This window comes from Phoca vitulina, unplaced genomic scaffold (assembly GCF_004348235.1).
Source record: "Phoca vitulina isolate PV1807 unplaced genomic scaffold, GSC_HSeal_1.0 scaffold32, whole genome shotgun sequence".
Classification (NCBI taxonomy): Eukaryota; Metazoa; Chordata; class Mammalia; order Carnivora; family Phocidae; genus Phoca; species Phoca vitulina.
The window spans coordinates 14,180,787-14,324,965 of record NW_022589735.1 but is presented as its reverse complement, the minus strand read 5'-3'; the positions used below and the strand labels follow the sequence as shown (position 1 = coordinate 14,324,965).

Here is a 144,179-nt window from a genome sequence, read left to right as displayed (position 1 = left end):
GTCCCCGCAGGGCTGCTACATTCTATAGGTGATCCTCTTCCATTTTAAGGTTGATTTCTAAGAATCTTGCCAACAAAAGCCCTTTTTGTCTTGCACCAATTTCAGAGATGTTAGAATACTATGAAGAGCCATAGGGTAGGTACCCTCCTTCTGTAGGTTAGTTTCTACAGTGTCTTTTTATGGCATCTAAGAGAATCATTTTTTATTGTATAATGTACTCCATGACAGTTTTGAAATGTAACCATTCAACGCTTGTATTTTAGGAGGGTGGCTGGTAACAATAAAGAAACACACATACACACATACACCCACACACACACATCACACAGACAGGGTCGATCAAGATTGAATTTCCCCCCTTAGGATGAAAGGGAGAGATTTGTGTGGAAACAGGCAGGTCCCTGCCCCTAACGACTCCGCAGTTTGAAGACTGAGCTTTATCTTTGCTTCAAAAGGGCCGCAGTTCATTACAGCATCCATGTCAGAGACCAGTAAAAAAAAAGCACCAGGGAGAGTGATTTTGGGCTCCTCAGACACAAACGAATTTGTTTTCCACTAAGGATGAACACAGAGCTTTGTATCCACTCAATTAAGCACATTAACGACGACCCTTTCTCGCGCCCCGTTTAAGAATAAAAGAAAGAGCAAGCGATTATATACACAACCTACGTATAATACGTATATATAATTATTAGCCACCACACAGTAAGGTTAATCGTTGCCTCTCTGAACACTTAATCTGCAAGCAGTTGATAAATCCCACCCTGAATAGAAGTGGCTCGTATTTAGGTCACGCAAAGTCATTGCCGTTTTTTAATTTAAACTGTGCACTAGATTAAAACACAAGAGTATTTCAGGAGGACAATTCTGAAGGAGCCGCAATAGGCAGTCATTTGGCGTAAAAAGTTTCCACAGCACACCCCAGGGACATGTTAATCAAAGCTTTTTAATGGATTCAGTCTGATCTGTGACAGGCTTTGTTCCAGAGATGGCATTTGCTGGCTAGAGCTCCAAGTTATCAATAAGACACAGTAATTGCAGGGAGTGATTGAGCCGCATTTCTGGGGCCTCATGCCATCCCGCCCTTGTTTATTATCGGTGGAGGCAAAAGCGTCTTGCAGTACAAGTCAAAAGACGACTTGTTTCTTCCTGTCATCTCCCAACATACAACGGAGGGAAATTAAGCAACAAAAACCCTGACATGACTCCATTTAAAACAACAAACAACAGCCACGCGCCCCTCCTTCTCACGTTCCTGCTCCTTGTGAAGTCTTTGTCTTAGACTTTGAAGCCGGGGCTGGGCAGCACACCGTTTCACCTGATCAAATAAATCTATTTTAACCAGAGGCAGGCATGCGAAGCTCCTCTGGGGGCTTGGGCCGGTTCTGCTGGAGCTTGCTCCCGAAGTTCTTTATCATCACTCTGAAATCAAAGCAGCCACAGGCTAAGCTAATGACAGAGGCTCACACTGGTCACCTGCAGGGACAGCGAGCTTTTCAGCCACTGAAGAAGGTTAGCGCTCCCCATCTGATGGAGAAGGTCTTGGTGCCAGTTCAAAACCGGGCGTGTAATAGGGACCTAACAGTTGTTTTCTTTAATAAGTCACAATCCTCACTCTGGAAGATCAAAATCATTCCCCTAGTAAGAGATGTCAAGGTGCGGGGGCGGGGGGGGGGGGGGTGTGGAGAGTGTTCCAGAAGGAGCCAGCCTCAATTCAAGAGCTTCTGCACACCCACATGGCTGTCTTCAGCTCCCACGTCCCTGAGCTAGTATGTCACCACTAAAGAGTCCCACACCTGGAAAGCCAATGTCAACACCTTAGAAATCAAGGGGGAAAAAAACCGACCAGACACCTGCAGCTCCCCTAGCCGGTCTCACACTGTTTGCTTGTGTGTTAATGTATACGCAGCTGGTACGGCAGCTCCCCAGGCAAGAGCTCGGGGAGATTTAGCAGCCTCATTCAGCTCAGCTCGGAATCTACCTAGACACAAATGGCATGCCTTTCCGTGGCTTTGGCCAGGAAATAAAACTGCCGAGAAATACCAACAGGTGATATAACATTTCTAACATTAGGACTCTTCAAGCATTACCACGCTTACTTGTCCATCACATGTCTCCCCGAATTGAGTCCAGACTCCTTGGTGGGCTCCGCAGGACTCAGGACAAACTCTGTTCTCAGTCTCACTCCTTCTCCTCGGCAAACACTGTTCTACTTTTGTTGGTCGCATAACACGTGCTGTGATTTCACGCCTTTGTCTTTGTTTGGAACACTCTGTCAGCCTGAACTAGCCTCACTCCCCACTTGTGGAATTCCTGCTTTACCCTCAAGCACCGCTCAAATGCCATCTCCCCAGGGTGGTCAGAATGAGCTGAGACAAGGGTCAGAGCCACAGAAGGTTGGGGCATGAGGGTCATGGTACCAGGGACTTCTGCTGTCACGAAGCTTTAGGGAGACAACTCAGCTCTGAGCCAACAGGTCATTCGTTCTCAGAACTCCAAGCGATGGCCGATGCTTTCAAGCAAGAGTGAACCTCTAACAGTGACTAAAGAAGACTGAGAAAGGAAACTCACCTGGATTCTACCGCTGTGATGGCCAAGAAGGAGCACCTGCAGGAAGTCATCCAAGAAACCGGATGCCTCGTCGTAGGCTGACAGCCAGGAGGCAACCCTGCAAAAACCAAGTCCTTGAAGATTGCTGTCGAACAGGCGCTGTGGCACACACGGCTAGCCCTCCCGGCCCCCATTTCCCTTTCTTTGCTTACGTGCCCCTTGATTAAACTCGAGAACAGTGGTACTCATACTTTGGACCATTAGAATCATCTGGAGGGCTTGCCAAACGGACTGATGAGCACCTCCTCACCACACACAGCTCTTCTATCCAGTAGACCTGGGGTGCAGTGAGATTATTTGCATTTCTAACAAGTCCCAGGTGAAGCCAATGCTGATGGTCTTGCCAGAGCACAGGCTGAGAAGCACTGTCTTAAGAAGGCACCTGACCCCCACTTCTCTCCATTCTGGGGGTTATGGATGGAAGGGCCATAGGAGAAGAGGCGAGAAGACCACAAGAGGTGATTGCTATGGTCCTAATGAGAGACGACGAGAGTTCAAATTAGGGAAGTGCCTGGAGGAATGGAGAAAGAAAAGAGAAAGTGAGCATTTACTGATTAACTAGATTTGAAAATGAGAGATTAAAAAAAAATCAAGTATGCCCCTACATCTCAGGCTTCAGAAACTAAAAGACACATGTCCATGAGAAGGTCTGTTTTATAAGTAGAAGGGATTTGTGTTTGATATCTGGTGACAGGAAGGAGACAGTGAAGCTGACAAGTTGGTACCAGAGGCAAAGGGATAAATGACAGAACAAGGTCTGCGAGGACTTGTGAGTCTGTGAGGTGGTAAGGGCTGGCTCACTGGATCAGAAGGGAACAGACCTGGGGGAAAGGGGGTAAAGGAACCGAGACCATGAAGATCATTTGTGGGCAGGAAGTTAGGAACCTGGGGGGATCATACTTGTCATTTTCTTTGTGAAACAGATAAAGTTTCAGGATTTGAGAGAAACTAGTAAGGGAAACAGAAAAGTCAAGTGACTAGAGTTAACGACTATTGCTGAGTAACACTGATAGATGGGCAGGACATCCCTCCCATCTGGGAGGTTCATGTAAGCTATACAACAATCCTACAAGCTTCCAACTGAACGGGAGCGCAAGGTCTCACAGCTATTAAATGAGAGAGCCAAGTTCGTAATCCAGGTCTATTGATTTTCACAACAGGTAAATAGTTTCCTTTCAAAGACAGAGCCTGTCATTACTGAAGGAAAGAGAACATGCTTTTCAGATAGGAAGGGAAAGGATTGGGACTTTGTTCTGCCCTCTCTTCCCACAGGTGTTCAGAGCCTTCTATGGTGTAAATGTTTGTGTCGCCTGCCAATTCAGAAACTGAAATTCTAACTCACAAAGGTGGGGACTTTGGAAGGTGAATCGGTCATGAGGGTAGAACCCTGGTGAATGGGATTAATATTCTTATAAAAGAGACCCCACAGAGCACCCCCCTCCTCCTCTATGTCAGGGATACAGTGAGAAGTCTGTCACCAGGAGGAGGGCCCTCACTCAACCATAATGGTGCTGTGATTTCAGACCTCCAGCCTCCAGAACTGTAAAGAGTATATTTCTGGTGTTTATAAGCTGCCCAGTCTGTGTTATTTTCTTATGGTAGCCCAGATGGAAAGACAGAGCCCCAGTGAAGAAGCTTTTCCAAGGATGTTTCTTGTAGCCCTCTCTGTGTGTACAACCTCTTACTTCAGTAAATGCATTAGCGATGGCCTCAGAGTCTAAATAATTAACAACCCACCACCAGGGTGCTTCCAGTTCTGCCAACAGGTATCCTAAAAGTCTCTAAACAAAATGGATTTTAGCTACTATTTAAAGTTAAAGCAACAGAGCCCGGGTATGAAACCCTGTCATTTCACAGAGGAAGAAGTTCGATCTCCCAAAAGGTAGAAATCATTTATCTCGCTGGTCCATTTCAGATTCATAGGGATTGCATTTCAAAGCTACTTCACTTAAGGGAGCTGCTGTCTCAAATTAAGGCCCTTCCCCACCCCCCGCCCATGCACACATTCTCGGGAGCAGGGATCTGACTGCCACAGTGGAAACAGCATATTAGAACATAATGCAGAATAGGGTTACGAAGGCCTAAAAAAGCTCCCTGCACAGGTAACCTGAGAATGTAACATATTTAGAAACACTCCCCCGTTCTCAGAACCAACTGGAATGATCTGGTTTTGTGCATTGGTGCAAGAGCACTGATCTGAAAACAGCTGTTTTAGATTCCCCCAAAGTGAAAACAAGCACCCCCCCCACCCACGCACATGTGCACGCGGATGGGGACATACGCACACAGACCTCCACACACATTCTTTGAAAACTCATCTGAGGGTGGCTAGCGAAGGTCAAGCAAATTAAAAGCAATGTCAGTCGGTTGGACAGTATTTTTCCTTGAGGTCTTCAATCACAGTGGCCACTTCTGGAACATTCGGGCCACTTCAGTGACTGCTGCTGGAAGCACGCCTCCTCCACATGCCCTCTGATTACGCAGAGAATCGTGAGCCCAGCCTTGCAGGTGCTCAGCCTACCTCCCAAATAGGCCCTTGTCTCCAATCCCCGCTCAGGGTCGATTTCATTTTGCAAGTGGGTCTTAGAGCAATCTCGCATGAGGAAATGAGAGCCAGCTCTTCTTAAATCTTACGAGTAGCTCCCATGAATGCAACTGCCACCATTAGTCGGGTAGATTCTTCCTTCTCATTGGATTCCTGAACTTGAAGTCTACAGGGATATCCTTACATTTAACCGTTGGAAGAAGATTTCCAGCAGGACCGAATACTGCAGGAGAAAATGGTGCAATCAAATGTCGTGCTCATATTTTAGATTCAGGTTCTCAAACCTCCAAGGGGGGCACCATACAGCCAGCAAGCCTGTTCTTCTTTCTTCCATAGACTCTTGCCCACTTCTCAAGATGGCCTCACAACTCGCACACCTCCTCTGCCCTCACTCCCAGTACACAGCTTTACCTCAGACTTCATGCAGAAAACAGCAATTAAATACAAACCCTTCCTCTTACCACCCGAAGCCCACATTCCCACCCCACTGTTGTTTCTCCAAGAGCATTAAAGACGCCCTCTCACTAACAACCAGCCTCTTTACTCTGGACACCGACTCCATCACTCTGCAAGGATTTCACTTCCTGGGTCATTCTCTGCCTCTCTCCTGCACCCTCCAACTCCCAACTTCTAATGGGAAGTTTCCATTCTAGGTGCTCTCTTGTTGAGATTAAAAACAAAAAACACAGCAAAAGATCTCCTCTGCCCCTGTCTGCCCAGCCACTCCCCTTCAAGGCAAATCCTCTGCAGAGGGGTCTCCACCTGCTGTCTCCACTTCCTCACCCCCACTAGATCCTCAACACACCCCTCTGTCGTCCTAACCCCACGCCCGCTGAAACTGTCCTTGTCAGGTGGTCACTGATGTCCATGTCACCAAACCCAAAGGACACTTTTCTAGACCTTTCTCCTCCAAATACAGATGTTTACTCCCTTCCTCATGCCTTCTTTTGCCTTATATTCTCTCAAGGTTTCCCTCCTCCCATACCAGATGCTCTTCTCAGCCCATTTTGCTAGCTGCTTCTCCTCTGGGTAAGCCCAGGGATTAGCCCTGGGTCTTGCCTCTCTCCCCACCACCCACAAGGCTACGTTCTTACATGTGTTTCAAAACCACCTTCATGCTGATGACTCGCAAATTTCTATCTTCAGCCTAGACCTCCCCTCTGCGCTCCAGACTTGTGATTCCACCATCTAATTGATGTCTCCACTTGTATTTCCAACGGACAATTTCAACTGACTCTGTCAACCACAGAACACTCGGTTGTTCCCCTCAAGACTGTATCCTCGAACTCCTACCCAGTCTTCCTGTTTTAGGAGTATCAGAACTAGCATGTATTCAATGCATATTACGTGCCAGTAAGCAAGTCAGCTACTAATCACCTCCTGTAAAGCTCACAGCATTCCTATGGAATAGATAATTTTTATTATCGCTATTTTATAGAGGAGAAGACCAAGGCACAGAGAGGTTAACTTTGCCAGGGTCAAAGCGCTAATAACAATCTCAGATCGGAAGAGGACCCAGACATTCTAGCATAATGGCCAGTATGCTACAGTGTCCTCTTGCCAAAGACCTAAGAGTTGTATTGATTACTCTTTTTTCCCACAACCCCTACATCTAAATCCTCAGCAGGTCTGGTTAATTCCAGCTCTAAGATCTGTCATTTTGAACCTGTCTACTTCTCCCCATAGCCGTGACCGCCATTTTGGTCTTATGTAGCCCATGGTTACACAGCCTTCTAACTAACTTAACCCTCTGCCACTTCTTCCACCTCTGAGCCACTCACCACAGATGGGCAAACATCACTTAAAATGGGAAAGATATCATATCACTTTCCAGGTTAAAACTGTCAAAGGCATCCCACTGCAGTTAGATGGAAACCCAATGTCTTCACCATGCCCTGCAGGGCCCTGCATTTCTCTCCAGCTTCATCACAAACCACTCTTCCCCAACTCATGGCTCCTCACCTGTGCAGGCCTCCTTTCCCTGACACAAAGTCTCTCAGCCCTCCCTACCCCATCACTCAGGGACTTGGCCCTTTTCCCTTGTCTGGAGTGCCCCACCCCAACTGACTGCTTCCTGCCCACCCTATTCCCTCATCTTAGGATCATCCCTCATAAACACTCTCTCTAAAGTAAGGCCCCAAGGGATGTGTTAGCTTACACAACTTATAACTATTTATTCTCCATTTTTTTGGTTTTTGGTTTTGTTTTTTGGCTTTTTTTCTAAATCTGTCCTCCCCTAAGAAGCTCCATAAAGCCTAAACCAGGTCTTTCTCATTCTTTATGATAACACCAGTGTCCAGGATAGGGCTCAGCATAGTTGAGCCCCTCAATCAATCTTAATTAATTAATGTACTCATTCTAGTTTCCTTAAGTATCTTAAATGGGACAGGAATCCCAACATTTAAGGTATAAGTATTTCTAAAAGGGAAACTGATTTTTGTGAATCACAAAAAATTTAGAAGTACTCATTCCTGAAAGAGCTATAAGTAAAGGGGGAAAAAAACAGAATTTCCCTGGACAGAAATGTAAATTGTTGAAGGAAGCTTCGCTCGGCAGAAAAAAGGGAACTTGTAGTCACTGCATCTATCAGCTAATGGGGCACACAGGGTTCTCTCAACTTGCAAAGTGAATAAGAAATTGAGTTTAATAAAAATATTCAAACCGCTGGTCAAAAGAACCAAGATTATAAACTCTAATACAGGAACAATATGGATGGTTAAGTAGTAGAGGATGAAAAAAGACAAATGCACCACCTAAACTGTTAGACTTTCTCAAAAAAGCATGAAATTAACCTGGTCCCCAATGTTTCTGAGATTCTCACTGAAAACAAGAACATGTGTTGCCGCCTATCAAGACTTCTAGCTAATCCTTCTCAACAGGCACCAAGGGCAGCATGGTTGAAATGGTAGGTTCAACAATGGCTGTGTTCAGTGGAATTCTGGGGCCAATAAATTCAGCAAAGATGGCACAAAGATATAACTGGACACTCTGTTAGGGAACACCACCCACCTCCACCACAGCCCTGGGCTACCTTACCCATGTGCTGCCTTCCAACTTCTTGCTCATGGGCTTTATACTGCAGACCCAAAACACTCCACTCATTCATTCATTCACTCATTCATTGATTCAGCAACTCTACCTCCAGAGTCTCCTCTATGCCAAGCACTGTTCCAGGAGCTGAGGTTGGGGCAGGGAAGAAAATAGACAAGGCTCTGCCTTCACGGAGCTTTCGATGTTCAGGGAATGAAAAATGTAAGCATGATAACGACCCAAGAAACCAAGAGGTACACGAAGGAAATGAAACAGGGGAACAAAAGAAAAGAGGGAGTAGGGCCCCTTGGGGGTGGAAATGGGTAGTGCCCAAGCTGGGGAGACAGCTGAGGTCTCTCTGAAAAGACAGTGTTTGGGGCGCCTGGGTGGCTCAGCTGGTTAAGTGTCTGCCTTCAGCTCAGGTCATGATCTCAGGGTCCTGGGATCGAGCCCCACATCGGGCTCCCTGCTCAGTAGGGAGTCTGCTTCTCCCTCTCCCTTTACCCCTCCCCCACGTGTGCTTGCTCTTTCTCCTTCTCTCAGTCTCTCTTAAATAAATAAATAAATAAATAAATAGGCAGTGTTTGACTTGAAGAAGAACAATATTAGACTATGCCCCGTAGCACCCACAGAGATGCAAACGTGAGTGGGACTCCTGAATCTTCTTCAAGGCCTGCGTGTGCATTTCCTTGTTAAATCCACTTTTAGACAACTTAACCAGAACCACGCCCCTCCTCAATATCTGACTACCTTCAGTATCTTACCACATTTGTCTTCTCCCTACCATCCCCCCAGGAGATGTCTGACCACCTGGCCTGCCTTCAGCAAGAATCCTGTTAGGAGAGTTTAGCCAGAATCCTTCTCCCCTGTGAGGTTTCTTCTTAGTGATTTTCCATCCACTGAGCCCACCAGCTCCTTGGCTGTGGATTCTCACTTGCCCATGCCAACTGTAAAATCCCATTGCAGAGGACCCTCTACCTAATGCGATGGTTCTGGACCACCTACCTTACCACCCATACCAAGTGTCACTGAGTGTTTTTTTCTTTAACAGCACGAATGGTCAATAGCCCAAGCTCAGTGTGACTCAGCCCAGTGAGTGGTGTGTGAAGACATCAGGCCAGACCATGGGGTTCTGGGAGGCCACAACAAGGAAGGGTTGGCCTGGATCCTCTCTCTACCTTCCTCCACTGTGGGTACACACGTGGGCAGGCAGACATTGGTTGTACTCTCTTGACCTTTGCCTTCTGCTGAGTTAAGCCACTGCTCCCACTTCTTACTTTGCAGAGAGCAGAGGGTGGATGTAGAATGAGGCTCATTTTGAGTAGCTGTGACCCTCCAATGAAGGTCAAAACTCCATTAAGGAGACCACCCCCTATAATTCTCTCTCTGGGTTCCTGTAACTGTTCCTTCTACGTTACCCTTCATGCATGGGGTAGTAACAGCCCTGCACTCTTAATATTCCTTGGGGTACTGTGCCATCCTTTATTGCTTTTTCAAAACCCTATCCAGGGCTGCCTAGAAATTCCCATCAAACACCCAACCAGAGAGTGATGTTCTTGCCAGGACCTTGACTGATAGATTTTCATCTAAAAACACTATGCCAAGCCACTCTCTCATTTGAGCAGTTACCTTTTGCTTTCTCCTTAGTCTTGATAAGCCACTTGCTAGAAGCTGGTTCTTGTGAGTGGCACCTAACTCCACATAACATCGCCTTTGGAATTTTCAGAGGCTTTTGGGTCGATGAAATGTCATTCAGCTCCTCTGGTTGCCTTTCTTGGCACAAAGCTTCCCTGAGATCAGAGCACTCTTTAGGGTGATGCAAGTCATACCAATAAAATGATTCAGGACAGAATCTTGAAGCTGAAAGGCAGTGTGGCATAGAAAACACACTGGGTGTGTAGTTCAAGTTTAAATGTGTGATCCTTGGCTGGTCCATTTCTTCATCTTGAAGAGTGTGATGATAACAATGTGCAGTGATAAACTAATTCATCAACAATTACAGTAAGAATACTGGATGGACTTATCAGGCCACAGTGAGCGACTCGGCTCCATTCTGGGGAACAACCACTCAATAACAGCATTAATCAATCCAGCGTTCATTCTTTACTTCACTGATTCTGAGACAGAGAATACATCTAAAATCCATGAAAATTCTTATTTTGATGGCTCCTTAAAATTACAGTGCCCCTACAAACATTAAAATACAGAGGTTATAGTAGCCAGCTCAGGTTGCCATCATGAAATATCAGAGACATTTATTTCTCACAGTTCTGGAGGCTAGGAAAGTCTAAGATCAAGGTACCAGCCAATTTGGTTCTTAGTGAATGTTCTCTCCTGGCTTGCAAATGGCTGCCTTCTCATGGTGCCCTCAATGGTAGAGGGAGAGAGCTCTGGGGTCCCTTCCCCTTTATAGAAGGATCCCACTCTATCAGATTAGGGCACCACAGCAATGACCTCATTTAACCTTGAACATCTCCTCCCAGGCCCTGTCTCCAAATATAGTCACATGGGTTGGAGCTTCAACATATAAATTTGGGAAGGGACACAAACGTTCAGTCCGTAACAATTATCAGCACCAACTTCATGTTAATCATTCCCTAAATATTATCTATTTCTCTCAGGAACAGGAACAGGGAGCTGATTTAGAATTCTATTGGATTCTAAGTGTTTTTACTCTATAATACATAAAGATACATGCTAAAAATAATTTAAAATACTAAGTTGGTTCAGTATAACTTATATCAGTAAATTGCTTACTTAGAATAAACGTGCAAAACTAAACCAAAAAGCCAGTCGCCAATTTATGCAACTGCATGGTGTCTAAAAACCCAAATTCAAAGGGTTATCGTGGCTTTGGTAAAATTTTAAGCAACAATTTTGATGAGAAAGAGAAATATTTTTACCTTGTTTTCTTCCAGACACATTCAGACTTTAATATGGAATTAAAAATATTTAACTATTACAAAGGAGGCAAGAACCTTGAGAATTCTATTCATACAATAGAATACTTCACAACTATTTTTATGTTAACCACATCTACATGTTTCAACATAAATAAGTCTCAAAAACAAATATGGAGGGAAAAATAAAAAGATTTCAGACAAATAGATCTGTTCTCCCTTTTCCCTCCTTATTTTCTACTTGTGGAGAGTATGAACTAAGACAAATGTTCCAACTTAACCTCTGTGGAACTTGAATGGCATCTTCACAGAGCTTGTTACATTATTTTTTGAACTTTTATGAATTTTGGAAATATTCAAAACTAAACACAGAACATGTTAAAAATAACAAAAGTAATTCAAACCAAGATAATTGTGCACATTACAACAACAGCAAAATAAAGAACTAAAAAAGAATTACATTTGGGGAAAACCCAAAATGTTTCCTTACTACATCATTTCCAAAGGATTATAAATCAGAACGCCAGTTCCTCCCCTAATAAGTTTGGAAAGAGAAGGGTGAGCAGGTTTCTTTCTTAAAGTCTTCAATATGTTCACGTGCTTTTGTAACTTCAAGGATGGTGAGAAATTGAGGATAAATACTGGGCAAGATAAGAGTATGACATTTCACAGTTCACACACATTCTAGGAGTAAATGACTGCCCAGGATGAATCAGACGATGGAGTAGCAATTGTACCTGCAAAACTCAAATATTTCTGTTAGTTTTTCCAACTCTTTGTAGGAAGACTCTCTAGCATAGCACTTTTCAATCTTTTTGGTCTCAAAAAATTAAGGACCCCAGAGAGTTTTTGCTCACGTGGGTTATGTCTGTCAACATTTACCCTATTGGAAAGGAAATAACTATTGTTATTTTTATATAACAATTATATGTCCATTACATGTCAACCAATATTTTAAATGAAAATAATTATATTTGCAAAAATAGTGAGAAGAGTGGCATTGTCCTATACTTTGGCAAATCTCCTTCATGCCTGGTTTGATGGAAGACAGGTGTGTCCTCATGTCTGTTTCTGCTTCAGTGTGAGTTTTTGGTTGAAGTATATGAAGAAAATCTGGCTTTACACAGATATGAAATTAGAAAAGGGAGGAATACTTTAATGGCCTTTTCAGATGATTGTAAGTATTCTTTAATACTACACCAAAACTCATCAAATGGTAGTTTGGACAGAATAGTTGCAATAAGCAATCTAAAACTGTATCAGTCCACTTTTTACACTTTGTTTCCTTAAAATCCATTGGTCTACCTTGTACTTTGAATGATCTTTAACCCATTTGGGTTAAATTTGGAAATTTTTTGTTCCCTCACTTATGCAGATCTTCCAAAGGTTGACGTATTTCATTACGCAATATCAAGGGATCACATTTGTTAGTATCACCAGTGATCTCATCCAAAGCCCCTGTAAGTGTCTGGACGCTCTCAAGCTCACCTTGGCAAAGACACATTTTACGAAGTTCCGATTTTTCTTAAAAGCTCACATTTTCATTGGCAACAAACACTGTCAGTTGTTTTTCCAGAAGTCACAAGAGCACTTGTTTTTTTAGAAAACATCTGCCAAAAGCCCAACTCTGAATGACCACAGTTTGTCTGACAGTTATTCTCTCAAATGAAAATGGTGCTCCAGGAGACAAACAGACAGGTCAGCCCACGATTCAAACAATCAAGACAACCACTGTACTTCTGTTTGCAAATGTGCTTTGTGTATATTTTTTTGACACAAAGAACATGAAAAGTTGTGTACTCAGAGTCAAAATTTCATAAAAATGAATAATTTTACTGCTTCAGCAATGATATTCTCAAGAGAAGTTGGGAGAAAAAGAAAGAGAAACTGGAGTTTTTCGTTTTGTTTTATTTTGTTGATTACAATAGGTGGCAATGAAGAGTATGTACGACATGGTGCTGCTGTCATACTTTTATCCACCATTGCTTTCCCAGCATCTGGGCAAAAAACACAGTGCAAAAGGCAAATAGAGTACTTGTATTATTATAAATATTAGTATTATTGGGGCGCCTGGGTGGCTCAGTCGTTAAGCGTCTGCCTTCGGCTCAGGTCATGATCTCAGGACCCTGGGATCGAGCCCCGCATCGGGCTCCCTGCTCTGCCAGGAGCCTGCTTCTCCCTCTCCCACTCCCCCTGCTTGTGTTCCCTCTCTCTCTGTGTCTCTCTCTGTCAAATAAATAAATAAAATCTTCAAAAAAAAAAAATTAGTATTATCATTAAAATGATTTTAAAACATTATTATTTCAACACAGGGAAGGAGGCAAGTAAAATATTAGCACCATTATAAAAAGAGTTTAGGCCATGCCTGGGTGGCTCAATCAGTTAAGCTTCTGCCTTAGGCTCAGGTCATGATCCCAGGGTCTTGGGATCGAGTCCCACGTTGGGCTCTCCCTGCTCAGTGGGGAGTCTGCGTCTCCCTCTGCCTCTGCCTCTCCCTCTGCTTGTGCTCTCTCTCTCTCTCTGACAAATAAATAAATAAAATCTTTAAAAAAAAAAAAAAAAGAGTTTTGACCTTAACAACATCCTAAAAGTGTGTTGGGGACTCCCCGGTATCTGAAGACCTCACTCTGAGAACCACTGATGTAGAACACTACAAAGATAAATAACTTTTAGGTTGTCTTAAATTGTTTGAAAAATTAAAATTAAACAAAGGTCCATGCATTTGGTGACTGCTACTCTTCAAAAAAACTAATTCACTTGTTTCTGCCTTTCTGAATTGAAAGGAAAAAAAAGACAGCTTGGTCTATGACAACAAAGCCTCATTTAGACTTTTATATTTTGCCCTGCTCCTTTCATATCAGAGGTGAAGACGGTAACATTCAATATGTATAACATTCATCCCAGAGAACTGCCAGTCATAAAAACAGTATCATGCAACTTTTACAATAGAAAGGTCTCCATTTCAGTAGTTCAATATCAACAGTGGTCGAATACCAACTATGTCTCAGATATTCTAATGTGCACTTCTGTTTGCAGTTTGTAACTGCCTTTTACAACAGCTCATCAGATATTGGCACATTTTAGAGCCAAAAAGGTTGAGGCACACGCACAAGAAATCACAAAAAAAAAAATGGGGGCGGTTCACAGTTTTGGAAGCACCAGGTAAGTCTTCAAGTTGAAAGAGCCTTATTTTTGCCACTGCCCTCAAAACTGGGGTGAAGGCCGTAACCAACCCAGGGTCTTAGAAGAGCCCCAGGAAACAGCCTCTCTCCTGTGCCCAACCTACCTTCCTGAGTTGAGCACCACTGCCCAGCAGGTAGAACACCCAATGAAACCAGCATCTCAGGGTGATAGTCAACTACTGAACCAACAGATTCAACAATTACTCTTGTGTGTCCAGAAACACTAGCTTACCCAAGAGGACGAATTCCATATTAACACCATAATCATTAGCTAGGCCAAAAAAAATAAAAATAATAAATTTAAAAAAATAAATAAAACCAACTTTGAATATTCACTGGGGAATACCACCAACATTTAAAAGTCACTGAAGTGGAGAAAGTTCCATGACGCCATCCGAAGGGAAGGTGGGCACAAACCTAGCACACCAATATCCTTAAACCCTCCTGGGCTTCACATTCATCATGGGCCTCATCGAAGGTCTTTGCCATCATGAAAATGGGTCTCCTAAAACTCAAATTCTATCTTCCCAAGACGAAAGATCAGAGGGTTTCCTGGCATGGTCGACACTGGGAAATTCTTTTCTTCCATTGGCAGGTTTTGCATCAAACACATGCAGCAAGAAAAGGCACATCTCCGTGCGGGGTTTAGAATTGATGAAGGTGGACAAGTCTGCTTGTGTGCAGATGCTGCAGATGTCTCCCCTGTCATGGGGAATGACCCCCCTGCCCAGGTAGGTGGGGCCCCATCAGGAAGGAGGATGATCTGTGGAAAGCGTTTTTCTGAAGGAGGGAGAGCTAATTCACCCTGTCACCTCTCTTCTGTTGAGAAAGCCTGGCAATTTGAGAACCGACATCTAGATCCATTTGCTATGTGAAAAGGAAGACTTTTGCAATAAAACAGGCATTCTGTCATCTTTTAACAAGACGTCCGTTTTATTTTTAGAAATACACAAAAGATAAGTGAAGACAGGAGAACTTCTAACGGATCCTCTTCTGTTTGGTAAGGCCAGAAAATGAGGCTTAAAATTATATCAGACACATCAGTCCCCTGTCGTTAAAGATCTACGTGGTTGTTCTTAAGGTTTTTTTTGTTTTGTTTTGTTTTGTTTTGTTTTAATTTTTTATTGTTATGTTAATCCCCATACATTACATCATTAGTTTTAGATATAGTGTTCCATGATTCATTGTTTGTGCATAACACCCAGTGCTCCATGCAGAACGTGCCCTTCCCAATACCCATCACCAGGCTAACCCATCCTGTTCTTAAGGTTTTTAAAAAACAGCATTGAGCAGCCTTATTGCAAGTATTATTTCGTACGAGACTTAGGGATAGGGAGATTCAGATTTTTTTTTTAATCCTCTGCTATTTAAGGACGCATTTACAGTGATTGCTATACGCAACAGCTTGTTGTAATTCATTCATTCCATTTTAAAAGCCACAGGAATATATCAGAAATGACCAAATCGTGAATAAGTTATTTACTTTATTCTAAATGTAACTAGACCTAGGGAGACTTTGCTAATTACTGGTATGGCAATGAAGCAGAAATATGTTCATGTCTCATTCAAGCACTGGATTAGATACAACATTAGTTCCGTGAAGATGATCACTCTGGAGGTTTACTCATTTGCCTGATGCAGTAAATGTTGGCACATTAGGCCTCCTGGAATACCCTGAAGCTGGCCTAATAACACATCTGCTCTATTTATTTTTGAATGTAAATGGCACTCCGAAGTATGCTTTGAAAATTAATTTCAGCCAGAAAACAACAAACATTAATAAATACAGATTTTTGTTTCTGCTAGCAATTACTTCATGAAATTGTTAGATGTGGTGGAAAGCTCTAGTTTACAAATACAGTTTGCAGCAATTAAATCCCTGCCGAACCAAACTACTCCAAACTGGGTGGATTCCTCCTTGGATGTCATGAGGGCTATCAATACAGCCTTGCACGATTTTTATAACTTTGTGATATGCACATAAAGAGCAAAGGCACCCTGGAGGTCAAGGTCACGGTTGCCCTGGAAACAAAGGAAATTCGTTTCTAACAATTGGATCAAGACAAAAGAACAGTTGCACAATTATTTCATCAAATGCATTCTCTGTTGACAGGGCAATGAAATCGACCAACACTTTCCTACTCCTATGTTCTCAACATCTTTGGAACACAACGAAAAGGCAGAACTCGGCAAGTCCCCAGTCTAAAATGATCAAGCTGCTGAGCCAGTGCTCCAGCCCGCAGTCTAAATTGGAGATGATCTCCCGGTCCTAACGGTGGAAGTGGACAGACTGCAGCATCCGGCCACTTCATGAACCAAGACTATCTATCCGCATCGTGTGCTAAAATCACAACACTGGGAGCTCTAGGGGTCCCCTTAGCATGGCCTGCAAACAATCACTCTGGGGAATTTTGTTTCTGTCCAGTCCTTGAGGAGTGGGCAAATAATCCTGGTCTGTGCATCCAGAGCCCTCCATTTGTATCCAGCCATCGACCTTGGACCTCTCATACGGGGCTCTCTGGATGCAGCTTCCACGCTGGGAAATGGGGGGCTAATAGTCACCTTAGTTCTTGCAGAGGTGCTCGTTGTACCTCTTCTAAGCTCTCACTCTTTGAAGGGTGACTCTAAAATTGAAATAGCAGTCGATGCAGAAAATGCAGCAACAGGGCAAAGGGTTATCCCCAAGGGATCAAAAGATGGTTCTCCTTTAATGCAAAAACCAAGCCAAGTAACTTTAAGATAATGGAATTTGGAATTTTATTTTATTTTATTTTTTAAAGATTTTATTTATTTGACAGAGAGAGACACAGCGAGAGCAGGAACACAAGCAGGGGGAGTGGGAGAGGGAGAAGCAGGCTTCCCGCCGAGCAGGGAGCCCGATGTGGGACTCGATCCTGGGACTCCGGGATCATGACCTGAGCCGAAGGCAGACGCTTAACGACTGAGCCACCCAGGCGCCCGGAATTTGGAATTTTAAATAAAAGAATTTTAAATAAGAGAAAACCAGGGTTACTCTGTGTAGTTCTATAGCTATAATGTCTGGATTACAAGCAAGTTGAAGGACCAGGGTGAGTGTGGGGGATCTCTGGGCGACTCACTAGCAACCAGAGCAAGGAAGAGACACTCAGGGTGCATTTGGTAACCGGAAAGCGGCTACCATACATTTTTAAAGGCAAAGTGAAAAGCAAGTGCACACACGGAAATGATATGCGTGCGTTTACAAAGTTGGAAAAGGTTCAGGGGCCATCACCTGAAAACTACAGGTTAAACCCTCCGGCCATGCCCTGGTCAGAGTTAAAGCCCGTCCGTGTGGCTGGAACTCACAGCATGGACGCAAAAAGCAGCACTCAGGGATCCTTCGGGGGAAGAAGTGCAGGACCTGGAGACAAAGGAGACTCCACTTTTCTGTTCCACTTGAATGTGCTGCATTTATAGGCATCTTATTCACATTTCAGATAAACAAATAGAAAATGGTGTGGTGCATGTTCTGCTTGGATCCACCTTTCCCCGAGAAAAATGAAATATATTATGGGCTGGGGGGAGGGTGCCCTGTAAAAACCAGAGTTAAAGCGAGAAAGCCAGAAAAGCCACATGCCACCTTTCTCGAATTTCATTCGTATCAGACGCCTAAAGAGTTTAGAGGGGAAAAAAAAAAATCGGGTTCTCTCTTGTATTGTTTACATTTTTTCAGCAGTCCTGCCTTGGGTGTGGATCTGAGAGCTGGGTCAAGCCCAAGACCAGAATGCCCGATACGGTGTCAGTTCCCATTTCAGAAATTGGTTTGTTAATGACATCCTAATGTCGATCATCATATAGCAGGAACTATATTAATATTTTTTTCTCTGAGGCACTGTTACACAGATGTCAGCTCTAATCCCTATAGAAGGCTGCTACAAGTCAATCTTCATGGAAATATATTAGTGAAGCCTGTGGAGTTTCTAGAAATATAAGAGGTGTGAAAATTATAATTGGAAATAAGGAAACCTTTAAAAAAAAAAAAAAAAAAAACCTAAGCTTCGCTTGAGATACGTAAAAATTATCCAGTTTTGACGACAATAACTGGCCCACAAATCCTTCAAGACTATCTTATGCTACTGAAACGAATAATGCATACGTTAGAACTGTTCATATTACCTAAATACATCCGCTGTTTACAAGTCAAGCACAGCAAAGCTCTCTGTTTTGGCTAAGTAGTAATGCCCCGCGCTAATATTTCACAATTATGAATTAAATGAACAAAAAATCAGTTCGTAAAATGTTATTGATGTTTCTCTTTCAACATAAGCTTTATGCGGTGTTCAGAGAGCAGCAAGACAGATGTTTCCCAACCTGTGGGGCTGGGGCAAGCCTGCCTTTTAAAAGCTCAATTGTAAACCGATGAAAGGTGTGTAAACAGATGACAGGGGCAATTACAATGTGGAATTGATTAGGCTCTCAATTACTAAAAGCACACCGCCTGCATTATTCTTTTTATGCTGCTCTTTGATGACAAAAAAAAACCATGAATAGCTCATCAGGACTACAATATGTTTGTATTTTCAATTTCTCGCTATAAGGGAACATCTCCAACTGCAGTTGAGGCTATAGAAAGAGTGATCTGGCACGATCCTTACAGGAAAGGGATTGACAATGACCCCATGCCCCTCAGGTATCAGTCACTTCTGAATTTTTCTAAATGCCAATGAAGAGTAAGCGAGGCCCCGAAACAAAGGGGCTGCCTTGGCGTTAGAGGGGAGAAGTTGGGGAAGAGTCAGGAGGAAAGCATCCTGGGACGTACCCAAATTAAGCTGGGAACAGAAGCGTGAGCAAGAGCCAAGTCTGAACGTACATCAACGATTCTTCGTCATCGAGGACTGATTAACTGTGTCTGCCTCGATACATACATGTAACGCCTGAATCTTATGACATTTCTCCCTATTCATTCTCAGACTTTTCAGCTGGTTATGGAGATACTGAAGAATCTCCCCAAATAATAACAGTGGGGATTTTAGTAGGCAATATCCCATGTAGGGCTAAATTCGTTTGAGGCATCTCAGGACCCCCAGCCTGCCCTAGCATGGAACCAGAACTCTTGGGGTTCCCTCCAAAATAATCCAGCCTCCCCGGCGGACCCCAGTATTGTCAATTGCCCTGCTGTTCTCAGACTGCGTGTCTTGGCCTGGTTGGAATCCGGAGGCTCAACCTGGAAAGCCGCCCATCTTCGAGGTCACAAGGGAAGGGTGTCATTCCTAAGGCTGACCACTCACCTTAAAAATAGCTCTTCTCTGTGGAATGCTTTATGTGGGTGGCTTTCTGTTTTTTGGTTTCTTTTCTTTTTTTCCTCTCTCTTTTTTTTTTTTCTTGAAGGGGAACAAACAGAGAGCCTGGGACCAATACCAGAGCTATTAAAACAGAAGGATTAATTCTAGATTTGGCCTCGAGGGCTGGCAGATGTTTTTGAGAACAGAGTTGGGGGTATGTTTAAGGACACGGAGAACTCACGCTTGTCATGTGCAGATGTGGCGAAGCTGGAGTGAGTTCAGAGAAGTGACAGAGATGATTACAGGGACAAAGAATGGTTTCTGAGGGAAGGCTAAAGGGATTCTTTTTGCCTTTATCCCAAGAAATGAGAAAATAATGATTATTAACTTCAAAGTCTGTTTGCTCTTCATGTCTGCAACAAGCCCAATGAATGGAAATGGGCTTGAAATAAAAGCAGGAGAGAATTTGGTGAAGGAAAAGGAAGAATGTCTTGCCCTTCAGAGAGAAAGACATGGTAATCTGATCCCCAGAGAGGCTAAGGAGTCCACACTGGTGTGTAGTTTTTAACAAGGGGATACACTATAAATTAAAAAGAAATAAAATAAAATCTAAATTCTTCGACTGCTTTAAAAAAGTTCTTTTTCTTGATGGTCTAGACTTTGGGGAGCAAATACTGGAAAGGTGTAAACATTTCATTTCCCCACCGTGCTTGGGTTCTCCCAGACCTGACAGCCCGGTCTTATGAATGTTCCATAAAAGGAAATTCATGGCTAAATCTCCGTTCTCGGTCCATGATATTTTTCTTGATTTTTTTTTTCTTTGCCATTTTCACCACTTTGCAGAGCACATGTGGGGAAAAGGAAATGGAGGATTAGGGCTAGTCTGAGAGGCTTAACGTAAAGAGAAATAGGCGCAGATCTGAAAGAGAGCATATGTCATTGATCTTGTCCACAAGCTAATTGAGAACATTCCCAGGCTTCGCGGGGCAATACTATTTCTAGACTCCCAGGATTTAAGAAGCGCTCAATAGTTCGACAGAAGGCAGTGTGCCTGCTGGATACGGAGTCGAGTTAAGCAATAACTCAATCTGTCTTCTGAGCCCCCCCAAAGCACGAAGACCTCAGGACGTGTTTCCTCTCTTCAAAGGCCCCTCCACACCTACCATGAAGGAAATAACAGAAATAATAATGAAGAAAAAAGTGTGGGACTTTGTCCTAAACAACCGAGTGCAGGCAGACTCCTTCGTGGCCCTAATATTCCTTTAGCCACGGGTCCATCCCAGTGGGCCAGATGAGACTCCAGCTATACGTAAAAAGAGCAAAAGCCTCCATTGATGACCTTCAAGCTGGCTCAAGAACCAGATGAAAGCCGTCACCGTATGGAGTTTCCACTTCCCTGTGAGAAACCACAGGGGTACGTGTGTGGGGGCCATGAATGGAGGTGCTCAGATGTAAAATGTTATTCACATGCAAGAGATCACTGTTATTGTTTCCTGTAATTATTCTGCCTAATAACAAAAGGAAAATAACTGATTTTGACACCCAAGTTTTGCTGCAAATAGGCAGAATGTTGTCATGAATATGCAAAATATTATGATCATTGCCATACCTAACTAATTGCATTTGAAACATGCTGGCCATAAAATAATTAATTAGCAGTGCAGAAAGGCATCATGATAGTAGCTATAAATACTAAACATAACTAATTATTTCCGTCATAAAACGGCCCTGCCAAGTAATTTATAACAAAACCCGGCCCGGGCGGCAAAGCCTCGACTTCTCCTCGGACGCGGCATTCGAGGGCTGTGTCACCGAAGGCTTTGTATTTTGTGATATTGTCAGCCTGAGAGGAGACCAATTGGAACATAAACTAAAATGAAACTAATCTAGGATTTTCAATGTTCTTTGAGCTGTCAGGTGATTGTTGTGGAAAATTCAGGCAGATCCTTTTTGTTGGTGACATCAAAAGTGGTAGGTCACTCTGGACCGGCGGAGTACATTCTGAGCTCAAGCAAAAATTGATTTCCTTTTTTAAAAAGCAGCTGGTCTCCCCATGAATAGCCCTCTTTCGATTTTTCTTCTCCAGTGAAGCATTCAGCGAATGCAGCGGGCATAATAGGCTGAAGTAAACAGTGTCAGGTTCTGTTATATCAGGAGCTCTTTTAAACCAGGCAGACAAGCTATCATCAGGGCCCGAAACCCCGCAAATCACGGCAGAGTCGGAAAATGAGTTTGCTTCCTGACCAGTGTGTTGATGACATTTTGAAGAATGGAAGGAGGCGCTTTGCTAATCATTCCGGCTGCTGCATGCTCCATTATGATGCCATCTCGTTAATGAGCAAAAATAATGTGCCGGGATGAGGTGGGGAAACAATTAGAACCTCTGAGAGCTGGACTCCGGGCTCGGCTTTGGCGTGAGACAGGCGAGAGAATCTTGGGATGCGTCTCTTAGCATCACGCGTCAGAATCCTTTGGCCTCATTTTTTTGTTCCCCTGCCGGATTGAAAATAGGAAATTGGCCTACATCTTAACAAAGTACCTTGCCCTAGTTTGGCGTCCTTAGGGTGATGCCCTCATGACCAATTGGAAGACAGCAGGTCTGTTTGTGGCTTTTGTTTGTTTGTTTGTTTCTTTGTTGTTTCCCCCAGTGACTGTGAGCAGACAGGCTGTAAACAAGGATCTGGGTGATGGAAACGGTAAAACACGTTCATTGCTGCCCTAGCAGCTTCAGGCTTGCCAGGATTCAGTTGCCTACCAAAGGGCCATTGGACGCCAGCATTCATCTTGTTCTGAAAAATATTTCTCTCCTAAGCACCCGGTTCTCTCTGCCTGCATAACTGTATGGGTGAGGCTAGGGCCCATTTAACCCACCGTCCTCTGATGGGGGGACAGGAGGTGAGCTAAGGGCCTTCAGTGAGCCCCGAGAATTTGATGCAAGTGCCATTCACACTCAGCCTGGGAAGCCTTCCCCCGGAGAATCTCTCTCAAGTGCATTCCTCTGCCCACTGCTCTGGGGATGAGAGGCAGCCACTGGGAGCAGAGGGACTCCCGAGGCACCCCAATGGGTAAGTGCCCAAGGGTGAAGCAGGGAAAATAAATACCAGCTGCTGGTGCTGGGGACCCCTTCTTCCTCATCCCTGCCAGAATAAAAAAGCCTCCTCGCCAGGAGGGGGCTTCTGAGTAACCGCACCTCTAAATAGAATGTAATTACGGAGGAAATTAACTTCACAGCTAAAGATTGTGTTGTCATGATAATTTAGAAGAGTGGGAAGGATGTTTTCTGAGCAATCCCTGATCTTTTTTTTTTTCCTTCTCTCTTTTGGGTTATCACTTAATGGTATTCATTAAAACTGATAACAGAAATTGCTTCTCTTTACATTTCCTACTGGGTCTCGATTTAGTGGAGTTAGACTTTTCTTGAAACAATACATTAATGTCATGCCCAATTGACTTCTGTTGTAAAAGAAATAAATCTCCCATGTGCCTTTGTGGCTCACATCTGGAAATGCTTAAAAATATGCACTCTGTCAGCCCATTGTGTGAAGAGCAACGCAGGTTTGCTTGTTCCCCAATCTCTGCGCCCCATCCCCACTCTGTCCTCCACTGTCGAGTCCTTCTTTTGGCTCAAAGCCGTGTTTACCTTTGGAGAGAATACCTGCTTGGAAGGCACTAAGGGTTTACCTGCCGTCATCTGCCCACCTGTCACTGTTCTTTCACTCAGGCTGTCCCCGCGTCCCAGCAGAACAACACAGCGGCTTCCCACAGAGGCCAAGGCCATTCTTCCCCCAGAAATATTCAGACTAAAGTGCTGGCTCCAAGAGACCAAAAGACCAGGACCCGGATCCTGATACTCCCTAGAAATGTTCAGACTAAAGATGCAGGAGGCACTAATAAAATTAGAGCAAGCACTGATGTCACTTAAGATTGTGCTTCATCTTCAAGCAATTAATAGAGAAAACAGATCTTTCTTCACTCTTAGGATACGGAGCATAATTTGTAGGTTCGTGAAGGAGAGCCACCTGGACATGTGACATGGTTTGTACCATTTACTCAGGCTAGGAGGTTGTATTCAAAACAGAAGGGACATGAACTTGGAGGGAAGAAATGTTCATACATGCTACCATGGGTCTTGGCTACATCTTTACCAATGCAGCTCAACTACGACTGAATCACTGGGTTTCAGTCTTTGCTCTTCAAGGCTACAATCCAGCGGAGGATCCTGGCCAAAAGGAAGCTTCTAGATACACTGCAGGGAGTGTGTATGAGCCTCTACTATGCGCAAACCATTCCAAGCACTTGATACCCACATTACTTCACTTAACCTTCATAACTCTTATGAGTGTTGCTACTAGACGTTCTCTTATTATAATCATTACTTTATAGACGAGTAAGTTAAAGCTTAAAGAGGTCAAAGTCACCCAGCTAGTCCCAATCTTTTGGTCTCTTGGAGCCAACACATACTTCAAGATACCTTGACCACTTCAATCTGCCTTCCACAAGATCTGACCACCGAGTGGTCCGGCATTCATTTTGAAAAAGATACTATCATTACTTTTCTACTAAATAATTTCAACAGACAACAGGAGAACTATCTCTACTTCAGAGCTGTGAAAAACATGACACAAAAAGTTATTTTATCCTAAGAGCAAAGGAAAGTGGGGAAGGAAGGGACATTTACCGAGTCTCTGTTTATATACATGCACACAGACAACAAGCTTTCCAGGTGGGCATTTTTATCTGTATTTTGCATTTTATACATGGGGAAACTAATGTTCAGAGAGCATAATGACTTGTTAATTTCATACAGCTCAGAAATAGCGGAGCCTGACTCAGACCAAGATCTAGTTTGTCCCGAATCGTATACTAAAACCTGGATTAGGGTGAGAACTTCAAATCTATGGAGTTTTGGTTTTTTTTTTTTTTTTAAGATTTTATTTATTTGAGAGAGAGTGAGAGTGAAAGAGGGCATACACACAGAGGGAGAGGGAGAGAGAGAAGCAGACTCCCCACTGAGCAGGGAGCCCGATACGGGGCTTGATCCCAGGACCCTGGGATCATGACCTGAGCTGAAGGCAGACGCTTAACCGACTGAGCCACCCAGGTGCCCCCCAAATCTACGGAGTTTGATGATGTGAATGAATGAGCAGAACTGTGCCAAATAAAATGGTTCCATTTAGAGACATCGCTGCTTAAAGCTTCAAATCCAAAGACTTCCAAAGAAAAGAGAAGGAAGTCACCTTAAAAATCACTGTTCTCCATTCCTCATGGGCGAAAGCAGAGTAAACACGCTGGGTTTCCCCATGTGGTTGTTCGGGGTTTCGTGTAAACCATGACATATCTCTGCTGGATAATAAGGAATTTAAAGTGAAAATACACAAGCAAACCAGGAAGTACCGTGATAAGATCCGGCAGTCAACTATGGTTTAACACCTTTCACTGTGGGATTTCTCACTATTCAAGGTCAGTGTGCCCTCCAAAGTCTCCCTGCCTTTTCAGCAACTTAAGCAAATCTGCAAGGGTTAGATAGCTCCTCCTGGTAGCATTTTCTTTTTGCCTCTGTTACTAGAACACTTCCCTAGAACAAAGTCAGTGTCAGATGCAAAAGTGATACACTGTGCAGTTTTGCAGAAACAAAAGGTGTGCTGTGGAATACATATCAGGCAAACACCAAAGTAAGCCAAGGAGCATTGCATGAATACATGAGACGAATAAATAGTGAATAGCGTTTTGCATTTGTAAGTTGCTTTTTATTGAAGCAGTAAACAGTCACATGACCTTGAATATAGCCCTTAGGAACACAGGAGAGCCAGCTTTGACAGCAGTTCAAAAATACTGCAGTTCTAGAGAGACAGAAAAGTGCTAAAATTGATCAATACCCCCAGGTAGAGTTGATGCAAGTTTTACATAAGAGGAAATAACCATTTCAATCTGAATATCATAGGTAAAATTTTGTGCCAACTGTCCAAACTAGCTGTAGTACCCAAATGGGGAGAAGACTTAGTCATGAATTGTGTGCTTTGATCTTGCGATTAGTTGCAAGATGTAACATCAGGTATTATTCTCCACATAAAACCTATGAAAAAAACTCTCCAAAGCTAGAATGCCTAGGGGCAAGGAATAAGATTTTGACATGTACACTTGGGCGGCTCATAGATTTCACAAATGGGGGGGGGGGGAGGAATACAGTCTAAACATAGTCACCTCCAGTTTGGAAAGTGTGCAACATTTTAAATACATTATGCTGTTGTGGTCCCATGCCTACCTGTCATAGAGCCAACATGGCTGGAAGTTGAATTCTTGAACGAACGTGACATAAAAGTCTTCTAGCATTAGCAATTTCTGCCTTGTTCAAATAAATTTTATTAGCATAGATGCCCTCTAAAATGGCAGAAAAAAATGTTACTGTGGCTGAACATTCTGTCTTGGATTAGCAAAACCGAATGGTTGACATCTTACCACTTAAGGAATAAAATGTCACATTTACTTTCATATGCAATCTGCTTTTTTATTCATTTGTGCTACCCTAAGACCGCATGCAAGAAAATATATTCACAAAGGACTTACATTAGCTCTTATTCAGAGAGCTGAGTGGAGCCAATTTCTAGGGCAGAGCTGCTGCCTCTTAGGGAACGCTCAATCTTATTTTAATTTTTAAAGAGTGGTCCTACTGGGCAGTAGGCTATTGAATCACCGTTGTGTGTGTGTGAATTTCATGCCTTCAAAGATATACACTAGAGAGTCTTCGGGACTGAAGTTTGTTTGTTTGCAGAACAAGTACTGCCTAGACAGCAGTAAATGCATCCCCACTGGGTCCTCCAAGTACTCCTCATCTCCCCTGTGCATGACCTCTACAGGGAAGAAAGGGGGTTAACCCCTTGGGCATTGTCCTGATTCTCTAACTCAACAGCGCATCTGGAATGCAAAGCTACAAATTCCAATCCCTGGATGCCCACTCAAAAAAGCTTTTGAAATTCAACTTTGTTTCTCTGGATTGAGGCTTCCCTGCCTTTTATGATGGAGGTGATGGATAATGATGACCTACAGAAATTAATTAGCATAATTCACTTGAAGGCTTATTGCTAACATCATTATAATTCATTCCCATAGGAGTCATTTGATTATTGCCTTTCTTGCCAATAGGAATTAAAATAGCTGGTTACTAGTTGCAGATCATTAACCCATTCATCTTTGACATCACACAGGAATGCTGTATGGAGGACATCAGGATCCTGACATGCCCTTACGGTCCATCCTCTCTTCCCGCATGGAAATGCCTTCCATAGTATCCATGAGCTCAACACCAAAGATACACAGGTCACAGAGGGAGGCTCACCAGATGTCCGACAAATGCCCAGAGCTATGGAATATTCAGGCAATACTTCCCTTATTACCTCTCTAAGTACCTTAGGAGGGTTGCACAGAGTTGGGGAGGAAGACTGAGAAAGCTGCCAAATCCAAAATACTCTCGACACCACAGCAGGTAGGTTGCATGGAGCACAGCATACTTGCAGCAGGTAGTTTATAAACAAACAGCTTAGGGGCGCCTGGGTGGCTCATTCCGTGAACCGTCTGACTCTTGGTTTCAGCTCAGGTCATGATCTCAGGGTCCTGAGACTAAGCTCCGTGCTCAGTGGGGAGTCTGCTCAAGATTCTCTCTTTGCCTCTCCCTCTGTCCGTCCCCTGGTTCATGCTCACACTCTCTCTCTCTAAATAAATAAATAAAATCTTTTTTTTCTAAGATAAACAAACAGCTTAATTAATTAATTAATTAAACAGTCAATCAGTCTGATTTCCAAACACACCAGTTTCCAGGGGAAACAACTTCGGATCCACCCTTGAACTTGTTCTTTGTACAAAGTGTATTTCATATTCCATTGCGCATGTCATTGCAATTTTTCCAAAGAATGTCATAATCACAACTTACGAAGCTATGTTTTTATAGGCTTATTCGTACATGTGAGAAAGCTCTTTGTGTCTGTTGTGAATGAGCGTCAGAAGGATGTTTTCCTGGATTAAACCGGATTTACTAATTCCACACATGCATGAACTGTGAAGGAGAAAAGCTGAATTCAAGTAGTTGTTTAAGTTGGAAAAAATAACACATGATAAAAGCATAAACCATTAATAAGAGTCACTATTTAATGTTTATGTATTTGTCCTGACTCTAGTGGGCCCAGTTAGGTCACCGGTATTCACATGGCTTTCTTCAGCTCGGTGTTTCTCTAGAACCAGTCAGGGTAGAATTCATCTCATAAACTTTACCAAAGTCCTTTATTTTGCTCTTGTATAAGAGAGTTCTCTAAGTTTACGTACCTCTCTCCTGAAGTATACATATCATAACTGGACTTCCATGAAGATGTTTTTAACTGCGCATTTCATTGCATGGATCTTTCTCACACAAAAAAATCTAGTATAAACCACCTCTCGGATGACTCTCCAACTTGGTGCAACCATGAGGTGTCAAAAATAATAAATTCAAATGCGCTAATGATAGATGAATTAGGAAAAACGACACTCTATTCTGTTTCTGGAAAAACTAAACTGTTCTTCACTCCCGTAAATATCTGTATGTTTACTATCCCAGCATCTAATAGTTATAGATTCACAGAGGATGACTTTACAGGAAAAAAATCAAGGACTGTCCTAGCAAAAATTGCAAAAGATTGAGACTTATGTGTAGTTTTCTTCTAAATTTGCAGTTAGTGGGGCGCCTGGCTAGCTCAGTCAGTCGAGCATGCAACTCTTGACCTCAGGGTTCTGAGTTCAAGCCCTATGTTGTGTGTAGAGATGACTCAAAAATAAAATCCTTAATAAAAAAAAAAAAATTGTACCTAGTTTCTGACTAAAACAAAACAAAAAAGAGGTATTATTATTATTATTATTATTATTACTATGTGCTAGATCTAAAATACTTTAAAAGAAAGGCATGAGTGTGTTGCAAAACCACTAGCCTTGGCCCCTGGAAACCAGCATTTCAGTCCTGACTCTGCTGTTAAGTAGACCCATGGCTCTATGTTCCTCATCTAACTGAGAATTAGTGGCCCCCACATGAAAAACAGAAAGATGAATAAAACCCTGAGCTACATTCGGTGACTGGAGAAATCTACATATCGCAATGCTCTTTCACTTTTTAAAATAAAGTACAAGTGTGCTCTGAAACTCTTGGCAATAAAAGAACTGGTTTTGTGTGTCTGATTTGGTCATAGCCGAGTATGTACGATTTCACACTCTCACCTAGAAATCCATCAGCTCTACAATTACATCTGCATCCCAAAGCTGTTCACGGTGGGTTTCTACTCTGTTTGTCCGTTTGGTTCTTGTACGTTCATTACTTTTGTCAGTTCAGAGCAAAGCAGGAACAGCAGTGGAAACAACCAGCCCCCAGCCACATGCTGGGCCCGAGAGAGGCCTCGGAGATGCAGCCAGAGCCTGCATGGGGTCAAGAGGAAGCCGCTGGTTGGGAGGACACCAAGCGCTCCCTGAAGGTTCAGACAGGGAGAAAGACCGTTTCGTCAGATGTGAAAGGCTAGGGTCTGCAGAGACTGGCCCAGTCTTCCCTCTTGCCTTGTGGGGCAAGCCGTGGGGGGCTGTTTGGAGGGGACCTCTGGCTGCATGTCTGACCTGCCTCCACCAGCTGCCCAGGCTCTGCCCTTCCCACTCCTGCTATTGGTGAAGGGCCAGGGGCAGGTGCGAACCCCAAGTCCGCCACTTACATCATTTCATTGACTCATTTTTCTTATGTGTCGAGTGCGTATAACGTTAGTATTTGCTTCCCAGGAGTATGTATGAGGATTTTTGTTTAAAATTTTATTTATTTATTTGAGAGAGAAAGAAAGAAAGCACAAGCAGGAGGGGCAGGAGGAGAGGGAGAGAGAGAATCTCAAACAGACTCCGCACTGAGCGTGGAACCCGACGTGGGGCTCGATCTCACAACCCTGAGATCATGACCTGAGCCAAAATCAAGAGCCAGATGCCCAGCTAACTGTGTCACACAGGCACCCTTATGAGGAATTTTTAAAAATTATATACTTGAGGTACATTCATACAACGCAGCTATGTAGCACTCAAAAGAGATAGATAACTATGAATAAAATAAGGCAGAGATTAAGTAAGGATTTAGTAAATATAGACTAAATCAATTGTTATATTGGCTTAAGACATGGAAAGGCTTCATCCTGAGTATGTGATGAATTCCACATTACAGGATCGGACTAAGACTTTTTGACTGATAAAATCTCCATGAATATATTGAAGTGATAATATCTAGAAAACGGACTTTTTTACTAAGTATAAGCAAAGCTCTTTTAGGTAACTTAGCTTTAAAAAAAAAAAGAAAGAAAGAAAAGAAAAGAAAACAGGAAGAAAAGCGGTATGTTTCCTCCTCACCTGGCTTGTTTCACGAGGCAAATGGTTATATGCATCACAGATACACCTAAGATCTCCAATTTCACAGAAACCTAGTTTATTGTGCTGGGAGTTTCAAAGGGGAGAAGCAAAACTGCTCTGTGCCTGTGATTCACTTTGTATCTCATTTAGAGAAAAGTGAAAACAAATTAAAATCTCACACAAAATAGAAGATGAAATAACGAGGAAGCTAATGGAGTTAGACAGGAAGTGGTCTAACATTAGAGGTTAAGATGGTGGATCTTGAAGTCAGTCAATCCCACCTCAGTGAGCTTAACATTTTCTGGACTCCAATTTCTTGATCTGTGAAATGGGGTCATAAAGAGTATCTGCCTCAAAGAGCTATATGTGAATTAAATGAGACAATACATGGAGCGTACCTGAAGCTTCTTGGAATCCCTATAACCACAGCGGTTCTCAAACTGGATGCTTTATTAAAAAAAGCTGTCAGTTGCCAAAGGGTCCCCGAAGGCCTTCAAGACTCTAATTGAATTCATTACCCCATTGCTGCATAAAAGAAGGTCTCAGAACGTACTGGTTCAAAACAATAATCAGGTATTACCTCTCAGTTCCTGTGCATCATGAATTCCGGAGTGATTAAGCTGGGCGGCCCCAGCTTGAGATGTTTCGTGAGATTGCAGGGAAGATCAGCCAGGACTAGGGGCATCCCAAGCTCCTACTGATGCTAGAGGAACTGCCTCCAAGACAGTCCTCTGACAGCTGGCAAGTTGGCACTGGCTGGTGGCCGGGAGCCTCAGCTCCCTTGCAGCATACACACGGCTATGGGGTGTTTGAGTGTCGGCTCTCCTCTGAGCACCTGATCCTAAAGAAAGCAAGCAGACGTGACAATGTCTTTTATGACCTGGTCTCCTAAGTCGCACCCTGTCACTTCCACCAATTTTGTTGGTCATGTGGCGCAGCCCCAACTACCTTGTGGGCGGGGACTAGTCAAGAGCATGGATGCCCAGAGTGGGATCATCACAGGCTGACCATTGCACTAGTACTTTCTTGGAACTGAACCCAAATCCCTCTTTTTTGAGGCATTTGTAACCCCTTCTACTAAAAAGAAGGAATAAATCCCCTTAAATTTCCTCCCACTGAAACATACTCTTTCTCCAGTGACGCATTACGTGTGCAGTTGACTTGTGTTGAGGGGATGTATTGTATGGAAAGCACGTATCTTTAAAAGTACTAAAGTCTTGCTTAGGGTAGTGAGATGCTCACACTGCAGGAGGCCCTAGGGAAGTGAGTTCTCATCCTCCCATCTCCAGCTCTTGCTAGCAGGGTCACTGGTGGCATGGAAAGGCAGGTAGGATGGTTCATGCCATGTAAAAAACCGCTTTCCTTTCTCTGTCCATTCACACCTGCCACCCCATCTGTTTAAATCTGGAGGGGATACTAAAGGGTCAGAAAAAACACATGCGAGGACCCATGCTTAAAATGGAATTCATTCTTCAAGGCCAAGCCAGCAGCAGAACACAGACCTTTTGCCAATAGATTTTCATACCTCCTCTGCTAAAAAAATACAGGGAGAGGGCCACGAAACATCAATTTGGTCATAACCATTTGGGAACTTCCAGACATAAAAAGAGAAGCCAGTGGATTATTGGACAAACTTGTGACACTCTGATCAGACTCCCTGCAGGGACATTTCACACCAGGAAATGGGAGCTAGGGAATTCGTCATTCAGGGCAACTCAAGGAAGGAATTTAATATGACTTTTAAATACCCAGCTTACTGAGGTGTCATTTAGCTGTAATACACTTCATCCATTTTAAGTATACAGTTGGATGACACTTCTCAAACCCACACACACACACACACACACATCTCTATCACCACCATAATCAAGACTCAAGATATTTCTCTTACCCCCAAAACGTACCCTCAAACCCAGTGCAGTCAATGTCTCCCCCATTCCCACACCTAGACAACAAGTGCCCTGCTTCCTGTCACTCCACAAGAGTTTGCATTTTCTAGAATTACACATAAATGTCATCATTCAGTATTCACTCTTTTGAGCTTGGCTTCTTTCACTCAGGATAATGCACTCGGGTTTCATCCATGTTCCTGTGTGCATCGGTATCTCCTTCCTTGTTATCCCTGAGTAGTATCCCACTGTATGCGTGTACCACAATTTCTTTTACCCATTTACCAGTCGTTTCCAACTTGGAGCTATCGTGCATAAAGTTGCTGTGAACATTCATGTGTGGGGAACATACTTTTCCATTTCTCTTGATTAAATACCAATGAATGGAAATGACGGTTGATACGCTACGTACATGTTTCATGTTTAAAACACTGCCAGGGGCGCCTGGGTGGCTCAGTCGGTTAAGCGTCTGCCTTCGGCTCAGGTCATGATCTTAGGATCCCAGGATCAAGCCCTGCATTGGACTCCCTGCTCAACAGAGCCTGCTTCTCCTTCTCCTCCCTGCTTATGCTCTCTCTCTCGCTATCTCTGTCTCTCTCTCCTATAAATAAATAAAATCTTTTTAAAAAAATAAAAAATAAAACACTGCCAAAAGCATTTCCAAAGTGCTTCTGCAATCTTACCTTTCACTGGCAGAGGATGATGATTTCATATCCAAAGTAAATTTTTGAACATTTTTTGAGACCTACAGTATGGGTTCTGTCAGTATTCAGCCGAGAAAGTCACTGTGGGTAAGAACAATGCCACTCTCAGAAATTCTAGAAGTTATAAGATACATGAGCCTCATTTCTTGGGTTTTGAAGACGGCCCATCTATCCCAACATGATAGCACGGCTGCATCTGCTGTGGTCAGCACAATGACAGTAAAAACCGGGTCAGAGATGAATCTCATTGCACGGTCAAGGTCCCTCCACTCAAGAACTTCCAGGAAGGGAAATTGTATAAAGAATGGACTATCACTGGGGCGCCTGGGTGGCTCAGTCGGTTAAGCATGTGCCTTCAACTCAGGTCATGATTTTGGGGTCCTGGGATCAAGCCCCGAGTCAGGCTCCCTGCTCAGTGGGGAGCCTGCTTTTCCCTCTCCCTCTGTCTGCTGCTTCCCCTGCTTGTGCTCTCTCTCTCTGTCAAATAAATAAATAAAATCTTGAAAAAAAAAAAGTGAACGATGGAAATGCAAGCCTGGTCATGAAGAAGGAAAGGCTCCAGGGTGAGACATATGTGAACTTGTGCTGTAGTCTTGGCCAAGTCCCTGAACCCCTCTCAGCCTTGGCTTCCCCACACATCCAACAGCAAGAGCAAGATCTGCTCTAGAAACTGGTTGTGAAGATGAGCAAAAATGTACCTAAACCAACCAGCAAATTGTGAGGACATAGCAAGAGCTCACCAACTGTGGCGAGGATCGCTCACAGCGGTTTTCCAAACGTGAAATGATGCCGTTGTACCATATCTGCAAGGAAGGATATTTTTGTGAATAAATGAGAGTTTGGCTCTGCACATGTGAGCAACGACTATTAGTAGGGAAGTTTGCCAGAGATGCCCAAACCCTCCAGTGGCCTCCAGTTACATTTAGATTAAGATTCAAGTCTTGAACTTGGCCTCTCAGGTCTCTCTGATGCAGCCCCTGGCCACCTCTTTTGCTGACATCCATTTGCTTTCTGTGCTCCAGCCACAGTGGCCTCTTTCATTCCTAAAGCACCCCAAGCCACATGACCTCACAGCTTTTGCATTTTTTATATCCTCTTCCAGAGCCCAACTCCAGCCCCAGCTAGCTATATGGTACTCTCTGCTCAGATGCGTCCATCAAAGTTGACCTCTACCGACCCCTACCTAAAAAAGCACACTTACCCATCCCCTTGTGTTGCCTTACCCAACTTTATTTTTTCTTCACACCATTTCTCACCATTTAACCTTAAATTCTATGTCAATTAATTAACACAGGAATGTAGGTTTCTTTTTTTTAAGATTTTATTTATTTGAGGGGGGACCACGAGTTGGGGGGAGCGGCAGAGGGAGAGGGAGAAGCAGGCTCCCCACTGAGCAGGGAGCCCGATGCGGGGCTCGATCCCAGGACGCCGAGATCATGACCTGAGCCGAAGGCAGATGCTTAACCAACTGAGCCACCCAGGTGCCCCAGGAATGTATATTTCATGAAAGCAGCAAATTTATTTGCTCATGACTCCCCAGAACAATGCCTGGCATATAATAAGACTGATATACACTTGTGCTGATCTATTTTGGAATATTTTTGTGTAAATAGCATGGCAAGCTGTATGTAGGAATAAGTTCACCCCCAAGAGCATCAATCCCCAAGGGCTGCCTGATAATCATAAGGAATGTTAGAAATGCATTGGGATTTGGTGGAAATGGTGATGTTTAAGACATGGGATTGGCTGGGAGGGACTTGAGGACCCACGGCTCTTAAATAAACACGGGATGATTCAACCACCCTCATGGCGGCTAGACGAGAGGTCAACTCTGCCTCTTCCGACACTTCTCCATGGAGGAGACATAGCCTTGCTGGACAAGAGCCTGCAAACGCCCCCAGAAGAAGGTTCCCGTCCACTTCACCGTGACGTGTGCCTCCTTCATGCAAGGTGTTGATCTGGGGGTCTAAAGGCACAGAGAGAGAGAGAGAGAGAGAGAGGGAGAGAATGAACTCTTGAGGACTATACACTGAGCCTACTAGCTAATAAATGTCTGTATGATTGGTGGACCCTGCTCAGAAACACACTGTCACTGCAATGTACCACCTGGTAGCGAGTCAGCAGGATGGATATGTACAAGCCTTGCTGGCCTCCAGCCTTGAAGGCTGCAGCTATTCCTTAGGAGAAACTGACAGTCACTAGTGCTTACCCACATCAACCAAATCAAAGGAAGTCCAGCTCCGACAGTAACAGCACTCAATAGAGATAAAGGCGGGGGGAAATGAATGACTATTCTTTCTTCAATCTTCCAGGGTAAATTACAGTGAAGATTTGACACTATAGTCTTTAACTATGTTGTGTACGGCCTTTTTTTTTTTTCTTCTTTTTTTTAAGGGAAAGCACAGTGACCTCATTTTCCTTCTGTGTCTTCACTGTTGCTCTGTTCTTTCTTCTGAGAAATAAAACTTGGTCACATTTGTCTGGCAGTTCTCCTAATCAGTCCGCAGCTGGAATGAGGCCCCAGCTTTGCTTGTGTTGTGAACCTAGTGTCAGTTCTCTCCTTAACAGTCTCGTCATGCCTTGAGGGGGAAAAATGCATTTCAATGCTTTATGGCAGAAGGCAGTAACTTTCTGCTCTAACCCATCACAAAAACCACAGTAAGGGACTTCCGCAAGTTTTGCCAAATTTACCTGTCACTGATCCAGAGACAGTGGAGGGAATTTCCTGAAACAAATCTGTCAATGGTGGAGATTGTAGGGAACAGACTCTCTGATCCTGATTTTATTTTTCACAGACCCAGTGAGAAATTGGGCTTTACTCACAATACCCCCTGACTTTAATAGAATCGACATTTTTCGGAGGAGTCTTTTCCTTGCAGTAACACTTACTCATTGTCAAAGGGCTGTGTGAGCCCCAACAAGCCCCATCAGCAGCTTCACAGCTGGGGACACACATCGGTCACAAGTCGTACCCACTGCTCAGGGGCCTCTGTGAACCACAAATCAAGTGGAGGAGACTGGCTTCCTTGGCAACCACAGACCAGTTTCCAAATGTCTTAAGCATTTAAGGACTGTCACCGGCCTGGTAATATGATAGACACCTACAGAAAACTCTTGTTATCAACATCCTAGCTTTGTACGGAGTGGAATCACCACCCATGAACCCATTCCTGATGAACAAGGTCCATGACCTGCCTTTATATCCTATCAGGTTAACAAAACCATATCCCCAGATTTCCATGAAAACGAAGGTCATTTCTAGGAAAAAAATCTCCTAAGACAAAAGCCAGGGGTTCCCTCCAGAGTTTGTTGGTAGCAGATGATCCTCACTAAATGCATCTTTTCAGGTGACCACTATTCTGATCCCGATCCTACCCATCATTAAATAAGGAGGGCTGATGGCCACGATCCACATTTACCCAACAAGGATTATAATGACAGGGCAACAAAATATCTTACATACAAACAATCTGCACTGTGTGTTGAACTGCTTCTTAATTTTTTTAAAGATTTTATTATTTATTTGTAAGAGAGAGAGAGCACAAGCAGAGAGAGCAGAAGGAGAAGCAGACTCCCTGCTGAGCAAGGAGCCCGATGTGGGACTCGATCCCAGGACCCTGGGATCATGACCTGAGCTGATGGCAGATGCTTAACAACTGAGCCACCCAGGCGTCCCTGAAGTGCTTCTTAGAACCGGGTATAATATCTACACAACCTTCATTAACAGAATTACTACCAATACACTCAGCCAAAAAGGTGTGTTTTGTGGCCAAGCATCTAACTCATGCTTGAATATGAATAACATATAAAGAGAGACTAAAAACTTCTATGGGCTTCAGAAATTTTAAAAAATAATCTCCAAATAGAGATAGCTAGTCAATACCCAATGCCCACATCTCAACCACACAAATTATTTACATTTCTTTTAAAATAAATTATTTCTAAAACCTTTTAAATTAGCATCTAAAATCATTTTCGTCATTTTTCCCCCATGTGCTGCAACTTCTCATGACCAAGGATTAGAACATTTGTTTACCATTATCTCTGTACAACCTGGGGAAGGAGTTCTTGAAAACCATAAGTAAAGCTCTACATTTGAACTAGATGTAAAATACTGACACCGAATTCTATTTCTCTTGAAGAATTTTTTAAAGTCCCTCTATCTTGTTATTTTAAGATGCATACAACAATGATCTGTCTACAGACCTTTTAATTATCAGAGATAGCCCCAATTCAGAATGGGCACATTTTATTGGAGACCCTTTGCTGAACACCAGTCTCTTGAAGCCTTAACAAATGTCCAAGCAATTCTTTTTTACCCCCTTCTCACTAGTAACTATTCCACAAAACAATTTCTGATCAATAACTAGGCTCCGTGAACTAGGTTGGACACTCAGTGCAACATTTTTTAGCACTTATGATAGGTTTGGCACTACTATAAGCATCTTAAATGTACTGACTTATTTAATTCCCTTTAACAACTCTGTACATGGTACTCTTCCTTCACTATCTCCATTTACTGACTAGGGACTTGAGGCATAGAGAGGTTAAGGGACTTGCCGCCAAAGTCCCGTTACACGGATGACAAGGAGCCAAGGGTTGAATTTAAGTACTCTAGCACCCAAACCTGACTTTTTCAAACTGATTTTCTTCAACTGAGTTGCATATGAAGGTCTACCAATGAAATAAATATTCTAAGTATTTTATTTAAAAATGACTTTGGGATATCCATCAACAGTAGAATGAGTAAATAAATATATCCATGCCATAGAATACTACGCTGCAACAAAAAAGGAAAACTATTGGTACACACAGCAACATGGATAAGTCTCATAGACATAATGTTGAGTAAAAGAAGTCAGACCCAAAGAGGACATACTTTATGATTTTATAGATATCATACTTTTCAACCTCAGCACTATTGGCTTTTTGAGACAGATACTTTTTTTTGTTTTAAGGTTTATTTATTTGTCAGAGTGAGAGAGAGTGCACGCGCACGAGCAGGGAGAACGGCAGAGGGAGAAGCAGGCTCCCCACTGAGCAGGGAGCCCCACGTGGGACTCGATCTCAGGACCCCGGGATCATAACCCAAGCCGAAGGCAGACACTTAACCGATTGGGCCACCCAGACATCCCGAGCCTGGTACTTCTGTGATGTGGGGCGTTGCCCTGTGCATTGTGGGATGTTTAATAGCATGCCGTGTCTCCACCTCCCAGATGTCAGCAGCAGCTCCACCACATCCTCCCATCTCCCACCCCTTGCCCATTACGAGAACCAAAAATGTTTCCACATATTGCCAAATGCCCTCTGGGGGGACAAAATCACCTTCAGGTAAGAGGCATTCATTTCCAACTAGATCAAAACCAGGTGAAACTAGTCTGTGGCGTCAAAGGTTAGAAGAGTGTTTACCCTGAGAGAAACCCCACAGACTTGAGTGGGGGTGCGAGGAAGCCTGCTGGAAATATTCCAGATGCTGATCCAAGGGATGATGGTTAAATGGAAAATTCATCAAACTATACACCTGAGATATGTGAGTCTTATTGCATGTAAGTCATACAACACTTAAAACAACAACAACAACAAAAAAGTTGTTGGCTTGGGTATGGGAGGGAGAAAGGTACTTCAGGAACTGAGAGGAAGAAACCATTCTCGTGGGACAGGAAGACTCTATGAAGGCTGCCAGGAGGGCATGGTCCTGAGCAGTAAGGAAGTGAAGAGCAGAACTGACAGAAACAGGGAGGGCATTCCTGTCACAGGAACCAGCAAAAGCGAAAGGCAGAAAGGCAGGATCCTTTTTCACTAAGAACATTTTACCAGGTGCTGTGCTCCTGTGAGTGCGACCAAGGGAAATTCAACATGCATGCTGGCATAATACGCTTCCAGGTGGTAGTACTTAGGTCAGGGCTGGGCTCACAGGGGGATGTAAGAATCACCATTTGGTGATGGTGAAAATTAAACCTTTGAAATAAAATAGAATCAAAAAGCTATGGGGCCTTTTAGCTCATTAGCTAAGTCTTGGAGAACCCCCCCACTGTCATCCATTCTTGCTATCTGTCCAGCCTTGCTCTACCCAAGGTGGATGATGCTTCTGCTACACGTTTCACAGAGCTAGTCAAAACAGGAATAAAATTCTCCTGGGGAGTTCCCCACTGTTTTTTTCAGCTGCGATTTTCTTGCAGGCTACTAATTACTGTTAGCTGCATTATTCACCATCATCCTTAATTGAGCATGAACAATGGCTCAACACTGTAAAGAAAAGGTTAGAAGAGAGTCATTTTACCGAAACCAGAGAACTGGGAGCTAAGCTGAAGACAGAGAAGAATGAGAAATAGACATTCTACCAAGGACAAGGTAGCCACTATTAGAGCTCTCTGGAATGTGGATCTTCTCCACGCAAGTGAGAAAAAGCTCATTATGTGCCATGCAGTCCTGAGTGCAGAAGGGCTATGAGGCTCACCCCTGGCCAGACACCACCAATCCCAAAGGAGACAGTCCTTGACATTATGTGTATGGGAAGAGGTGGGGTTGGGGGGTGATCTAGAATGTGGAGGACAAAGCAGCACTACTTTATATCCTGCTGCGTGGTCTTTTATATTTTACAGAGAGATCTAAAGCCAGTGAAAAACTTGGAGGGCAAGATAATCACTTTTCAGACTTTGAGATCTTAAATGATCCCATGCTTCCTTCTCTTGAACAGCTATGTGTTCGTAAAGTGTTACAACTGAGGTTTCTTTGAATCATCGCCATGTCTCCCTTTCTTGAGTCCTCTGTATCAGGATAATTTTAGCTGCAATTAATAGAATGCCAAGGGAAGAGTGTTTAAGGCACTAAAAACACTGGTCATCTCCCTTATCAGGAAGTCTGCAGACAGGTGGTTCTGAGGTTGGCAAGTGTCCACACTGTCCCAAGAGGATGTCAACCACTCTCGTGTTTCTGCTAGGGCATCCTCAGAAGTTGGCAATGCTTTCTTCGTAGGTTCAAGTTGGCTGTCCCAGCTCCAAGAATCAAACCCCCAATAAGCAATATCCAAAGCTGGAAGGAGGACAAATAAAAAGCTTTTTCCTGCACCACCCACTATTTTATGAGTGTAGAAAATTTTTCCCAGAAGCCTTCTTACATCACTGACTAGAACTGCCCTAGTTCAGTCACTGGGCAAAGAAGAATGAGATTTGCATGACTGCCTTAAATTAATCATAATCCATTCAGGAGCTGGATGGGATTTGTTATAGCATCATAAAATCAGAGATCTTTCACCAAGGAAGAAGGGTAAATGGCTGATGGGTGAGCAATCTGTCTTGTCCAGATCCTGACTTTGTATTTATTTTCCTTGAATAGCTTCCTTTCCACCTACAGTGATATGTTCACTATATAAATCTTGGTACCAATTTTAGATTATTAATTCAACTAGTCACAAATTTCAGACCTCACAATAGAATATATGTTAAATCTCTGAAATATTCAAGGCTGTCTCAGGACCATTTGTACACTTAGTCATTCATTCAACAAATGCCATGTTCTAAACATCAAGCACTTCTTTGGCTGCTGAGGCTACAGCAATGAACAAAAAAGCCAAGGATTTCTTCTTTCCTGGAATGAACCTTAGATTGGGAGAAGATGGGCATTATGCATAATTAAAGTCAAATATATTGCATGTCCAATTGTGACACGTGCCATGGTCTTCTCCATGGAAAGGAGAGGAAAGAAAAGAAAGGAAAGAAAAGGGAGTGCAGTAGTGGGAAGTGCAATTTAAATTGGGTGATTGGAGAAGACGTTTTGAGTAAAGATGGGAATAGCCATGTGGGTATCTGGAAGAGGCATGGTCAAGGCAAACAGTGCAAAGGCCCTGAGGTGCTAGTGAGCCTGGCATGCTTGGATGACTGCAAATGAGGAACAGCCATGGAAGAAGAATGAGAGTAATGAAGGATGAAGTCAGAGAGGTAATGTGGTCAGTTCATGTGGGGCCTTAAAGGCCGATGTGATGATTTTGTCTTCTCCTTTGAGTGACATAGGAAATAACTGGAGGATTTGGGTACAGGAGCAACCTGATCTTCCTTTTAAAAGAATCACTCTGCTTGCCTAAAGGGGAATAAATTGAAGGTGGGTACAAGAGGAAACAGAGATAGGTGAGGAGGCCAGTGAGACTAATACAGCGAAGTTAGTAGTTTAGGCGAGGCTGTTGGGCAAGGTCGGGCTTGACTGGTGGATTAGGTGTGATGTGAGAAGAAGAGAAGATTTAAAGATGAATCAGGCTTTGGAGACTGAGCAAAGGAAAGGATGGAGTTCTTAGTCACTGAAATGGAAAGATAGCAAGCAACGGGCATGGGGGAAATCGGGCATTCAGTTTGGCATGTATTAAGCTTAAGATGCTCGTTAGATCTCCAAATGGAGAAGTTGAGTATGTAGTTGGATGTATGAGTCTACAGTTCAGGGGGGAAGCCAGTGTAATTCATATACACACACGGTATTTCAATTTACAAAGTTCAGTGAGTCAATGAGATCATTAGCACATGAAGCCATGGGGAGAGTAAGTGGTCCCAGGACTAAGTCTCGACACTCCAATCTTGAGATGCAACCAGAAAAGGGATTGAAAAAGGATCAGTCAGCGAGGTCTGCAGATTCTAGACAAGGGTGGTACCCTTGAACTATTTCAAGAGGAATGAGTGGTAACCGCAAAAAATGCTACAGAGACATCAAACTATGAGCTGGGACTCTAAAAAGTTTGGCTTAAACAAGAGAGAAAAGTGGGTCACCTGGCTGGATTAGTCAGTAGAGCATGTGACTCCTGATCTCGGGATCCGGGTTGTGAGTTTGAGCCCATACTGGGTGTAGAGATTACTTTAAAAAAAGAAAATCAGGGGTGCCTGGGTGGCTTAGGCGGTTAAGCATCTGCCTTGGGCTCAGGTCGTGATCCCAGGGTCCTGGGATCGAGCCCCACATCGGGTTCCCTGCTCAGTGGAGAGCCTGCTTCTCGCTCTCCCACTACTGCTCCCCCTGCTTGTGTTCTCTCGCTCTCAAATAAATAAAATCGTTAAAAATAAAAAAGAAAATCACAAAAACATGTAAAAAATAGATAAATAAATAAAACCTAGCAAGGAGAGAGAAATGTGAAGTGGTTGCCAGTTGTTGCAAAGGTCAAACACCCATAGATGTTGTTTAGATTTTATTGACTATGATGTGAACCACTCAGGATTTCCTCTAATTACCTTTTCTCTTGGTCATTCTAGTATTTTTACAGACATTTAAATTGCTTTCAACAATATTTTCATGCTTAACTCAAATAAAATCTGATTTAGAAAATCAAATCCATTGGGTATTTGAGGCCAAATCATTGACATTACAAATGGACTCTTGGTTTTACAAAATGATGTACCACAAATGAGAAGCACACTGATTTAATTTACAAAAATTTTACTTATCTGTTGCCTTTCAAAACCCATCTGCTGCATAAATTGAGGCACAGAGGCCTTCCTAACAGATGACTTCGAAGTTGTAATGGGAACCTCTGCGATAACAAATTCATCACGTCCAGAGCATGCCCTCGCAAGAGTTCATTTTGTTATTGGTTCTACTTTTCTAAGCTCAGTGATGCTCTCAAAAGTAAATGGGTGCCATTTTGCCTGAATCAAGACCTTTAAGTTTCCAAAAAAGAAAGAGAATGTCAAATGCCTGCTTTAAGTTAATCATCAGTACCTATCGATTTGTGCATTGTAATATTTATCATTCCTTTTTCCCTGAAACATTCAACTTACTTCAAGTAACTATATACATCACTTAAAATTAAACTAATATCATTATGTCATGATCAAAACATACATATGTGTGTGTGTGTATATATATATACACACACATGTATATATATATATATGAGGCATGTCATGCTCTGGGAATTATGAGAAATAAGCTTTTTTACGTTATCCTCTTTTTCAAGTCTGGTCTCTGTGATGTAGCTATTTTTCTTCCACAGCTGATATAACATTTATGTGGGGGGAGATTTCTAATTTTACTTTGCTGGTGTATAAATGTGTCATTTCATACAACTAGCTGTTTTTCTTTGTTGTAACTTCTTTCTTTCTGTTTTAGCCTGAGGCTCTCCTCTTTATTTGATCAGTAGAGTTTATATCATATTCTAGGCAGCACTTCTTCCCAAGAGAAAAACAGGGTTTCAAATTGCTACTCATGATTCCTAAGGCAAACTGAAAGGGCGCTGCCTGAATTAATGTTTTCTTTACTGTTTTCAGTGCTTATTGGTTTTATTTCCATTACCTGATGGCTACATTTATTTTCCACCTTTTAATATCGTTCTCTCCCTATGACTGCCAATTATTTCTTTTGTCTTGATTATTTATCGTGAGTAGTTGGATGGAAAAATAATCCATGTGATAACTTGGTGGCAAAATTTGAATTAAATTCCCAATAAATAACAAAGGTTCTTGGGGTGGGCCGACTTCAATTTTCTTTTGGTTGGCTTCTGAGATGGATACTCCATTTAAGGAAAGAGAGTTGGCATCTATGTTTTCTACCATTATTCACAGCTTACGTGGATTACATTTACCATTAAAATACAGGGCCTATTTTTAAGAATATTTCTGCATGGGGCTGCCTGACAAAACAATGTATTAGCTACACTTAAATATTCCCTGTGCACATTCATCCCCAAATTTAAAAGAAAGAAAATATGCACCACCACAGAACATAGTAGAAATATTCAATTACTTCTGATACGACATTAGTTTCTCTTACACCAAAAGCAAAAGAGGTACTCTACAATACACTCCCATGATGATAATCTCTCCAAGAGAAAGAATTTTAAAAATAAAATATTAAGTTCTTATCAAATGTGAATGGAAGCTGAAAGAGAAGCAATATGGACATCCTTAGAGTCAAGAGTAGAGCCAAGGACAGGGGTCAGGATCCAGGACCCTCTTCCCAAGAAACAAGCAAAGCTCCTGCAGCCCCAGTCCTGGGGAGACGGTGAATCCAGGTGGAATCATTTCCAAAATGGGGATAAAGTTCAAGGTCCATTTTCATGCCAGCCTTTGGTCAACTAAATTTTTAGTAGCAATAGTTTTTTTAAAAAATGTTTTCAAGTCATCTCATGATTTTACTTGTTTGTCACTAATCTACTATTGGAAAGAAAGATCCTCAAAGTTCCCCGTTATACTTGAGTAATTGTTACTAGAATATTAACTAAACCACTGCAGTTCAAACAAGGCCTATTTGTCATAGCCATAAATTGCCAACAAAGTATAAAGATATCTTGTGTTGAAATGCTAAGCTCCATACTATCTTCTCACGATAACCCATTTTCACAGCATGGATTTGAATGTAACTTGTCTCAGGACCAAATACCATAACCCATCCACAGGTTAGAAGGTCAGATGGATACCTATTTCAAGAGAATCCATTTAACCCTATGGCTCACGTCAATTTAAGGCTAAATTTGGATGATGGATGAATGGGTCTTAACCTTTTCTCCTTAATACACCGTAATTCATAACTACTCTGAGGATGTGAGTACATTTATTCTTCTTCCGTTACCTTAAAATGAAGTACATTGGTAGGGAAGTGCCATTGTGTTTCACCAATTATAAATTAAAATAATAAAATTAATGTCAAATGTCATTTCAGCATATGCTTTATTACTATGGTAACCCATGGGTAACTGACTTGGTAAAAGTGCAAATTACATATTCAGCTATTTAAAGACGTCAATGAAAGTCATTTAATCAAGCTTCTCATTGCTTGTGCTGTGTAATCAAGACGACCCGATTAAAGTCAAAGTCAGAAAGTCATAAGCTCCCCTCTGTTGTCTGGCATGTCTCCTTTCAAGTTCAGCCTGGCTCACGGCTATAGGTTATATTTTGTAAGCATATTAATAGAAATCTGTTTCTTTGAGGAGACGGTACAGAATTAATTTTACTCACAAAAATGCAAAACAGAGAAGGTTGATTTCTTCATTTAGACTTCAAATGCCAACATCGGAAGAACCAGAACAAATCTGCATCCCACGAAGAGAGACTAGGAGAGCCTTTTGACCGTATATCCCAGCCCTTGACACAAACCTGTATTCCAGACTACTCCGTGGTCAGTTGGAGTCAGGTTAGAATCGGACTCCTGGGCTTTATTCCCTTCCAGGCTGCGGACAGAGCACAGGGCGGCCTCCACCTTCCCCCACCCCCAGCCCGTCACCCAGTCTTCCATCACGATGCAGAGGCAACTTCCCAACGTCAACTTCAGGGGCTCCTGGGGGCCCGTCCAATGATACACCCTTTCATGACCCAATACCAGTCTATATACAACCAGGTACATGGGATGCTCTCCCCACTGAATTCCAGATGGATCCACACTTCTCCAGACTGTCTTCAACAGCCACTTAAACCAAACCAGACTATGCTTTCAGATGACATGAAGCAAGTGAAGTGAATTAACCTACCTGTCTTTTGAGAGTGAGCTGTGGTAACATAGGGGCACCGAGATAGAGAATTCTGTGTTTGGAAACACAGAAACACAAGCCCGAGAATTAGTTTGCCTGTGAGATTTACATGAGTAATGCTTATTAATGTGATCTTAATAAGAAACAAATTGACATAAAGCCTCGTTCTTATCCCCAAGCAGCTTCACCAGCAGATGGAGAGAGCTCTTCAGTCACTCCTGAAATACCTGGAAAAGCCACAGGCCGTGTTGCCCTGGCAACATTCTAGAAGAACAAATCTTGACCCAGATGAGAGGGGAAGACAGGTAATGTGGAATTTACAAAGCAGAATGAAGCCTCTCCAGGAAAAGACAGTGTAACTGTGTGCAACTGTTAGACCCCTCGTTCTTCACTCTGGGCATTACTTATAGCAATTCTCAATCCCAGGCTGGGTTGCTGTACTCTTTTCATGGGGCTGAGCTTCCTCCACCAGCCCTCCAGGGGCACAGAGATCCAAGCCAGTTCAGCAAGATTTCCAGTATGGGGGGAGCAGAGCTCCTAGCTCCCCAGGCTCCATGCATGAAGCGCAAGGGGGCCGGCATTAGTGATGATGAAACACGAGGAGGGGTGAGAGGCCTGGGGAAGCGGGGGGGGGGGGGGGGGGGGACATAAGAGCTGTAGTCGGGATGAATACACCTCCTTCCGCAGTGTGCAAATGGGCCCAGAGGGGGTGGCCAGGCATGGCCTGAAAATGCCACCTAGGAACTACAACACCTCAGAGACCACCAACACAATGATGATCAGGGTTTGTGGGCAAGAATCCAGACACCCCTCTTCCAAACGCCATAAGGTCATGTGCCCCCTCCAGATAGCTTCCAGGAGAAAAGTGAGAAAGGCACGGAACTCTGCCAGCCAGAATTGCACCGAGTCAAAATTACCTAACCCTAGATTATTCAGAGAAAATCTATCTTCAATTTTCTCTAACTGATCTCATCTCTCTCTTGAGACCTTAGACACGGCCTGCAAGAACAGAACCTCAATTTTAGTTGAGTCAGATAAAAGTAGTCTTCTTTGATGCTGACATTTACAAATTCTCTTTGGATAACTCCATTGTGAATCTGGGTTTATGTAATTTTGTGATCTTGCTCTGCATGTGTCTGTGTACATGCAAGTAGCTCTCTAACACACACACACACACACACACACAGACACACTCATAATAACATAAAGGAAGAGAAAGGGAGATCTGACTACAAGGATACCAAAATTTAAAATGATTCTTTATGGAAAATAGGTTTCTGGAAATGCTGTTCCTTTTTTCTTTCTGCTGATTCATATTTTCTAAATTTAGTATAATAAACCTACTTTTTAATACTATATAATTCATCTAAAAAGAATTATTTAAAAACATAAATTAGTGAGAATGCACTGTTTCTCAGGGGGTGTCTCTCTTTATATTCTACATAGTCATCCAATCTTTTGCCTGATGCATTCTGTAAAGCACCAAAGATAGAAGGTCAACTCCTCTGGTTTGCCTGGATCCCTGACCTGCAACTGACCACAACTGACCAAATGAAAATAAAGGTTCCAAACCAATACTGGTTTAGCTTATCCAAGTGTGACAATGACAGATATCTCCATTTATCATGCCGAAGATTATTGTCCCTCAAATTATCAAACTCTGTCTAGGTACAGTCTCCTACTGGGCACTACATGGCCATGCATCTTCTAGAAATTCTCTTTACTCCAAGAAATACCTGGGGAAAGATAATTGCATTCTGACCATTCTCAAAAGACTCCCCCAGACACAACTGGCCCAAATGCTAATCATCGTAAATATGCACACTCAGTACCATGTTAGAGCTCAAGGGTACAAGCGATCAAGATCATTTTGCACTGTTTCCACCATTGTGCACAGTCTAGGGCTTCACCAAGCTCTCACCCTTTTCCAGATGCAGCCTTAAAATCTGACCAACCAAGAGACTGAAAGTGCCATATTTCTGACATCCACAACTACACATTTATGACATAATCATGACTGCCATTGGCTGTGTCAAGATTTCACCCCAACAGAATGGGTGAGGCAGAACATGGAGAAAAAAATCACATTTTTTTATATGATGGTCTTACTTTCATTTTTTCCATCAATAGGCCACAGCCCGAAAGACTGCAGAAAATATATATTTAAGATGAAATTCGAGCCAAGCACTATCAATCCCTGAACATATAAACACTCTGAGAGATAACATGCAACACCTCATTCCACATAATTAAAGCTTATTGGAGCCTGCCTTGATTCTAGCAGTGGAGAATCCAATGCTCTTATCTGACAGGTTAATGAGGATGTGAAATGAATAGTATTCCTAATGAGGGTCTTTAGAAATTAATCATATCATATTATTATTAACAACTGCAAAAGCTAAACTTCCAGAGATTAGATTACATAGGATAATTTTAAAATGTGAGCAAGCCAATATTAAAGTGACAGAAGGCTATTTCCAAGTGGGAATAATAAGACATAAAGCATAGAATAAAATATAAGAACGGGTAATGCAATTAAGATGTTCCTTTGTCTCAATGTCTCTGTGTATTTGAAAATGTAATATTTCATTTAATAATAGTTTGTGTTGTTGTTTTTATCTTCTGCCTTACAGACTAAAAGAAAGAAGAAAAAAAAACAGAAGCAGGGAGAATGTTTTGATGGCATGAAAAATGAAGTACAAAATGGAATGATCCTATTTACTCAGTAAATAGGCTTCCCTCTAACACAAGGCATCACATACATTTCCCAGTTCTTCAACTGACTCCTTTTTCTTGGGTTCTCAAGACTGAGAATGCCAGCTGAAAACAAGGGTTGGTAGGTTTTCAAAGACAAAACACCTACACAGTCACCACCCCTGTCCGAGTGCGTGATCAAGGACCAGCCGCCAAGCACTTACCATCAAACCCCTACAGAGTTTTGAAATACCCTCTTCCTGGGGAGCCTGGGTGATGCAGCTGGTTAAGCATCCAACTCTTGATTTTGGCTCAGGTCATGATCTCAGGGTTGTGAGATCAAGCCGTGCATCAGGCTCCACACTCTGCGCTGAGTCTGCTTGAGATTCTCTTTCTCTCCCTTTGCCCCTCCCACTCATGCTTGCATGCTCTCTCCCCCCGCCCCTCTCTCTCTCTCTAAAATCAATAAATCTTTTAAAAAAAGGAAAAAATAAGTTCTTCCTTCCTAGTATGGAACAAGGAGGCAGATTTTACTTAATACGCATTATCATTCATTTGGGATCAGTGAATGAGCACCTAGTGTATAGCAGAACTCCTAGCGATGGGAACGATATGAACCAAGACAAAAAATGAGTTTCAAAGAAGTGGAAGAAGGCAAAGAGCAGTTAAAGACAGTATTTACATGGTGGCCACATTTCACCATCATCCTAAGATCACTGTGAAGCTATTTAAGGACTGGGAGTAGGGGTAATGTGTAACACAACCAAGTATGCATTTTGAAAACTATCCCTGCCTGCAACATGAATAGGATGAGCAGTCCGGGAAGGACCAATGTAGGTACAGAACATTTAAGAGGCTCTAGCAGCAGTTCAAGAACAAGGGCCTGGTACTCGGTATCTAGAACTAGAAGAGAAAAGACTGGAAAAAACGAATGAAATTCAAGAGATCTTGAAAAGGTAAACAAACAGGGCATGGTGATGAGTTGAAGATGATACAAGAATGAGATCTTTCATATCCACTCTGTAAAAGAATTTCCTGAATAGCCTTGTGAGGTTACAATTAATGTCTTTGATCCCAAAGGTCCATTGACAGATGAATGGATAAAGAAGATGTGGTATATACATACACTGTATACGATGGAATATTGCTCAGCCATCAAAAAAGGATGAGATCTTACCATTTACATCAATGTGGATGGAACTGGAGGGTATTCTGCTGAGCAAAATAAGTCAATCAGAGAAGGACAATTATCATATGGTTTCACTCCTATGTAGAATATAAGAAATAGTGCAGAGGATCATAGGGCAAGGGAGGGAAAACTGAATGGGAAGAAATCAGAAGGGAGAAAAACCATAAGAGACTCTTAGCTCCAGAAAACAAACTGAGGGTTGCCGGAGGGGAGGTGGATGGGGGAATGGGGTAATTGGGTGATGGGCATTAAGGAGGGCATGTGATATGATAAGCACTGGGTGTTATATGCAACTGATGAATTACTAAACTCTACATCTGGAACTAATGATGTACTCTCTGTTGGCTAATTGAATTTAAATTAAAAAAAAAAAGATTATTGTCTTTGTAAGTGTAAAAGCAAAGACTCACAAAGGCAGGAAGTCAGTAGAGGACAAAAGTCAGATTTCTGACCCAGGTCTGTCTGAGTTGGAAGCCCATCTATCTTTCCAGAGAACACGCTTCATGTGAAGCAGAACATGACCTTCACCACTGTCACCCACATATATGGGAACATTCTCTTGCTATGTCGGTCCTTCTTACTTCTCTGATCCTAGTTTCACTCACAGAACTAACCCTTATTACTATACTTTCTACTCCATCAGGAAACATAAACCCTGTGATATCCAGGTTCCCATACCACTACTTTAAAAAAAAAAAAAAAAAAACAAGATCCCTCCATTGGCTTTGTAAAGGATGACCAGGATTCTTTTTCCCATTGTCCTTTATACACGTACCTTATTCTTCTTCCTCCCGCATTAGCTAGACTAATTTTTTTGTAGTATACATCACTGGTTTGCTTTTTATACACAAGTGAAAATAAATGTCTCCCTCACTCCCTTGCTTTAGTCTTTTACGTTTTCTCCCCTCTTCTACTAATAACTGTCTCAGCAATCTCTTTCAGTTCTTTGGCATATTTCAAACCATATACAAAATCAGGACAGCCAGTTAATTATATAGCTTTTCCCACATACTCCACTTCTCTTCCTTATATTATTACCTGTTCCTAAGTTCCCAAGATTTACTGATCTCATTCCTTGATCAGTAATGTCACCTGTAATATTTGTGTGTCTCTTTTAAATGTATGACCCAGTCAAATTTCTTCAGGGATTGAAATGATTTTTTTTGAAGCAATGGAGCACATTTCCAAGTATAGAGTGAACTTTGGCATCTATTCTCAGCTCACCAAATACAGCCACATGACAGCCACAATACAGAAAGATGGATGACCATCCATCTTTCTGGGCCACGCTGACACATTAAACATGTTGGGTGAGTGAGGGTTGGCATCAAAGGGACTTCAGGGCTGGAATAAACCATGGTCCGGCCTCTGAGAGTCTGTCCACTTTGTCCATCAGCATGTCTTTCTGACCTAACCACATTTTTCAGGTTTTTAAAAATGCAAATTCAAAGCTTCTAGGACAATTTTTCCCATCCTCCCTTTGCATATCTGCTCCACAAGTTCTTAACTCACAAAACAAACCACCTGGTGTCATCATATCCCCCATATCTCCAGGAGACAATTGGTAGGCACCCACTGAAGGTGACAGGGATAAAACTCCTTCCTTGGAAGTCCTTTTGCATTTACGTTCTAGATTAGGGTTTCTCAAACTTCCGTGTGTATTTCAATCACCTGGGGATCTTGTTAAAACACAACCTGATTCAGGAAGTCTAAGGTGAAGGCCAAGAGCTAGCACTTCTAACAAGTTCTCGGGGGATGATGATATCGCTAGTCTAGGGACCACATTTTGAGTGGCAAAGTATCCCATGCACAGAGTGTGTTCTGACTCTCGCACAGCAAAGTAACAATAACATGTTTGAGAGCACATATGGCAACACTGCGTAGTAGTAACCACTTACCACCACCATTCAACCAGTGCATGACTTTGCCCAAGGTATTCAATCTCTCCTCCCCAATTTTTCTCATCTATAATCTCAAAATAAAAATATGACCTACTTAGGGCACCTGGGCGGCTCAGTCAGTTAAGCATCTGCCTTTGGCTCAGGTCATGACCTCAGGGTCTGGGATCGAGCCCCGTGCCGGGCTCCCTGCTTAGCAGGGAGTCTGCTTCTCCCTCTCCGTCTCCCTCTGTGTGTTCTCTCTTTCTCTCTCAAATAAGTAAATAAAATTTTTTTTTAAAATGACCTACCTGATAAATTAGGATTAAATGTACAAATACATAAAGAGGGCATATCTTAGTGCTGGGCACATAATAAATCCCCAGTAAATACCAGTTGCTACCATCATCATCACTGTCTCCATTTATTAAGGTCAGAATTTGTGTTTTCTATCTCACTGAATCCTCAGAACATGCCATATAATATGTCTTCATAGTGATGGTAGGGTGTAGAGAGGTTGATGTCAACTTTGTTGGGTGATTTTTGAATTTCTTTTAATGTGAACAGTATTTTTCTATAAAGTTCTTCAATAGGTAATATCCTGTCTATGAGAATCCACTCCCCCTATTTTGACCACCTAAAAAAGTGTGAAATATTGGGATGAGTGCATATTATTATATGTAAAAAATAGAAACAATGAATTTCTTTATATTGTTCAAAAAAATACATGTATAATTTAACTTCACCTCTGTTAACAGTACTGGGTGTTAAGTAAACAGAGTAAGGATGAACTAGAGTCAGAAACAGCCCCCAGAGGAAATCTATTTGTAATACTAAGTAATGAATAGCTGTGGAAACAAAGAGCCCAGATTCACAGAGAAGATGAGTGGGGTGGTCCCAGGACAGGAGAGAGGATCTTCATCCTGGTCAGAGTGTCCATCAGATGAAAGAAAGAGTCCAGTCCTCAGGTCATCATTTCATTCTTGACAGCCATAACCAACTGAACAGATTCAAGTCCCCCGCACCTTCACCGACCACTTCAGCCCCCATGGAACCAGCCACTCATCAGTTTATAAGCCTTGTTTCATTCATCTACTACTACACAACAAACCATCCCCAAACGCAGTGGCTTTAAGCAACAGTTCATTATTATGTCATACATTTCTTGAGTTGACTGGACTCCACCAAGCAATTTCCCACTTGGGTCCCCTCATGCAGATGCAGTCAGGTGGCAGATGGGGCTGGAGTCATCTAAAGTCTATAATGGCGCTGGCCACCTCATCTCTCACATGCCTGGTGCCTCAGGTGGCTGGAATAACTAGAGGGCGCTCAGATACCTCTCTCTTCCCACAGCTTCTCCATATGGCTAGGTTGGACTTCCTCATAAGGTGTGGGTGGTCCCAAGGTAGTCTGACTTCTTACGTGGCTGCTCGCTCCCCCTGAAGCAACCATTCCAAGAGACCCAGGCATAACCTACAAGCCTTCCTAATGTACTTCCAAAGTCAGGCAGTGGCACTCCCACCTCCTTCTATTAGCAAGCCCAGATTCAAAGGATGGGGGACTACCCGAGGGCTCAATTCTAGGAGGTTATGCTTCATCAGGGAGGGAGCCATCTTGGGAGAGGAGCCACCACAAGTCCAAAAGCTTCTGAGGTAAGTCCCAGCCACATGTGTAAGGAGGAAGGACCAGGACATACCACCTTTTGCCAACATGGACTCCTGCCAAGCTCAGATGGGCAAACAACCAACAACAAACACATTTTGTGAATGCTTCTGCAGGTATTCAGCCTTCAAAATCTTTGGGCAAAACTGTCTATTAAGAAGGAAGAAAGTTACAACTTTTTGTTAAGATTTGGAAACTTATAACCAAAATGAAAGACATTCTAAGGCCAGAGAGGGTATAAAACAATAATGACAGGTAAGAAGTTAAAATAAGCAATCACCTCAGGTGCTCCCCTCACCTGGTCTTAACTGAATAGTCTGGACACAGGAATGTTCATTCACTCCTAAATGTTTTTCCTTAAAGAAATGCTTAGATAGCCAAAATTGTGCAGAAGTATGTTATCTGTTCCCTGAATAATGAAATAAGACCAAAATACAAGCCTGATGATTACTGATGTTCTTCTTTAAAAAAAAAAAAAAAAAAAAACCTGTATTAAACTATTTGTAAAAGAAGTCTCATAGGAAAGGGAAAAAACAAGGCTGCTCCTGCTTTATCTTCAAGACTCTCCCCACCCACCCCCTGCACCACCACCCCCCGCCGCCATTTCCCAGAGAAACAAACCAAGAGCCACAGATTTTCAAGAGTACACCCAAGGGCTCCCAGTTACAACCTGGACTGGATTTGGGCTCTGAGTCACATTGCCAAGCCAGATGTTTTCTTTTTCAGCTATGATTTTGCATCCCTTATCTTTCCCTCCCATTCATAAGTAGGATAATTAAAATTGACTAAGCGTCCACTGGATATAAAGTGCTCTTTCCAAAAATCGCTTATCTTCTTTTTGCCATAAAACAAAAACTAGAAATACAGAGTCATCTCCACTGTTATTTATTTGTAAACCCTAAGCAGGTGTCAAAGGTAGTTAGGAAGGTCACAAATGTGCTTGGTATAGACTGCTCAGATGGTTCTTCTGTCTCTTGCACACAGGGCCCTAGTGTATCATTTCTGCATACAGTGACAAAATATTTCCGAGAATGGTTTAGAACTCATAAAGTGTGCATCTATTACTTCACATTACCTCTTTCTGTCCAGTAGCACTTATCCTTCAAGAAATTACCCTTTTTGGATTTAGTGGAACTGTACTGGCCTTCTGCTCAGGCATAGGCAGATGACCCAGGCAAATCAAAGAGAGAGCATTCTATCCCCTAGCCTTCGAGATGCTACCTTCAGAATCTAGCTGCAAGAGTGCGGTTTCTTTTCCAGAATCAACAGGGAGTATGGGGGGATGAAGCTCTCTCTCTTTAGGGCAGTGGAAGCTGGGAGCTTGCAGGGACTTCTCTGACACATGTACAAGAATTCTGCCAAAGAAAGAAGCCAACACAGAGGAAAGAGCAGAGCTGATGAACAGGGATGGCACGACGTAGAGTTCGGTGACATCATCTGAACCTTTAGATCTAGCCATGTCTAAGCCACTATACCCCTAGACTAATTTCATAAACCAATAAATACCCTTCCCACCCCCATTTATAGTGATTTTAGGATGTGTTTCTATCATTTGCAGCTATAAAGTCTGGATGAATAGACAATTGCTCTAGGTCAAATCAAATCAAGGCATTTGACTTATGATCACAGTACCATCAGCAAAGACCTAGAAGAATCCATCATTTGGGCAGTACCAATGGGATGAGTCTGCCAAAAGCTTACAGTCAGCTGAGCTGGTGGAGCACTGGGGCTACCATGTGAGTAAAGTGGCTCGGGCGTTGAGGACTCTCTTTGTTCTTCCTCTTCATTAACTTGATCAGTCAGAGTTGCAGGGTCCTGGGTCCCAGGACCCGCCCCGTATGGCTTCAACAAATATATTTTAATAAAGGGATTACTCACAGAAGGGCGAGCAGGATTAACAAGGGATAGGGTACCCAGAGACTAGTTAATAATTGGGAAGGCTTTACCACCCCTGCGTTACCAATGCCCAGAGAGCTAGAGTCCTGGAGGGGCCACCCGCAGGAGCTGTGACCATGGAGGGAGAGAGGGAGCAAGGCAGAACCAGCCCAATGCCTCTCTCCTTCTGCGCTCAGATCTGCCAGTGTGTCTCATTGGCCAAACTCAACTGAAAGCCAGCTAGCTCCAGAGGCCAACGCTGCAGACAGAAAACAGCCAGCTCCCTTGGGCAGAGAGCAGCACAGAGAAAGAACCTGAAGTAGGACAAAAGAGAATAACCAGGAAACAAAACCACCCTTATTTGGATGATCTTATATAACACATAAGAAATCATTAGGAAAAGAGGTGAAAGTACTTTGTGACCCTCTGTGCTTCCCCGTATGACCATGTTCACCTTCCAGAATTTCTTTCCCACCTTTGTTCACGCAACTCTGTAGCATCTCTTTTGGGATGATTTTAAAATTTAAAGTATCTCATTCTCTCTCTTACCATTAGCACACAAACCTTTTTGCTCTGGGTTTTCTCGCTTGTTCCCTAGATAGCCTTATAGGCTAAAAACACAGAAGAAGAAAAGGACCAGGGTCCCTCTGAAGGCAGGGTGAGAATGACAAAGGACTCAAAGTGTTTGATGTTCCTCACACTCTCTGAAGAACAAATGCACCCAAGTGTATGGTCTTTAACAAGATAAACGCACACGCTAGGATGTTGTGCTTTGTTTTCGTGACTTCTCAACATAAATCTTCAGGCAGACATTTCTCCTTAATGCATACAGTATACAGGAAATTGTTTTTTGGCTATAAAAATGTATTAACAGCTCCAAAGGAGCAATTACACCATGTATTGTAAATGCACATTAAGACTAATACACCACACTTATCGAATCCTCAGTGAAATTCAGGGCTGTGGTATCTCGAGTCCAAAGGTGACTCAGATTAGTTCAAGAAATAAGACCCCAGGGGGAGAGGGCTTTCCTCTGTTGAGTCAATTACAATGATACAGGTATAAAGCAAGAACCTGATCCCGTTTTGTTGCTTTTTAAAGCCTCGGCATCTAGAATGAGGCTGTATGCACAAAGGAGTGTTTATGCCAAATATATTCCCATGGTGAATTTCAGCAGCCCTCTGACACCGGGAGCCTCTCGCATTCAGAAATCACTGTGTCTCATGCAGACAGCCAGTCAATTACTGAGGCTCTATGCCCGGTTTTAGAGTAGACTTTATTTATTACCCTTGTTATGGCCGGGATATGGAGGACCCTAACCATAATGTGTGAAATCAGATTCTTCTACTGTTGCATTACAAATCTCATTGGATACAGTGAATTTGCTTTATTCAGGTCCATTCTGGATTAACGGGAAGGGAAATATGGATTTTTTTTTCATCCATATAAACAATGAGGACTTGTTAGAGACTTGTTTCTGATGTTTATGGATTTCTCTTTAGTGCATACAGCCTATGGAAAATTGTTTTTAAGCAATAAACAATAATTGTATTTGGGGACACAGAGGTGCTCATGCCATATTGCATTCAGCCTGCTGATAAATTTCTCTGCCTCTTTTTTTTTTTCTTATGCAGACATAAAACTACACAGACAAACAATAAATTTCCCTCCCTCCATGGCAACCTTTTCCTCTTCCACTTTATTTTCCACTGCATTTCTCGATTGATATTACCTTTTTAAATTGCTAAATATAAATATTCCACAATGAATGTCTGTAATTAGGATGTCTGCTCCCCTTCAAGGACTTGTTAGAAAGAGAAAGGGCTTTCATCTAAAGCAAACGCACAGAGCTAGAAGTTAATTAGAAATTAACCATATATCCTGGCTAAATCATTTATGCTAAGCCATGTGTTACTGTAAAAATAATATACATTTACACTGACTATTGTAAACATAAAATAATTAACAATAAAAAGGAAGATATTATCCCTTAATAGAATCCTTTTGCAAAGACCAGTTTAATTTTCTCTCATAATACTGAATGATAACCCAGGGTCTCTGCTTTTTATCTAAAGCACAAAGGTTCTTTTAGTGTCTTCCCCACACACACACCCCCGGTTCATTCCTCCCTTGTCCTCGCTCTCATTTTCTTCTTCCTCTGCACACAGACAGACCTGTTCCCTGATTTACCTATCTGTTTAACATGGCATTTCCTTCTCCTTCCATTTTTCTCCTGTTTTTGTCTTTTTCTCTCTTTTCCTCTTCCATTTTATTTTTCTTTTAATAGAAAAAAAAACTGGATCAACACCTAGATCTAATGAAACGTTTTTCTTCCCACCCAGCCTGGTCTCTGGGCCCTCTCTCTCCTTTTTCCCTCTCCCCTCTTGGTTTTTTACAAAATCTTGTTTGAGCTGCTCAAGAAAAAAAAGCCTTGAGATCTAGACAGGAAACACAGCATATTTCAATTCTCTCTCACTTCCCTTCCATTCTATTAGCAAGGACATAAAGGTCAAAAATGGGCCAACCCTGGAGCACTCTCTCAACCTACTTAGGGCCCCTGAACTCAACTCAAATACTGAAACACAGGTTTGGCTCCCGGGGTGAACACATATAAGGTAGTAGAATTCTACAACATCCCTTTCAGGAATAGGATATCTGTATTCATCTACTTCTGCATGCATAGTCAGTATTAAGTATAATCTAATGAAGTGTCTTTTGTGTCTAAAATGCAGTTACCTGAGGACTCTCCTTACAAAACCTTCATTGAATTTTTTTCCCATTCATGTCTGGCAGCCACAAATACTGTGTTGCTTTTGCATGGCTGGTGTAGGTGTTGTTAACATACTCTTCACATCCATTTAAATGCAAATCTCCATGCAAATAATCACTTGGAGGAGGGAAAAAAAAAAAAAGAATGTGTTTAGCTGAAGACAAAGCTGGGGGGATAATTGAAAGCATGAATAGGGTGTCATTGGAGGGCTGCACAATAAAAAACCTCCTCTGCACGCAAATGAAAACACATTAACGAGAGCACAGAGGATTCCTCAATAGGTTCTTACAGTATTGTTGTATGTAAACATGATTCCCAGCAGGTGAAACAAAATGAATGAATCTGGAGGAAAATGTGCCCATGTGTCTGGGAGAAGTCAAAGGTCGAAGGGGTTGTACGGAAAAGGTATGTGATCAATGCCCCAAATACCAACCATGGACAAAGACGCAGGCTTCCTCCAGAAATCTAAAATCTGGAACCAAACAGCTCATTGTCCAAATGACCTGATTATTAAATAATGCTGCGGGGCTCATGTTTTCAACAGAAAAGTAGGAAATGAGCTGGGACTGAATGAATATCATTCGACTTGAGAACAGCAACTTTGGAGACTGAATTTGGCTCTGGGGAGGGCCGGATGGTGATCCCAGGGAAATTTCCAATTTGCACTCTTTGCAAAGAAAACGTTACATCAACAAAGGTTAAGTGCTGGCATTAAGAAACACAGAATGGCCTAGAGCTTCCCAGTTATTTCTATTTTAAGTACTTCTCCAAGTTTCCCTTGGACACAATCAAAGGAGTTGACAAGAAACCAAGGAAGTTGCAAAATAACAAGGCCAGAGGGCTGGTAATGGTGTATGAAGGGAAAAAATGATCTGCTCATGTCATGTATTTCCAAATGAATAAACCTATTTGTGACACATGTTGTTATATTTGAAAAAAACACTTTAGTTTCCTTGTAAGTTCCACGATTTGCAAATGCTCTCTGTTTGACAGCTCCAATAGAGCAATGGAACTTGGATCGCTTAATTTGGGCATATTCTGGAAGGGTTTCAATAGACTTCAGGCAGTATCATGTGCTCTTTGACTTGGACTGATTTCACATTTCTTGGCGAGTACAACTGGCTAGAATTATCACTTCTGATTTCCTTGGTTGTAGAGAGTCCAACAATCTCCGCATCGCCACATTGCCAGAAGGAAAAAAGGCATGAAAGGAAATAAAAAAATTAAGTAAAACTTTGCAAAAGCTAACTCTATGAACTTTAATTTCTGCCCACAATGAAAATGTTTTATCATTTAAATGAATATTCTTTTCAACAGCAGTTCCCTCATTGTTTTCATTCATTCATTCTTCATCCATCCAGACATTTCTTGTTCTCTGAAGCAGCATTAAGAAACCTGAGACTAAAAAAAAAAAAAAAAGAATCCTGAGACTATTCCCTAATTCTCCACTCAATCTGAACTTCTATGTGCATGCTTGGTACCATCGATTTCAAACTCTTAAACTATAATCAGGGTTGGATGAATTCTGTAAAAGACTTGGCTCTCCACAAGAATATCAGGTGGTATTAGAAATGGAAAAAAAATGTACAGTCACTTATACTGAATGTATAGAAAGAGTTAAGGTGACCAGAGGACAGAAATGGAAACAACCCAGACTTTGAACAGATTCCTAGTTTTCTAAACATTAAATTGCTCACTGTAATAAATAATACCTGGCTACTATATATATATATATGTATACACACACACACACACATATACATATATATGTGTACATATATACGTATAAAGAGAGAGATGTATGATTTAAATTATTAACTTGTATTTAAGCCATTACATATATTTAAATTTATTAAAATAATTAAATGCTGTTTATATTATTGAATATATTTGTTATTAGGTATATAATTATTTATATTTACATATTTACATATATGGCCAGGATGAAGATATATTAGTTAGTATAAACTAGAGAATACCACAACAAAAAAGTCCAAAATTCTCAGTGACACAATCCAACAAAGGTTTATTCTTGCTCACAAAAATATCCACTGTGGGTCTGGGAGAGTTTCCAGGGCAAACGACCTCCATGCAGGGACTCAGTCATCCAGACTCATGAATTCACTTACAGCTGTACCATCTGAGGCTGCTGGCCGATCTGTTACCACAGTGGGAAAAGAGCTACAACTACAGTTAAATGCTCTGCCTTGGTAATGACACACACCATTCCGACTGGTAGCCCGTTGGCCAGAACTAGACCCATGGCTCCAAGAACAAGATGTGAGCTCCCACATGCTCAGAGAGCCTAGAGAACCAGATATGGGAAAATAGTAGAAGTCTCCAGCACAAAAGAATATAGTGATATTAGATGTAGTTGTTCTTCTTAGAAAATTCATAGTTTATAATTAGTACCTTGCCTATCACATTCAAAATCCATTTTGCATTATATTTGTAGACTTGTCTATTTTACTCTCAATGGCTTGCGAGACCTTTGAGATTAGGAAACACATTTTGCTCATTTTAATACCCAACTGATTCTGCATATAGTGGGTACTCTAGAAATACAGACCTAATTAAATGAAACCATTCTTACTAAAATAATCATAAAAGTTTCCTTGCAGTCTCTTGGTCCAGATATCAGGCCACAATCCTTGGAAAATTATCCAATGCCTAGACACTCAGAAATTATGGGCAAGGATAGAATTAAGCACCCAGCTAGAATGCATCAGTAAAAAAGTGCTGGGTGTATTTTCTATGTAAGATATTTCATATTTCTTTCTGTTTACACCAGAAAAAAAGAAAGTCCATTTTAAATAAGAGATGCTGTCTGGTGCTATAAAAACAACACTAAACTCAAGCCCAGAAAATTGAGTTCTTGTCCTGACTCTGCCCTTAACTCGTATATTCATATCAACTCACTCAGCCTTGGTTTCTTTATATGTAGAGTGACAGATTTAGAACTCTGAAGTCCCTGCCAACTCACACATGCCATAATCTAAGAATTGTGCCACACAAAGGAAGTTCTAGATAATTTTTTTCAGAAACTGTCCAGTATTTGTGAAATAGATACGGTAATCTTTAGTATCCTCTTACCCCCTCCTTCCTGAGCCTTCTGTAAGCTCTTCACTGTGACCCTTGCTTATTCAGTGTCACTTCCTTCCCCGTTAGTAGTTAGCTGATAGATATCCTGAATTCACACTAAAGCTTGTTGTTCCTATTTTCTCCTGATGCTGGTATGAGCTAAGTTCTAAATAAACAGATAAGACTAAAAAGTTGTGATCCCTCGTATATGGAGCCTTTTGACAGTAGTTCCCCTGAATCCTTTTGTAGAAGCTAAAGATACCAGATATCCCTCCCACTGAATAGGGGAAGCTAGCCTATTGAGTATGTAACCCAGAGACAGCAAATAAGATGCTCCTGCCCAAGGCTTTGAATCCTTGTAACACCAAAGCTCAAGAACTGCTTGGATTCATTTATAGCAGCAGATATCATAGGAACATCCTCATTAACTGCAGGGGTAGGGCACTTGTCACTTCAGTAGCAGAGGCTCTGTCCCTTTGTACTAGTGATAGCTATATCTGGCCAGTCTGCTTCTGCCAAAACATGGAGGCAGTGCCTCCTGATTCTTGACCCTATTGGTTTATGTCCATTTTCCTGAGCCTGGCCCCTTCACTCTCCTATCAATTCTGAAACCTCAAGGAGCTTTGCAAGAAAATCTTCTGTTTGCTTAAGACCACTGGAGATCAGTTTTGCTCTAACAACAAAAAGATTCCAAACTGACTCAGAGAGATCATGAACAAAGCAAGGAAGGTCTCTCTCCCCACTCCTTTTCCACATCATACTAGAAGTCTTTGCTAATGCAATTAAACATGAAAAGGAAATAAAAGGCATACAGATATAAAAATGTGTTTGTTCACAGATGATATGTCCATGTAGAAAATCCAGAAGAGTCAACAATAAAAATAAAAGCAACAAAAAAACACCTGGAATTACTAAGCAATTATAACAAGCTTTCAGGATACAAGATTAATTTACCAAAGTTGATTGCTTACCTACCCATCAGCAATGAACAAGTAAAATTTCAAATTAAAAACACAATATTATTTATATTGGTACCAAAAAAAAAAAAAAAAGGAAAAAGAAATACTGAGGTACTTTATACTTAGGTATAAATCTAACAAAATATCTATAAGACCTATAATAAGGAAAACCACAAAACTCTGATGGATTTGTACCTCTGATGGAGAGGTAGACCATGTTCATGGATAGGGTGAATCAATATTGTCAAGATGTCAGTTCTTCCCAACTTGATTGATCCAATCCCAATCAAAATCCCAGCAAGTTATTTTGTGGATATTGACAAAAGATTCTAAAATTAATATGGAGAGGTCAAAGACCTAGAATAGCCAACACAATGTTAAAGGAAAAGAATGGAGTTGGAGGACTGATATTACTCAATTTCAAGACTTACTGTAAAGCCATCTGATTCAGAGGTTATAGCTGAAAATGAGTTTGTTACTCTATCCAGAAAACACTGTTGTTGTTTTTTTAACTGAGATTGTCTGATTTGACTAGCAATATGTTAAAGGATTTTGTTGTTTATATACAGTCAACAAATATACTATGTCATTTGACCTTCCCATTAGCCCTAGAAAGGGACTATATATAAAAATATAGATATTTCCAACTTAAGGGCAGTGAATCAAGGTTCTAAGAGAGTAATTGATTTGATAGATCCGAACTCATCAACAGAAGTAATCACTCCAAATCCATGCCTTTTTTTTAAAATTATACCACCCTGTATTCCTTCAAAAGAGTCATTTTAATTGCAATAGCCCAACATAAAGAGGGGCTTTTTTTTGTCATGAGGTAGAAGGGAAACCCCTGAAATTTCCCTCAAAGGATAGTCCCTTGCTTGCATGGATTTAAGTAACCACGAGCTTTATGCAATTCTGGCTCTGCCACAGTGCCACTGGATCTCTGGTAGTGTACAGATAGAAGAAAACTAAGTTCATGATAATTAACAGAGTCTACGTGGTATAGTCAAAGCAGGCAAATGGATATACTGACTTTGTCTGCTTAAAGAGACGTAAAAATTCTTATATTTTAGCTTGTAACTTCCTCTTTGACATTGTCCTACCTCTTGCCTTTTCCCACTGTTTTGACTTCTCTTGAATCTGGATGGACTATGAAATCTAGGAGTATCAATTCTTTAAAATGCAATCCAAGAGTCTTAATCTGTTTTCTAAATTCCCACCAGTCCAAAGGCTGCACGCACACCCTCTTCTGTTCTACACACTTGTTTGGAGCTTTGCTTCTTAAAAGAACGAACAGGCCTTGAGAATTCTAGTATCTTGGCAAAGAGATGGTAGACAAAAAGTTACCCAAATTATGCAACTCTGAGGGACCAGCTCAAAAGCCAGTGCCCTAATTGTGAGCAGCTTGTGAGGAGAGATCAAAGGTGGGACTAAAAGGCCGGTTAAGCTTGTCAGTGAGTATCAGGATGGCTGAAGGTGACTGTGTTATAAGGCGGGATAAAGGAGGCAGGGGTGGCAAGCACCACCCCAGGATTATATGCATATTCTTGTACCTCTTTATACATAATTGGACCACTAGAATCCAAAAGCATAGGTGTAATTGCTGGGGCCCTTCATTCACGAGTAGAAGTAATCTTAAGGAGGATCGTCCTCAGGAATTAAAGAGGACATAATAGCTGTGTGGAGCTCACTGAAGTATGTGAAAGAAGAGACGTGTGTTGTGCCACTCTAGTTCTTGTTACTAGTTCACTATGGCCAGAGGACAGCTCCTGCAATCTCTTGAAGGAAAGCTAACCTCTGTCACCTACATGATTTCGCGAACGGCCCCGCTTTGCTGTCTATCGTGGCTAGTGACAAGAAACAAAGTGGATACGAGTTGAGTGGTTCAAGGGGATGTAAACATTCACATTCTTTTCTCACAGATGATGTTACAAGAATGAGATCCCAGAATTCAAAGGAAAGATAATGACAGCCGCAAGGAGAAAAGGTGTACAGGCCGCATCCCTTGTGCCGGCTGTCTGAATGGAAGAGAGACACCGGTAAGAACCCGAAGTGGGACCCTTTAAGAAGCCTGTAAGGATTCTTCCAGTAAGACTTTCCAAAAAGATTCCCTCTATCAGTCAATGTGTCATGTTGCAGACAACAGAATCCATTACAGATAATATAAAGAGAAAGAGGATTATTACAGGAGGTAACAGAGCTCACAAAATCAGTGGGGGATTTAAAAACACAGGCTCTACATGGAACTTTTAAGGAGCAGCTTCCAGAACAATTTCAGCAACGCGGGATGTTACAGGATGTGGTTACAGCAGGGGCCTCTGCTGCGATCAGGAAACACCAATCCAAGGGTCTGTCTTTACAGCCACCTTACCCCGGAACCGCACTGCTCTGTCCTACCTGGTTAGATCCCCATGCACGTAGCCCCCACCTTTTCCTCTTTTCCTCCTTCCCAATCTCACACGTGTGTGTTCATTGGTCAAATGAAGGTCTGAGGCAGGCCTCACTGAAAAGGAATGTGGCCGATGTCGTTTCCAGCTTCCCAAGGTAACATGTCTGGGGAGGACCCGCTAGGAGGAGTAGGTCTCAAATGAGGCGGTCAGCAGCATCTGCCATATTGACCTCTGTTACTCATGGTCACTGGGCTCTAAACCAAAGGCAAGGCTGCAGGGGTATGTGCTTGTCACCAAGTCATGTGCTCGTTCTTGGGAAACAGCGATCCAGATTTTATCTTAAACACATCCATCAAGCTCCCATTGGAACTCCCTTCCTCTTCAGACAAAGATCATCAGGAAAACTGGCAAGAAATGTGTCTCCGGAAGAAAACAGGAAGCCTTACCCAGGAAGTACCCTTCTTCTGAATTTTCTGGAGACGTGGACTAGCGTCAAGAGAACAACAGCAAAATCTCGCAAGTTCATAAAACAGTCTTGTTAAATATTCAAGGCATAGCCCTGATCCCAGAGGCAGGACTTTTAACTAGGTGTTCTGAGAGTTTAGTAAGAAAGGCACCTGATTGGCAAGATTCCTTTTAAATCCCTAAGAATGCCTGTGGAATATGCCAGGTTTGCAAATGGGAGGAAAGCTTCGTGTCAGGGGAGCAAGAAGAAGAGGAAGGAAAGAAGCTGGGCTTATGCGATTTGTTCCTAATCTAGACTCAGGTATCTGGCTTCCACTTTGGCGGAGAGAGACTTCAAGACACAAAACTGTCATAACACCATACCTACACACAGCTAACTGGTTATTTTATTTTCCTCCCCCACCTTGCGTGCTTCAGTTTTCCTGTGATTAACAGGACATGATAAATTAAGGGCTTTCCCACATGAAGCCTCAAGAGCTATCTGTTTGCTTGCTTATTGTACTTCCATCATCAAAGACCTTCAGCAAAGACACAAATCCCAGCATTAATTCTCATGAAAATTCATAACAACAGTGGATATTGTTATTGCTAAGAGAAGCAGGACACGGGACTCTGAGCATCGCCCTGCCCTTTCAAATACAGTTGACCCTCTGCTAATCATGGTTGTTAGTCATTAAACCAGAGTTGTCGTAAAGTAATGTGTTTGTTAATTGGAAACTAGAATCCTAAATTAAAGCTGCCTTCATCCCCCAAATCACGAGAACCCGGATGCAAATCAAGCCGCCACCAAAGCCGCGGTGGGAAACCATGAAATTCAAAATGACATTGCCATGCTAGAAACATCTTTAGCCCAGTTTTTGTTAAGCATGATCAGAAGAGGGCTAACTTCCCGTTTGAAAGGGTGAGTTCGCCTGCTCACAGGAAGATGCTAGGAACATAACTGCAGTTCGGAAATGAGATTCATCTACTGTACATTGTAAGCACCTCCCCCTACCCCAGGATCGCGATTCATCGGGAAAATTTGAGGAACTTGAGCAAAATAGACAGTCCAGGTGGGTCCCCCAAGGGCTGGCGAGGGTCACTTGCCTTGGTACAAGTGTCTCCTCATTTAACCTCAGGGTGACTCCTGTGTTTAGGAAGAGCACCGGGACTGTGACGTGGGCTGCCCCTGAAGCATGATCAGGTCCTGAAAGCCACACGCCATCACTCCTGTGACTTGTGAGACAGGGCGTGCCTTTCCTTGCTACAGGAATGCTGCGAGATACCCTTCCTTACCACCAGAACTCTCGGAGCTTCACTCCTGCCCTGACTCCTTCCCCAGGATGTGACAAAGGTGGGAAAGCCGGGATCACGGGTGACTCCCTGGACAGGGCTGACAGTGCCCTGGCCGAAAGGGGCTGCCTCTAGCAGGGGCCAGCACCGCGTTCCTCTAGGAGCCTCTCCTGTGTGTCATGACTGGGCATCACTCTTGCATTCTTCGTCTTAGCTCTTCAGTGTCTGTGGCTCTCAGTGCTACTGACAACCTGCTCCGACTCTGCAGTCACCCACGATGCTTGGCCTGGGACATCTACTTCCTCCCAGGGCCAACCTGCTAGATTCTTCCCGAAGACCTTTGTTCCAAGCCCTACCGCCTAGTTATACTGATCTTCTTACCTGTAACTCTGGCCCTCCAGGTCTTTTTAGATGATAAGCCTTCACCTCTCTGCTTCCAGCTCACCCCTAACTATGCCACCACAATGCCAACCCCTGCCAGGCTGGTGCGTCCTGACCTTAGTCTCTCGCTGTGAATGATAATCATGAGTTCTCCAGAATGGTTCTTCATCCACCTTAACCCCTATGTTGTTCAGTGACTTAAGGATATGATCATTCCTTAAAAAGAGTTTATTCTATTCTGGATTGAGTACCTGGTGATGCATATAAGTAAAATCAAACAGAGTCATAAGCTGGATGCAAACCCCATCCACATGTAATATTATGTTTTGAGAGATAAGACGTATTTCTAAGAGCACTTGCGTTTTAAAGATTTAGTGATTCAAGGAAACGATAAGGCTTCAGATTGCTTTTCCTTGTTTATACTAGTACCAAAATAGAAAATCCATTCTGAGGTCCTGGCATGAGACTAAAAACAACTGCTTTTATGTTAGCCGGCCTCACCTAATAGCAAGGAGAACTGGGAAGGAGAAGGCATCTGGACAGACCCTGTGCTGCTTCCAGAACTATGAAAGAAACAGAAAAGTGATCTGAATGGACAGCTTCTTAACTAGGGGGTACCAAATGTGTCATAACTCCAACGTCCCTGTACACCTTTCACAGGGTTATAAATTCTAAATCTTCTTGAATGAAATCAACCCCCTCCTTGGGCAGTTGTTGGGATTTAAACACTTTCTGATACCAGTTCTTTTTTTCCCCTCTCTCTCAATGCATTTGCCAATGGAATTTGTATAGCCTTACATTTTCCCTACACGGTCTCCCATTTTCCACTGAAAAATGGCTTTTGAAACCAATGTGATTTCAGGGTGGCCCACCGGCAGCAAGACTTTTAAGAGCCTTCCATTCCATTTTGACACGCAAGCAGGCAGCATCCAAGATGGCGACCCAGACGTACCACAAATGAGATCATTCCAGTCAACACCTGGAGGCTCTCCTGAGCCTCAGCGGGCTAGACTTCCAAGTCTCCCTTCTGCGATACACTTCAGTCTGTTTATCTCTGACTCTAAAAATAAAGTCTTCTGAAAGGAAATCTGGAGAATCAGGAAGGCCTTTTTTGTCTTTCCCTCTCAGACGAGCCCGAGGGTTTTATGGCGTCCCATGTGCTAACTCAGCCATCCAAGTATTTGGAACAAGCTAAGGATTAAGAAATCAGGTTGGAGGCAATCTGTAGCACCATGCAGTATTTACTGCCAGGCAGCTTATATCAAATGTGCCAGTGAAAAAAAGAGCCAGCACATCTATTATAGAAAACAAATCCTGGAAGAGAGATGCGGGGGGCAGGGAAGAAGTGTGACATCGCCAGTATTTTAAATAGCTCAGCATGATACACAGTGCCTTGCACCAAGAGAAAAGGAGAAATCATGAGGTTAGGTAAAAGCAGCAACATCCCAAAATGAATCAGAAATGAAGCAACCGCTGGGGCAAAAATGGTCTCATGATGCTTTGGTCAAAGACCCAAGCACCCGTTATAGAAGGTCTCATCACGTAGTAGAGAATGCCTATAGCCATCCCAGGGGAATGTTGGTGTGGTAGCCTCATAAACTCCCTGGAAACCCATTCTGAGTTGAATAAGCTCTGGGAACGTGCAGCATTCTTGCTCCCAGGAAGTTATAGAAACAACACTACACATTCACTAATCATTGATTTTGAAATTCAGTTCCTAGAACATTAGCAATTCACCTGTGACCAGGACAACTATACCACATGATCTGCTCACCCCAAAACCCCTGGTACTGTCCCATGACCCTGGGACAGCGTTGAATTAGAACTCAAGCAACAGTGGTACTGAATTTTTCCGCTGGCCCAATGAGATAAGACCTCAGAGATACATTTAATTTAGGAAAGCAAGTTAGGGTACCCTTGCTTACACATCCATGTTTAGAAATAAGATTCATACCCACTAAGACAGAAGCCAAACAGTGGACTCTCACTGGTGCCTTTATGAGTCCTCTTTGACTTGAATTTATTTAACCCTTTTACATTTTCAAAATAAGGCAACTTTTCCATGTGACTTTGGCACAAGAATTTGCCTAAACATACCGAGCTAGACCTAAGAAGAACCATGGCTGGTCTGAGAGAGCACACCAGCTTCTAAGGTCACCAAAGGCAATTTTTAAAACATACACCTGGGATACCTGGGTGGCTCAGTCGGTTAAGCGTCTGCCTTCAGCTCAGGTCATGATCCCAGGGTCCTGGGATAGAGTCCCGCATCAGGCTCCCTGCTCAGCAGAGAGTGTGCTTCTCCCTCTCCCCCGCTGCTGCTCCCCCTGTTTGTGCTCTCTCTGTCAAATAAATAAATAAAATCTTAAATAAATAAATAATAAAACATACACCCAGACAAATATCACCATGAGAATTGCCTGTTCCAGATTGAAATGTGTATCTTCTACGATGTGGAAGATCATGACCATCTTTCCTTTTCTTCATCAATGGTTTTCAAAATATTCTGGGGAGCCCTATACATTCCACTGGTTGCCTTGGGGAACATGCTGGGGGCTTGGATGGGGGCCCAGAGTACCCAGGCTCTAAGTGCCAAGCTCTGCTCTTCTCTGTTGGATTCTGGATATAGCGTAGGGTTTGTGTGGTTTTGTTGCAAAAAAAAAAAAAGTTCTGCGGCACCAACAGTGTCGTAAACCACTTTTAGAGACTGTTATTTTTTTTTTAAAAAAAAAGTTTCCTCCAAACCCCTTCATCTCTATCTCTGGTGGCCCACTGTGTGATAAGTCACCAGACAATCACTTCTGAGCCTGCCAAGTAAGTGTGTATACACTAAATGGTGTTAACACTTTCAGCTTAACTCGGTTCGTTTTTACTTGCCTCTATATTCCGATTTCCATTCTAGTTTCCTATCCAAATGTCAAACAGTAATAAGGATTTCATCTAAAAGGATATATGGTTTGTTTGAAAATCCATACAATGCTTTGACAGCAGGAGAGTGCAGCATACTCCAATTTAGTGAGAATCTAATGTGTTATATACATTTATCTCTAGCATGTGCCAAAGCTTTGAAAAGAAGAGAATCCCATCTGCCTGTCGAACAGAGATTAGAGGAAATAGATTTAAATGCTGGTGTTCATCATTCTTATTTAATAAGCAAGAACACAGAACTGGAAACATCTACGGCACTTTCTATATTACAGAGAGGTTAATACTCTCTGTTTTAACGACAAGGCACTCGGATTTCAATATGTTGTGAAACAAATCTGCTCAAATAGAGTCACCTACCTCTAAATCTAGTCCTTGTTCATTTTTGCCAATAATGTCAGGCTAGTCTGCAAGGTTTCATTTAAGCACCAGTGGAGAAGAGAGTCTGTAAAAACTCCAGTTTAGAAGAGCCTCAGTTTCCCAATTTTCTTAAAATACAAAGTGAAAAGACAGGGAATGAGCTGTTCAGACTCCAGCATTAGCTGAGAGCCAAAATGTTGTGCCGGGAAGTGGCAGCCCCCTTCTGGACACAATGGCCTCAGGCACAAGTGGAAAGCATCATCCCTGGTCTGCAGACTTGCTCGGCACCCTCTTGGGTCCCACGTGGCTCCTTCTGCATTTATCCTGTGACCTGAGAAATGACTCCATCAAACATCTCAAGCTACGAAACTCAGCATGCCTCATACTCCAGCCTCTCTCACCTCCAGCCCTTCATTCAATTAGTCACCATGCCCTGTTCCATTCTCCTGCCCAAACGTCTCTCCAATTATCTTATGCCCCACGCCACCTGCCCACTCCCTCCAAGGCCACTGCCCTCATTGAGGCTTGTGTTGTGTATTAAGCGGAGCATGAGGACAGCTCCGAAGGAGTCTTCTGCCCCTCTGCTCTACTCCTTTCAATTCACAGGCCACATTTACCAAACTATGATCTTTCTAAATCACAAATCCAGTCAGGCCTCAGCTTATAATCCTTCCCTGTTTTCCCACTGCCTTCAGAATAAAAGGCAAAGTCCTTAATACTGCATACAAAGTAGGGTGACACTTGCCTGCCTTTCCAGTCTTATCTTCCATAACCCCCACGGGTATGTTCCCCATGGCTGGCCTGCCCCTCGCTCGGCTCCATGATTATGCCTCACCTTTCATACCTCTGGGCGTGCTCATGCCTCTCCCATGAGGAAAGACCTTCTCTGCTCTGCCCACTTAGCAGGAAGGTGACTCACCCCCCAAGACTCACTTCAAATGTCACTTCCCCTAAGAAATCCCTTTACATTATGGCAGATACCTCTTTGAACTCTTGTCCCAATACACTTGAGTTGTCCATTGATATGTCCATCTCCCCACCACCTCATGATTCCCGCCAGCACATGCACTATGATGTCACTAGTATATCATGCACAGTACAGTGTTGGGCATAAAACAATGATCCCCCACATGCTGCCATACTGATCATTTAATTGTCTACAGAAAATTTCATTAGTTGAGGAGCCAAGAGTCTAGCCTCCTATTCTCACTGTTGCACCATTCAACTCAACATCATTGAGCCCAGAATCTTTAAAAATACAACTATGACACTAAATGGTTAGATGGGTTAGTTTCTTTCCAGCTTTAAAATAAAACTCTACAATTCTATGAATTCTAGTGCTGTGCTGATGGCCATTCCTTCAAGGACTCCTGTGCAGCAAAAGTGGTTGTTAGAGGGAAGTTCCGAGCGATATACACCTACCTCAAGAAACAAGAAAAATCTCAAATAAACAACCTAATTTTGCACCTCAAGGAACTAGGGGGGAAAAATGGAGCCTGAAGTTAGTACAAGAAAGGAAGTAACAAAGATCAAAGTGGACATAAATAAAATAGAAACTGAGCAGATAGTAGGAAAAAAAATCAATGAAACCAAGAGCTAAAATAGAACAAACAATTCTAAAATTTGTATGGAACCACAAAAGACCTTCAATAGCAAATGCAGTCTTAAGAAAGAACAGAGGCATCATAACCCCTTAATTCCAGCTACTCTACAAAGCTTTAATAATCAAAAGAGTATGGTACTGGTGTAAAAACAGACACATAGATCAATGGAACAGAAGAGAGGGTCAAGAAATAAACCTATGCACAGGGTCAATTAACTTAGGACAAAGGAGCCAAGAACGTATAATGAGGAAATTACAGTCTCTTCAATAAATGGTGTTGGGAAAACTAGATAGTCACATGCAAAAGAATCTTACATCTTGGGGTGCCTGGGTGGCTCAGTCAGTTGAGGGTCCAACTCTTGATTTTGGCTCAAGTCATGATCTCGGGGTCTTGAGAACAAGCCCCGTGGCAGGCTCCACACTCAGTGGGGAGTCTGCTTGTCCCTCTGCCTCTGCTCCCTCCCCTCACTCACATGCACTCTCTCTCTCAAATAAAATTTAAAAAATCTTTAAAAAAAAAAAAAAGAATCTTACATCTTACAACATATACAAAATTGATTCAAATGGATTGAAGACTTGAATGTAAGACCCAACACCATGAAACTACCAGAAGAAAACAAAAGGGATAGGCTCCTTGATTTCAATCTTGGTGATGATGTTCTGGATCTGACTCCAGAAAGCAAAGGCAACAAAAGCAAAAATAAACAAGTAGGACCAAATCAAACTAAAAAGCTTCTGCACAGTGAAAGAAACCATCAACAAATTGAAAATCAACCTGTTGGGTGGAAGAAAGTATTTGTAAATCATATTATCTAATAAAGGGTTAATATCATACATATAAAATCACCAAAAAAAAAAAAACCTCATGTAACTCAATAGCAAAAAACAAACCAGCAAACAAACCATTCAAATAAAAAATGGGCAGAGAATCTGATTTTAGACATTTTTCTAGAGAAGACATACAGAGGGCCAACAGGTACATGAAAAAATGCTTAATATCACTCATCATCAGGAAAATGCAAATCAAGACCACAATGAGATATCACCTCACACCTGTCAGAATGGCTAAAATGAAAACCTCAAGGAACAACAAGTGTTGGCGAGGATGCAGAGAAAGGGGAACCTTGTGCACTGTTGGTGGGAATGCAAATGGTGCAGCCACTCTAGAAAACAGTATGGAGGTTCCTCAAAAAACTGAAAATTAGAACTACCATATGATCCAGGAATGCCACTTCTGGGTGTTTATCCAAAGAAAATGAAAATACTAACTCAAAATATATATATATGTGTGTGTGTGTACCCCATGTCCATTGCAAAATTATTTATGATAGATGTATAAACAATCTAAGTGTCCATCAATTGATGAATGGATAAAAAATGTGATGTGTAAATATATATACATAGGGGCGCCTGGGTGGCTCAGTTGTTAAGCGTCTGCCTTCAGCTCGGGTCATGGTCCCAGGGTCCTGGGATCGAGCCCCGCATTGGGCTCCCTGCTTGGCAGGAAGCCTGCTTCTCCCTCTCCCACTCCCCCTGCTTGTGTTCCTGTTCTCGTTGTCTCTCTCTCTGTCAAATAGATAGAATCTTTAAAAAAATATATATATATATATACACACACATATATAAATGTGTGTATATAAAAATATGCATGTATACATACTATATACACACACACATATAAACAATAAAATATTATTCAGCCATAGAAAAGAAAAAAATCTTGCCACGAGTGGACCTTGAGGACATTATGCTAAGTTAAATAAATCAGACAGAAAAAGACAAATACCACTTATATGTGAAATCTTAAAAAGAAAAAAGAAAAAACCAGGCTCATATATACAGAGAACAGACTGGTGCTTGCCAGAGACAGGGGCTTAGGGGGTGGGCAAAATGGGTGAAGGGGGTCAAAAGGTACAAACTTCCAGCTACGAGATAAATGTCATAGCATGGCAACTGTAGTTAATAATACCATATCACATATTTGAAAGTTGCTAAAAGAGTAGATCTTAAAAGTTCTCATAACAAGAGAAAATCTGTTAACTAACTATAGTGACAGATGTTAACTAGACTTAATAGGATAATCATTTTGCAATATATACAAATATGCAATCATTATGTTATGTTTAAAACTGATATAATACTAAATGTCCATTATACCTCAATTTTAAAAAGAAAAAAACTTCAATTAAAGAAGAAAAAGACTCTTTAAGTTGTAAACACCAGAACACACATCTAATACCACCTGGGACCTCTAAGTTCCTTAGATGTCAAGTTACCCAGGGCATTCCATGCCAACGAAAATAGGACTCTTTAATGAACATATAAATGAATGGAATCTTTTTTTATTTTTTTAAAGATTTCATCCACCCACTTGACAGACAGAGACACAGCAAGAGAGGGAACACAAGCAGGGGAAGTGGGAGAGGGAGAAGTCCAATGCGGGGCTCGATCCCAGGACCCCAGGACCACGACCCAAGCCAAAGGCAGACGCCCAACAACCGAGCCACCCAGGCGCCCCTGGAATCTTTTTTTTTTTTTAATACATTCTACTTTGGTTTATAAATTTAAATCTTGAGATTGCTTCTCTATTTCTAAAGGCCTTCTTTTTTTCACCACCGAAGTAGATTGATTTAATGGGGTGAAGTTCTTGTTAATTACACACACATATACATCTCCCAGGAACAGAGCAGAAATTATATAGCAATATTGGAATCAGTCCAACGCATTCTTATTTTGACAATAGGAGAGGATTCGTTTCTAAAGGTTCCAAAGCCAACGACACATTCTTAATTTGACAGTTTCCATTTTACTGATATAAGAAAAACATGTCATTGGCACCATGTTTTTAATGCTTAATCCTGCACAACAGGTTACAATGCAAAGCTAAAAGAGATCCTAGCTAGCCACTTTCAAAGTCAAATGTCTAATCAAACAGTACTGTCATAGCAGGGGGAAAATCAACATTAATTAGCCAGTTCTAGAGGAAATAGCTTGAAGCACAACGAAATAATACACATACAAGCATCGAACTTTTCAGCGATAGCTTTAAAATGTGCACCCACACATTTCCAATGGGCTGTTTTTGCCAGAGATAAGAAAGAGAGCCTGACAGTAATGAAGTTGTAGAGGTACTTGATGCAATTTTTCCCAGGCAGACCAATTAGTAATTGTAGCCTTGAAAAGAATGATTTTGTAACTTTCTGTCAAGGGAAATAGTGCCAAACTTAGCAGGAAAGGAAAAAAAAAAAAAAAAAACGGCATTTTATTTGCCTCTGCCATGACAGCTTTCCTTTTCTCTGGAAAAGATACTGGCCTTCCTCACACCAGGGCCCTGACAACTTGGTTTGATGTTCCTCTCTTCAATACATAATCCTGAGTGTGCTGATGTGCAGAATTTTCGCTGCTAAAGAAATCCACTCCGGCACCAGCAGCTAGCGGAAAGCTATATATTACTGATGTGTTAATCAGCACCCTTTTCAGTTGCAAGAGAAATGCCACCTCACACCGGCTTCAGGCAAAAGGGGATTTGGAGGCTCAAAGCCATCGGGAACCTGCCTGTTCGTCTCTCAGGTCTGCTTTCCTCTACATCCCCTTCAATCTCTGAAAAGATCTCCTGTGTCATGGCAGGGATGCCCTCCTGTGGTCCCAGTTATACGCTCTCAGCGGAACAGCCCACCTACTGCCTGGATCTCTTTCATGTTAACTCCAGGAAAAGGTCCCAGCCAAAACTGTCACCGGCCTGTCTCAGGTCACATGACCTTCACAAACTAGCCACTGTAGCCAGCGAGGTCCAACGCTCTGAGTGACAGACTGTGGTGACCCAGGGGCTCCTGGCACGGGGTGATTGGGGGTGAGAATGGACAGAGTAATTCTACAACCCAAAATTGGGGTGCTGTGGTCAGAGGAAGTGAAGGACACTAAGAAGGCAAAAGTGACCAATGTTGCTTATAAAACTTAGTCATACTTTTCCCCCCAAGGTATGTGCTTGCTTTCTACACAATTAAAAGAAGGACGAACATGGGGCGCCTGGGTGGCTCAGTCGTTAAGCGTCTGCCTTCGGCTCAGGTCCTGGGATCGAGCCCCGCATCGGGCTCCCTGCTCGGCGGGAGGCCTGCTTCTCCCTCTCCCACTCCCCCTGCTTGTGTTCCCTCTCTCACTGTGTCTCTGTCAAATAAATAAATAAAATCTTAAAAAAAAAAAAAGGAGGATGAACAAAAAGGATAAACAAAGCGGGAGACACATTGCTTTTCTTAACTAAAACATACTCCCAGGCTAGTGGCTCAACCACCCTCCTGGTATCACCTTGGAACCTTCATCTGATAGCCTCTCAAGATCTCTAAGGAAGATGAATGAATGAATGAGAGAAAGAGCGAGTGAGCTTACAAGTCTTATGTACGTGTATGGCCCATGGGCACTTCAAGGTCAATGTATCAACAACTGACCCCCTCGTATTTCCTCCCGATCCCACCTCTTCTCCTACAGTCTCTGTTTCTGGAGGTGCGACTGCCGTTGCCATCATCCCAGGGAGGCTAACGTCACAAATCCCAGCCTTCTCCTGCTTTCTCACCATCTCCCGCCCTCAGTGGCACCCAACGCAACATCGTCACCAAGCCCTGCCAGTATTTCCTCCTAAACGTAAGGCTCTGTCTATCTCTAGTCGCACCATCAGGGACCACACCGACTCTCGTGTGGACTCCCACGGTGCTTCCAAGCTGCCCGCTTCCCCGGCCCCCCCATTCTTGCTTCCGTCCGGAGCAGCAGCTAGAGGGATGGGAGTTTGGCCGATCTCTCCCCCACACTCCACAACCTTCCTGTGCTTCTCCCTCATCTACCACCACGGTTTCCCAAGGACAGCTTAGATGGAGGCCCAGCGTGTGGTGCCTTGAACAACGTGATGGCTTAAAACAACAGAGATGTATCCCTCACTGTCCTGCAGGCCGAAAGTCTGGAATCAAGGTCGTTGACTAACCTCTGCTGGCTCCTTGAAGATCAAGGTACCAGCTGATTGAGACCCTGGGGACTCTCTTCCTGGCTTGCACACAGCTGCCTTCTTCATGTGTCCTCACCTGGCAAAGGGGTATCCCTCAGGAGTCTCTTCTCACAAGGGCGCTCATCTCATGACCCGCCCTCATGACTCTTCCAAACCTAATCACCTCCCATACACCCTACTTCCAAATGCCATCACAGTGCGGGGATAGCGCTTCAACATGGATTTGGAGACGGGGGATGCCTTCAGTCACACACACACACACACACACACACACACAGTCCCTCACCAACTGGCACTCTTCCTTGTTCTCTACTTCTTTCACAATATAATGTCCATTTTATATATACATTAAATGTATAAGCCACAACACAAGGCGAGAACAGAACACCACTGCTCGTGTCCAAATGCCTTCCTACCCTGAAAGCCATTAGCAGCTGACATTTTGTGCTTACTTTTCCATTTCAAGTGTGTCTTAGCTATTCATTGTAGCCTAGCGTTACTAATATTAAGATGGCATTGACGTTGGAAAAAATGGTGGGATGTGTCCTACCCCACATATCCCAAGAAGTGGTTCTTTTCTCTCTTTTCTTAAAGATTTATTTATCTGAGAGAGCCTGCACACCTGCGTGCACAGGGGGAGGGGCAGAGGGAAGGAGACTCCCCCCCCACGCATGGAGCCTGTGGTGGGGCTCGAACCCAGGACCCCCAGATCAGGACCTGAGCCTAAATCAAGAGTCGGCCACTTAACCGACTGAGCCACCCAGGTGCCCCTCCTCAGAAGGAGTTCTTAACAGACACAGCTGCTGTTCAGGACCCGCTGACCCAGGCTTAGTATCTTTGGCCCATCTGTGGCATGTGATGTCCACCTGACTTTGATTTCCACCAAATTATAGGACTGAAGGTTTAAAGTGAAAAGCTACAGGTGTTCCTGGGTAGCTCAGTCGGTTAAGCGTCTGCCTTCAGCTCAGCTCATGATCCCAGGATCCTGGGATCGAGCCCCACATCGGGCTCCCCGCTCAGGCGGGAGTCTGCTTCTCTCCCTCTCCTTCTGCCCCTCCCCCACTTGCACTCAGGCTCGCTCGTTCTCTCTCTCTCTCTAAAATAAATAAATTTTAAAAAAGAAAAACTACAGTAAAATGAGAACTGATAACAGCATGTGGCTGATTCGTGGATGTCTCCTTCTGCTGAGATGAGTGACGGTGCAGTCTCTGGAGGTGCGAGCAATGGAGGGGTGAAAGTTACTTCGGGTGCCTTTGCCTCCATTTCTTTATCCATAAAATGTGGATGGTGGGATCTACCTCATGAGACTGTCATGAGGGTCAAATATGTTCCCATATGTCATGGAATTAGCCCAAGACCTGGCATCAATAAATATCAGCTCTTTTTCTTTCTAATGAAGGAAGCAGTTTTGAAAAGGTGGGACTCCAAATCTCAGAAGCCAAGAACCGAAGGGAATATGCACCTCATCTGAAAGGGGCAGCCGTGCCTAAACCTCAGCTGCCATCGCTGTCCCGTGGGCTCTCACGTGCCAGATTTCAAGATCATCAAAAGGCAGGTTTTTGTGTGAAATGGCTGATTTTTCAAGTTGCAAATTACCATTTAACATACCACATGGCCCAACCCTAACCCAGCAATGGACCTGAAGTGTGTGTCCCGTGTCTGAAGCAGGAAAGGAATGGTGGCTCCTGCTAATGTTGCCCCACATTAATTTTACCCACATTAATTTTACCCCAACGGCGCATCCCTGGTCCCTCCTGGCAACTCCCCCATTTACTGCTCCTGTTATTGCCTCAATGCATCTAACCATCTACCCATTCCTCACTTTGTCTCTCAAGGACTGAAAAAAATGATTGAAACCAGCAGCCAGCCACCCAGCCAAATTTTAATTGAAAGGGTAGATTGCCGTAATTACTCCTCTGCCCTGCAAACCGGCTCTCCGCGAGCCCAAGAGACCTCCAGACTCTCCGGAGGATGTTCACCAGCACACACTGCTGGACTCCGATGCTGAAGGAAGCCCCCCACCCCACCCAACCTCTACCCCCAGATCGCCTAGATCTATCCTGTGCTTAAAAATGGCCAAACGAGAGCTCACCCGACAAGGAAGAAATGCTAAAATGCCACAGTGGAACTATTTGTTTTTTCCCCGGCTTTGTAACTTGCCCTCGTGTGCAATGTATCAGGCATCTAAGAATCCCATTCATTTTTCCAGAATCGAGTCTCACGCATTCACAGAACCACTCAAACTTCCGGTCCCCACCAGCGTGGTCTTCACAGCCACGCAGACAAGAGGGAACTGTTGGAAAGCTGTCTTGCACTCGGAATCCACGTCAGCCAGATGCCTGACAATGAGGAGGCTAGTGTTATTTAACTGTGTGATGGGTCCTCTTTAAAACAATGGTGCCCAGAAAATAACTCGTCTCTCATTGTTTTATTACTTTACTGTTGCGCTTCTATTTTTTAAATGACTGTGTTGTGCTTTTTGCAACTATATTGCACTTTATTATACCCTCAAGGTGTCGTTTAAGGGTATCTGTATTCTCATTTTCAGGCATATGGTTTGCAGTTCTGCAACAGTTGGAACAAGTGGAGTTGTAGTAAAGTAATTTGAGGCGAAGCCAGTCTTTGAAGCTTGTACTTTTAAGGGCTTTGAATTGGGGGGGAAAAAAAATTTTTTTTGTTTTACTTATTTACTGTGGTTTAAAGGACCATTACGTTGGCTTGTAAATCGTTCATAATTTGAGAAAGGACAGTTTCCTTAGAGCCTCAGAAAATGGCCCACTTGCCACCAGCACATTTTCCATCTTGGTGTGGTAATAAAAACAGCATTCAGTAAATGAAAGACATTGGAATTTGTTTGGATTTCGTTTTTGAACTTTTTATATAAAACACTTCTGTTCCATTAGGATAATCCTATTTGACTTGCTTCTCTCAGTCAAAGAAAAGGAAAAAGCTATTATGAGAGAGCCAGGAACAAAGGATTTCCCACCCCTGGTCGGGCTTTTGATCCCCACATGGTCGTAACAGGCCTCTGGCGGTAGCCAATAACTTCCGGCTTCAAAGGAGGGGAAACAGGCTTAAAAGCACCTCCCAATGATGCCATGAGGTTTGTGGCCAGCAGACTGCTCTCCTGACCCTGTGTACAATCTCTTTCTGCCCTCAAGTGATGGATACAATTACCACTGTTTTACCTACAGAGAAACCCCCACTATTATTTTACGGCCACCGATTTCGACTGTTTGCCCCTAACACAGTCATGGTGTTGAACTCCACCATCGTACACTCCATTTGTGTTAAGAAATCAAAGAATGTGAAACACACAGTCCCTTTCATTTTTGTCAAAACACCAGAGAAGAAACTAACGGTTTCACAAACAACTCACCATAGCACGATTTTAAGTGAGTCTTTTTTTTTTTTTTTTTTTTTTTGCTAACGCAGCAAACTACTTTACATAGAAGAAAGAGGATATAAATTTGATGTTGTGCTGGATCTACACAAACAAGAAAAAAAAACACTCATAATTTTGGAAACTATCTAGTTCGCTAACTCCATCAATTTACAATTAACCTCAGAATGTCAGGCCATTACTATTGCCAGATTAGCTGGAAAACACTCTGGATCCTATAATTCTGTGAACCAGACCTTTTCCTTACTTATCTATTTATTCTCTCCTTCCCATATCCTTGTTGTCTCCTCTGTCCTCTCCCATTCCTTCTCATCCTACTCCATCTGCCACAGCTCGGGAGCGATGGTGGGCACAAGTCATGGCCACCATTGTGGTATCCGCAGGACTGAGGAGCTAACCAGGGAAGTCAGGCAAAGAGAGGCAGCCTCCACCAAACACAGAAAAGACAGAATGGTCCTAGGCCATCGACCCTCCACCTTGCGCACACCATCCATGCTCTTCTCCTTGTGGGTCCTTCTACTCACTTCCCCCCAAATATGTCTTTGCAGCTCTCTCTTTCTAAACCTTCACACAGACCATTCTTTCTAAAGAAAGAATGCCTCCCCTGAGTGCATCTATGCAAATCTACTCTTCATTTCAAAATACAGCTCAATTCCTTCTCTTTCTCCAAGCATTCAAGGACCAAAAGAACAGGCCATGAACCTTCCTATCCTTGAATTCATGGAGCAGTCACTCTCCACAGCTAGTATTTTATTCATTCAATAGAGCACACTTGAGCACCTACCATATCCTTAACACAAGGCTAAACTCTGCACTGCAGGATACTTTTTTTTAAATGACTAAAATTTACTCTAGCAAGGAAGAAAAGATGACACATGACACAAATATCTGTATGACAATGTAGAATGGGATGAGCATCATGAAAGATATATAAACTAATTTTATAATTCAGAAGAAAGAGACAGATGACTTTTCTCGGGGGAAATTGCTTCAAGGATTTGCTTGTTAGGCCAGCCTCGGAGGAATGCCAATCTCTGTCACATCAGTATTTGTGGCCTGGAAGTCATCCCTCTTGCCTTCTACCATTCATGGCCTTGCATTGTTCACTTACATTTCCAAATGCTTCTGTCTTGCCACTCTAGATTCTGAGCTCAAAAGGGACTGAAATCTTACCTAATATTTTATACAGCTCCCTCTCTGCCTCCTATATAATACTTATGCAGTAAATGTCTGTTTATTTCCATCCCCCCCCCCAAAAAAAACACCTCTTACATAACTCTTACCAGTTTCCAGGTTCTGTGCTGCATTGCAGGGTAGTTATAAAACAGAATATAATCATAAAATCCAATCCCCAGGGCGCCTGGGTGGCTCAGTTGGTTAAGCGACTGCCTTCGGCTCAGGTCATGATCCTGGAGTCCCTGGATCGAGTCCCGCATCGGGCTCCCTGCTCGGCGGGGAGCCTGCTTCTCCCTCTGACCCTCCCCCCTCTCATGTGCTCTCTCTCTCTCATTCTCTCTGTCTCAAATAAATAAATAAAAATCTTTAAATAAAAAAAAAAAAAAAAAAAAAAATCCAATCCCCACTTAAGTGAAATACACAAAGATTTGATACATTGCCACCATAAGGTGTACGGTACATCAACAGAGACGCACCCTCAGAGTCAAAAGGATAGCAGCCAACTTCTACAGAGAAGAACCTGGCCAGGGACTGGTGCCCCTAAGGAAGTGAAGAATGAGCAGCACTTCATAGGTGAGTGAAGGTTTACCAGATGGACAAGGAGAGAAGTGGTGTTCCTGATACAGCAGGAAAATGGGCAAAAGCCCAAGACACGACATTAGCAGGGGAAGGTCTTTATTGGTCACACTAACATCTTACCCTGGTGCCTCTCATATGCATAATGCAGAATTAATTCAACCACTCCTCTTATTCTTTATGCTATAAAGAGTTTTATGTTATAAAACTGTATGGTAAATTTTATGGCAAAACAATTTTTTGTTTTAGTCTTGTGGTTTTCCCTTACTTTCAGTCCTAGAGGATATCCTCAATCTGCATCCTCTTGAAATACAACGTAGTCAATTAGTTCATTGTTGGTTCACTACTTCCGCCAGATTAAGGAAGAATTCATTTTAACATGCAAATAATTTCCCTTCAAATACACAGTGTTCCCTTCCTGAGGAAACATTCCACACAAGATTCCTCCTAAGCAACTATGTAAGTTAGCACTGACATTTGCCTAAAGCAGGCAGCCCTGGGGAATATACCAGAAATTGTGGGCAAATCAAGAGGCCTTTTTGGTAAGGGATCTAGCCAATGGCCAATCCCATGTGGCTTCTCAGATTTACCAGGATTCCCAGCAGGGAGCAAGCAGCCGCAAGAAATTTGGTCTGAGTAGAACTTTCCACAATTGGATTTCATCATCACTGGCCCCTCTCTCTCCTCTGCCTCACTGCTGCTCTCTCCTGAAAATCAAAACTAACTTCCTCATCCCCAATCCTTCTGGGGATTCCTGACCTAGGAATTATAAAAATTTAATGTTATTGGACAAGTAGGCATTTCATTTAAAATCCCCATCTCTGTTTTAATAAAGGCATCATTCCTAAGATAAATGCTCCATTTTCTGAACATTTGCATGGATCTGAGCTTGTTTTTTCCCCACAGGCTATATGCCGAGACACATTAAAAATATCAGTAGGCTAGGTTTCAGAAGATGAAGGGAATTTTGGTCTAAAAGATGACTACGAAAGCTGTGAGTAGAACAATTCTAAAAATAGCTCCTTGGTAGAGATTTCTATATTATTACTGGGTGGAAATTGGACATAGGAAAGCATTTCATTGACAAATTGGGGGACTAAAAATAAATGGGAATTTCATGCTCAGCTAATAAGCCTAAAAAACACATCACGTGGAAGTTCAGTTAAAGAGAAGAATGGAAATTAATTTCAAGAGACTCTCTAAGAGATTTGAGGATATATTGACACTGAGAAGTGGGGACCAACTGTGATGTGGGGCAGGACCGGTTGCCCCAGTGACTCCATGGGGTCAGACATCATGCTACAGATTTGTCATTTTGCCCAAGAGTCCCATTCTCTAAGCTCCTACATAGAAAAGAGATGTTTGTCCAAAGTAGCAATAACCATGTTCCCATAAATGTTAAAATAATACTATTTGGTTCTACCCCTTGTGGTAGGGACTGCCTACTGCCTTTCTCTCCCTTCCTGATTTCCATGCCAGGACTGGAACCTTAAGACACAATCAGTTGATACCCTTCAAGCTACAGTTTCTAGAAAAATCCAACTCAGCCTATGCCATTTGTCTTCCAAGTGAGACCTACAAAAGTCCTCACTACTCATCACCTCTGTTCTTCCCTGAGCAGCCCCTCTGGCCTCTGACCCCACTTCCCTCATACACATCACACCCACTGGCGTCTATTCCTGACAAGGCTGTGCATGGCATGGCTTCCTTCCCCATACATCTCCCCTTTTGCTCATATCAACAGTCACTGAACAGATAGGCTCTGCCAGCCGCTGTGCAGGGGAAAGGCTGAGGATGAATCAAAATATCCCAGGCCCTTCAGGAAGACAAGTGAGACCAACATTTCTGTCCTGGGAGAGAGCAAGCACGCTGAGAAAGGGAGATGAAGGGGCTGAGGGAGAGGGGTTGAATCAGTCTGGGGCCCAAGTAGGATGTACCTATGGAGTACCAGTCCTAAAGCGAATGCATTTTCAAACTCAGGAAAAAATTAAAATGACACATCTTTGTTTATTCCATCAAAAGAGAGGGAAGAAAATGGAACCAGTTTTGCCAACATGTTAAGTGTAGCCATTAACTGGGTTCTCCATGACTTGGGTCTCAAAGAAACCACATGGCCATGGTGTTGGCAGCTGGGTCACACATGGAGCTGGAGAGCAGGCCCGGGGGCTGTCTTCATGGCTGTCATCTAGGATTCCATATTGGAAACAACAGGGCAGCCAGGGGTTGCTTCAACCGTGGTTTTCTCCCATGAACTGAACTACGGAAGCATAAAGAATTTCCGTGTCTCTCGTGACACGCCATATTAGGGTGATATACTGGAAAAGAGACATTTAAGGGCCTCTCTTTGGGTCCATTCGCCCCATTCCCACTACATCTGGGTAAGAGTCTCCATTCAGGAGAAGGAGCTGATGACCAGACACTAAGTGATCATACCGTTCAAGTCACCAACACCTCTGTGATCTAATCCAGATAATTAAAACCACCCTTGACCCTTCTGTCCCTATTATTTGCACCTCCCATTCAATTTATTACAAAATCTTACCACACTCACCTCCTATATATATCTCTTGACTCCATCCACATCTCTTCTAACCAGTGTTGCACACCCTAGCTCAGCCCACCATTATCTGCAGTCTATTCTCCACAAGCTAGACAGAGAGAGAGAATCTGATTTGTCACCCTCTCTCAGATTAGAACCCATCAATACCTCCTCAGTGACTGCCCTTAGGATAAACCCCTAACTCTTTCCAGCAAGGTCTTCACGGTCCAGCTTGAACCAGTTTTCTTAACTTCATCTCCTTACCTTTTGTATATCATTCCTCTCTATCTCCACTTGCCCATCTACTACACACAAACACACACACACACACGCTCTGTGATACCTCCATATTGAATATTCACGTCCTTCAATGAGCCACATTCTTTTCCTTAACCTTGATGTTCCCTATCTCGAGAGCATTGTTCTTCCTGCTCATTTTTTAGTACTTATCTTACAAGTTAATTCTTCCATGAAGCTTTCCTTGAGCGATCTAGTCTGGGAATGCCATTAATATCCAATGTTTCCCCATTTCCATGTTGTTATCTATCTACCTGCAAGCAGACATGCTCCTAATAGATGTGGGATCAGGACCGAATGACAAATGGAAATCCCTGGACTGGGGTTTGTTTTCTCCTTTCTTTCCATTCATGTTTCTATCATAACTGAGAGGAGCCACACATATATTTGGATTCCAGAGCCCATATAGCCAAGTTCTACTGCTATCTCCTTTCTTAACTGCCCCAACCAATCCATGGGCCTGGCAGAGTTTATGGGGTCAGTGTGGTCTACTCTTGGGGGCTGGATCTGGAAGAAGCCAATCCATGCCTGAGAAGCTGTTTCAACCATTGAGGCACTAAATTCCCAGCTTGGACTTCCTGGAAAAGGGTAGGTGCAATATGCTTAAGGTGGGAATTGTTTCCCTGGCCCCAGGAATCCCTGCCCGTGGGTAGAGTTGGGGGGCTTCATATAGTACAAAGCCTAATGCAGGGGCCAGCATGCCAGGATCAGGGTTAGGGGGGGATGCTGCCTGCCTGCCACCCTCCACATGAACTTAAACTCCTAACAAAGATGCACCGTGATAGCCTGATCACCACATGTATCATGCAGTCCTTGTCAGAGCGTGTAGTAGCTGTTTAGTAAGTACTGACTAAATAAATTAATGACAGACTTTGGGGGAGACAAAGAAGAACTGCATGAGAATTAATTTAAAAAAAATGTCAGATCAGCAAGTATTTACTGATCCCTTATGGGTAAGACACCATAAAGATTCAAAAATGAACCGGTTGTGTCCCCCACACTTAACTGGTTACAATCTACTATATGTAATGATATGTACTTAAAACTGTAGTGTCAGGCAATTAGTTGTGTGAGCTCATGGTGAAATACGATTATGCACACTTGTTTCTTAAAGGAAAATATTTTAAGAAAGATACTGATCAATAGAGAGCTAACGCAGCTTCATAGTTACTAGAGAATTTGGGTGCAAAATTTAATCGAGATGGCTGACTGCACCACAAGTGAGACTTTCTATACATTTTAGACCCATTTCATTTTAGTAGCACCCTCCATGTGTTTGCATTTTTGCCTGGTTAGAAACTGTGGAATGCAAATGACCTTTTTCTCCTTGTCCTTTGTCCTCAGCATAATAACCTCCTTAAATAATTCTACCTTCCTGGGCAATGTGGTGTCTTGTGAACTATCACAGACCGAGCTCTTCACAGGGAAAGGACAGCAACTGGCTGCGCATCGTGCTCTGACACGAGGCTTGTTACTATTCCTGCACAAAACACTTCATGACTCCAGCTACAGAACACCAAAGACGTGTATTTGCTGGCAACTACTTACAAAAGAAGCAATACATAGGCCAGATAATCAAAACTGCACTCCTCAAAAACTGGAAGATTTTTTCATTATCTATTCTTGTTATTTTTAAAAGCCTCTTCGGTAAATACGGCCCCTGGCCCTGAGGTCCTCTCTTGCAGGTTCCATTTGATTGCAATTGTTCATCTTCATTAGGAACTTCACCTCTAAGTGAGTGTGTTCAAGAGAAAGCTTGGTGGGGGTTTCAAGGCAACAAGCAGTTGCTTTCAGTCTTCAAATCAGAGATTCTAGCCTGTTGATTTTGCTCTTTTCCAAGTGTTTTCTTTGGTTTGGCTCCTTGCATTCATTGTTAGCCTTGGATCCCTCGTAAATGGAATTTCCCAAGGTATTGTTTGATCAACATCTTAGTGCTTTAATGGTCTCCACGGCAGTACACAGGTCACACCTTAACAAACTTCAAAGGTCTCCCAACTAACAGAGATATACTATAACCTATCACATTACCTGAAATAGATTGCCCACTTACTGAGGTGGGCAAACTTTTTGCTCTATAAAGACTCAAAATACGTTAGGCTCTTTCAAGATGCACAGAAGAGACATGTGCTCAGGTTACCCCCAAAAGGTCATGGGATTTCTTGCCCATGTTAATTAACCCAAGTTCTTTTATCCTTTCTTCATTACGTTATAGGGTACCCTGTCAACCCTGCCCTCCTGACTCATCCTCATCAGCCAGCGAGGCCCATGGCATTCACTGCCTCCAGGAAGAGTTGCGGCAGCAAAAAAGCAAAGAAGAAGGAAGTCTCCGACTGGATTAGGTCTCGAGGTTCTAGTGTCCTACAGCAAGAGGAACAGACATGACTCAAAATATACCAAAACCATGAGGAATCTGAGCTAGCACCTCTTCCTTGATGACTGTACCAAGATAACCTCGGGCTTCCCAAGGCTGCGGGAGAGAGGGGTGGTGAGTGGTGAACCAAAGGAAGGGGACGTACACAAGCCTCCAATGAGGCAGGGCTCAGAGGGACCATGAGGTGGTACTGACATCAGGTTGCCTGGCCTTCCTGAACTTTCTGCTGCCACCAGCACCTTGCAGTCACCGGGAACTGGTCAGCCTCCCAAGACAGTCTGGTCCCCACCCTGAACAATGCAGCTCCCTGCTCCAGAGAGCTGTACCACCTCTCCTTCCCAAGGCTCCCCACAAAAGCCTTGCTGTGACAGTAGACAGCACATCTTCAGGGACCCTTTGGCAAACAATGCCAAGCTACCCCACACTTTGTTGATCCCAGTAAGCTAACCCAAGTTCCAATAACTCAACACTCATGAGCCCTCAAAGAAGGACAGGAAATTGTGTCCCTCCTGAGAAACAGGTGAGGTGGAAAGTCCCTGCACCAGTATGTGAATGCACCTGGGCTCAACTATCCCTAATGCTCCACCCCTACCCCCCATCCTCAGCACTGAGCCAAGCGGCGATAAAACACAACATGACATCAAAATTATCCAGAAAGCTAGGAAGTCAGCAAACATTTGGATTCTGCCCTGCCAATTCTCAGAGACTAGAATATCAGCTAAGACTCATTGCAACACCAGCCTTCAAGCCATTTTGTCCCCTCAGTGGGTGACTTCTGCTGTTCCCCATTCCAGGGCTCTGAGGGGGCAGATGACACAGCTACTCTCCCTGGTTCACCTGCTCTTGCTACCAGCAACTAATTCTAGGAGTCCAGAGTTCAAACTACTCACGTGATAGAGCCAACTGGTTAGCTCATGTGGAAGGACTAGACTAAGCCCACAGGCCACATCCCTGATAGGCCACAGGCCAGCCTATGAGTTAGCTGCCACTGGATAGGGAACCAATCACTGGCCTGATCAGTGAAGCCAAACACATAAGAGGGACTTGAGTATGGTGGTGATTCTGAGACTTCACAACAAGGGACACCGTAACTGGCAAGTACTTCACATGGCAGGCCGGGCAAGGACATTGGGATGGAAAGACTATTATCATTTGCAGTTTCTGACAGCCAAACTCCAGGGGAGGGACGTCAATGGACCGATGTCACACAACTCAGTCCTGGCTGAGTTGGAACTAGAATCTGGTTCTCTTCCTATTGCAGAAGTCGAGATATAGACTATAAAGATAAATTGAGGGGCATGCATACCACTTTCCATGTTGCCAGTATTTCAACATCTTTTATTTCTGATGTGTCCAGGTAGAAACAGAACAGTGCTGACCATGCACCAGGCACAATACTAGAGAGATGACTTAGATCCCCAACAAAGCAGGGAGTGCGCAGAGGAATAAAGGCTAGCTCTCCTGGACTGGAAGATTCCTCAATCATCTTAAGCAAACCAGCAGCATCTCTGTCCCGCAGGACAGGAAGGAGAATAGAGAGCCACCAAAATCGCTAGTGTGTGCGCATTTGTGACTTCACGCGCTGAGTGTCAGGGGCCCTTGGACTCACCGCAACACCTCCCACACAGTGCTGTCTTGGGTTGCCCTTTCTGTGTTGGTGAAAGACAAGTTACAGTCATGCCCAAGATTATTAATTTGAGGGGCGCCTGGGTGGCTCAGTGGGTTAAGCATTTGCCTTTGGCTCAGGTCATGATCCCAGGGTCCTGGGATCGAGTCCCACATAGGGCTCCATGTTCAGTGGGAAGTCTGCTTCTCCCTCTCCCTCAGCCCTGCTCCTTCTCTCTCTCGCTCACTTTCTCTCTCTCAAATAAATAAAATATTTTTTTAAAAAAAGAATGTTGATTTGAATTATTCAAGATCCCTTACAAGCATTTCTGCGATACTGTATGTCCATGTGTCCCATAACCAGGCATTCTGTAAAACCATGCTAAAAATAACAGGGTTTTGAGAGAAAATAGTGTTGAGGAAATCGAGACAAAATCTATGGAACTTTGTCACTGCAGACCTAACAAAAAGACTAATAAGTCTCACAGATATATGGGCACAGTTAACTTGCCACTGACATGAGCATCCAGTACCTCAATTGGCAGATTATTTGGGGTTTGACACCTGAGACCCTAGCTTCCTGCCTTCAGATCGAAGTCCTTCAAGGCATGTGCTTCTAGTAGAGACCAGTTTCATCAAAACTGAAAATCAGATCCTTTGTTTTAATATGGTAGGAAATATCTTTTTAGCTTCTTTCTCTGTGCTGTTGACTTCCTCAGATAGCTTAACACGTTGAAAAGTTAGCCATCTTTGAACCCTCTAAGCCAGACATTACTAGCACTAAAAGAGGTCAGTTCTACAAGATTTTTGGATTTTTTTTCTTGAGTTCTTCATGTCTGGCCAAAGCTTGCTCTTTGTAAGAAAACTTGCTTCTAATTATTTCCAAACGTTAATGTGGCTTGGGAAAATTCTGTGCAAATCCACATGACTGGTGCATTTTACTGACATCATTCCCTGTTTACCAATTGTGTTTTAGCCAGTTCACATTAAATAAACATGCACTGTAACAGAAGAGTCTGTAGTGCTTTAATTGTCCTGTTTTTAGGGTGGAGGAAGCTATTAGAGCAATACCATTTTCGCTGGCATTTCTGTTATCAGTTGGAAATAGAAATCACAAATTATAGATAAGCAGCAATAGCTGAAAGCACATTTAAGAAAGTCAAAGTTACCCTGACTCCCTGTGAGGTGAGTTCAGTATTACTGAGCTGAACGATTCAACAGAAGCAAATGGTAAATGGTGGTGTCAAAAATAGAGCAAAGAGTAGAATGGAATTATCCTTTCATGCTCTCTATCAGGGTATGTATTAGGTCTCTCAAATGAAAACAAGAGCTGAGATCCTTGAAAGCTAACAATCAGATATGCTGGTAAAATTTAGATCAAGGAATAAGCATACCTAGAACTTTCATCTCATTAAAGAGACAAGGAAGAGAGAGGTGGTAGGAGATGAGGTCACCTGGGTTCTCCCAGACATATGAACACTGATGGTAAGTACCAGAGATGAGAACTCTCAAAAGGAATAATGTTCTCATGAATTCAAACTTATTTAATGTCGTGTCCTTGTTCCTCATAAAATAATCTCCTGCACCCTCATGGTCCACAACACAGCATGGGAATTCCTGCTCTAGGGCAACGCATCAGACTTAGATCCACAATATGTGGGGAACATTCCCTCAGGTACTATCTCAGCACCAAGGAGAGTTCCAATTCAATCTGGAGATCAGGCCGTTCCTCTATGTTTCTCCTTCTGAGCAACCAAGGGAAATCTGGTCCAGCTGACTCCTTCATCTAGCTTTTGGTGTATGTGCGCTACAGACAGATTCCAAGTGCACATTCCAATGAGTTATTTTGTTCCCCCTGCCCAATGAGACAGGCCCATTCCTACCTCATTTCATCAGAACCCTGTTCTAGAATTTGTTCCAGAACCAGAAGTATACATTTTTAAGAATTAAATTTAGGGAACAGTGGCAGCTCCTGGGTGGCTCAGTCAGTTGGGCGTCTGAACTCTTGGTTTTGGCTCAGGTCATGATCTCGGGTCCTGAGCTGAGCCCTGCATAGGGTTCTGCACTCAGCACAGAGACTGCTTGAAATGCACTGCCACTCCCTCTCCTTCTGCCCACTCCCCTACTCGTGCATGCTTCCATGCAACGCTCTCTCTCAAATAAATAAATAAATAAATAAATAAATAAATAAATAAATAAATTTAGGGAACAATGAAAATGTGAAAGCTTATCTGAGAATGGAAGCGATAGTGACCCACTATGCCCTGTGTGTTTGTGTGTTTGTTTGTACACACATGCATATGTAAAGTCAAAGTCAATCCTCCACTCATTATAGCCATTCTGTGGGTACAAAGCCATTTCTCCTCTAACCACTTGGAAACTGAGATGTTAAATATGCTCAGGTAAATTTTTTTTCTCAGTTGAAAACCTGAGCACTGGAATTATAATGCAAACACATCCACAGTGGCCTTCCACTGTACTTGAATCTGCTCCTATCTATCTATTTCTCCATGAGACTTGTTTTTTTCCTCCCCTTAAAAAGGGAACCAGAAATAAAATAAGGGCATAAGAGAAAATGAGCTATGATTTAGGTTGCCTTTTTTCTTCTTTTATTTCAAAAGAATGCTCTGGAACAAGGAATACTTTTGTGAGGTAAAACAGATGATCCTCTAAGAGGGCTGCACAATATGTGAGCATTATTGATTTTTCTTCCTAAGTCATTTCAGCGATACAATCTTGAGCCTGGTGACCATCGATAGTAAATGATTTCCAGCCAGACACTCAATCGTCAGACCTGCTTCTCTCAAAGGTTTAGCACTTCTGGTGAAAATACGTACATGGATTTTGAAGGACTAGTAGTATGTGATAGAAGATGTAAACTTCAGATGATTTCTACTTATTACAATAAGCCTATAGCTGGAATTAACAAAGGAGCATGTGAAATGGAGCTGAAATTCCTGCTAGGTCTTTTTATTAGTTTATTTTTATTCAAGGCTTGAGAAATTACATTAATGAGATCTATTGCTTCCTAAACCTTAAAGCTGAAGTGAGACAACATTAAATCACCCGGGATGCAGATTGCTTATGTCAAAGGACCCTAAATAAGACAAAACTTTAAGGTCTTAAGGAGAAGCTGACCTCCTTAAAAGGTCAGCAATGTTATGATGCATGGGCAATAGGGTCCAAGGGACATTTTTTTTCTTTTTTTACAATCCCTGGTGAGCCCCCTCTATAGCTCTAACTTCAACCATATTCAAACCAAAGTCCTAGGAGAATTCAAGATCATTGGTTCTCTTGAACTGTAGAAAATGTTGATGACTTAACCACAAAGTTCACGTTTCAACACAGCTCTCCAATCAAACAACAACCCAAACCTTCAGGTTCAATTCATAATCTTCCAACCATACATATATTCTCTCCATCTCCCCATCCTCCCTCTTATTACCTCCATCCTTAGGGCCAAGATGATTCTGGACAGGCTCATGTAAGTCCTTGGAAAATCAGAATGCCCCTGGACTGGGCTGGATCGATCTAATGAAAAAGAACATTCAAGACAGATAAAAATGTGGACACTCTAAGAATACACTATAAGGCTCTAGTAGGTTCTCCCAAGATCTTCTGGGCAAAGAGTAGCATGTAAATGTTCAAAGTAGCAGAAATGTAATGGTAGGAGTGAGGATCAGGGAAGGAGGGCAGAACACAATGTACCTGCACTGTCATTCTTCCTGAAAAAACCCAGGGCTTTGTGTCACCTGCATAAACAGCATTGCCATAGGTTCATGGGCTCATGGGTTTGGCCAACCAGATGGCCAGGTTTTATCTTTGTTTTTTGAAAGGCAAGTTGGCTCACCAAGTAGATACTCATTAGATTTGCCAGTTCCAAATAACTCATCATCTGATATCCAGCTGATCGATTTAAATTACCACTAACTTCACTATAATTGCTTCTCTAATTATAATGATGCTGAAAGACTTTGGAAATTGTCTTGGCTCCTTCATCACTTACTACAGCATTAACCTCCCAAATGCCAATTGTGGGAATCTGTCCCCCCAAAAGAGAGGTCTATGGAAAATAAAGATGAAGTAGAAACAACAAATGGGATGACTTTTCTAAACGCAAGGATTGGTGTCATTTGAAAGGTTTGTTTTTCTCATATTAGAAACAGAGAAGAGTCAAAACCAGGGTGGGCAACTCATCGTGTCCTGGAGGTGGTTTCTGGAAGGACAAAGGTGCTTGGCTGGAATGAGGGGTGCTCGGGGCCACAGGCCATAGGTTACCTCCTGCTCCCATTTGTGCTAATTATCCCGTAAGAGCTGAAGTGTCCTTGCCAATCTTCATTGCAGCCCGTGAACTATTATCTCCTAGTTTTCATTGGAAACCATAAATTGTCTCTCAAATTCTTTTACTTTTCTTTGCCTCTGTTTCTCAAATGGAATCTCCATCAGCTCGACATCAAGCGGAAAGTATGGTGGTAAGAGGGAGAGACACCAGCACGGACCTTGTAAGTCACCTTTGGGCTGGACCGCAAGGCACCGGGGCTAGGAGGATCTAGAAAACCTGCCATCGATCAACAGCAACTAGTTCACCTGCCCCGAGGGGCCAAGTTCACTGTGACCTGGCTTCACCTCTCCCCTTTCTCCTCCTGCACAAAGGCCTCTGGGGGAAGGCAGTCTTGGCCATTTAAAAGTTAGCTTTCCAGAGTGTGTGCCAGACACGTCTTTCTAATTGCCTGTGGGCCTCGAGAAACAAATGTTCCAACCACTGAGGTCCTTCAACTTGTTCTAATATGAATCAAGAGCCGATCTCTCCATCCACTGGGTAACATTCCCGTTCATTCCTTTGTATATCCTTCAGGCCTATAAATCACTCCAGCAGTGGCTCCTGCTCATAGGAGATGTAAGGAAATGATGATGTTTTATGCGAGTAATTAATCCTGTGGCAGATGCGGAGTTTCCAAGACTACCACCATTAGCACATCGACAGGCTTCCGAACACATATTCCAACACTGGTTAGTAATGATTTTAATATGCTAATACTATGTTACTCATAAACAAGAAACATTCAGGCCTTAAGTTTTATATAAGTGCTATTATTTTCAGAGGCTTTTCAGAGGAGACTAGTGATGAGGTTTTTATATTCTTAATGCTGTTGTTGAATAAACAGTGTCCAATTAACATACCAGCTGGAAGTACACCATTCCTCGGTTCTATTTCTTCCTATAATATCCAACATTTGTAAAGTGAATAAAATAATTCAGATTGAAACTGATGGCCGTTTGGGGAAGAGAAAACAGGAGTTTGGTGGTGGATTATTTTCCTAGCAATGTGACTTTTGGTCCTGTAAATGACAAAAATGACAAAGAGAGCTACAAAAGAAGATGGGGGGGTGGGGGAATACTGGCTGCATTTAATAATTTAAAAAGATTTCCTAAAAATGCAGAGCTGGAGTACGCATCATCCTGGCCTTGCCCGGTGGCTCCTTGAGGGGGGTTATCCCTGGGTGAGCGTGTGCTATCAGAGTAGCTAGGTATCCAGAGGGGACCCAGAAAATATTCTGAAATGTGCTTTATTATTTTCCCCTAGCTTAGGGAAGGTAATAATCCCTAGATAGTCACAGCACCTTCTGTCTACCTTTCTTGTTGTCACATTTTCTCCTTAAATTGTTATAGTACAATAATAAATTGCTATCCACGGTAAACATGCTTCATCATAATTTTGCTACATTCTGAATTCGGAAAATGGCCACGGTCATTGACAGGCAGTCTGTAAAACTAACAGCAGCTCCGGTCTTGCTGCAGGAACCAGCTGAAGGTCAAAGCCTGTGTGTTGGAAAGGATAAAACCCGGGCTCTCCAAGAAGAGCGTTTTTTAGTGTTGCCTGTTTAACTGGGTAAGAGAAAAGGACTCCTGTCACAATAAAGATTTTGTAACAAGAAGTTATTTCCCAAAGACAACATTCTAATCAAGCAATTTGGGCCACCACTGGCCTGTGGGTTGAAAGAGAATGCCAAAAATGGAGTGTGGGGGGATGGATTCCAGCACATTCTGCAGGCTCTGGTCAGCCATCACTCTTCATTTTACGCCAGCATTGACAAACAAGAGTTTACCAGAAACTTCTCTTGAGTCCAATGTACTGGCTACGCCACAGAGAGGGTTTTATTTGTTTGTTTGGATCAGGCAGCTATGTTATGTGAATAAAACGATCCTTCAGACCCATCATTTAGATAGACCACACGACCATGCTCAGGCACAAGGCAAATAACTGTGGTCATATTCCCCAGGGAATTAACTAGAAGATAGTTCCCTCGGGGGACAGAATCCCCTTCTGCAGTCACCTGGAAGACACTCCCTTCTCTCACCTCTATGTCCTTTGTGCTCTGGTCCAAGGAAAGGGCGTGAACACTGAACCAGTGTCTGTGAGTTCATACCTGGTCCTAAGCAGTCTCTAACCTTACTTAATCCTCAGAACACCCCTATGAGAGATAAATCATTTTCTCATTTCAGATGAGCCAAAGCAAGGATAATTAAATTGATCCTGACCCTGAGATTCAAATCCAGTTTTGCCTGGCTCCAAAATCTGCTTTCATCACTTCTGCTTCTCATCCTCCCAATCCCAACCAAATTCCCTAGAAATTATTCTTGAGACTCCAGTATGATAAAATTATCCCTCTCCTGGAGAAGGGCAACTTTCTGCTAACAATTAACAAGCTTCTATTACCAACGGACATTTTCACCTTACAGAATATATCCTAAAGGGTCCATTTAAATGGAAAGTTTCCTTGGTATCATCAAGATTTCAAAACTACAGCCAACTTAAATGTTTGCCTTTTCTCACTCCATTCTTAATACCTTTTCTCGTGAACCAGCGAGATGTCAGTCTAATGAGATAACAAGGTGCCTTCCCCATAAACAGATGTAAATCTTCTGAACAAATTTATCAGGTTTAGTGCCTTAACTATAAGCATACCTCCAAGACCGAACTACTGTTAAATGTTATGCACCTAAAAGGAAATAACATGCCTGAATAATGGTGAATTAGAACTGCACTAGACCCTATGCACAGTTAATTCACGCCTTTTAAAACTCTTTCCATTTCGGGTGCCTGGGTGGCTCAGTTGGTTAGGCAACTGCCTTCAGCTCAGGTCATGATCCTGGAGTCCCGGGATTGAGTCCCGCATCGGGCTCCCTGCTCTGCGGGGAGTCTGCTTCTCCCTCTGACCCTCCCCCCTCTCATGTGCTCTCTCTCTCTCATTCTTTCTCTCTCAAGTAAATAAATAAATAAATCTTTAAAACAAACAAACAAACTCTTTCCATTTCATCGGTCTCCTATAGATACTGGGTGCTTATGTGAGATCTGCAGCCCTCTTCCTTGATGAGTCTGGAAAAAGCAGGCATCCTTGTCTTCCAATTCCCTGGCCTTTGCAAAATATACAGTCATGATTCCACACTGGTGTTTTAAATTCTCTCAATCATTCTCTCCATAGCAAACTCACATTTTCATAATATGTTGCTTCCATAATTCAGCAAATAATTCTTTTGCAACCGCAACACGCAAGGCAGGGTGTCACGCATATGGTCATAAACACGCTGACAAAATGCTTTCCTTGCTCTTGTAAAGCTTACATTCTAGATCAGGGGTCAATAATTTCTTTTTCTTTTGGTACAGGGCAAGATAGTAAATATTTTTGGCTTTGTGAGTCATTGAGTCCCCCTTGCAGCGATTGTTTTGGCACTGCGGTACAAACACAGCCATAGAGAGCAAGTATGTTACTGAGCATAGCTGTGTTTCAGGAAAAGGTGATTTACAAAAAGGCAGTGGGCCGGACTTGGCCTGTCGGTCATAGCTTACCAGCCCCTGTTCCACAAGATGCAATGTTACCATTCTTGCTTTTTATTATATGTCCTGTTCAAGTAAACATATATTTATTTTTAACTAGACTTTTTATTTTTGTATAATTACAGATTCACATGAAGTTGTAAGAAATAATACAAAGTGGAGGATAGGGCAAATGGGGGAAGGTGGACAAAGGGTACCTAGCTTCACTTACAAGATAAATAAGGGGTGCCTCTGTGGCTCAGTCGGTTGAACGTCCAATTCTCGTTTTTGGATCAGGTGATGATCTCATGTGTCATGAGATCGAGCCCTGTGTGGGGTTCAGAGCTCGGCGGGGAGTCTGCTTGAAGATTCTCTCCCTATGCCCCTGCCCCCACTCTCGAGCTCTCTCTCTCTCAAAAATATAAATAAATCTAAAAAAATAAGAAGTAAAAAAATAAATAAGATAAATAAGATCTAGGGATATTATACACAGCACGGTGACTACACTTAACAATGCTGTATCGTATATTTGAAAGTTGCCAAGAGAGTAGAAATGAGAAGCGTTCACCCCACCCATACAACATGACAACTATATAAGGTGACATGTTAACTAACCTTATTGTGATAATCCTTTAGCCAGATATGCATGTATCAAATCATCACATGATACAAAACTTACACAGTGTTACATGGTAAAAGATAAATTGGGGCATAGTAAACTTTTTTTTTTAATGTTATGTTAGTTACCATACAGTACATCATTAGTTTTTGATATAGTGTTCCATGATTCATTGTTTGTGTATAACACCCAGTGCTCCATTCAATACGTGCCCTCCTTAATACCCATCACCAGGCTAACCCATCCCCCCACCCCCCTCCCCTCTAGAACTGTCAGTTTGTTTCTCAGAGTCCATAGTCTCTCATGGTTCATCTCCCCCTCCGATTCCCCCCCTTCATTTTTCCCTTCCTACTATCATCTTTTTTTTTTTTTAAGTTTATTTGAGCAAAAATTTATTTCAATTGGGCAGCACCAAACCGGAAGTAGTCAGGAGCTCTCCACCAGTGGGAGCTGGGAGAAAGACTTTTATAGAGAAGATGTGGAAGCAAAGCCAGAGAATTATTTGATTGGCTAGAGTTTAAGTGGTAGCATTTGGGAAAGCCTAGCTGGCTTTTTGTGATGAGTTGTCTTTCAATTTCAATTTCTTTATCTTGAGGCATTACAGGCTTAGGTTTGGTTTGCTTATGTGAGCTATTAAGGCATTAAAGCTATCTCAGTCTAATGGCCTTCTTGTTTGATGAATTTAATAGTAATATGTTAATTTTATTTCATTAAGGCCAAAAAAATAATTGTTTTTGGGGGGCACTTGGCAGGCTCAGTCAGAAAAGCATTTAACTTGATCTCAGGGTCGTGAATTCAAGTCCCATGTTAGGGGTAGAGATTATTTAAATAAATAAAACTTTTAAAAATTTCTTTCTTTCTTTTTTTTTTAAAGATTTTATTTGTTTAATATCTAAAACTAATGATGTAATGTATGGGGATTAACATAACAATAAAAAAATTTAAAAAAAAAGATTTTATTTGTTTATTTGACAGAGAGAGACACAGTGAGAGAGGGAACACAAACAGGGGGAGTGGGAGAAGGAGAAGCAGGCTTCCCGCCAAGCAGGGAGCCCGATGTGGGGCTCAATCCCAGGACCCCGGGATCATGACCTGACCCAAAGGCAGACGCCCAACGACTGAGCCACCTAGGTGCCCCTAAAAATTTCTTTCTTAATAAAAAGAAATAATACAGAGAAATACCATTCATCCTTTACCCAGTCCCCCCACCATGATAACATCTTCAAAACTAAAGTACAAAGTCACAACCAAAATATTGACAGTGATGTAGTCAAAACACAGAACATTTCCATCACCTCAAGAATCCCTTGTCTTGCCATTTAATAGCCTCACCCACTTTTTGCCCCCAGCCTCCTCCTGATACTCTGACAACCCCTAATCTGCTCTCCATTCCTCTATGTTCCTTCTCACCTCCTTCACTTTCAAGGTTATGAATAAAATGCTCTTCTCTGTTACCACAGCACAGAGAGTCACATCTTACTCAGCAGTTAGATTCTTCTTTTTTTTTTTTTAAGATTTTATTTATTTGAGAGAGAGAGTGAGCGAGAAAAAGAGAGAGAGAGCACAAGCTGGGGGAGAGGCAGAGGGACAAGTAAACTCCTGACTGAGCAGTGAGCAAGGAGCCTGACACGGGGCTCGATCCCAGGACCCTGAGATACTGATCTGAGCTGAAGGCAGACACTTAACCAACTGAGCCACTCAGCAGTTAGATTCTAAAGCTAGGAAACAAGTTGAATATTGCCTATAATCAAATTTATCCTTAGCAGTTTTTAGAAAGGCACCACTTTGTAGATACACACACTCACTCATTCTAAATACAATAGAGCCAACACGTCCTTCAGTGGTGGACCAGATGGCTTTCTCTTTGTTTAGGCATTTAAAGAGGTTGTTTCTGCATATCCAGGATTACGTTGTTAAATCACTAAAATTTCATTCAGCACTTCCAGAAAAAAATCGTGGGGAAACTGAAGTCACCAAGAAAACACATTTCAGCTTCTTATCTCGAAGGTCTCACGTGGCACACAATGGTCCTTTGAGTGGAAAATCCTCTGTCCCCCTCTATGTTTCCTTTTGTACCCTAATGCCAAGCATATATTGATTAGAAGCAAATAATATTAATGCCTCTGATTATCACTGGGGGTTTTACAGTACAATTCACTGTCTTGATACAGTTCCTCTAACTCAGTAGAAACAACCGAACTACTGCCTACTTCTGGGCTAGTGCCACACATTGGGCTATACTTCCACAAGACGGTTTCTTAGAATTGCATCTGTTCTTAAAAAAATAAAAACACACTTTTTCCGTTAATAGACACTACATAGCTTCGGTATTATAATTTTGGATGTAATGCATAAAGACTTCTTATCTAAAATTGGCTATTTGTTTTGTACATTAAGGAGAGCATTAAGTTTGTTTTTTTTTTTTTTTTTAGCTTTCATGCAGAAAAGATTGCAAACATCTATAGAAAGAATCAATTTTCTCTAATACTAAGGGCTTTGTTGTCTTCTTGTGACTTTCAAAGAGCTTGGCTAATGGAAACCAAATTGGGGTTAAAAAAAAAAAGGCAGGCATTATTCAAAGGCAGTGCTCTGGTATGCCAAGTTTTCACCTAGAGAGAATTTTTACAATCAAGTTACAACCGTCTTAAAATAGGGTTATAATGGAAAACACCAGTAGACAAACAGTAGTCGCTTCAGAAGTTCCCTTTAATAACAGGATAAGCATTGGCTGCTTTTTTTTCCTGAGAAATATTTGAAATACCTAAATGTGTTCACCTTTTTTCAGCTCTTCACCTTCTAAATAATTTCCTAGTACAAGTGGAGGTTTGTGACTAGAAGAGCAGCATGGGCTGTCTGGAATGTTTCCTCAGATTTCCGCAGTAAGCGTGTGCCCTCCACATCAGTCACTCTTAACATGAAAGAGACTTGATTTAACTCCTGCCCAGCTGCACGCCCTTGGACGGTTATGAAATGGAAGCTTATATTCAATGCATGAGCTTGATCCTGAGAGCCTCACGATTCACAGCTCTCCCCAGAGGGAGTGAAGCCCTCGCTCCTTAGCCTTTGCCATGCACCATGGCTGTGCCTCCATCTGAGCACATATTTCACGCTGCCTTGTAGAATAATCTGTGGTGTCCATGTTCATTTTTTCAACCAGATTCCAAGCTCTCAAGCACATTATTCCCCGCAGCATCTAGGGCGGAGTCTGGCACAGGGTGAGTACTCAGTATGTTTGAGACTAAATGTGTACCAAAAAGCTACAAATACCACTGTGAGTGAACCAGATCTGGAGTACCAGAGTTTGGTGATACAGAGGACTGGGGCACACTGATTCTAGATAAACAGTAATACCTTTTTTATGTAGTAAGCGAAATGTGTAAGGGAATTCTGAAAGAGGAGAGAAAAAGAAAGAGAAATGGTCAAAATGAAGCCAGAGGGGTGAACATGAAGAACACAAATCTGGAGTTTACCTGAGGGTAAATTTCAACACTAGTACAGGGCTTGGGTGGCTAAGTTTCATGAATGCTGCCATCTGGGGGAGCAGAATCTGGGAGCTATGCATTAGCATGCACCCTCCAAAAATATCGGTGAGGTGTCAGGTCAGTAGCACCCCACCCCCAGCTCCAAGAAGTACCAAACACAAATCCTCTCTGAAAAAAGTATCCCTATTTTAGGCTCACATGATTCCTGGAGATTAACTTGAACTAAACAGGACCTCATAACAACAACAACAACAAAAACAAAAATCACCAGACACAAGGAAATAAGCAGCTATAAATGAATTCAGCAGAAAAAAAAAACCCATGGGTTCAATAGCTTGATAGTTTCAATATTAGAATGATACTAAGAGAATAGAAAATACATAGGAAATTATTGAATAGGTAATTTTTAAAAATTAGCCAGCAACAAGTGACTTACAAAATTATCAGGAAGATTTAAATAAGAATCATACCAGACTTTCAGAAATAAAAAAGAGAAGCATTTAAATTTAAAACTCAATTGAAATATTGGGTGGCAGAGTATAAAGAACAAAGAAAAAATTAGGAAACTTTGGTCAATATTTAAAAGTCACAAAGCAGCGCACAGAGGGAGAAGTAGGACGGTCTTAGGGGAAGGTTACAAAATCAGCTAACTGCATTCTCAGAAGAGGACAATACTCAAGAGGATAATGTCTGATGACTTTCCATAATTGATGAAAGGCAAAAATCTTCAGAGAGAGGATGAAAAACTCCAATCAAACAGCACAGAGAAAAACAAACTCACACCTAGACATATTGTAGTTAAAAAGCAAAATACCAGGGCGCCTGGTGGTTCAGATGGTTGAGCGTCTGCCTTAGGCTCAGGTCATGATCCCGGGGTCCTGGGATCGAGTCCCGCATCGGGCTCCCTGCTCTTTGGGAGCCTGCTTCTCCATCTGCTTCTCTCTCTCTCTCTCTCTCTCTCTGTCTCTCATGAATAAATAAATAAAAAATTCATAAAAAAAAAAAAAAAAGCAAAATACCGAAGAAAAAATAAAAGATCACAAAGTATATATAAAATAAGACAAATCACCTACAGAGAAATGATTAGATGTATAGCAAGATTCTCCACAGCAGTCATGAAGGCTAGAAGACAATGGAAGAATGCCATCAAAACACAAAGGGCTACAAATGTCAAGCTAAACCGGTGTCCCCAGCAAACTATCCCTTACAAATGAGGATGAAATAAGGACGTGTTTAAAGAAGCAAGTACTAAGAGAGTGTACTCAGGAGACCTTCACTAATGGAAGATGTGTTTTAGGAAATGGAAAAAGCTGCCCAATACAGAAGATCTAAGATGCAAGAAGAAAATGAAAAATAAAATTGGAAAACACATATGTAAATCTAAACAAATATTGTATAAAATGATAATAATGCTTACATCTGAAATAATGGACAAAAATAGAAGGTAGTTTAGAGGTGGGCGATCAGGATAACAAGAATTTCTAAGTTTCTGTAGTGTTTGGAAAAGCATTTACATAAGATTGATGTTGGACTATGTTAAGATAACTATATGTAGTAAAATTTCAAGTGTAACCTCTAAAAAAATACACACAGTCTATATCCTCCAAGCAAATGGAAGGAAAAAAATAGATATGAAAATAAACAAATAAACTCAATTAGGAAAGAGAGAGAAAAGCACAGAAAAGTCAAGATATAGAAAAACTACAAAGTAAAATGATAGATATTAATACAAATAACTAATAAAACTAAATGTAAATGAATATGATTTTTCAACTAAGGAATAGAGATCATCAGACTGCCTATATGCTATTCACAAAATAGAGTTTTAAAATGAGGACATGGGTGATGCCTGGGTGTCTCAGTTGGCTAAGCAGCCAGGCTCTTGGTTTCGGCTCAGGTCCTGATCTCATGGGTCATGGGATCTGGCCCTTAGTTGGGCTCCTGCTCAGCAGGGAGTCTGCTTCAGGGTTCTCTCTCTCCCTCTGCCCCTCCTCCCACTCACACACTCTCCCTCTTTCTCTAAAATAAATAAAAATTTAAAAAATTTTTTTAAAAGAATCAAAGTTGATAAAGTTGAAAGTAAAAGAAGAAAAATACATGAGGTCAACATGAACCAAAGAAAGCAAAATGAGAGCTATTAACTCAGAAAGAAAAGCTTAAGAAATACATATTTTTGCAACAAAGGGTGTCATTGTGGGAAAAAGGTTCATGTCAACAGAAACAGGTAAAATTTCAAAAATTACCTGTACCAAATAGAAACTCAAAATATATCAAACAATAAAATGGTTAAACCACAGATGAAAATTAACAAACCCATCATTACAAGGGAACATTTTAGTACGTATATCTCACTTATTGAAAGCTTAAGCTGACAAAAACTTGGTAAATATATGAACTTTAAATCCACAATCAAATACTTGACTTAAAGGACATTAAGTAGAATGTGTACCCAACAATTTGATAATATAAAGTCCTCTCAAGCACACACGGAACATTTACGAACAAATGACCACCCAGAAACCATAAAAAAAAAAGCACCAACAAATTTCCAATTTAACTATAACACAATCACGTTAGAAAGGACTAAGTTGGGAATGTTAGACTTTTCTCTAAACTCCTGGAAACATAAAACAGACTTCTAAATAACTCATGGTTCAAAACAATTCTAATGGGCATTTTTAAATACTTATAAATAAATAATACTTCTGGAAAGCAAGCAGCAGAAGAAAAACAAAACCACAAACTAGAAATTTGGAGAAGGTATTTGCCACCCATATAACCAAAAATGGGTTGGTAGACAGAATATATCAAGAAGGGCTGCTCATCAGTTAAACAAGCACCCAAATGGAAAAAGTCGACAAAGATACTGAGAAGTGTTTTAGAGAAGCGGAAACAAGATTCTCAAATAAACTCAAGCAAAGAGGTTCAGCCTCATTCACAGTCAGGGAAATGCCAAAACACAATGAGATACCATTTTGTATCCATTAGATGAGCAGAAATTAAGAAACTTGATAATACCAAATGTTGGCAACAGTATGGAAAAAGAATTGACCGCTCAACCAAAGTATGAATTATCACTACTTTGGGATAAAATCTTGCATTATTGTGTAAAGTTGAACTTGCAACCAAAATTGGCAGTGCCAGGCACGAGCTGAAGAACCTCGTGCATACGAGACACGCACAGGATCATTAGGAACAGAAGGATTGTAGCAAAAACTGAGAAACAGACCACACTGATATGAAGGATGTGGACAAATAAACTGTTTTATCTCAAAAGTGGAATACTACTACTATAAAAATGAATGAATGAACTCTATGCGCAAGAGCATGGATGAATTCTAGAAACACGTTGAGTGAAAAAGAGTCCATAAAGTCTGAAAAAAATTATTAAGTTCAAACAAAATCAAAGCTAATTATATACTGTAGTAAAAGCTTATGGGTGGTACCTCTGTGGTTGAAAGCTATATTTAAAAATATGGCTCAGTTGGTAAAGAATGCAATGCTTGATCTCGGGGTCAGGAGTTCAAACCCCACGTTGGGTATAGAGTTTACACACACACACACACACACACACACACACACACACACACCAAGGAGGCTTGGAGTTGGGGAAGAAAGTGACTATTAATGGATAGTGTGTTTCTTTGGTGGTAATGAAAATGTTCTAAAATTTACTGTGGTGATGACCACACTACTATGAATATTCTAAAAAACACTAAATTGTACGCTTTAAATGGTGAAGGGTCAATTATATCTCAATAAAGCTGTTAAAAAAAAAGGCAAAGCAATGATTAAACACAAAAGTTCAGGAGAGCCTTGTCTTTGATAACAGAATGAGATAAGGAGATAGAGACAGGTAATTTCATGGATGTTTCTCCTACTTGTATTCAAGTTTATACTATCTATGTGCGTATTCTTCCGCCAAGTATCAAATGTTATGTAAATAAAAAGGCTAGGAAAAACAAACTAGCAAATCTACATAATTCCCCTAGGGAGACCTTACTTTAAGCTTGCAGGAATGTAGATGAAGTCCTAACAACAGAAGTGACCCACACCAGAGTACTTATTTCTGGAACAAGTGAGTTTGTATGAACAAAGTGAAATAAATTCTGAACACTAGAAGCTTGTGGTATAAAAGTTTTCCCATTACAATTAAAAAGTCTAAATATACTTTAGGAACATAAAAGAACACAAGACATTTATATCACCACTTTGCCCTTGGAAGCATTTTTTAAAGTGAGGCTGACTTGTATAAAACCTCTCTACAAATGTTTCCACTGGTCTTGAAAAAGTAAGTACATGGCTTTAACTTATATTTAAGATTTTTGCAGGTGGCCTCACGGCATGAAAAACAGGATTGTACTAACGTGACCAGAGTTCAGCTATCAATTCTACAATATTTCACTCTTTTCTACTTTCTCAAAGATTATTAATAATTTCACAGAAAGAATAAAATTGCAAGTGGTGAGAATTATTATATATAAATTGTATTAGACCAAAACTAGCTTTAAAAATGATGTCATTCTTCGTGCCTCTAATTTGCATGTCCAGACACTATAGGAAATGTTGCATCTAAAGAGTGTCATATGAGGATCCCATGGATCTCAAACACACCCATTTAGAGGAATACTGAACCTCTGGTATAGTTCTTTCAGATACATAGAGAGAGAGAGAAAGAGAGAGAGAGAGAGAGATGAATGCCCTGCCTATGTAAACAAAATCACACATTATTCTATCTCTGGGGGCAGGAAGAAAATATCTGTATCTATAATATATATTGTGTCTCTACCCACCTACCTACTTACCTATCTGTAGCTCAAACCTCTATCCCAGGCCTCCAAAATTAAATAACACACACACACACACACACACACATACACCTCCAGCAATAGCAAAGGTCAAGGAATAAAGCCCCTGAGACAAATCACCAGGTCCCATACCTTCCCTGCCAATGCCACGCCATATCTAAGGGCTTACCCCTACCTGATCCCTCTCCTGAAGTAGTTCCTTAATGGTACCTCATGTCTATATAAATAAGATACAAAAGCTATTTCAGATACCATTTACACGCATTGTTCCATTTGATATTTATCAGAGCCCTAGGAGGTATGAAGGGGAGAGTTGATTATTTCCATTTACAGATAATGACACGGAGTCACAGAGACCTTAATGAACTCACAAGGATCTCTTTTAATCAAACCTATAAAGCTGTGGCGTTTTATTAAACTTCTCTAAGCCTTAATTTCCTCATCTGAAAAATGGGGATAAGAATAGTGCCTATCCTGGGGCACCTGGCTGAATCAGTTGGTAGAACATGTGACTCTTGATCTCGGTCGGGGTCATGAGTTCAAGCCTGACTGCTAGGCGTAGAGCTTATTTTAAAAAATAAAGGGTAGTACCTAGCTTATGGGGTTGTTCTGAAAATTAAACAATATGTGTGAAGGGCTTGGAATGAGGCAGACATGTAATAGATGCTATATGTTAGCTATTACTTTTATTAAGCAGGTTCCAGAATCACTGCTATTTTTATTATATCTTGCTAACGCCTGTAGGTTGCCTGGTTCCCGTTCGCAACTGGCAGAAATGCGACCCAGACCCAGTTCCGAATAATAGAATCTTATCGCAGGGAGGACATCATGGAGCTCTTTATGGTCCAACCTCCCACTGCAGAGCCCCAGCCCCAGGAGAGATCAAAGAGCACATGGCTAGTTAGCTATAGAACTAGTTAGCAACCAATCTCCCAATTTTCAATCTTTAATCTTTTCCTACCAACTAAGAGAACTAGCCCAATGTCTCTGGAATCCCTTCTTTACTCCTGAAATTTGGTCTTATCCTTATTACCTCTGATTGTATTCTCCATAAAACCATTTTGTTCCCTTTGATCTAATAGCCTGGTCTTCAAGTGATCTAACCCATCTGGTCAAGCACTGGCTTGGCAGTTTGCCCATCTAAACTGCTATCTGTCTTCACCTGTGTAAATGTCCATACTGCACACATTTGTTGGATACAAGGATGTCCAGGTAGAAGACTGAACAAGAGTGGCTTTTCCTATCAGTGCTAAAATCGTACCTTAAAGATATGGAAATAAACATGGACTTTGTAAAATTTTGACTTAGAAAGACATGACTACCGAATTCTTTTCATGTCCACATATTTTTTAAGTGCCAGGCCAAATATTCTCAAATTAATTTATATTACTAAATTCTATGGTGTCACGTGAGCACCTCCGGCAGAGTGTGTAAGCCCCAAGCCTTGACAAACTCTCTCACTTGTCAAGGTACCTAAGTTCTGCCCAAAAAGATTCAACTTTTTTCTCAAAGGCAGTTCTGTCTTCCAGAGTCCCTGAGTAAAGTGCAAATGCCCTTCAAAAAGCAACCATCTCAGGCAGCAATTCGGCAAGATGAACTGTCAGTTGGGCTCAAGTTCATGGTTTGTAGGGATGTGATAGGTAGGGCTGGGGATGTCCCCATGAGTAGAAGAAGAAAAGACACATATTCAGCGAGAGGGCAGGATCCCTGGAGACATTGTGGGGAGGAATAAGATCAAGCCAAACCACACTTCTGCCACTTCCTATTTTGGAAGGGGAGGTTATAGAATTAGATGTGTTTATGGAGGAAGCAGAAGAAGACAACTTTGTGGCAAATCACCAGGAACTAGAGTCACAGGTCACCAACCCAAATGGCTTCAGCACCATGATGTTGAGGCTGCCATCTAAAAAAAACATGCTAAAGTGGAGCAAAAGCTTTATGGCCTGTATTATTGGACACAATATTTCTAGAATAATCAATTAGATATCTCTAAGAGCTAGGAGAGGGAACCACATGGATGAGAAAGATTCCCCACTGCTACTTGCTACATGTCTAGACCGCCTGAAGCAATGCAACGTACATTTTAACGTCCAAGCTGAGAGATGTTTTAATATTTTTCCTAATTATAAAGGTGATACACTTTCATCTTGGCAAATGGGGAAATTGAAAATGACAATAAAATACCATTTCTTAGTCATCAGGTAGGAAAACAGCCAAAAAGCCCAATGATCTCCAATGTTAGCCAGGATGCAGTGAAATAGAAACTTTTATAGGCTGCCAAAAAGGATCTATTTTGGCAAAAAAAGAAAAAAAAAAAACACCCTATTTTGGCAAGACCTCATAAAGCTAAAGATGCACGTACCCTGTAATCCAGAAACTCTGCCAGTAGGTATCCACCCTAGAGAAACAATCACACTTTTACACCCCAAAACAGGCACAACGGTGTATGGTGGAGCATTTTTTCAACAGTAAAATAGTGAAAACAATCAATCTGTTTCTCAGTAAAGTGTGGAATAGGATATTACATTCAAAATATCTACAAGTATCAACATAGATAAATATCAAAAGTACCTCATCAAATTTTTAAAAAGCAAGTTACAAAAGGCTATGTACAGTATGATACAACCTAGTTTTTTTTTTTTTTTAAAGATTTTATTTATTTGACAGAGAGAGACACAGCGAGAGAGGGAACACAAGCAGGGGGAGTGGGAGAGGGAGAAGCAGGCTTCCCGCTGAGCAGGGAGCCCGATGCGGGGCTCGATCCCAGGACCCTGAGATCATGACCTGAGCTGAAGGCAGACGCTTAACAACTGAGCCACCCAGGCGCCCCGACACCACCTAGTTTTAATATTAACACACAATGTATATATTGTTTAGGATATAGACATATGTGGCAAAAAAAAAAAAAATGCAAGACATATGTGAGAAGGATACACAGTACAGTAAATGGATTAACTTAGGCTTCCAGGGAAAGAAAAACTAAAATAATAGTGGTTTAAGGGGCGCCTGCGTGGCTCAGTCGGTTAAGCATCCAACTCTCGGTTTCAGCTCAGGTACATGAGCTCAGGATCCTGGGATCAAGCCCCACCTTGGGCTCCACACTCAGCGCAGAGTCTGCTTCTCCCTCTGCCTCCGCCCCTCTCCCCACTCGTGCTCTCTCCCTCCATCTCTCTCAAATAAATTTAAAAAAAATGTTTTTAAAGATTTTATTTATTTATTTGGCAGAGAGAGGGAGAGAAAGAGCACGAGTAGGGGGAGGGGCAGAGGGAGAAGCAGACTCCCCGCTGAGCAGGGAGCCCGATGTGGGACTCCATCCAGGACCTGGGATCACGACCTGAGTTGAAGGCAGTCACTTAACCAACTGAGCTACTCAGGCACTCTTAAATAAATAAAATTTTTAAAAAAATAAAAATAAAATAATAATGACTTAAATAAATTAGAATTTCATTTGTTTGCTAAATTGAAGTCCAGGTAAGCTGCTTAGAGTTGTAATGGCAACTCAGTGAGTGGAAGAAATCAGGGCTCTTCTAACTAACAGCTCCACCTTCCTTTCTTTCTTTCTTTCTTTCAAGACTTTATTTACTTATTTGACAGAGCGAGAGAGCACAAGCAGGGGGGCAGCAGAGGGAGAGGGAGAAGCAGGCTCTCTGCTGAGCAGGGAGCCTGACACGGGACTCGATCCCAGGACCCCAGGATCATGACCTGAGCCGAAGGCAGACGCTTAACCATCTGAGCCACCCAGGCGCCCAGCTCCACCTTTCTTAACAAACAACTTCCACCTGGTGGCCCATGACTGCTTCTATCATAATGGCCACATTCCAGGTAGCATGGGGGGGTGGGAGGGGGGTTAAGAGGGGGGAGGACAGGGGCACCTGGGTGGCTCAGTCGTTAAGCGTCTGCCTTCGGCTCAGGCCATGATCCCAGCGTCCTGGGATCGAGCCCCACGTTGGGCTCCCTGCTTAGCGGGAAGCCTGCTTCTCCCTCTCTCACTCCCCCTGCTTGTGTTCCCTCTCTCGCTGTGTCTCTCTCTGTCAAATAAATAAAAATCTTTAAAAAAAAAAAATTAAAAAAAAAAATTAAAAAAAATTAAGAAAGAGGGGGGAGGACAGGCCCCCGTTTCCCTTAAGGATTCTGCCGGGAAGTTGTGCACCTAACTTTCGCTTTAACTCCAGTGGCCAAAATTTAGTCACATGGCAATATCTGAGAAATACAGTGTTTATTTTAAGCAAACATGTGCGGAACTAAAAATCAGGGGTTACTTCTGCAAGGGGTAGGGGGAGAGGTGGTGGGGGGGTGGGCAGACCAAGACTGTTATGTGCGATGTTGACTTCCTTGCATGTTTTAAGGAGAGATTTGAAGCAAATAGGACATGTTGTTAGCATCTGCTTAATCTCTGTGATGAGTACATAAGTATCAGTTCCATGATTTTCTTAACTTTTCTGTTTCTTTGAAACTTTCATGATTTAAAATGTTTTAAGGAAAATGTAGAAAATACAGAAAAAGAGTAAAGAAGAAAAACCATTGGCCATAGTTCTCCAGACACATATACGTATCCATATATGTTAAATACCAGCATGAACATTTTGGTGGCGGCCCTTAGATCTCTCCCCGTACAGGTTTTTACACAATTGTGCCTTAAAACTTACATAGCTTGCAACCTCCTTTCTAATTCATTGTGTCATAAGCATTTTCTGTGTCTTTTAAAATTCTTATAAAATATATTTAATGACTGCCACGTCATCTATCATGAGGATGTGTCATAATTTAATTAACCCCTGTGTTGAACATAGGAAAATTCAAATGAATTTTATATTTATGAATTTTAAATGTACACATTCTAACTTGTGTTGCCGTGTCTCCAGATATTGCTCATTTCAAGGTAAAAATAATTCTTGATGTCCCTGTTCATTTGCATTTCTAATTCACTGCAGAAGTAATTTTTGTTTTCCTAAGATTGCGGTTTCCTAGCGTTCCTGTTCAGGTAGTATCTATTCCAGACAAAGTCTTTGGACCATATTTCTGAGCATCACCTGAAAAGCCCTAAGACTCGGCTCTTCCTGCATATTTTCCTGACTCTCACAGAACTTTCATTGATTTCCTGAGTGTCTCATGTTCAAGAGGAGTGCACACACATCAGAGAGATGCACATCAAGGATGCTGGTCCCCTGGGACGAGTAAGAGCCCGCAGCACTCTGTGTCCCCATTTCTACAAGGCCTGGACTTCTGCGCTGGACCAGCCTGATCCCACGAGACCACCACCGCAGATGAAACGGGCTCTGAAAGCCATATTTTGGTACACTTGGTGACTGTGGTGTAGGTGATCATTTTTTTTAATGCTACTTTTGATTCTATCCATGAGAAGAATGATTCTCTTCTTCTCTCTTACTCTCTCATCCACTTTTAGTGACCTTTCATGTAGACCGTGCATAAAAGATAACTTCTGGAACCCCTCTAATGGACTGTGCTTTCTCACACATGCTTCCAAAGAGACTTTCGAACCCCGTCTAGATCCTTACCACCATGAACCAGATTCTGGTGATGCAGTTTCAACCTGAGTCTAAAAGATAGCCTAACTACAAATCCTAAAACAATCTATTCAAGGAAAGACTTTCCAAATGCTGCCTCCCCCCCCAAACTGATGAAGTCACTCATTCAAAAAATAGTTGCTGGGGTCTCCGTGTGCTCCTGAAATGCACAGACTAAATGTGGGAGGTCAATTAGGTAAGTACACAATTAAGACAGTAACATCTAAGTAAGCGGAATAGAAGGTGTTAAGGGAGTATTAAATTGAGTGAATGTGTGAGTGTGTGTGTGTGTGTGTGTGTGTGTGTAAAATACAGACCTGGCCCTTTTCTCTGGTGTATATGCTATTAATCAGCTCCATTAAAAGAAACACATTGACTCACAAGTTCTACCCAATAATTCCGTGGGAGCCTGTATCCCACTCAGGAACCTCCCTTCTCCTTCTGGGTCCTTTCTCAAATACTCGTAACTGGCATTCCATCCTCATCATCGTATTCTTCATTTTTAAGGTAAAAACAATTTTTGGTGTCTGCATTCATTAATAGTTATAACTGAGGGCGCCTGTGTGGATTCTAACCACACGTCCCTCACAACCCCATTCTTGGGGGCTCATCTTCCATGAGGCCTTTTCTGGTCATGTGGCAGCCCCGATCTGCTCCATCTTACCACTACCATTCCCCCAGGACTGACCCCAGTAGCTTCAAGAAGGATTCTACAATAAGATTTCTACACTAACAGATTGGATCAATTCAGATCATGTTCAAGTTACCTTTACCCAGGTGTTTGTTTTGTTTTGTTTTGTTTTGTTTTTTATGGACATTGTAGATGAAGCCCATGGTAAAGACTCAATAAATATTTGTTGAGTGAAAGAACGAATAAATCAATTACTGTGCTTCTAGATTCCCCTTAGCAGAGTGCTGAGCACATAGTTTTCAATAAATTGTCAATTGATTTCCTTCTGTGTTACAAAATTATGAATGTATCAACAGATTTTTTTAAACTGGGTATCCTTTTTCTAGTGATTTAGCTTGGCATTTTTTACTTAATTTATCTTCAATTAGATATGAAATGTTTGGCAGCACCTTTTCAGAAGGGGTACTGAGATCTACCTCCCAATTTTGAGGTGAGAGATATAAAAATTTTTTAAAAAGAATCTTTAATCTAGTCCAAGGTTCTCAGATGGCTCACTCAGGGCAGGACCCACACTACTGGAGCCCAATCCCCCTAAAGAATGAAAAAGATCCTTCAGTGTGTCACCTGATGGTCACTTTCCTTAGGCACAGGTGCAGCACATTACAGGGTACCCAAAGGATAAGATAAAGTCCCCCAGGATGCATCCACATGAAGATCTACCATCACACATTCTTCACTTCCTTACCTAACAGGCTGAATGGTGTCTCCTCAAAATTCATGCACTGAAGTCCCAGCCCCCAATACCTTAGACTGTGTCTGTATCTGGTGATAGACTTCAATGTAATTCAGTTGAAGTGAAGCCATTAAAGTGGATCCTAATCCAGTATGACTGGTGTCCTTATAAGAAGAAAGGTGGTTGGGACAGAGACAGGTACACACAAAGGGGAAAGACCAGGTGAAAACCGAGGAAGAAGGGAGCCATCTACAATCCAAGGAGAGAGGCTCAGACAACAACAACAATAAAACAACAATAACAAAACAAACAAACAAACAAAACCACCACCAACACCACCTCAGACTTCTAGCCTCCAGAACTGTGCAGAAAATGAATTTCTGTTGTTTAAGCCACCCAGCACGTGGTACTTTATTAGGGCTGCTCTTCTGAACTAACACATCTCCCACAGAAACCCTCCATCTGAACTTCGAGTGCTCTGCCAGGTTATCCATATTACAATCATGAGCTGCTGGACACTTGCCAACAGGGCTTAAAAATGGTATACCAGTGACCCAGAGACGGACATACCCACCCATATCAGCTCAACTGCTCCCTGCCCGCGGAGAGCAGTGCTGGACAGCGACCCTCCCTGAACCCTGCACCTCATTCCTCCATCACTCCCCCTTCCCGTTTATGTCCGCAGTGTAAGGGGCAACCTGTCATTATCTTGTTTATTGTCTGTCTTCTCTAATAAGAATGAAAGCTCCATCAGGGCAGGGAGCCTTTTGGTATCCCCAGTACTAAGCACAATGCATGCCACAGAGGAAAAGATGTTTATTGAATGAGTCTATGATGTGTTTTTTGAATCCTGTCAGTGGGTACTAGCTCCATTTGTGACCCATTAACCCCATCATAACCTGTTCTGTTTTTTTTTTTTCTTTTTTATTTCAATGCACTGAGCTCTGGAATCCCGGCTGAGAAACCTGGAGCTGACTTCTGCAAAGGAAGTTGAAGTGCAAGCCAGAGCTTCATTCGAGGTGCACTCGTCTGCCTGACAGCAACCGTTCACGCTATTTTAAATGATGGAGGCTGGGCAAGGGAGGTGAACAGGATGCGAAACCCATCAGATGAATGATTTAGCATTCAGAGGAGTGTTAAAAATGAAGCATGTGTTATAAATAATAAAACACACCCAACTGTGCATATTAAGTTGTAATTCGATCTCTGGCTTCTTCTGACGTTGATAAACCACTCCAAGAACCACCCTTCTCAGGGTTTCTGACTCCACGAGTTACTAACCCCTCTCAGTGGAATTTCTACATTATTATTATTATTATTATTATTATTATTATTATTAGGTATCATCAGGTCTATATTCTGCATGTATGAGAAACAGGGGATGGAATGAACTGGACAACACCAGATTTTGCTGGAAACGATGCTGAGCCCATCATGAAGAGACAAAACACGTACTTGTAAATGGAGCACTGGGGGCAGTTGGAGCAAGTGAAGTTGCTGGATTCTGGGCTCTATCAGTAAATTCAGGGAAGTGCAACAGAGCAGTGAAGGGCTCCTATCGGATGTCAAGCATTCAGGTCCTGGCGCTCGAGCTGTCTCTACCCTGGGCTGACCTAGAACAACACTCAATCTCCAGGAGCAACTGCATCCTCCAGGTGGCCAGAGGATGGCCAGAGGGCCGCGGGCTTATCTGTGTGCCAGGGAGCAGCATTCCCATCTCCAGTGCAAAACAATGCTACCAGCAGAAATGCTTCTTGCCATCTGATCGAGAGGCTTCGCTGGACTTCTCTTTGGAAAGCAAGTCTTGCTGCTCCATTTGCCATCAAGGCTTTCAGTCCCAGCTAAAGGCCATGCCTGGGATCTGATCTGGGAAGGGCATCTCTGGGGGCTTGGAGAATAAACATGAGCTCACTCCTGCACCTATTTACCACTTGGGGGGCTCCCAAGTCCTCTCCTCCTCCTCCTCCATATCTGGTTTATTCCCTTGGGGGCAATAGGGCGGCTGTTGAAGCTACTGAATGTGCTGGGCCATTCTGCCCCAAAGCACTTAGCTAAATCAGAGGAAAGGAATCTGCGCCGCCTAAAAATAGCAATGGAGCATTGATTTTTTTTTTTTTTCCTCACTTCTCTCGACACCCTGCTCCCCTCCCCACCAGTCACTTTCACTTCAGCACATTTCCCCCTGAAATCAAGTGAAGGAAAGTCGAGGAGAAGTGGAGGGTCAGGAGTTAAAGCGGGAAAGGAAGAGCGAGAACAGAGAAGGGAAGGGGACAGAGAGACACAATCACGGACGGGAATCCCCCGACAGGACAAAGCACACATTTCCTATCACTCGGGCCAGCTGGAGTTGGCTGCTCACCCCCACAGGGGCTCCTGACACTCACAAGATGGTCTTGCTGAAAACGAAGCCGCCAGAGCATCCCGAAATGGACATCCTCGATGTTCAAGGTCAGTCTGCGCCCGTCACACCGCAATAGCAGGAAAATCACTCACTTCTTCCTTGGAGTTGTCTCCTTTTCAAAAGACATTCACCAAGAACAGGGTGTGGACATACACACACACACAACTCCTAACAACAGTTTATCCCCGAGGGATGGGGTGCAAGTTCGAAGGAGACACTCTTTTGACTTGAGATCTTTTTATTAAAAAGCATTAGGATCATAAGCCGTTTTTACTTCCTTCGGTGTTTTCCAAATTTTCCATAAGAAATCATGTGCTTACGTAATTTTTAAATTTAAAAAAAAAATTCTTTTAAAAGGAGAAAGAGGCTTTCCCAGGCATGATCATACTTAATATTATCAACAGCCCAGTGAGGTGAACAGGGTGGACGTGGCTGAGGATTCAGGGTCACTGGGACTTGGGTTATGATCCCTCTTCTCCCAGCTACCAGAAGTGAAAACTGAGCAAGCGATTTGACCCACACCACAGACATAATTGGATAATAAAACCCAATATTCCTAGGAGAATTATGCAAATGCAACATATTAACCATTATAATAATGCTTGGCACGTGATAAGCACCCAGTAATTAGAAGGTACCATCATTATAATTATTATTATTATTAAAGAAGTTAGGAGATACACCCAGGACCATACAGCAACACAGCTAATAGCAGCCTAAGCCAAAACCAGAACTGAGTCCATTTAACCCACATTCCAAGGGGTTAAACAGGACCCATGCGCATCACCCACACTCGAGAGTGTCAGACTAGAACAGCACTTCCAGAACGTTCTCTGGAATCAGCCTCAGAGAAAAAACTCTGTGAGATGTGTACAGCAGGGGACATGGGTCTACCCAGCCCTGGATGCTTCCCAATCCAACCCACAGATGTTTGGGAACAAAGAATGTTACCAAAATAATGCTTGGAAGAAATACTCTCTGTGCCTGATGGGCACGTCCAGAGACGAAGTTTTGAAGGAAAAAACTAAACGTTTATGTGGATAAACCTAAAACCAACCTCCTCTTGCAGATTTTGAGAAGAATTTTTAGTTGCCCATATAGGGAGACAACAACAGAATAGTAGTCTGAATATTCCTCGAGCCTGGTCTCTGAGCCGGTGTCAAAGCAATTCCAAAATTTACCAGTATTTCCATGCACTTTAGGGCCACCCTCATCACTTTCATTGGAGACAAAATGATTGACTTCCAATCTCTTTTAAACACCCCTTACACCATTTAGACTGAAGCCTGAACAATATTTCAGGTTCTCCAGGTGTTTCTGTTCCGTCCTGGAAAGGCCTGGAAAGAGGGGTCACTTTGATACTGCCCAAAACCAGCAGTGAGGCAACATGGAGACCCGGAGCCCATGGACGGGGAGGTAGGGTCTGGCCACGGGGGGGCAAATATCACCCAGTGGTCTCATTCATTGCGGCCAGTGACGACCCCTAGTCTTTGCCTGGTGCTGTGCACTTTCAAAGTGCATTCTGGTCCACTCGTCCACCAGCCTCTCAACAACCTAATAAAAAACAAACATTATTAGCCCCATTTTTCAGGCCCAGAAACCAAAGGCTCAGCAAACGGAAGCGCAGTTCTCAAGGCCATAAGGCGAGGAAAAGAGAAACACAGCTCGAACTCTGTATCTGGTCCGCTCTCCCCTACACCTCAGACACTGCTTGCACCTCTCGTTCCAAAAGGAAGAGCATTCCATTCGATCTCTCCACCATCCCTGCCATTTGCCTAGACATTCTCCCCTCCGAAACCACTAAAGCTCAGACCACAGCAAGCAAGCCACCACGCGATCACCCGATGCTCGCTGGAGTCCTGACAACGTTGACAAAGTCCTTGGCAGGCCCTTCTATTTCCGTGATCAATGGCACTGTGGCCCGAACAAGAGCGGCTGGTGCTGATCTCTGCCGTGAAAATATGCTCACAGTGTACACAGGCGTTTATATTCCAAGCACAGAGGATGAAATAATTCTGCACCGTGTCCATTTTTGTGCTGTGAAGGCATACGGTTGCTTTGCAAGCAAAACAGTAGATCTTTCATTTGCCAGTGACATTCCACAAAGTGCTTATAATTCAGTGTTAGCTTATCAGCCAGCCAATCTCCCACTCTAGGGAATGTGTCAGCCATCAAAAAGGAGTGGAGGAGGTGTGCTGCATCGTAATGGCTTTCATTTCATCAGACTTACTTTCTTAAGGGCATTTAATCAATGAGGACAAGGAGTAGGCAGATTTTTAAATAAATGTGTCACTTTAGGTTAATCCACAGCACGGCTGAATGTATTTGTTTATGCGACGCCCAAATATGTCTCTCCGTGGCTCAGCAGAATTGATAATCTGTAAATCAAAACACGTTACAAGTAGTTTCAAACTATCCCCCCAAGGAACAGCTTTATTTGACCTGCCGCAATGGGAGATGCCCCGAAGTTTCAGGGACAAGGGTGGTGAGTGTCAGGACTGCGCAGCATTCTTGACTCGATTGCCACTTCCATTGACAGCAAAGCTTCTGATTCTTTCATTTTCCTTTCTTTCATTAACCAGGTGAATAATGTGCTAAAAAAAAAAAAAAAAAAATGCATTTGGGATGACAAAGGAGCCAGCAAAAGGATGGCAAGATGGAAAGCCAGGAAGGCTGCAGGAATTTTAATTTATTCTTGGGGCTATTATTAAATGCAGGAGTGACTAAAAATTAAAAGGAGACCAGAATGCTCCTGATGAGGCGTGCATCACTCCGCACTGATTATGCCCAGATAACAGCTTCTGTTTATTCTCTCTGCTTTTTGCATCCTTAATGTGGCCCAGACAAACAGATGAGCTGTAATTGCATCAACGCAGGTCCCGTATCAAATAGAAATTTCTTCTGCCATCCATTATCAGCTATCTGAACTGTCAAAATATGATTGTCACATCTGCTGGAAGTGTATTGGCCCGCTTGTGATGGGAATGCGGTTTCGGTATTTTACATTGATTTTCTTAATGCTGGCCATAAGCGTGCCCGTGTGCAGACTCGCGGATCTTTCCAGCTCTTTCAACAAAGCTTGACCTGTGTTGACATTTGTCCCTAGGCAGCAACATCCATTCAGAGGAGGATCTCTGCTGAGGCTTTTGTTGGAAACACTTAAATCATCTCTTTCTTTTTTTCTTTCTTTCTTTCTTTTTCTTTTTTTCTTTTTTAAACAGAGAGTGTTTACCAAATAAGATTGAGACTGTAGGATCCTTTTGACACAGTAGCTAACAAAAGTTATTAATATTCTGTGGGCTTCGGAGCAAGAATCTATTTAATGGTTGCAAGAATCATGCGAATCCCAGGCACAGCCTTAACTACAGATTTTACAGATAGAAAAGGGTATCCAGATCCGTGTGTGTGTGTGTGTGCGTGTGCGTGTGCGTGCGTGTGTGTGTGTGACATTGCCGAGGACAGTGGAGGCTGATAAAAGCTCACTGTATGATGTCTCTTCCCCCATTTCTTTACAGACAGCCAAGGAAGAAGCTGGCTTTCTTGAACTTGGGAAGTCATTAAGCTGCCAGGGCTTGTGAATGAACATCAGAAGAAAAGATGTTGCTCTTCATTTCATTTTATATTACAGAAAAGAGTGACATTTAAATAATGACGCATAATCTCTCTGCCGGCCCAGCAAGGGCTGCCTCGGCTACCACAGGGTGCCAGGACCTCGGAGTTTCTAAGGACACTCGGGAAGAGGACCCCAGCCCTAAGTGCACCTATAAACATACATAATAGCCAATTTACAACAGAGTCAAGTCAGAATGGATATTCATGTGCCAGCTTGTAGTACAATTCAGCCCTCCATTCTGAGACAAATTAAATTCATTCTTGTGCATCCTGGTGGTAATGTACAATTAGCTTGCAGAAAACGGGAATGTATTTTCCTATCGTATAGGAGCCTTTGGAAATTTCAAGGATAACCTCCCCCATCCCCCTTGAACGTCACCTTTAAGTGTGTATCTCCAAAGTTACATAAATCAAACCATTTGGTAAACTGTGTGGTAACCTTTTTAAATATAGCTCCCTGTTAGCTTTAACATCATTATATCCCATTGTGATGAAAATGGACTTTCTGTATCCAGTGATAATTCTGCATGCAATTATCCAGGCTTTTCTCAGACTCTAGAGAAATCTAAGCTAATTGCTTTGGGACTTTTCCTACATTTCCATAAATTCTTTGTTAATTTTTCATGAGAAACTGTTATTGCAGTTGGCCCTTAAAGTTCCCATTGTATTCAATAATGTAAAGAAGTCATTATAAAAACAGGAAGATTTGGTGGTGTCCCCACCTGAGCTAGGTTTCTTTTGATCCCTGTGTATTCTCAGGTGAGGTAGGTTCTTTTTTTCTTTTCTTTTCCTTTCTTTCTTTCTTTCTTTCTTTTTCTTTTTCTTTTTTTTATACAAGCTTTTCTTCATCTGAGTTTACTCAAAGCCAATCTAAAAGAGGTTCTGTGCGGTGCATGACCTTGTCATTATAGGACATGAATTGAGTTTGCTTTATTTGACAGTTGGCTCTGGAATTGCTTTTATACCTACTCATCAACCCCAGAGACAAAGAACTCTGTTTTAACTGATAGAGGAGCAACCGAATGAGCCAAGTTTCCCAGGGAATGCTCTGAAATTACCTTAGATGTTACATTTGATTTATTGATTGCTTCAAACCTAGAGTCACAATTTCTGCGGCTTCCAATAAGCGCTACCTAAGGACACCTCAAACACACTGCAGAGATTTTCAGGGGTTTTTCAGCCTGATTGTCTCCTGTGAGCTCCCTTGGGTACAAGAGCACACTCTCTGGTACCACGAATGCAACCTGGGGACACCAACCAGTGTGCAAAACACCAGCAAAATGAGAAAACGAAAAGCCAAGACACAGAGAGCCAGAAAGAAAAGTTTAGCTTTGGGTAATTTATCCAACATTAGCCGTCCAAAAATCTAAAATGAAGCTCTTTTAACTTCAAAATACATGCAAGCTTTGTGTTTTAGAGTTTCGCACTCAATTTTTATCGCAAATTGCATTGGATATATTTAAAAATTCATCGACGTATACTCAAGATTTGTGCAGATTACAATATGAATGCTATATCTCAATAAAAAGGGACTTGGAAAGGACCCCTCTTCAAAAGAAAGAAAGGAACAAACAAACAAATAAGTCACCCTAACCTTGTCATTGTCATGGGCCGTGAAAGGTCGGGGTCTCTGGGGCGCCTGGGTGGCTCAGTCGTTAAGCGTCTGCCTTCGGCTCAGGTCATGGTCCCAGGGTCCTGGGATCGAGCCCCACATCGGGCTCCCTGCTTGGCAGGAAGCCTGCTTCTCCCTCTCCCGCTCCCCCTGCTTATGTTCCCTCTCTCGCTGTGTCTCTCTCTCTCTGTCAAATAAATAAAATCTTTAAAAAAAAAAAAAAAAGAAAGGTCGGGGTCTTTATGGGAAGGCAGCGAGCATCAGGAAAGTGACTTGCCACTCTCAGCCCACCTTGAACTCCAGGTTGGAGGCTTCGGATGGCTGACTTCTGAGAAAAGCTCCTGCGTTCCCTGCAGTTCATAAACTCTTCTTGAACGTTATGTAAAGGAAGGTGGCTATCTTTAAGGCAAACCAGAGAATGGCTAGACTACCTTCTACTTGGGCATGCCTACAGTTAGCATAGCCTGGCCCTCCCAGGTGCAACCTCAGGGCTGACCTTCCATACTGTGCACTGAACTAACTCTCCTTGCCGTGGGCCCTGGGTTATCCCCACGCAGTGACGGAAGCCCCTGTGGGAAAACTGTCCATTTGCAAACACACTCATCTATCAGCAAGTGACCAAGCGGACCTTCTCCAAGCACTGAAACCCACTGGGAGTCACTCAAACTATCTCTAGGGAAACAGAATCAACAAACTTGTAAAATTAAACTTAACTAGGAGGCGCCTGGGTGGCTCAGTTGGTTAAGCGTCTGCCTTCAGCTCAGGTCATGATCCTGGGGTCCTGGGATGGAGCCCCATGTCGGGCTCCCGGCTCAGCGGGGAGTCTGCTTCTTCCTCTCACTCTCCCTCTGCCTCCTCCCCCCCGGCTTGTGCTCTCTCTTTCAAATAAATACATAAAATCTTTTTTAAAAAGATAAACTTAACATTAAACAAAATTAAACTTGCTGCCTTCCAAAGTCGTAAAAGGAAAGTTCTCAAAGCCAGATTGATGTCTCTCAGGAGCCTGACCAGGGGTGACTATTTATCTCAGGAGGCAGTTCAGTAAATATGTATTGAGTGGAATCTAAAAGAGCAGTGGCATTTGGAGTATTCTAAGTGTGTTCTCAGGGTATCTGAACACTCAATTCAGTTGAGGAACCCTAAACACTGTATTTCCTCTCTCGCGTGGAGACTATCACGTGCTACCGAAGATGTTCTAGCTTCTCTCAATTGCTAAGACACACACAGTGCTTCAACCACACTTCCTTCCAAATTACAACTTGTGACTCAGTCCTCTCTTAGCCTTCAGTCATACTGGCATTTTAACTCATTCCACGAGTTTTGTTAACTTTTTCTTTCAGGAATGGCTGCCTTGGCTGCAGAAATGGACATCCGCCATATAAGGGCAACAATGAGAGCACTGTGTCATCTAAGGATGTGACCTCAAAGAGCAAAGCCAGGCTCTGAGGAAGTCACTATTCTGAGGGATTTATATTTGAAAACCCAAAAGTAGATGAGTTTGGAAGTGTCCTAAGTCAAAAATAAGGAAAGGTGGTTACTGAACACAAAGATTTTTTTTTCCCCCAACAATGAAATTCCTCTGGAGCAGTTGCTTGCCCGTCAACATTCCCTCATGTAATGCCCCGAATAGTAGGATTTAAGAAGCATAATCCCACTCAGTTCCCTTCAAGGAGGACGAAGAGATGCAGCCCTTAGTGAAGACCCTGACCAGCAAGACCATGACCCTCAAGGTCAAGCCCAAGGACACCATCGAGAAGATCAAAGCAAAAAGCCAAGACAAGGAGGGAATCCCACCTCTTCGGCAGCACCTGATTTTTGCAGGCAAACAGCAGAACGATGGTGGAACTCTCCCAGCTAACAACATCCCGGAGTCCAACCTGCACTTGGGGCTCTGCCTGAGGGAGGGCATCATGGCCCCTTCCCACCACCAGCTCAGCCAGAAACACAACTGCAACCAAATGATCAAGTGTTAGTTTCCCCTGCAACCCCACACTGTCAGCTGCCACTAGAAGTCCCACCAACAACCCGAGCCCCAAGAAGTTCAAATAAGGCCACTCTACTGTCCCCTGCTTCCCCTGCAGGACAACATCCTCCTAAATCCCATGGCCCTGGGGCCTCAAAGAAGGAAGAAGAGGAAGAGGAGGAGGAAGAGAAGATACAGCAGCTGCAACATCTCTATTTTACAGGTAAAGCATCTGAGGCTCAGGGAGGTCAAAGAAATTGCCCAAGAAAATGCAGGAACTAACAGAACCAAGGTTCCAACCGCCCCTCTGCAAACCCCTTTTATTTCTACCATGCCATGTTCAAGATTAGCTCTTCCGCACCCTTGTGACCTACAGCTGTGTCCCGTGCTGGGAGAATTGCCCACGTGCTTGTCTGGACTGCCGCAGTATTCTCAAGATTCTTCCGTGGTCCCTGTAATATTTCACCACAGTGTTTATGTACGTGTCTGATGGATAGTAAGGTACTTGAAGACAGGTGTCTTGCCCTGTTCATGTGTGTATTCCAGACGCCCACTGACATACCAAGGACAGACGCACATTTACCACAAGATAATACAAATGCCCCATAAGCATGTATAAAGATACGGGAGAGCTTCATCAAGAAATGCAAATCAAAGCAACAATAAAATGTTATTTGGTTAGCTCCCAGATCGGTCAATAAGAGAATATTTTCTAACACTGTGTTTTCCAGGATTGGGGGGAAGGAGGGATGCTGCAAACAAGGACTCTCAGATTTTGTTGGTTGGCATAAAATTTAACACCATTTTGAACAGCTTTTGGGCAAGAGCCACCGAAATCTGAAGTGTAGCCTCATCTTCTAGACATTTGTCTAGACATTATTTTTTTATACCCCATACCCCAGGGAAGTCCTCAGGTCCCAGGCAAACCCAGACGGACGGCCGGTCACCCTCTAAGGGTGCTGACTTGCCTGATAGTAACCTCCCTTCCCCCCCCAGATCTGGCTTTACCTGGGCTAATTCAGGCTCTTCTCCAGGCTCTTCCCCCCAAGTCAGGCCTGGCCCAGTTAGGTGCCATCCATTCAAGCAGTCTTTCCCAGCGGGGCGGGTAGGCTTTTCTGAAGCCAAGCATGGTGCCCGGGGCCTCATTTGCATGTCAACGCGGAGGGTGCTACCAGGCTGATCTTGGTGCTCTGGGAACCACCCGGCAAGGTTTGGGCTGGCCTGTGAATGCACACCATTCTCTGCTTTGCTTTGCTCTGCTCTCTGTCACCTCGAATGGTGAGCATTAGGCTGACAGCCCCTTGAACTGTTTAAAGAAAAACGACCCCTGCCCAAACAAGGCAGATTGAGACTCTCTCGTCTGGGGGAGAAGGATAAAGACATTGGACATGGGCCTGTGTCTCCAAATCCAGTGGCTAGGGGGAGACTGAATGGGAATTCACTTCTCCTTACAAGTGGCCACCAAATTCAGTGGAGAACGGACTCTGTGTAGACTGGGGTTCTTTTTCCAGCCCCTCCCAAGCCTTGCTGTCCTGCAGTCTGGCTTGTCCAGGTTGGCAACCAGAAAGTGCCTCCCCCCACATCGGGCCTCAGGTATGTCCTTTCTGGCACAATGCTGGCCCACGCATCATCCCATCCCCAACATCAGTCGGCATTCACGACAGACAGTTGGCTCTTTGGCAATCCACTGGAACTTCTAGCATTCCTGTGCCTCCAGTGGGGCGCAGGAAGGGGGTGGGAGGGAGAAAAGGGCAACTTTTAGGCTACTCAAACATCCATCATACAGTCCTTTGCTTTAAGGGGCACCGCCGGGGAAAGCGAAGCAGCCAAAGCCAAGGGCATAGAGAGCTCCTGCTTGCTCAGGATTCTGCAGCATCTCTAAAAACTCTTTGGCTCCTGCAGCCAAGCCCCAGCTGGGTGGAAATGAAGTGTCCCGTGCATCCACGTTGTTATTCCTGATTCTCATTCCTCTCTCGTTGGCACAGGAATTTTTCCACGCCACTGTGCAAAAATAGCACTTTACTTAAAGATACTGCACTGTGTTAGGCAGACAGACTGTCATGACTTAGCAGTCACAGTATACTAGGGATGCAGTCCTGTTGTTTTTATTAAAGGGGTTGTCAGGATCTAAAATTCACACATCATTAACTGCTTCACTAAGACAGCAGCCCTGTGGGTCCCAGAGTCGGGGCACTTTGAAGACCACGCAAGTCAACACTCCGCTTGCCTGAGCCAGGGAGGCGGCGCCCTGTCCAAGGGGAGTGTCTCCAGAAGGGCTGTTTTCTAGGAAACAGCTTTTGCTCACTCTGGAGCATAAATGTGTAAAACATATTCACTTAAAACTGATTTAAGTTAAAAGCATTACTTTGCAATGAGCTGCGCGCCGTCCCACACCATCCATCAAAATCCAGCCGTCACGGGCCGCGGTGCGGAGATGCTTAAGTATTTTCATATGCCAGAGACTTTTTACTAGAAGAAGGAGCAAGACCATGAAACACACGGAAGGGAAAACATCCAACAGTCTATACACAGGCCCTGACATTGGTATTCCTCAAACACAGGGTTTTCTGGTTTCAGTGGAGCCGAATCCTGCGTGTTTTCCCAGCAGCCCTCAGCAGATCCTGAAACGCAATATAGGGGCTCCGGTTTCCCAGTGAAATCACTCGGTTGGTCTGTTTCCTCAAAACAAACGGGCCATATGGAACCAGCCACAGACCAGGCCCAGATCAAACAGAGCAGAAGCTACAGACCTCTGTGGACCAGCCAACACAGCCCACAGACCATTGTCTTTCAAACTCAGCCCTGTAGGTTTGCTCAGATCCCTTCCAGTTGGTTCTATAAATTGGAACGCCTCTGAAGTTTTTGTCTGAAGAAAGCATTCTGGGACTCAAGTAAATGGGAAACACTGTGACCGGACCTTCCAAAATTTTTTTGATTGCATTAGAACTCTCCTTACTGCTGTTTTTCTTGGAGCTCTGCTAGGTAATTGGCTAAGTAAACTGTGCTGAGTAGAGCTCGCACGTAAAGGATAACAACGGAATGTATTTATACTTGCCAGATACATTTGCATTTTCATTCAAGTCTTCAATCTCCTAATCAAAAGGAGTTAAGGACGAAGTTCTGATTCCATGCTAGGGCTACTTGGCAAATATTTTTGCCAGAGGAAAGGGTCATGGAAGACGCCTGCCCAGTGCTTAAAATCAGACCACCTTAGCAAAAAAAAAAAAAAAAAAAAAAAATCAGACCACCTTAGCAATTGGCTCAACAATAATTCTTCAGCTGTGGTGCCCAGACCAGGTACATCAGCGTCACCCGGGAATCTGCTAGAAATGCAAATTCTCAGGCCCCACCCCTACCCACTGAATCAGAAATTCTGAGATTGGGGCCCAGTAATCTGTATTTTAACCAGCACTCCATGAGATTTTGATACATGCAAAAGTTCGAGAACCACTGACCTAGACTAGCATTCTAAGTGGGAGTGTCTAGAAGCAGAGCCTGAGATGAGGATTTTTATGAAAGTCATATTAAAGACATGTTCTCAGGAGGAACTGGTAAGAAGGGAGTGGAGTGAGATCAGGAAGAGGGAGAAGCCAAGAAAGCCTGTGGGCTCAGGCGGAAGTCTACCCTTGGCTGGATTCACAGAAACAGGCTCTGGAACATGAACCACAGAGCAGAGTTAATGTTCCTCCGGGCAAGGGGCTGACCTGTTTTACCATTTGCTTAGTCACTGACTACAGGGAAGAGGGTGGCCTCCCATCAGCTGAGAATAGTCCTCTAGAGAAGGGGAAGCTGGCTGTCACTAGAAGCCACCAGTCGCAGTAGCTAGAGAATGGGGAGTCTGGGTGAGACACCAAGAGTCATCTACTACTACCACCAACGTATACAATCAGCCTCAGAAATGGCCAAGCTTCCTACTTTCACTGTGGATCAGATGGAGAACTTGGCCTCCTTACTCTCAGTAGCCAAGACAAGAGTGGGCCTGCAAATAGGAAGCAGGAAAGATCTTACACTTGGCCCAGCCCCAAAGAGCCACCAGAAACCTCATGCACCTCAGTCAGCATGAGTAATACTAACATTGAAATCAAGTTGGTCAGAACATGAAGGCAGGAGCCTCTAGGTTATGTCAGAGGATCACTGCTTCCCTATAGAGTGGTTTTGAGACCCCAAATCCCTCTAATATCCCTTGGGGGTACATATTCTTTTCCCTTGTTGTTCTGGTCTTGGTGAAGCTACGGATCACCATGCCTGTTGTCCGTGAGACAAGGTGTGGGCATGTGGCCCAGTCTGGATTACTGGTTGCTTTCCTTGAAATTAAAATCTTGATCAGAGTCATTAACTATGGTCAGAGCATATTTATAGTAGTGACTGAATCTTGAGGCAAGCCTTTATCAGTTTCTGCTACGAAGGCCCCCAGAGGGCCTCTGTGAGTGGAAATATTCAGAATTCCTTTAGATCCTTCCAGCTTGGTATTGTGCCAATAAATTCTCTTTTGCTCCAGTCAGAGTTGGTTTCTGTTTCTTGCAACCAAAGAACCCTGACATGGGTTCCTCAAATACTGGGAGTTTGAAGGTCCATTAAAAATATATATATATATAGTTTCTATCCAGTTATTCAATCTTTTTATACCACTTCTGACAGCATTCAATTTTTCATGTCACCTCAGAACTTAGTGGTGTAAAATAGCCATTTCAATATGCTCATGGGTCTGTGGGTCAGGACACAGCAGGGATGGTTTGTCTCCACTCCAAATGTCTGGGAGTTCAGCTCAGAAGACCCAAATGCCTGAGGTAGGGGGTCAAGCGTTACTCAAGAGTTGGAGGCCAGAATCATCCAGAAGCATCTTCTCTGGTATGTCAGGGGCCTGAACATGGATGACTCAAAGGCTTAATTCAGCAGGGACATCGACTTGATTGCCTATGTATGGCCTTTCCATGTACCCTGAGCTTCCTCACAACATGGCGACCTCAGCGTGGTTGAACTTGTTACAGAATAAGTCAGGACACCAAGGCAAGTATCTCAGCCATCAAAATGGAAGCTGCCTTTTATGACTGGGTCTCAGAAATTACACAACTTCAAATTTGAAGCATTCTACTAATTATAAATGGACTTTATGTCCAGTCCACATTCAAGGGGATAAGATTTACATCCTACCTCTTGATGGGACAGAGTCTACAAATTTGTTGACATGTCTTAAAACAGCCATAAATACATAAGGTACATAGAATCCATCAGTCCTGGGGCGCCGAGGTGGCTCAGTAGTTAAGCGTCTGCCTTCGGCTCAGGTCATGATCCCAGGGTCCTGGGATCGAGCCCCGCATCGGGCTCCCTGCTCAGTGGGAGGCCTGCTTCTTCCTCTCCCACTCCCCCTGCTTGTGTTCCCTCTCTCACTGTCTCTCTCTCTCTGTCAAAAAATAAATAAAAATCTTAAAAAAAAAAAAAATCCATCAGTCCCAAGTGTACAGCTGGATAAAGTTTTACAAATGTACCCACTCATCCACCACTATCAGAATATTCGTCAACATCCAAGAGGTTTGCCTCGTGTCCTTTCCCACAGCCCCCTGAAGGAGCAATCGTTATTCTGACTTCTACAACCATCACTTCTGCTTATCCTTAACTTGAATCTGAATCTTACAATATACTCTCAACTCTTTTTTTTTTTTTTGGTTCATGTCTGTGAAATTCATCCATGTTTTATGTATCATTTATTCGTTTTTACTCCTGTGTAGTATTCCCCTAAATGACTACACCACGATTTATTTATAGATTGTTTTGTTAATGGACATATCGATTATTTCCAGTTTGGGGGCAGTTATGAATAAAGCCATTATCCTTTCATGTTTGAAGACCCATTTTTAGTAACAAAAAATGTTAATGAACTGCTTCCATGTTCTAGTAGTTATCGATCTTGAAAGTACATAATGCTAAAAGGCAACTTTTAAAGGCATTTCTACAATACTGTTTAAAAAGCATTTACATGCATTTCAAGTAAGACCTATGTCTGTGACATTATTCCTACCAATAACATATAGGGTCACAAAGATTCATGGACCCCTTTGCAACAACATATGCTCGCCACCCCTACTCCCAAGGGTATGTGGCTCTCAGATCAGGAATAACTGCCATAGGGGATTCACCTTTGGGATCTTTTAAGTAAGAAATGTGCTAAAATTTGGATGCCCATCTTCATGGCTCTAGGGTCACAAGCTCTCACTATCACACCACAAAGCAGAGTTTGTACTCATCACCATTCTGTTAAGCTTTCTCACTCCCCGATGAAGTACAAGTTTCTACCCCAGTGGGTCCTGTAAGCCCAGGCTCTTCCCTGCCCAACAGAATTGTACTTGGCAAAAATGGCTACTTGCATAATTAGGATAATGAGACTGACTTTCATTCTGAATGAAATTTGAATGTAATACATTTGAGCTGAAGTAAACCAAATTAGGAATAAATAAAATCCAAATCCATAGGAATCCCTGTAGGAATTATTTTTTTAGAATGACCTTCCAGCTTTCAGAAAGGCTCTTGGAGTCACCTGACTACATCTTCCTCCATGCTGTCTTCTGTTGAGGTCAAATCCCACTGAACTGGTGTAGTCGAAGTTGAGTTTTCTGAGCTGTTGACTCTATCTCTCTGACATTTTTTCCCCACCCTTCCATTTCTTACTGTCTTTCAGGCTTTCATCCTTGAATTGGGTTGTTTGGGAGACACGCACCTTTCACCCAGGGACCAAAAAAAGCTGTAGGAGCGGTCCCTGGTCACATCTCCTCAGGTTTTGCTCCATCACTGTGATAGTGGTTTGCAAAGGAGACCTCAGCAAAACAGTATATGATACTTTATGGGATGGCACACCAAGACTGCTAAAGAAGATGGACGATGTTGTATTGTACACTTTGATAATAACCTAAGAGCGCCAGGAAGAACTTAATTGATTGATGATATGCCAAAGATCCATTTAAATTGTGCTAAGCTCATTCATTTTAGTTTTGCTGACAATTTAAACCCCGTATTTGTTAGCATAAAGTCAGTCTCTAGGTAAATATACTGTCAGCAGTGATATTGTACAGTTTTTTGAGGTGAGACGTGATGACTTCTATCAATAATTTTTAAAGTAAATACATCTAAATTTAAAATTTTTAAAGCCCTCCCCCTCGGCTCCTATCAGCATATGTAGATGATTAATCCAGCGATCTCTTTCTCTTTAATCACTGGGTTGCCAGTCAATGATATCACGATCTCGGTGGGAACCATTACTCTGAATATTTTCAAGTCTAGTGACTTCTTGGGGATGGGGGGATAGGGCTTTAATCAAGGAAAAAAAAAATCTCTTGCTGACAATAAAATGCAGATAACTACCTCACTTTGACTCTTTTATATATAGGTCACAAATTATGATACAGTCTAGCTATAATTTATCAAAATATGCATGCTACAAATTTGCAACTGGTACAAAGCTATCATTAACCTTCATTTACAAACAATGCCTGTGTTCCTTATGCCTGAATCACCTCAAGTCATTCTATTTTCTTTTCATGAGTTAGCCCTTCATCTTCCAGGATACATTTATGTGATGCAAGCTCTGACAAGATGAGATTACTGAAAATCTCCTTATTTTTCTTTTAAAGAGCCTCCTGGATGATTATTGTATTTATTCATCAGAAAATGAAGTATGAGGACATTCTAATGTCTGCCACTATAAGGGACTCATACAGAGTTTGGGCTATTCCCCAACTCCCTAACTGCACCCCAACCACCACCACCACACACACACACACACACACACACGCACACACACGATCTCCCGACTGTCCTCAGGCTCAACCTACAAAAATCATCCCTGGAAGAAAGACACCTAAGCTCTTGTGGCATTAGGTAGGCAGCTCTTCACCTAGAAGGAATATCCAGGGAGCACATTAACTCTCTTTACTAAAAGAATACTGATTCACCCATTTGTATGTTGTAAACCAAAGCTTGGACACTTTTCCATAGTGTGGAAGATGTCACTTGATATCCCTGAATATGGGCTAACAGCTCTGGGCTTAATTGCTACTGTCTTCGTGCTCACACAGAATATCTAGTTCTGTTGATTATGAAGTGTTTTCAAGATGCTCAGCAACTGCACAAAGACACTTGATTATAAAAATCAAGGAAACTATTCCAAAACTATAAATAATAGTAAAATGGACCATCTCTGCCTTGTACCAATGAGGTAGAGATTAGCTGGGATAAGTTTGCACATTTCAAAGATCAATAGATCTTGATACTTCCAAGGTTTATCCTTTCAGTGGGGCTATTTTTATACTTATTGTAATATAACTTTACAAGGCTTAGAAGGGGACTATAAGAAAACTATATTAAGCAGAGAATAGGAATACCTCTATCTTTTTCCTATGTGTCAGCCCTACTCTGAAACTGGAGTGCCCCTAACATCTTGAAGTTTCAATCCTAATATGTATTTGTATGTCATATGAACTGTTTGGCCCAATGTTATACTCAGAATGAGTTCTCCTTGAGAAGTTCTTGATTGAATGGAGCCTGGTTCAGATGCTTGTGATGCCAGATGGCATTTAGACATTTTCTGTTACTTTCTTTATCTCCTTTTCTAGTTATTTTCAGATTCTTCTTAGAAATTCAGCAGATACAGCCATAGTAATATGGGTCACCGGCAATTTTTTCAAGTGTTTGGATACAAAACAATTTCAACGACCTAAAGATATGCTCATAAAATACCATTGATCAATAATATCATGATGAAATCAAGAATGTAAAACTATTTCCTGGATGAGTCTGTTCATTTGCAAATTTGCAAACCAGTCCCATTTTCTACCCTACTGTTACTGCCCCATCAAAACCCAGAGAATCAGCTCAGAGCTCTCCTTGCTGAGGGATTATCACTGATTGGCCCAAGGTTGGAGTCTGACTTAAGGGCGTCAATTATATTTTCTCTCTTTTTTTTTTCTATTTCTATTTTGTTTAAAAACTGTGATGTTTAGGGGCACCTGGATGGCTCAGTTGGTTCAGCATCCCACTCTTTGATTTCAGCTCAGGTCATGATCTTGGGGTGGTGAGATCGAGCCCCGCGTCGGACTCCAAGCTCAGCGGGGAGTCTACTTGAAATTCTCTCTCTCTCCCTCTACCCCTCCCCTCACCCTCATGCTCTCTCTCTCAAATAAATAAATCCTTTAAAAAAATGTTATGTTCTCCTGTATATAGAGTAAAATCTTTTTTTTAAATGTACAATTCTATAAATGTTGACAAATGCATACAGCCTTTTCACTACAACCACAATCAGGACACAGAACATTTTCCTCATGCTAAAAAAACTTTGTAGTGCTACCCCTTTGCAGTCAAACAATGTCCTCACCCCAAACTCCTGGCAACCAGTCCTGTTTTTCATTCCTACAGCTTCACCTTTCTGAGCATGCTATAATAACTGGAATCATATACTATGTCACCTTTGAATCTGGCTTATATTACTTAGCTTAATGCATTCAAGATTCATTCGCCTTGTTGTATGTATCAGTAGTTCATTTCTTTTTATTACTAAGTATAGCATTCCATTGTATGGATATACCATTGTTTCTTCACGCATTCCCAGTTGTAGGACATTTGGGTTGCTTCCAGTTTCAGGACATTATGAATAAAGCTGCTATAAACATTTTAGTGGAGGTTGTTTTTGTTTGTTTGTTTGTTTTTCACTTGGGTAATAAATACGTAGAATTTCTGCATCATATGGGAAGTGTATATTTAACTTCATAAGAAACTGACCAACTGTTTTCCAAAGTAGCTGTGTCTTCAAAACTTTGGTCCATATTTTAATTAGGTTGTTTGTTTTCTTACCAATGAGTTTTGGGAAGTGGTTGTATAATCTGGATACAAGTCTTTGTTGGTCTGAGTTTTGCAGATATTTTCTTCCAGTGTATGGTTTGTCTTTTCAATCTCTGAAGAGTATCTTTTGTAGAGCGAACATTTTTCATATTGATGGAAGTCCCAATTTATCAATTCATTTTCTTTTATGGATTGTGCTTTTGGTGTCATACCCAAGAAATCTTTGCCTAAGCCAAAATCACAAAGATCTTCTCCCAGTCGGCTCTACGTTTTTTGCCAAAGGCACCCTGCCCCTACTGTGGTCACCTCCTGTAACAATCTCCACACTCATTCCAAGCTACTTCTGGGTCCTGCTTTGCCATGGGGAACCAAGGACAGCTCCAGAGAGATCAACCTTAGGACCCCCCTTGGCCTGAGCATGCTGTACCACCAGTTACTTTGCTGTGGCTTCCTCTCTGACGGGTCTGAGGTAGCCAGCCTGGCAACCTTCTCCCACACCCCCAAAGTGAGCATCAGAAGGAGGAGGTGGGCCATAATCCCATTGTTGTTAACTTCACTTCTCTAACTCACCCCAGGGCACAGTCTGATCCCTTCTCTGTCCTGCTTCTCATTCCTTCTCCTTTCCCTTAAACCAGATAGGGCTGGAAGAGAGCCATGTTCTTGTGTGGTCCTCCGCTGAGCAACTCCTTATGACCTATGACTGTCAATTGCAGCAAAATCCTATTTTTGAAGGTCAAAAGTTCAGTATGTTCTCACTTTTTCCTGTCTGCTTTTATGGCAGATGGATAGGTGGATGCCTCTGCACAAGACCAAGGTCAAGCACTTAGAGAAACAAAAGAAACCACATCAAACTGTTTTAAACAATTATCACCCCCACACCCTCCTTGGCCCCTGCCCTTCCCCACACATTCATGCACAAACACAAGTCTGAACAGACCCGCCCTTCTAACTCCCAACTGAAAGCCTATCACAGCACAGACTTCCATCCAAAACCACAAATCCACTCCTACCAAAGTCTTGAAATATTATGTCTTCATTGAAAGTATCTTGAAAAGGAGACAAAGGGAGAATTATACTCCATGACACAGAAGGAAACTTCCTCAATCTCTTCATGGGCCAGTTTCTCAAGATTTGGCATCATGGCTACTCTTTCTTATCTCCCTTGTTCCTCAAATTGTAGGCAATGCTATGTTGCTTCATGGCTTTCATCTCACTTTTACCCCCATTACCCTCTTCTCAATGTCAGACCTCCCCTCCCCTGCCCCCACAGCTGGTTTCAAACTGTTTAAAGTGTAACTCTGAATGCTCTCTCATGCAAATCCACACCGCCATCCTTGGCTCCTCCTCCCCATCCTCGGCTCCCACTAACTCAATTAGCGCATTAAGGGCCAGGAGCCCAACACTGGAGTCTTCTTTAGACAGTTGAGGAAGGACAGAAAGCTCATGTGTTAACATGTTAAAATATTTGCCCAGCTACACACACGTACATACACATATAGAAAATGCCTAAAGAAAATACACAGAGGTATCGATTGTGGTCTTCTCTGGATGGTAGGATTAGAGTTGATTATTTTCTTCATACTTTCTGGAATTTTCATAAAATTCAATGTTGTGTATTTATTCCTTCCACAATAAGAAAAAAATCATCAAAGTTAATATCTCTAAAACTTGGCTGAAGTCTTACTTCCTTCCAGAAACCTCATCTATTCACTTCCCCCACCACAACCCCTGTATTTATTAAACACTCAACTACTATTTAATGAGTACTAGTTATATAGCGGTCTCTGGGCTCAGTGTGTGGATACAAGGCCCAACAAGTTCAATACATAGCATATTTAAAATATTTAGAAATCTTTATAGGCCAGGTAATAACTACTCTTGACTCTTGAATAACATGGGTTTGAAAGGCACTTCTCTTCTCACACATGGATTTTTTTTTTCTTTCACAGCATAGTACTGTCAATGTATTCTCTTCCTTTTAATTTTCTGAATATTCTTTCCTTGAGCTCAGTTTATTGTAAGAATACAGCATATAATACACATAAGATACAGACCCTGTGTTAATGCAGTGTTTATGTTACTGGTAAGACTTCGGGTCAACGGTAAGCAGTGGCAGGGTGGGGGAGATGCCTCTAACTGCCTCATTGTTCAAGGGTTAACTGTACACAGAAGGGACCCATCCAAAGTGCCAGATCATGTCTAGAGATCTCTACTCTGCCTTAGTTGCTGATTTTGTGAGGAAAGACTGAGGCGTCTGGGGCAGAATGGACATTGTGAGGTCATTCAACAACTGGAACAGAAGTATAAGAACTAGAACAGTTGTCCCAGTGTGTGCCCGCTGCATTTCAGCCCTGCTCCCATGGCCTGCTCTCACAGTGAGGTAGTAGTTACTACATGGGGTGGCCATGGTGACAAAAGGAGAGTGATGGAGATGTAAGACCCCTCAACATTTAGATGCCATTTCCCCTTTTCCCCAGAGATCCCTATGAGTAGATGCACCACAGTCCTTATCCTAGCATAAAGTAGTCATCGATTAACTTGCATATCTCTTCCCACCAAATTCCAAGGTTCCTTAGAGTGCTGAATATGCATTTTTCATTTATAAATAAATATATTTAATAAGTATTTATTAATATTTATATACTAAAATTATTTATTTATAAATAAGTTATATTTAATAAATATAATTCATTGTATTTAATATAAATACTTTTTTCTAAAATTTATTTTTATTTCTTATAAATAATAAATTACTTATTTAGGTACCTACCTAGCACAACTAGGCACTCAAACATTTGTTGAATAAATGAGTGAACTTTTAAGATTAGGACTCCCTAACCATGAAAAAGGGAAACAGTTCTGCCCAATGGGGTCCCCTGAGGAATAACCCAAAGGGTTCTGGAAGAAATAGTTGCCAGGGCGCCTGGGTGTCTCAATCGGTTTAAGTGTCTGACTCTTGATTTCGGCTCAGGTTATGATTTCAGGGTCCTGAGATCGAGCCCCATGTCAGGCTCCATGCTCAGTGTGGAGTCTGCTTGTCCCTCTCCTTTTGCTCCTTCCCCTACTCTCTCTCTCTCAAGTAAATAAATAAATTTTTTTTTTTTAAAGAAACATTTACTAAGATACAGTATTCTAGTTGGTATTTGCTTGGGAATGAGAAATGGTGCTAAGATATGGTCTCTCAGAAGATCACAGTACAGCAGAGAGAGAATCAGGGAAGAAGTCAGGGGAGCAGGGAAGGGGGAAACAAAGCAAAAGGATTGCTTATTATCATGTACAGAATCACCATTCCACTTCAAAGCCAGAGCCAAGATCCAGGGGTGACCCTGTTGGAACACACACAGGCACGTACACGTGTCCCAAAGACAGATGAAGCTGAGTTTTAAGTTCTCAGTACAATACTGAAGGCTCAGGTACTCAACTGGATGGAGTAAAAGCAGATCTGACACATACAGGAAGCCCCGCTGCCCACGTGACCTTTCAACTTCACTTAGGGCAGGGTGGGGGACAACTGCACAGAGGAGCTAACAAAGCCCCACACTCCTGGGGTTGGTGCAAGGGCTCCCTATCTCTTTGTGTGCTTTCTGTCCTCAATGTCTTGCACAGCCCAGGACAGCCATACCTTTGAGTGCTCTGAAATGTCTGTTTATGTGTCCTGCTTCCCAGAACCTTCCTCCTGGGAGGGGAGCACCCTCATTAAAATGTATGAAAACTGCTGGATTCCATAACGGAAGCCCTTCCCACTAAGGTCCTGGCATTTCTCAGTGTGTATCTAAGAAGTGTTCTTTAGAAAGTCTGCCTATTCTGGTTTCCAATTTGGATGGCTATGTTCCATCTGTTAGAAGGCTAATGTTGCGATCAAGCTTGGATCACAACCTCCCTGAAATGAATTGAAACCAGTCGATGGACCACTCTTGTGAGTCACTTGGCACCCCTTCACTCACATGGATTTTCGTTCAGAGCACTTTGAAGTTTCAAAAGAAAATCAACATTTTTTGTTTCTTACTGGGGTGGGGAGAGGGAGTAAAAGCAAAAAGACCAGTCACGTCTCTAAATCTAGTATCACTTTATTGTCAAAGATCACCAAGTCCAATTAAGTGGGCACTCCCTCGTTGTCTTAATCAATATCTAATTCCCTAAAGGATTTGCAGCAGAAAAAAAATATATGAATAAAAATTAGATGGTAAGACACGTGAGGAAAGTGCCTCCTTGAAATTCTCTAACAGCTCCACTAATGCTTTCCTCCTTCTCTTCCTCTCTTTTTGGACTCTTCTTCTGTCCTCTGTTCTTCTTCATCCTAACTCTATGTATGCATCCTTAAGACTCTGGAATCTTGGATTTATCATCTGTATGGGCTCTGTACCACCTTTTACCAAAATCTATGTGGATCTCCCACACCACTCTGGTCAATGCTACCATTTGTCTTCCCTATTCCTTTCCTCCCTGTATACTGAGGAAGTGAGAAGTTATTTTCTTCAGTATTTACCCTTATACAGAAGGGAGACTTACATTTCTGGCTTTCCATAGAAAGGCCAAAACTAACTTTAGCTGCCTTCACTAAAATTGAACATAACCCTTCAAAACCATACTTGAACAACCATACAAAAATCTCCCCTCTTCTCTAAAGAGATCCCTTTGCCCCAGGCCTCAAGAGGCAAAGTCTTATTTCACTTCCCAAACTCCTCGGGGCCTCCCCAAGCCCTGGTGATTACATTCAGTGCTCCAAATGTGGACTAGTCACATGAATTTCTATCTCTTCACTGCTCTATGACCATCGTATGCTTTTGAGGGCTACCTGTTTCCCAGACCCAACTGCCAGGTACATCTTCCTCACATCCTCAGACACACTGACAGCAAGCAGCTCAGGAGCCAGAAATGTCTCCCTCCCACCAGTAACATCAAATCCCAAACCAGCTTTTACAGCTGTCTTTTCTCATCAATCCTGCGCCATATTTGAAGTCCCTAAATCTACCCAGGGCTCTATGGGGTCCAATGCTTAACCCCACAGTCAAGCTTAGGCTTACCTCCCTCTCTCTGGGAGCACCCTCCTTCCATTTGCCTATCCACCAAAACATTTCTGTTCTTCAAGCACCAAATTCTCGGGAAGCTTTTCCAAGGCAACCGTATCTCAGACTGTTTCCTTTTCTCTGAATCCCTTCATCCTCACCACCTGTGTCACACATCACCCTTGTTCATATTATGTCAATGTAGTCCCAGTCTCAAATCTCACACTATTAGATACGCAAGCATGCACATATTATATAGGTCTTCTAACCCCAAATCAGAGCCCCCATTGTGCCTGCACAAATGGCACACTTTGAGTTGACTCTCTGAGTCCACCTGCCAGCTCCTATGGGGTCCGGATGATCGTTAAAAACAATGCTTCTCCACACCCGAGACTTGTCCTATTGAAGGTGTAGGAGATGAAATAGTTCACCAACCTAGCATTAAACAACACTACCTCACATAGCGAGGAAGTTATTCTATTTTCAGTGGTCTCTCAATCCTTCCAAATCAATCAAAGAGAAATTTTTAGTTTGGTTCCAGAAAACCCTTCCCACTTTTCTAAAACCAATATCTCCCTTTTGAGAAAAAAAGAATAGGCCTCACACTCAGATCCTTTTTAGCCCCGAAAATCTAAAAAACCATTGTGTTGTCTTCAGTTTTTGTGTTAAGTCTCCTACTTAAGACATGTGATACCCTGTTTCCTTTTATAATACGTTTATTCAAATAAAAAAGAAAATCAATAAACCCCCTTTTCTTTTTTTAATTTAGCAAATTTTGGAAAGGTGAATCCACAGATGACTCAGGTATGGGAAATACTGCTCTAAGAGATACTCTGGCTAAAATTCTTTATCTCTAAACCCTGCTGATCACCTTTGGCCCAGAACATCATCATCAGTGGCTCAAAGGTGGGCAGGTTAGTACCAGCTCTGGAGGGAATGGGGGAACAGAAAAGAAATGGTCTGGGCAGTGAACCTGAAAAAAAAAAGACCTGACCATCATCAATACACAAGTGCTTCATCAACCCCCTCCAGTACCAAGGCAAGCTTCCCATGACTGTCATTACTGACTCACCCTCTGTGAGTCAAACCACACTTGAACAACAATACAAAAATCTCCCCTCTTCTCTGAAGAGATCCCTTTGCCCCACTGACTGCCCTCCTCTGACTTGCCTCCAAACATACCCCAATTTCCCCCAAGACACTCAGTAGCAGAAGGGGCAGGCCATGAGACTCATTCCAGACCCAACAGCACCCAATGCCCAGAACCTCCCTTTTCCTAAACATGACTCAACTTATCCAGGCTCTTTATTTCCATTTATCTTTGAGCTACCTAGAAGATGGACATGACAGCCACGATTTGGCACACTTAAATGTTAGCTGAAACTCAGGTACGTTCCTGGTCTGAGGAATCCCTGAGGAATTCATACCAGAGAAATCCCATGACACATTAACAAGAATGTACCTAAGAAATAATTATACTGAAATTCCTTTGTTATCTATTAATATCAATTGCCAGGCACTCTATCAGCGTGGGGATAGATAAGTGAGCCTGATCTTTCACTTCTTGCACACTAAGAGATAAGATGAAACAAGAGATTCCCATTTGGGCAGAAACAGGCTCTTGTTTTTGTGGTCAACAAAATCGTGCACTGGGTAAGTCCTGTTTATCGATCAACCAGGATCCAGGAGAGATTAATGGCTGAAGTTAGAATTCCAAGAGATTGATTCCAACCAGAACTGGTAGAGGAAAAACATAACAGAAGCAGAGTGAAAGACTGTACCAAATGTGAGGCATGGCATCCTCAAGGAGCAAGGTGAAATCCAGACGTTAATGAGGATTATGGCCAGAAGGCCAGGAAGGACGCCATCCACGCTAAGTGCCTTCAGGTCAAGATTATAGGAGCTAAGACAAAATACCATAAATCATTTCAACAATTGCAAAAGAAGGTGATTATATAATGCATTTTTGATGATCTAATAAATACATACAGATTTATCAAAATTAGTACAGACTAATTCTTCAAACTGACCTCTTAGACTTTGCATTTGTGGAGGACTCCAGGTGGTCCCTAAGATTATAAGGCCAGGAGACTCCATGGCTGTAATCCTGTCTGGTGTGGTCTCCCAAAGACCTGGGTAAACCCAATGACATTAGCAAACAGCCAGGAAAGAAGTGGACTAACTAACCAGCTACTGTGACAGTTTTTATATTTTCAATAAAAACTGGGCACTCAGGTCTTTAGGGAAAAAATAGTCACATACCACATGTGAATATGTTACAGATAAATCAAAATCTAACTTATTTGGGCGCCTGGGTGGCTCAGTTGGTTAAGCGACTGCCTTCGGCTCAGGTCATGATCCTGGAGTCCCGGGATCGAGTCCCATATCGGGCTCCCTGCTCAGCAGGGGGTCTGCTTCTCCCTCTGACTCTCTTCCCTCTCCTGCTCTCCGTCTGTCATTCTCTCTCTCAAATAAATAAGTAAAATCCTTAAAAAAAAAAAAAAAAAAAAAAAAGCAAAATCTAACTTATTTAAGGCAATGGAAACTTTTCTTCATTACCCATAAAGCTGCATTACAACAACTTCTAAACTTGGATTGATTGCACTCAAATATCACACATATTAGGAAAAAAGTACATATTAATAGTAATGAGCACAACAAAGAGACATACTGGCAGTTGCTCACATGACTTACCAAGTATATCCCAAATCTTAAGATAAGCTCTCTATTTTGAATGTCCTCCTTCATAAAAAGAATCACGCCAGAGTTCTAAGCTCCCAAGATCTGATTTAGCAAATATCACTTAAATGAGGCTGTTCTCTATTTCCATAAAGTTTATAATGAAGAACTTTATATTCATATTGATGGCAATAACCATGCCACCAGGCAACAGACACAGACATCCAAGCGTACCCATGATTACAACCCACCAAGGCTGAGCCTTTGTCTTTTTTTATGTATTTGCAGACGTATTTAACGCAACATTGATGCGTTCAGATTTCACAATTGTCAATTTCAGAGTTGGAAGTTACCTTGAAGATGCCGTTTCCTGCAAAGTCAAGATCCAATAAAGTTTGGGTTCACACTTCCTAGCTAAGTAGGCTACATATTAACCAGTATATAACTTTGAGCAAAGTCCTTAGCCTTCCTGAGCTTCCGTAGGAACAGCACAGCCAGCTGGGGCCCGCCCGTAGGGCTCTTGGGAGGAGGGGGGCTCGGGGGCGCCTGGCACAGCGCGTGGGTGTCACCCACGTGGGCCGCCCTCAGCAGCCTTATCAACAACAGCTGCATTGAAGCCCGGGAGGGGAAAACAGCCACTCGACCAACTTCGAACAGTTGGTAAAGGGGGAGAATCAGGGCTTCAATCAGGTTTCCTGCATTTTCATCCGGGGCTATTTCCACTTAACCACGGCTGCCCCTGAGGTGTCATCTCGTTTTTTTGCGATCACGTTTGCAAGAGATGGATGAACGTGCTAATCCTGCAGCTTCTGCTCGCCTTCCTCTGGACTTTGCACGGAAGCCACAGGAACTGCGTGTGATGGGAGATGAAATCGCATTTGAACGGGGTCTTTAGAGAAATTCCTCTTGTGTTCCATTACTTTAATTATGACACGGCTAAAGAGACTCCGAGAAATTTCCAGCCTGGCAACATCTGCCCCCCGAGACACGCAGGGCTGACGGTGGCTCCGAATCACACCCGTGGTCAGGTGGCAGGCAGGGCAGGGGCACGGGCACACAAACAAGTTTTTGTTCAGGATACCTCAAAGAGCCAGCCAAGTGGCAAATATGGACATCTGTGCTAGACTGTGGCTGTCCTGTTTTTTTAGTCTAATCTGTCAAGATAACCATTTCCCCATTCTCTTAAACAAACACAGACTTCCTTGTTTAAACACTGTAACAGTTCTAACAGAACACACAGCTTTTAATCATTCTGTGCTAAGTACACTGGCAAGAGTCTGAGAAAAGAATCAAAACATCTTAAATGTAAACTGGCTGATTTTGCTGCTTTGCAAATCCCAGGAAACAGGAGAGAGAAACCTGAAGTTGCAGATAAAAGGAGAGGAGCAGGGGAAGCAAGAGTGAGTTTTTTAAATGATAATTGAATTAGAAATGCAATCCTGAATCCACTTCAGCTTCTAAAGAAGAAAAAGAAAAAGAAATGGGGTCAGGTTTTAGTTTTTCTTCTGCAAAAAGCTTCAAGTTGAGCAAATGTAAGTTCAAGTTCAGCAAATGTGAGTTCATGGCTCCAACTATTTTGTATACATTTATAAAGGCAATAGTATGCGCTTGAGGAGGATGCTATTCTCGGGGAAAACTATTTAAAGGGGAGCGAGGTTGCATCACCATGGACTCAACTCCCTCTTGAAAGCCTGTTAGTCGAAAGCTCTGTCACAGCACATTCTTTTCGTTGATGCAGTGTTCTAGGTCATTTCCTAATATTTGAGAACAGAAACATGAAGGGTGGGGGGAGACCTTCGCTGTGGAATGAGCAAGAATATTGACAGTGCTCAAGTTTAGGATGTGCTTCAGCCTCACTACTCAGCATTTCACTTGCAAAATATCCAAATTCACTCTGAAATGAGAAGAAGATAAAACTTACACAGAACGCTGATTCGTTTCCCAGAAAAAAATGGTGGCCAAATAATCCAACCCTCCATTGCCCAAGCTCACGGGTGGTTCAAGGACAAGCGTGGAGATCTGGGGTCCATATTCTGGTTCAGTGACCTAATCTTATGACCTTAAATGAGTTAATAAACCCCTCAGATTCTTAAGCATTTTTTTTTTACCTGTGAAATGGGGATAAAAATAGTTTACAGAGTACTTCGGAAGATGAAAGGAGCTCGATTCGCAATGGTAAGTGCTTAATAAAGTTAGCAATCGTTAAGTCAAGTGTCCACTGATACCTACCATAACTGGATAATGTTCTGACATAAAATTCAAGTTAATACAGCTCACATGTAACATCTGGAGTTCCAACTTTACAAAATTAGAAAACAATTTAACACAAATACCAAGCCTGTTTAAGAAACAGAATGCTCTGAGTATCGGTCCCGTGTGTAATTCCTTATGGAGAAAGCAGCCAGAAGTTGTGACAGTTGTCCCAGCCATCCCAACACAGCGGACTGGGCCACATTCCCTGCACACAGGCGGGGCCCCAGTCTCGAGGCTCTGGCATGTGGTTGCCTTGCAGACTGTGGTCTGACCCGCAGATGGCTGGAGAACACTAGAAGGTTGGGATCTGCTGACCCATCACATCTTCCCCTTGAATGACAAAGCCAGTCTTGATGAGAATGGTGGCAGCAAAGGCCAACAGAAGCTGACTGATGGATGGTTATTTGGTCATGATGGAAAAATCCTGAACTTGGGGAGCACCAGAGACCTGGGCTGAGGACACAAAGAGACTAAGCCATCAGAGATGAAAATTCTGGTTCTCCACCAGCCTTGATTGTGTGTAAAGGAGACTTTTAAACTCATTCTGTATTTCCTCACGAATCCTTACAATACCCTAATTGAAATAACCTGAATATATATTGGCTACTTTTCAACCTGAAAAGTCTTTTTTTTTTTTTTTTTAAGATTTTATTTATTTATCTGACGGAGAGAGACACAGCAAGAGAGGGAACACAAGCAGGGGAAGTGGGAGAGGGAGAAGCAGGCTTCCCGCTGAGCAGGGAGCCCGATGCGGGGCTCGATCCCAGGAACCTGAGCCCAAGGCAGACAATTAACGACTGAGCCATCCAGGCGCCCCTCAACCTGAAAAGTCTTAACGGCATCAGTTTATCTTTGATGATCCAGGAGGCACCTAAAGATCTCAAAACACTTGAGGGTCACAGTGATTCACATCAGTTCCCATAGGAGCATAGATATCCAGTTACTTCCTCTTGGGATTTTATTTCTGTATTCTAATAGCTGCTATTACATGGTGGATGACAATAATTAGGGCCTGTTAAGCTCAACCTACATAGCTTAATTAAGCAAATATGAACACTAAATGCAATACTACAGGCCTACTACACATAAGACACACTGCTAAACGTTGTAAGCGACTAACAAATGAATAAGAGGTCTTCCTGTCCTCAAAAATATTAGAACTTCAGAGGTACAGATCTGTGATTCAGCAGTCTTGCACAATTCACAGCACTGTTGAATCACAGACCTGTACCTCTGAAACAAATAATACAATATATGTTAAAAAAAAAAAAAGAAGAAGAAGAAGAAGATAGCAGGAGGGGAAGAATGAAGGGGGGGAAATCGGAGGGGGAGACGAACCATGAGAGACGATGGACTCTGAGAAACAAACTGAGGGTTCTAGAGGGGAGGGGGGTGGGAGGATGGGTTAGCCTGGTGATGGGTATTAAAGAGGGCACGTTCTGCATGGAGCACTGGGTGTTATGCACAAACAATGAATCATGGAACACTACATCAAAAACTAATGATGTAATGTATGGTGATTAACATAACAATACAAATTTAAAAAAAATATTAGAACTTCATGGGATTGGACAAGTTCATAAGTACTATGAGAGAGAAAATGATAAATGCTTTAAGAGAATAGAAAAACTTTAACCGTGCTCCAGGAAACTCCGTAAGGTGTTCATTTGCTTGGTGGTGGTAACCATTTTGCCATATACATGAATACCAAATCATCGCACTGTACACTTCAAATGTATACAATTTTTGTCAATTACATCTCAAGAAAGATGAAAAAATTGCAAAAATGCAATTGAATAGGTAAGGTAAATCATTTGCTGAAATAAACTTTTTTAAACATTGATTTATTTCAGAGAGAGAGAGAGAGTGGGGGGGGAAGGGCAGAGGGACAGACTCTCCAGCAGACTCCCCACTGAGCACGGAGCCTGACCTGGGGCTTGATCCCACGACACCGAGATCATCACTTGTGCCAAAATCAAGAGTCAGATGCTCAACCAACCCCACCACCCAGGCTCCCCTCACTGAAATAAATTTTTAAGAACAACAACAACAACAGAAATTTGGCAATGGTTGAGCTGGAAGAAATGACATGTACTCGGGAGGGGAAGCATTCCAGGAATCAGGGAACACTGAGGGAGGGCAAGACCGCAAACACCTTGACGTCCAAGTATAACTTTGAAGGAAAGTGGAAGCCGTGACGGGAACAGGAACAGGAAAGAGCATGAACGAGGACAAAGAAGATTATTTGGGGAACGGCAAGTATCACTGAATGACTGGTGTGCAGAGAACTTGTAATAAGAGATAAACACGGAGGTAAGTTAGGGGCCAGGGAAGGAAGGCCTTGAAATGTCAGGATAAAGCACTCAGAATTTATTTTGTAAGTAATGCTGTCTAGAGAGGTTTTTGAGCAGGGAGCGATATAATCAGCTGATGCTGGGTCTGACACATGCTTCCACACCTGAATAACTTTTCTATAAAAATATGACTTTATCAAAATATCTTTATGAATAAAATTGCACATACCTATAAAACGTGAATAAGCAACAGAAACACAATAAAGACTAAGAATTTAAATAGTATAACATCCAGGCATAATGGAGTCTCCGATTTGCCTTATCAGAGAGAGATGTCAATTTTCTCTCCTAATAATCACTTCAAGCTGATTCCTGCAACCAATATTCTTTTTTTTTTTTTCACAGAGCATACGACAGACTGGTACTATTTGTCAGGCTCTTTCCTGAGGCTGCAGCATGAGGCAGACATAAAGAATGTGAGCTAGTCTGCACAGAAACTGAAATTTTCATCCGTAATTGCTGCAGTATAAATTGGCACGGCCCTCTTGGAGAGCAATTTGGCATGTGTATTAAGAGCTATGGTATGTTCATATCCATTGACCCAGTCTACCCACTTCTGGGTCTCTAGTCTAAGAACATTTTTAAAAATAGAAAGTGGTATGGATTAATACGATTATCATTGTGTTTTTTTATACTTGTGAAAGATAATAAAGAGAAACTTAAATTTTTTTTAAGTAGGAAGAATTCTTGGGGCGCCTGAGTGGCTCAGTCGGTTAAGCATCTGCCTTCGGCTCAGGTCGTGATCCTGGGGTCCTGGAATTGAGCCCCACTTCAGGCTCCCTGCTCAGTGGAGAGCCTGCTTCTCCCTCTCCCTCTGCCCCCCCCAACTCATGTACACTCTTGCTCTCTCGCTCTCTCTCTCACGCTCTATCTCAAATAAATAAAATCTTAAAAAAGAAAAGTAGGAAGAACTCCTAAATAAACAATAGGCCATGTGCTTCATGAACTATTATACAGGTATTTTAAATCATAGTTATAAAAATTATGTAGGAACATGCAACAATGTTTCTAGGTTAAAAAAAAAAAATCGGACCCAAAACATACACCACAATGACAAATTATGAAAAAAAAACTTCCTATAAAAAAGACTGGACAACAATAGATAAATAATAACAGTAATAATAATAATAATAACACCAATTGTGAGGATAAGTTTATTAAAGGAGATGTGTGTTATTCCTCTGTTTTGTCTTCCAAAATGCTCATAGGTTGTTATAATTACCCAATAGTAAAGGAAGGAAAGGATAAAAAACAGAGCTCTAAAAGGAAGCCAGCGGTACCTTTAAGACGGCATGGGAAGTAAGAAGCGATTGGCCCTGAGTGGTTTCCTCCCTGACAGATCCCACAGGGGCTCCATGTGCTGACCAATGGTGGGGTTCCCAGAAGACCTAAAGCTGCCAGAGCCACATGGCAGAGAATGAGAAATGGATTCCTTGATGAATTTGTCTTCTTGGGTCCCTGCATGATGGTGCAGTAAGAAGGGAAGA

At 42.5% G+C, this 144,179-nt stretch overlaps 2 long non-coding RNA genes across 3 annotated transcripts; both read right to left on the bottom strand.

Moving 5' to 3' along the window:
* Positions 1-1,805: 1,805 nt before the first annotated feature.
* Positions 1,806-10,367, bottom strand: LOC116645175. Of its 2 annotated transcripts, XR_004301917.1 has the most exons (4): positions 9,815-10,367; positions 4,902-5,378; positions 2,763-3,121; positions 1,806-2,668 (listed from the first exon to the last, which is right to left on the bottom strand). It is a non-coding gene; the product is annotated as an uncharacterized LOC116645175 (long non-coding RNA). The 2 variants fall into 2 exon arrangements; XR_004301916.1 differs by having other exon boundaries at positions 1,806-3,121.
* A 20,049-nt stretch (positions 10,368-30,416) lies between these two features.
* LOC116645174 lies at positions 30,417-138,582 on the bottom strand. Its single transcript, XR_004301915.1, has 3 exons — positions 138,439-138,582; positions 90,819-90,904; positions 30,417-30,734 (listed from the first exon to the last, which is right to left on the bottom strand). It is a non-coding gene; the product is annotated as an uncharacterized LOC116645174 (long non-coding RNA).
* Between the last annotated feature and the right edge of the window lie 5,597 nt (positions 138,583-144,179).